General features: G+C 33.0%; 9 protein-coding genes and 1 non-coding gene across 28 annotated transcripts; 5 read left to right on the top strand and 5 right to left on the bottom strand.

Annotated features, from left to right (window-relative positions):
- Positions 1–1,730: 1,730 nt before the first annotated feature.
- Positions 1,731–12,067, bottom strand: LOC100262210 (ubiquitin-conjugating enzyme E2-17 kDa). Of its 2 annotated transcripts, none has more exons than XM_002274238.5 (5): positions 11,806–12,067; positions 11,609–11,705; positions 9,105–9,232; positions 2,855–2,959; positions 1,731–2,121 (listed from the first exon to the last, which is right to left on the bottom strand). In XM_002274238.5, exons 2-5 carry the CDS (start codon positions 11,676–11,678, stop codon positions 1,978–1,980), a joined length of 447 nt encoding a protein of 148 aa, XP_002274274.1. In that variant the 5' UTR covers positions 11,679–11,705; positions 11,806–12,067; the 3' UTR covers positions 1,731–1,977. The 2 variants fall into 2 exon arrangements, with proteins under 2 accessions (XP_002274274.1, XP_010658920.1); XM_010660618.3 differs by having other exon boundaries at positions 11,609–11,690; positions 11,806–11,925.
- Positions 12,068–17,224: 5,157 nt separating this feature from the next.
- LOC100258609 (probable inactive receptor kinase At4g23740) lies at positions 17,225–22,440 on the bottom strand. 4 transcript variants are annotated; one of them, XM_010660609.3, is made up of 5 exons: positions 22,172–22,440; positions 21,933–21,993; positions 21,720–21,818; positions 20,078–21,396; positions 17,225–18,184 (listed from the first exon to the last, which is right to left on the bottom strand). In XM_010660609.3, exons 4-5 carry the CDS (start codon positions 21,303–21,305, stop codon positions 17,526–17,528), a joined length of 1,887 nt encoding a protein of 628 aa, XP_010658911.1. In that variant the 5' UTR covers positions 21,306–21,396; positions 21,720–21,818; positions 21,933–21,993; positions 22,172–22,440; the 3' UTR covers positions 17,225–17,525. The 4 variants fall into 4 exon arrangements, with proteins under 4 accessions (XP_010658911.1, XP_010658906.1, XP_010658908.1 ...); XM_010660604.3 differs by having other exon boundaries at positions 21,720–21,993; XM_010660606.3 differs by lacking the exon at positions 21,933–21,993 and having other exon boundaries at positions 21,720–21,876.
- A 5,836-nt stretch (positions 22,441–28,276) lies between these two features.
- On the top strand, positions 28,277–28,348 carry TRNAM-CAU (transfer RNA methionine (anticodon CAU)). The gene has a single exon. It is a non-coding gene; the product is annotated as a tRNA-Met (tRNA).
- Positions 28,349–28,788: 440 nt separating this feature from the next.
- LOC100248350 (putative glucose-6-phosphate 1-epimerase) lies at positions 28,789–32,282 on the bottom strand. 2 transcript variants are annotated; one of them, XM_010660589.3, is made up of 8 exons: positions 31,742–32,279; positions 31,490–31,564; positions 30,982–31,038; positions 30,740–30,903; positions 30,366–30,500; positions 29,915–30,017; positions 29,420–29,519; positions 28,789–29,292 (listed from the first exon to the last, which is right to left on the bottom strand). In XM_010660589.3, the coding sequence occupies exons 1-8, from the start codon at positions 31,844–31,846 to the stop codon at positions 29,123–29,125; spliced, it is 909 nt and encodes a 302-aa protein (XP_010658891.1). In that variant the 5' UTR covers positions 31,847–32,279; the 3' UTR covers positions 28,789–29,122. The 2 variants fall into 2 exon arrangements, with proteins under 2 accessions (XP_010658891.1, XP_059598313.1); XM_059742330.1 differs by lacking the exon at positions 30,366–30,500 and having other exon boundaries at positions 31,742–32,282.
- A 3,614-nt stretch (positions 32,283–35,896) lies between these two features.
- Positions 35,897–42,979, bottom strand: LOC100257104 (common plant regulatory factor 1). Of its 4 annotated transcripts, none has more exons than XM_002274719.4 (12): positions 42,760–42,979; positions 41,260–41,406; positions 41,103–41,150; positions 40,876–40,974; positions 40,645–40,758; positions 39,675–39,835; positions 39,383–39,434; positions 39,222–39,270; positions 38,257–38,462; positions 37,538–37,615; positions 37,286–37,411; positions 35,897–36,386 (listed from the first exon to the last, which is right to left on the bottom strand). In XM_002274719.4, exons 2-12 carry the CDS (start codon positions 41,317–41,319, stop codon positions 36,150–36,152), a joined length of 1,230 nt encoding a protein of 409 aa, XP_002274755.1. In that variant the 5' UTR covers positions 41,320–41,406; positions 42,760–42,979; the 3' UTR covers positions 35,897–36,149. The 4 variants fall into 4 exon arrangements, with proteins under 4 accessions (XP_002274755.1, XP_010658874.1, XP_059598309.1 ...); XM_010660572.3 differs by having other exon boundaries at positions 41,103–41,144; XM_059742326.1 differs by having other exon boundaries at positions 40,645–40,725; positions 41,103–41,144.
- A 2,162-nt stretch (positions 42,980–45,141) lies between these two features.
- On the bottom strand, positions 45,142–53,767 carry LOC100251974 (hydroxyproline O-galactosyltransferase HPGT1). Of its 3 annotated transcripts, XM_010660562.3 has the most exons (12): positions 53,439–53,763; positions 53,200–53,263; positions 52,749–52,798; positions 52,447–52,637; positions 49,904–49,967; positions 49,689–49,761; positions 49,134–49,257; positions 48,095–48,182; positions 47,932–47,982; positions 46,550–46,621; positions 46,324–46,436; positions 45,142–45,492 (listed from the first exon to the last, which is right to left on the bottom strand). In XM_010660562.3, exons 1-12 carry the CDS (start codon positions 53,549–53,551, stop codon positions 45,470–45,472), a joined length of 1,026 nt encoding a protein of 341 aa, XP_010658864.1. In that variant the 5' UTR covers positions 53,552–53,763; the 3' UTR covers positions 45,142–45,469. The 3 variants fall into 3 exon arrangements, with proteins under 3 accessions (XP_010658864.1, XP_019079843.2, XP_059598303.1); XM_019224298.2 differs by lacking the exon at positions 45,142–45,492 and having other exon boundaries at positions 46,164–46,436; positions 52,579–52,637; positions 53,439–53,767; XM_059742320.1 differs by lacking the exon at positions 45,142–45,492 and having other exon boundaries at positions 46,164–46,436; positions 53,439–53,765.
- A 4,253-nt stretch (positions 53,768–58,020) lies between these two features.
- LOC100246834 (V-type proton ATPase subunit E) lies at positions 58,021–61,912 on the top strand. Its single transcript, XM_002274959.4, has 6 exons — positions 58,021–58,302; positions 58,677–58,777; positions 59,900–60,056; positions 60,624–60,820; positions 61,316–61,415; positions 61,628–61,912. Exons 1-6 carry the CDS (start codon positions 58,201–58,203, stop codon positions 61,661–61,663), a joined length of 693 nt encoding a protein of 230 aa, XP_002274995.1. The 5' UTR covers positions 58,021–58,200; the 3' UTR covers positions 61,664–61,912.
- Positions 61,913–70,512: 8,600 nt separating this feature from the next.
- On the top strand, positions 70,513–79,202 carry LOC100243221 (ABC transporter C family member 10). Of its 8 annotated transcripts, XM_010660429.3 has the most exons (12): positions 70,513–70,643; positions 71,628–73,725; positions 74,059–74,379; positions 74,452–74,538; positions 74,691–75,278; positions 75,345–75,509; positions 75,655–75,949; positions 77,423–77,637; positions 77,735–78,040; positions 78,398–78,461; positions 78,540–78,779; positions 78,866–79,202. In XM_010660429.3, exons 2-12 carry the CDS (start codon positions 71,659–71,661, stop codon positions 78,991–78,993), a joined length of 4,476 nt encoding a protein of 1,491 aa, XP_010658731.1. In that variant the 5' UTR covers positions 70,513–70,643; positions 71,628–71,658; the 3' UTR covers positions 78,994–79,202. The 8 variants fall into 8 exon arrangements, with proteins under 8 accessions (XP_010658731.1, XP_059598292.1, XP_059598294.1 ...); XM_059742309.1 differs by having other exon boundaries at positions 78,398–78,779; XM_059742311.1 differs by having other exon boundaries at positions 74,059–74,538.
- Positions 79,203–90,263: 11,061 nt separating this feature from the next.
- On the top strand, positions 90,264–100,202 carry LOC100265535 (ABC transporter C family member 10). 2 transcript variants are annotated; one of them, XM_059742292.1, is made up of 13 exons: positions 90,265–90,595; positions 90,815–92,909; positions 93,247–93,567; positions 93,640–93,726; positions 93,878–94,465; positions 94,534–94,698; positions 94,845–95,139; positions 96,672–96,886; positions 96,983–97,288; positions 97,655–97,718; positions 97,793–98,032; positions 98,119–98,273; positions 99,143–100,202. In XM_059742292.1, the coding sequence occupies exons 1-12, from the start codon at positions 90,411–90,413 to the stop codon at positions 98,244–98,246; spliced, it is 4,689 nt and encodes a 1,562-aa protein (XP_059598275.1). In that variant the 5' UTR covers positions 90,265–90,410; the 3' UTR covers positions 98,247–98,273; positions 99,143–100,202. The 2 variants fall into 2 exon arrangements, with proteins under 2 accessions (XP_059598271.1, XP_059598275.1); XM_059742288.1 differs by having other exon boundaries at positions 90,264–90,595; positions 93,247–93,726.
- Positions 100,203–106,795: 6,593 nt separating this feature from the next.
- LOC100260321 (uncharacterized) lies at positions 106,796–131,809 on the top strand. Its single transcript, XM_059741675.1, is given in 24 exon segments — positions 106,796–107,064; positions 108,013–110,107; positions 110,443–110,763; positions 110,846–110,932; positions 111,085–111,672; positions 111,741–111,905; positions 112,052–112,346; positions 113,888–114,102; positions 114,200–114,505; positions 114,874–114,937; positions 115,012–115,251; positions 115,344–115,468; positions 116,131–116,328; positions 123,773–124,003; positions 124,275–126,356; positions 126,693–127,028; positions 127,030–127,182; positions 127,334–127,921; positions 127,990–128,154; positions 128,305–128,599; positions 130,122–130,336; positions 130,434–130,739; positions 131,100–131,475; positions 131,562–131,809. Coding segments are annotated over 24 exon segments (9,660 nt in total). The 5' UTR covers positions 106,796–106,978; the 3' UTR covers positions 131,690–131,809.
- The last annotated feature ends 217 nt before the right edge of the window (positions 131,810–132,026 follow it).

Here is a 132,026-nt window from a genome sequence, read left to right as displayed (position 1 = left end):
TTTATTTATTTTAATTCATATTAAATAATTTTAAAATACATCAATTTTTTAAGTAGTTTTAATTATATTTGATTTTTTTTAATATTTTTTATAGCGCAATCAAAACATAAGAAAATTATTTTTTAAAATATTTTCTTTTTTTTCTTAGTATTTTCCGATAATCACAGTTATACATATATATATATATATATATCCTACTGAACAAGAATTTAAGATAAGTCACCCTTGCATCATAAGTAGATCAGATGTGGATTTATTATTATTATTCATTTTCCAAAATGCCTTTTTTAAAGGAAACGGACGTCAAATGGGGCCTTCGGACTCGCACGTTTTCAACAGAGAAATGAAAAAGCTCACATAAGGTGATGAGTTATGATACGAGCAGACTGCGGAAACACCACTTTCCTTTAAAGCCTTTCAAGACAACTTCTCCCCATCTTTCCCCCAATCAACAAAGACTTCAATGAGTGCTCGAGTCTCTGTTTTCCACGATTTTGTTTTTCTTGTTTGTCTTTTTATGAATTCAGTGCTAATCTTATTTTCAAAAGCGCAATACCCACCAAATCAGTCCCAAGAGAAAGATGATGTTGCAGAGGAAAATGACAAGAACGGATACATCCTCCCCGTTTCTTCTCCAACAAATCAGAAACATGATTATTAACATTCATCCATGTGTGTTTCTAGGGTTTTATTTTGGCTTCCAATAGGCACCATTAAAATCAAATGTGTTGTGGAAAATACGTCATAAATTAAGAGTGTATTTGATAGTGATTTTATTTTTAGTATTTTTAATACTTGAATGATAGAATTTTCAATTGTTAAAAGGATTTAAATTTTGAATTCCTTAACCAAGTCTTAATTATTTGTATTTTTATACATTATCCAATTTAATGATTTAAATTTCATCACACATTTGAGGGTTAAGATGAAGAGTTTGATAGGTGGTGATTTCGCAAGAGAAAAAAGCAAATACCAAGAATATGGTAAAGGATTAAATCAACCACTGAAAATAGATATAATAGTTTGATAAAAATAGACAATTTTCCACTCCCAGCCACTTGGAAGTTTCAAACTCTCATCCTGGTTATAAAAATAAAAAATAAAATTTAACAAAAAAAAAAAAAACTAACTCAACCGCAATTCCCCCTGAATTCGTTTCAAAGTGAAAGATGGTGTTGAAATGTGGCATCCTAAATGAGATGTCTCATACAATTAAACGTCAATATTTTAGTAATGATCCATGCTCAGGCTGGAGAAGCTTTGGACGATCCATTTATCATTTTAGATACTTTCCTATATAATGTCTTATTTTATTATGTTAAAATTATATTTTCATTTTGAAATAATACCACAATTTCAATTTAAATTTTGGTATAAACATAAAAAAAGATGAAGTTAAACTCGAATATGACCCAATTTCATTTATCATCCGAAGCGTGTCCCAACCAATCCAACCCAACTCGAATATGACCCATCCACGGCCAAACTTGACTCTAATTGTGCACTAGAGGTTTGATTGGATTGATTTTGAATGAGTTATCGGATTGATGGCAAACCCAACCCAACCTGACCCATGCAGTCCTGTTCAACAGGGCCAGGCAATTCTTCAGGCAAAAATCTCCAAGTTATTTTCTTGGTCACTTTGGTTAACATCCAGTTAATGTCACTTGGCAAGAATCTCAATTTTTTGTAACCACCAAAAAATAAAATAAAATAAACAAATGGGTAAGTGAGGTTGAAGGAGCTTTTGGATATTTGATAGAGTCTGAAAGTTCCAAAGGCAAATTCCCATACAAACAATGAAAGCAGCAACTGTGTCTCAAGGAGGGCAGAGTGTTCAAGCCATTCCCTTTTGGTCCCCATCTAATAGAATACTGAGATAGATCACACTTTCTTCATTTTTCCATACATAATTAACTTAAAAAAGACCAAAGTCGCAAGGGAAAGGAGCCCTCCTCTCACACACACGGTAGCATACTAACCCATTGCATACTTCTGGGTCCAGCTCCTTGCAGTTGTCTCGTACTTGCTCCTGTCTGTCTTGTACATGTGAGCAATCTCAGGCACCAGAGGATCATCAGGATTTGGATCCGTTAGAAGAGAACAGATCGAGAGCAACACCTGCCAATGAACAAATATATGAACACTACCAATGCTAACTCACAAACAGCTTCCATTAAGTAACAAGGAGCTTGTAACTTTTTCCCCTCAAATGTGCTTATGGAGCACCATACTGAAGGATTATGTTTTTCATTGATAGCTCAGATATTTCAGAATGATTCCATATGACAACGCGCAGCCAACCCCTTTCATTTCTTTGAAGATATATCATATAGCACTAGATGGGCTAAGGTTCCATCAAAACACAGCAAAATTTGTTGCCACTTGATGGAGAGTATCTTTTGTTTCCTTTTTTTTTGTCCATGGTGACCCATTCTCATTTCATTAAAAAGGGGGTTGAACTCAATGATCACATCCTTTAATCAGATGTTTCTATTTTTTTCCCTTTTAAAACTCTTAGGCTCCGTTTGGATATTGGAAATCTCCTGGGAAAGAAAATGAGGAAACTAGAAGGAAATAAAAAGGTTTGAACTCAATAAAACCTTCTGCATAAAAAATAAAAATTTGACAATGCAGAAGTATTTATATATTCTTCATCAGATTTTATTTTCTTGCTTACTTTACATGATAAACCAAACAAGAAAATTTGGATTCTTTCATATTTTTTTTCCTTTGCCTAATCCTCTCTTCTTTTCCCTGGTACTTTCTGTAATCCAAATCGAGCCTTAATATATTTTAATGGTTGTAAAGCACAATAGATGGCAAGGTATGCTAGGGTTAAAGAACAATTGACCTTGGAAATTGTAAGGGCTGGGCTCCACTGCTCCTTCAAAATATCAAGGCAAATACTACCATTACTATTGATATTAGGGTGAAACACTTTAGTCCTGAAAGCAACCTGCATAAACCACCCGAAGTAAATAGAAAACAAGATCAGATCAGGAAAACTACTGGATGGTAGTTTCATTAAATTTTCAGACATTATACAAGAATAAAATTAGTACTCAGAAACTTCAGCATGTAAAGCTATAACTATTACAACTAAATCCAGTCCAGTAGGGTCAAGTGGAAAGGAATTCCATGCATATTTGCTTGGAGGCCAAGGCTGAACAAATTGTTGCTGGGAATGCCATATGTTTCATAAACGAGGCAGGTCCAGAAAGTCAGAATCAGTGTATAGTTTTTCCACAATAGGTTTCAATAAAGAATAAAATCACAATCTACCTTGCCCCCCGCAATATATGTGGTGCTAAGGAACTTGCTTAGATCACAAGGCTGAGAGACAAAACGCTTTCAAGTGCGGTGTCTTTTATAAGAGTGGCAACCAGCATACTCAACATTGTTTTGCCCAGATCCCAAGGCTGGGACTAAATGCTGTTTTGATTGTTGCGTCTTTCATAAGAATAGCAAAATAGAATACTCAGCATTGTCTTGTGGATTTTCCACAGGGAAATGGATTCTATTATCTTAAATAGACAACCATTCATCCTCCCCACTTTGCACCTATACATGTGTGTCACTCAGCATTGCATTCGGGTTTTTTCATGGTGACTAGCTGCTGTTTCCTTAGCTAAATGCTCTCCCACACTGCATACATATGCTTTTGATAGGCAAAGTCCAACTATATGCTTTTGTCCTTAATATACCACAAATTCTTCACAGGACAACTATTCACACAATCTGCTACCATTTGCAACAGACACATCTCTTACAAATGTTAAGTTACTCTTTAAATTCATGCCACTTCAATAAGGATTCTATATATGCCCCTCTACTTTCATAGATAATACTTCTGTTATTTACTTCCTTTAAGTCTCCTTAGGATATAAGTAAAGACTCACTTTTCCCGAAAGACTAAAAGTACAAATGGGACTCTGAAGTATCTCATTAGCTTTCTCCTATTCAAAATTATTTATTTTATTTTTCAAAGGTGGTCAAGCATTTTGTGTAACCACAAGTCAAAAACTTTAAGGGTGCAGCCTAAGAGCATAGAAATGCATTTGGGCCTTGCATTCAGGGGCCAACATTTTCATGGAGTCCACCAGTAAATAACTGTTATATATTCTATATCCAACTTCTTACTAGGAGTTTTCAACAAATGAGACATGGCTTAGTCTCAAACTAGTGAAGGAGATACAAGACTTGGGGAAGGACCAGGAAAGAGAGTACACAGAGGCGAGAAACCCATCATGTCACTCATGTACTTTGATGCACCCTTTCATAGGTGCCGTTAATATACTTTCTGTTTTGCCTATCAAAAGAAAAAAAAAGTAACATAAAGAGGAGAGAAACCTATCAAGTGATGGAAAGACCCATGGAACCACCAAATAGGATCAACCATATCTGCAAGTTCATGATGGAAAAGACAAACATGCTTGACCGACATCTGCACTTCAGAATATTAGATGGTTTCATCCATTTATATTCAAGCAAGTTCTTTGTACAGTGGAAGACAAAGAAAACTGTGCTAAAAAATAATTTTTAAATCAAGCTATCTTTTTTCTTTGTAAAATAAATCTATTGTATCTTACCAAATGTAGATAGCATTTGATACAGGAGTGGAGATTTTATGACAAGAATCTAACAAGCTATAACCTAATATCCACCAACTTCTTATGATACAAGAGGCAGTTTAGGATGGGGTTGAAGAGCGGTTTCATAAAAGACTTTTAATGTGAAAGAGGCAATACATCTCAAAAGGGGGAAGGTTTATGCTGATTTGTAGCACATTATCTGGTTTGCCAATTTACTTCATATCTTTGTTCACCATCCAGATAAATGTTAGATTGAGGCTAGAGAAGATACAAAGGTATTTTCTTAGGGGAGGAGGAGCCCTAGAGAACAATCTGCACTTAGTGAAGTGGTTGACTATTTTAAGGCCACGTTGAAAGATGGTCTGGGTGTTGGATCTCTCTTTGCTAAACCAAGCTCTTCTTTGCAGGCGTTATTCTTGTGATGGGGAGGAAGAAGGGGGTAGTGTTCTTGTGAGGTAAGAGATACTTGGGGCCAGCTTCTGGAAAGCTAGAAGAAAGGAATAAGATCTTTCTAACACAAGAGTCTCTTTTTCAGTAGGTAATACGAACATAATGAAATTTTGGAAGGATAGTTGGTGTAGTGAGGAGCCTTTATGTGTGACCTTCCCATCCTTGTTTGCCTTAATTGAGTAGAAAGAGGTGTGGGTGGCAGATTTATGGGAGCAAAGAAGGGAAGGAGGAGACTAGAACTTGCAATTTGCAAAGAATCTAAATGATTGGGAGTTGGATTGTGGAACATTTTTTGAATAAACTCCAAGAATACTCGATAAATAGAGAATAGTAGTATAGAGTAGTTTTGGAAAGGCGATAGCAAAGGGAGTTTTTCTGTAAAAGCCATTCTTGTTCTATTAAGAATGATTTGGCACTCTTGGATTTCGTCTAAGGTGGGCTTTTTCACTTGGGAGGCCTTGTTAGGGTAAGGTGTTGACTCTAGATCAACTTCAAAGAAGATGTTTTTTTTTATAGATAATCACAAATATATTAAAGGGCAAAGGCCACAAAGCATACAGGGAGTATACAAATCAGCCTAAAGCAAGAACACAAAAAACAAGCACCCTCACCCACCCTTAAGTGGCCGCTAGCCACTCCAAAAAGCCTAAGAGCGAAGAGGACTCTTCTCCAATATACACCCTAGCCCAACTCCACAAGGTACATACAAAAGAATTTTTGAGTTTCTATATATCTAAAACACCTCCCCTAAAAGCTAATCTATTCATTTCCTTCCATACCGTCCAAAAAATACACAATGGGATGAAATTCCAAATCTTTTTCCTTTTTTTCCCCACAAAAGAGCCCGTCTAGCTGAAAGAAGATGTTGACCCTTAGTCAACATGTGTACTCTGTGTAAGGAGAAGGTAGAATCCATTGATTATACATGATAAGGCTAGGATTTTATAGTAGCTATTGTTCTCTTTATTCAATATTCCTTGGGTTTATTTTTGCCTCAGTTAAGAAGACTCTCCTAGGGTGGCATGACTCTTTTGTAACTAGAAAGCAAAAGAAACCTTGGAGAGCCACTCCTCTATGTATTTTTTGAACTATTTAGAAGGAAAGAAACCAAAGATCATTTGAAAATAAGATGTCAGATCAAAGACTCAAAAACACTTTCCTAACAATCTCTCTTAGGCTTAAAGAGCACTTAGATGAAGGCTCTATGCCTAAATTGGTTGAGTTACTGTTGAGGGAGGGTGTAGTTTTTCCTTTCCCCTTTTTGTTTTGCCTCACTATGCTCATTGTATATGCCACTAATTCTTTCAGTGCTTTTAATATATTCTATTAAACTTCAAGAATTTGAAAAGGACAAAGATACACCTACAAGTGCCTTTAGGGCCAAATGATGACACATGTTAGGTATAGCCAAGAAGAAAATAATTTATAAGCAAAGAGAAAATTTATTAAACAATGCCTAACAAAAAAGGTGCATGCCCTATGTACCTAAGGTGCAGACAAGAGCACTATAAGAGAAAAGGACACAAGACACCAAGGCAAAAAGACAGCTAAACCATACCGACTACCACAATTATTTCCATCAATGAGATTCTAGACTTACCCATCAAAAAAAAAAAAAAAAAAAAGAGGCTCTAGAAACACTCTATAAAGAATCTAATGAGGTTCTCCTTCACTTTTTGATTTGAAAGTTCCTCAACATTGGAAATACAATTATCACACTTTCTCCACATGCACCAAAACAAGCAAAAGGGAGTCATTTGTCAAACTTTTTTCTGCCTCTTTTTCAAACCCTAAACTTCTATCCTAATAGGAGATCTCATACTATTTTTGGAAATACCCACTATAGTCCAAAAATAGCTAGTAACATGTTGTGACATAATGGGTTAAGATGTGGTTTGTTGATTCTTAACAGACTTTGCAAAGATTACATCTATTCAGCATCAACCAATCTCTCTCATGAGTAAGTCTCTGGTTAAAATCTTCCCATAGACTGCCTCCTAAGAAGGAAAAAAGAGGAGGAAAAACAAAAAAACAAGTTCTCAATGGGGTGCAAGTACCCCAAATTTCTTTTGCTGGGAATGACTCTAGATTCTTAGCATCTGGAGAGTTGTAAAAAGATTTCACTTGAAACCGCCTTTTTTCCTCCATCCATAGTTAACTGTCTTCCCCTGCTCGTAGACTCACAGAATGAATGAGCTCCATAACCTGATCCACATCTTAGATCTCCTAATTCTGAAAAGCAGGGACCATTAGCCTCCACCATCCCCTACCTCCCACAAATCTGTCACTCTATAATTCCTAGAATATGCTAGCCTGAAAAGCAACTGGAAAGTCTCTTTCAAGGAGCACTCTATCATCCATTTGTCCAACCAAAATCTGGTTCTCTGACCATTCCTCACCAAAATAGTAGATCTAAGGATGAATTCTTCTGACCCTCTTCTAATGTCTTTTCATAAACCCACACACCAAACTTGCCATGGAGAATCTTTCTCCACAGACTATCACGCTCATTAACATATCCATTTGTCTTACAAAGCACTATTTAGGACATCCATCTTTCTCATATCTAAGCCCCCAAACTTTTTATCATGCACATTATCTTCCAACCAACTAGGAGCATCTTCCTCCCTTCTAACTGATCGCCGCACAATAAATCTCTTTGTATTTTTCCCAACCAATTCTCACTTTTCTGAGAATTTTAAAAGGATCTGAAGTATATCAGAAGACTTGAGAGAGTGCCCTTGATGAGGTCAATCTTCTTCCCTTAGACAAGTATTGCTTCTTCCAAGAGGCCAATCTCCTATTAAACCTCTCCTCTACCAAATCCCATACGGCACAAGATTTATGAAAAGCTCCCAAAGGCAATCCAAGATAAGTGGCAGGGCAGCTCCCGACCCTACAACAACCAAAGAAAAATGCCACTCTATTCACTCCCTCTACTTCACCAACAGCTATCACCTCACTTTTTGCAAAATAGTTTAATTGCTCCAAATGAACCTCACAGAAGAGTATAAGTGTAATCTGCACACTGAAAATGATAGATTTCCAATGTTCCATTCCTTCTCCTGCTCTGCCTTCAGCCTCGAACCACTACTAAACACATCCTTGCACTACTCTGGAGATAAGGCTAATAAGAGTTTCCAAGTACAAACAGGTAAAAGGATAGAGGGATACCCAGCCAGAATTCCCCGTGTGTGAGAAAAAACCCTTCTAGAGGCTGCAAGAAACAATCGTTGTTGGGGCCAAACCTTCCACATCACACTAATGACATAACCAACTTTTTCATATTTTCTGGCTGAAATTCCAAGTGTAAGGTTGAATTTTCTAGCCTAAATAGATCTGAATTCAAATCCACAACTAATTACCCAATATTAAATCATGGCTTTGAAGGTATTAATTTGCCAATGCTTACAGAGAATGAAATTATAGAGGACAATCAATCCACTCAACACTAAATAATGAGATAAAATTTGAAGGGAAAAAAGTGACAGGATCACAAAATCTCCACATGTAAGTTAATAATTATCACTAGAACTAATTTTTTTTAAACTTATAATTATTATTAAGTTGCTTTAAGAAACAATTACAAATTATAGTACCATGAAATCAGGGGATAAATCATTAACCATTAACCATTAACCATGATGACTCCCCTTAGAATAATCCAAGCTCTGCCTTTACACAAAACACTTGAGGTATAAAATTTTTCTTAAACAGTTTGCTCATGCCTTTATATAAATTAAACAGCCAAACTTGGGCTCCATAGCAAAAAACTCAAGCCAAGGAGACCTGAATGCATTGAATCTACAGCTTGGCACAGCAAACTGCCACCCCTACTTATAGATTAACATTGAGCCCACAAACATTCAAACAAATAAAAAGAAGCACCTCAAAGAGATGTGCAACTAAAAAATTCCATATTGTAGTCTTGTAGACAATTCACAACAAATATACTGCACACTTCAGCAGCATGGCAACCAAGGCACTAAAAGAGAATAAAGGATGGGCTTGCCAGTAAAGATACCAACTTTTGATCAAATCAATTAAAGATAGCAGTACCTTTGGTGGTTTAAATGGATAATCTGGTGGAAAATGAATGGTGACTAGAAACACTCCACCAGCATATGGACTGTCAGGAGGACCCATTATAGTTGCTTGCCAATGAAACATGTCTTCAGCAACTGGGCCTATAAAATGTTGAAAAGAAAAATGTTAAACCCAACAAATTGTACAAACTGTCCGATAGATAAGTTAGAACACTTGTCTCAAACTATCTTTTCTATAAATAAAGTAACATGTTACAAACAAAAGAAATTCAAAGTGTGTCCAAAATTTACATCAAATTAAACGTAAACACGTGTCTAATCAGCTTAACAGCAACAGAACACATTAGAAACATTAAAGTCAAAAAAGAAAAAGATCAGATGAACCAGTAGGACCATTGCTTTTATAAAGACTTCTAATGCAAAGGGTGACAAGATCCACTTTTGAAATAAAGTGGATTAAAGTCAATTACAAAATAAAGACGAAATGAACAGAACTGATAGAAATCAGAATGCAACAACATATCGGGTAATAAGGAATTCAGTCAGAGGAACAGAAAACATAGAAGTACTCAAAAGCAACTATCAATTTCAACTCTTGATCAAAAATTCTTAGCACTTGTAGGAATCCTATCCATGGGAAAAAAAAAACGTAAAATTCATCAATAAATATCTTTTTAACGCAATTATTGTTTCAACTCCCAATAAAAATACTTAGCCTACATAGGAATATTTCCCACCAGAAAAAAAGTAAAAAAGCAATTGTAAAGTTCATTCATAATTTTTTTTTTGATAGACATAAAGTTCATTCATAATATCAATTTACTACACACTCATGCAAATGCATGTGTTGCAACATCTGGCCATAGACACGCCAACATACAGTTTTAGATTAAGTTTTTCTGAAATGTGTCTGTTTTGGCATAACTGTATAGAGTCTGCCAATAAACGGATGGTATGGATAAGATTCCTATGCTCACAAACCCAAATGCAAATTGATAGTATGTTTATAAATCAAATCTTAACATTCTTTGGCATGTCATACACAGACATCCTTTCAAAATGGGCCAACTTGAGCTTGGTCCTTTTTTCTCTGTACATTGCAACCTCTGTAGAATGATTGGAAATAAAAAGATTACTAACACAGACATCCTTTGGGTAAATAAGACTACACAGCAGGCTTCCGTGTTTAACTTGAAACAGCATCACAATAAAGGCACAAAATTTTCCAAAAACCAGTATAAGCTATCAAGGTTCTCCAATTTCAGCATACAATGTTACTGGGGACACTAATTGAAAAGTGAACTACAAGCATTTCAATTACAACAGATGGAATTGGAACCAGTCCATTTCATAGCATGAAATGATAACCTGGAAAATGATGTTCCAGCTTACCTAGACTGTTCACATGGTAGGCACAAACATTCTAACCTTGTAAGGGAAAATCATTCAAGATTCACAATTAAAAAAAGGCTAAAGCTTAAATTCGAATTAATGAAACCTACATATACAGCAAACTTTATGATTCACAGGTAGCATGTTGGACACGTCAAAAAATGTATGGTGGTACCAGTGAATGCTTTCAAAGAGTTTCATAAAGTTCCATTGACAACAAGGAAAATCTGTATTTCAGAATCTATTATCAAACAAGATTAGCATAGCAACATCTGAAGTTGGTCAAATTACACGGAGGAATGGAGGATAGTCACAAGAATAGAAAGGGAAATGATTCCAAAATTACAGTAATGATATTGACAGAATTCTTTGGCTGCACTGATGAAACAGTACTTCCTGAAAAAAGGGAAGAACAACACAAAATAAGAGATTCAATAACATGGTAAAGACAAAGAAAAATTTTAGGCTGAGGTGCACGCAGCCAAACAATATTGATTAAACAGCTAAATTTGCTATGCAGACAAGGACAAATGCTTTGTATATCAATGCATTTCCCAGAACTCATACCTGAATTCGGTATGAGAAGTTGCTTGGGTATTCACATGAAGCCTAAAAACTAAGCATATAAATTCCTAGGAACTAAAAGGCCCCTTCCCCCTTTTATCTCTCTACTCCAAATCCTAAACAATAAAACGGACCACCAAAAGAAAGTGAAACCCCAGAATCAGAGTTTAAAATGTCTACAACTACGGCATCCACTTCTTGTGCTTCATAAATATTCGGAACTCAACCCATACGGCATAAAACCCAAAAAAAAAAAAACCACACACAACTCATTTCTATGAGCCCTCTGTTCGTTTCAACAGAAACTAGCTTCTGAAACTTTCCTAGAAAATTTCTCCTCGAACATTTAGATGTCAAGCTTCAGAAATTTCATCATTCAACTTTCCAACATAGCTGAAATTTTATTTTTGTCGAAAAAACTTATCCAGGAAACATTTCGAGTCAGAAACAAAATACAAAGCGAAGACAAATTTCTCCGCAGATCACGCACACCAAAACAGCAACACCGACGAAAAGGCAAAGAAAAACACGAGGATCTAGGGCGAAGAACGAAGATGAGACCTGCGCTGCAAGACGTGGGAGGATCCTTCTGAAGATCCTTGAGCTCTTTTAAGATCCGCTTCGACGCCATCACGACCAAACCCTAGGTTCCGAAACCCTAGATCAGACGAACAATCAAAAATCGAAAATCGAAAATCAAAACCAAATCGCAGTTTCAGATATGAAGATTCGGAGATCGATTTTTCTTTCTTTTTCACCTGAGATCCTCCTGGTTGGTTGTTTCAGAGAACGGGAGAAATTTTCATCGAATCGGGAAAATGGATATATATTCACGCAACTGCGGTATCGGACTCAGGACCCCGGACTCCTGAACCGGCTCCTGATTGGTTTGTATTTCGAGTGGGGCCCACACCGTGGTTTTAAAATTTTAATTTGCCAAGACAAATGATACTGCCAGGAATATTTTTACTGTTTCCACGGAAAAGGAAGGGATGTCATCGGATGAGGGGGCGTGGGAGCAGTGTAAAACGGTGGTAGTGATACATGGGGATGTTTGAGACGCGGATTTACCGGTTACCGGGTGATTTTTTTGTTTTGGGTTCGGACAAGAGTTCGGCCTGAATGTCCTGTTTGGCGAATTTTGAGTACCACGTGGAGTGTTTATCCTTAAACGAATTACCGGTTGGAAGGAAATTAAGGAACGGTAACCGGTTCCGCCTATTTCTAATAAAATTATCTTGGGGAGAGATTTTAATTCAATAACAGACCATTCTAGACTTTGAACAACAGAAAAAAATTTTAAAAATAAAAACAGATTTAAATTTAATAATTTTAACTCATAGTTTTATAACTTTTTTTAATTTCAAAATATATATATAAAGTAAAATAAAATATTTTTGTATGTTTCTATTTTTTTCAAACTTCTTCTATAATTCAAATGATAAAATTTGGATAATTTGGAGAGCACGCATAAGCTCACATTTACCTCTCCACAAACCAATAAGGCTTAGGTAGTAGTAGGATTCAATATATGCCACATGTGGTTCTCCATTTTCAATACAAGATTTGAATCAACAAGTTTACACATGCATGTTCCCAACAATCCTATGAACCAAACTTAGGATAAGTAAGTTGTAAAGAGCATAAATTTGATGCAAAATAAATTTTCCATGAACCAAGATTTATTTATATGAGATACAAAACCCGATATCCATATTAGTTTTATAACTAAGAGTTATACATAGCAAATTGACACAATTTGGTCATGCGCTCTATTTAGATATTCTTGAGAGTTTTAGAAAATCTAAGTTGTCACAAAAAATGGCCCTACCTCCACTTTCATGCTTGAATCCATCAAGTGCGTCATGAAACTAAACATACCACCCAAAAAGGATGTAGTGTTGATTAAAAGAATGCACTCATCCTCGATAATGGTAAAATATCTTTTATCTATATTTTAGGAATAGACTATCAAATATAAGTAGTTGATAGAGCATCTCACAATCAATAAGTGACTCATTATTATCAATATGAACCTACTTATTGTGATCTCAATTCCTATAGGTTGGTTTACCATCACTCATGACTTTGTATTAAGCATAAGCCACATGCCCCTTGACGTATCCTCCACTAATCTCCTATTAAGTATTTTAGTAAAAAGATTAGTCAGATTCAACTTTGATCTACCAAAATCTAGGGATATGATTCTTATCTCAAGTCATTGCCATAAGGGTATATGTTTGCTCTTTCTATTAAATATCTTACTTTTAGCATGAGTTATTGCGACCTATGTTGCAATCACTTTTGACTTTATATTAAACATAAACCTCACCTTCCTCGATGTTTCTTCCATTAACTTCATGTTTAGTAGTTTATTTAGAGGATCAATTAAATTTAACTTTAACTTAACAAAACCCAAGGAATATGATTCTTATCTCAAACAACTTTCACATAATGTTGTGTCTTAGGCATATATGTTTGTTCTTTCCATTAAATATTTTATTCCTAACCTTGATTATTACAGTTTGAATATCATAATGTATATATATAGACAATGGTAGTCTCATTCATAAAGAGATATCTGCCAAAAGGTTTCCAAGTTATTTGGTGTCAAAACTTGTCTTCCTTAAGGGAAGAAATTTGGCTTTTATAACAAACTAAGTGATGTAAGGTTACTTTTAAGACTTCTAAGAAACCCTGCACCCTAAAAGGGTAAAGACATATTCATATCCACTAGTGGATTTCATTTCACTAGAGTCTAAGGCCTGTTAACATCATTGTACCCTTCAAATACATTTGGAAATCCATTATAGCATAGGTCATGGTCGATGGTGTCTCTCAAGTATTTAAATACTTTGTAAACAATCTTATAACGGTACTAGTTAAGACTTTAGGTATATCGGACTCAATCTGCTCACCACATAAGCAATGTTAATTCTAATACAATTAGTTAAATACATCAAATTATCTATGTAAAACCCCTAATCTCGATCAATTGAATTAGAAACCAATGATTTCTCTTGCACCTTACTTAAGTTTAACTGGGTAAACCTAAAGCCATTCAAAACAATTTTCACATTCTCAGTTTAAGAAATTAAATAAAAAGAAATCATTTAAATCTAGTTTGACAACTTTCATAACCCAATTATTGAGGGTAATACTCAAAGTATTACAAAAGTCATAGTAATTATTTTCTTATATTTTTCTTAGTCAAAGTTGTTTTATATAAAGGCTTAGTATTTTGGTACAATAAAGAATAACAATCATCACTCCATTAAATTATAAGACATGGTGAAAACTATAATAATGTAGTGTTTGTTGAGGCATCGCGTCATCGGGACCACTGCAAATGCCAGATGGACGCGTCTCCTCAACGGAAGATGGTACCCGTTTCATTCGACCTGCAAAAGATGTCCGAACAGGGGGTCCAGACACACCTTCCGATAGTTTTGTTAGCCTTTATCTCTAACATTTCTATATTCTCTCTTGGGTCCTCCTCTTTTGGGAAAGAACGCTTACCTTATTTTACTATGTGAGGGTCTTTTATAATGTTAGGAGCTTTGTCCCCTTTAATGGTGGGAAGGCTTTTTGGCTTGTTATGATAGTGCTAAGATGGTGGCAGAGTCATCATTGTCCTACAGGCGGTTGTCATAAATTATGGGAGGGATGACTTGTCATCATCCTTGTCTTTTCGCTCTACAGGCGGCGGGGTGCAAGTCGTGATAGGTTGCTCGAAGTGACTCAGGAGGAGCATGCTTTTAGTAGTATGAATAATGATGGCCCGCGAAATGCGGCCAAGACTTTTGTCTAAGACGCTAGCACTGGGTTTGGACAAGACATCCGGACAAGGGAGTGTGGGTCATTCGGATGAAGAGTTTGAGAGTGTCACGTGCCCCCTTGAGGGAATCCGGACAGAAGGTTGGATGTGCCACGTGTCCAATGGAGGAGTGCTCTATGAGGCTGCCATGTGTGCGTTTAGGGGTGGTCCCTACAGTGTTCACCTTGATCAATGATAAAATAAGTTATGTATCATAATATATAAAGGATTGTATATAATCCTTAAGGATGGTGTGTAGAGGGCAAATTAAGGTAGATACGATATATATCAAAATCAAAATGATCAAGTGAAGTGGATTCCAAATCAACTAAAAACAATGAAAATTTGTAAATGAATTTGAAAAAAATAAGAATGTGATCAAAACTTGAAGAAGTAACTGTTGATTAAGAAGTTTTAGGAATCGAATTGTCCTAGTAATTAATCATTATGATGAATTGAAACATTTCCCGTTTCTATCTTTGGTTTGGCAATAGGTCTATATCTCATCAATCTCAAGATAGAATCTCAAGTTTGATTAAACTAATTTTGTATAATTCAATTCAATTTCATCTCTAATGACTTCCTAATAAATCATATAGTGAATCTACACAATGTTATTAAAACTACTATTTAAAAAAAACATGCAATGAAGAAAGTGGATCTTAGTATGTTAGGTGTGTGGTTGAAAGTTTTATTGATTCTTTTGTTTAAGCCTTTTTTTGCACAGTTTTGGTTGAGTGTGAAGAAAGTTTTCCAAGATTGAATGAAGTTTAATAATATTTTTAGAATTAGCTCAATATTGAGCTAGAAAAGTCATTGGATTATGGTTTATTAGGCGCATCACTAGGTCAATCATAATTAAACCACGATATCTATGTAACTTTATAAATATATAATTTATATATTAAAATTTAAAATAATTATAAAATTAAGAATATATATATATATGTAAATAATTTAAAACTTTATAATATTTGTTTTTTATTTATAATATTGTAAAATTTAATCCAGACAATGATAAATATAAATCTATTAATATTTTTTATTTTATTAAATAAAACACTCATAATATTTAAGTGTAAAAAACGAGTCAATCCATGAATTGTGAACGTCTCGGTCCAAGGGGCCCAAGGCATAGTTGAGAAACATTTTGAAAGAACTAAGGGTCTGTTTGGTTCCTATTTTCAAGAACTATTTTTTGTTATTGAAAACAAAAAACACAAAACACTTATTTGGGAAACGATGTGTGTTTTTATTTTTTGTATTTTCTGTGTTATTAAAAACCACTTTTTTGAAAACAATAAAAAAATGTTTTCATTATTTTTTCACTGTTCAAATAATATAATGTTTTTTGTGTTTTCTTTTCCTTCTTTTTGTGTTTTCTTAGTTTTTCTTTGTGTTTCCACAAATGTGAACTCCACCCAACCACCACACCCCGATCCGCAAACCCTTTCTTCTTCCTTAAATTATTAAAATTAATATACTTATACATGATAACAAAGTCATCATTTGTTTAAAAAAATCATAACTGATGTAAAAATTTCAAAATATGGAATATTTTTTTTTAATTTAAATGAATTATACATATGAAAATTATTTATATATTTATAATATCAAATTAATGGAAGAAAACACTTTATTAATTAAAAAAAAAAACTTTCAAACATGTTTTTTTTTTGTTTTTGAGAACAAAAATTGTTTTCAAAATTCAGTTCCCAAACACATTTTTTTTAAAAAAAAAAACACAAAAAACTGTTCTCAAAAACTGGTTTTTAGAACAGTTTTCAAAAACTGGTTTTTAGAACAGTTTTCAAAAACATCAACCAATCAAGCCCTAAAATTCTAGCCTGTAGCCCCGGAGTTCTTGTTATCTTACGTGAAAGCTTACTAATTTTGTGAAGTGCATATTCTTAAAAAATAATAGATTAATGTGCTACACAAATGTTTATTGCTAGGAACCCATCGGAAAGCTGAATATCACTCCTCTTGGCCGTTTATGCTCCTATATTTTAGCTTTTGTTCATCAATTTTATTACAAATCCAAAATAAAAATACTCCAACAAATCTATAAAATGTGATCATACTTTATAAAAGGCTTGACCTATCATTAACAAACTTTAATTATGTAAGATGGTCAAAATCCAAGATAGCGACAAGTAGACAGAAACAAAAATTAAAAGGGAAAAAAAAATGTTGATGAGGTGTTCAAACCGATCCAACAGTAAGTACAGAGAAAAAGAAAGGGTAATAATTGATGTTTCGGCTGGGCGGAGCAGCACATGGGGTTGTATCATCATCATATTTTTGTGAACAGTAATCGATAGTAGAATCAAGCACGCTGACTTCGATAGACCAGTTGATGCTCAAACGGAGATGAAGAATAAGAGAGAACCAAATTGGAGATCGGGTTATGTGCATGAAGTTAAACATGAAAAATACAGAAACAAGACCAGGAAGATTACATGATCTTCGGCCTGATGTGCTGATAAGTTGGTAATAACCTCAAGCGAGAGACTAAGGTTACTGGGATCAGTTTTGATAAAACTCACTGGAATTTGTTCATTGACAGGGAGAAAACAACATTTCATGATGAGTTGAGATGAAAAATACACAATAAATCAACTTTAAAAAGATGAAAATAGAGGGGTGTCAATGGCTTGCTCACTGTGAGGGAGAGGAATATGTTCCAACCGTGGTTGGCAATGGTGTTGAGCCTTCAGACCGGGTTTCGAAAGATGACCGATTGTCAGTATCAGTATGCCGGACATTTTCTATTAGTCTCACTACATCTGGCATTTTAGGTCTTTGGTCTGGCATCCGAATCACACACCCCATTGCTATTTGTAACATCTCAACCATCTCTTCCTCTATGTTTGGATACCTCATCAGCTCTACATCAAAGACTTCTGCTGTCCACTCTTCTCGAACTACAGAATGAACCCACCTGACCAAGTGGATAACCTCATCACCGCCGGTGGCATGGATAGGGGACTTGCCAGTGAGGAGTTCCAGCAGCACTACTCCAAAACTGTAGACATCAGAAGATTGTGAAGCTTTCCGGGTATCAGTCACTTCTGGGGCTCGGTAACCAGCAGCACGGGAGATTGGTGGAGCAAGTGGGCTCATTACTGTTGTTAGACCAAGATCTGAGACACACCCATATCCTCGAGCATTGAGGAAGATGTTTGAGGACTTTATGTTGCCATGGACAAACTTCCCACCATTCTCTGCATGGATACGAGCAATTCCTCTTGCTGCACCTAGGGCTATCCTCAATCTTGTATCCCAATCTAAAGGCATCCTATCGCCTCCTCTTTTACCTGCAAAATTACAATTCTTCAGATGATGGTTAAAAGCTGTGCACTCATTTTACTTCTTCACATGTTCAATGCAGTGGAGACTACTGGGATTGAAGGAATAGAGCAAAACTATTCTGCATCTTTTATTATTCATTTGAATTACTGAATAAGCAACATAATAGTAAAACAAAATGAGGCTATTGTAGAGGATTTATTTTGCTTTTCACCTCAGAACGGTCATGCAAATGGAACAGATCTTCTCTAGCATTGAGTCTGTCAACCAATGACCAATGCTCATGTTAAGGAATCTCTGTCCTCAAAAATCAAATTCCTCACAATCTGTATGTGACCAATTGGTTTATAAAAACCAAGTCAGTATAGGAGAACCAATGAAGTATGTCCCCAAAACCTAAATATGGCATCATTAAACAAATTTTTAAATTAGGTTGAATGAGCCTAGAAATGACTGTCAAACCTTGACAAAGAGCATATCCAACTCTTTCATCTGGAATAGTTTTATACTGCATTGATCTATTAGAAAATATGTTTAGAACATGATGAACATAAAAATGTTACTGAATCTCACACAAGGACAATTTTAGGGTACAGGGAATGAAAACTAGTGGTAACATTTCCTTGGATGCCAGCAAAATTATACTTGTATTTCTAAAGCATAGTTGACATATCATTTGCCAAGCTCATTTGTAGGACTCCTAAAGCTTGAAACTCCTCTGAAAAACTTGGTAAACCAGAAGCCTACTGATTAATAAGTCTGAATTTTCCATATATGGAAGATATTGAAGTAGGTGTTTTTTGTGACATTATCCTTTCCAAGTTTACAATCTTGTACCAGAATGTCCCTCACAGCTAACAGATTTTCTTGTGCAACTAAACCAACATAAGCAAGTAGAAACAAATACAAGACATAAATTCTAAGAAACCGGAGTTTTTGAGTCATGCCTCAAATGATCCCTTTTTACACCTGTGGTAAGTTCCCAATAAGACTATTATTCATTAACCAACTTGTGTAACAATTCCTCTTTTAAGTGAATCTTTAATATGGTTTAGAGACATATAAAGATGACAAACAACAATAGCCCTGCGGAATGTCAATTAATAGAAATAGAGAATTCCAGTGAACTGAATATGAATCTGTGATGAATGTAACTTACAACTCTTTAAAGTTTATTCTGACATTAAAGACATGACTTTTTTAACAGTAGGAATGGCTTAGAAAAAATTCAAATGGAAACTCAATACTTAGGATAAGGTGTACCACTTAATAGATGATAACTTGTGTACTTCAGAAAGCTCCTTTCGTCCTGCAGAAGATTCAATTGAGGAGTTGCCAACAAAATCCATGATTCTGTGTTTCCTCAGTAGGTACCACATGGCTATCTAGAGGGAACCTACTAATTAGGAATCTAGAATGGGTTGAAGGTTCCATCCATCTGTAGCCACCCCCGTCAAAACCAATCACAACTACTGGGTTGCTAAAATAACAAGATTGTTCCCAAGTTCAAGAAAATATTATTTATAACTTCTTAAGCAGCATAAAAATGAGTAAAATCCACCTTGAAAAAGGTAAAATTGATCAGAAAGGAGGTTGCCTTGCCTTTCCATGGAAATGATCCAAGTTCTAACAAACTATATATATGCATAAACCCTATAAAGCTAAGGGTCTTTTTTTACCATGGTAATTTCCTCCTAATTCAGAAAAAATCTGGTCCATCTAGATAAAGAAAGATGGGTGATAAAGAAGTTTCAGATAAATTGCAACTAGATTAGCAGACTTCTCAAAAGAAATTGCTACTAGCAATAGCTGGCTTTCAGAACTTCCAAGAGAGAATAAAGCAAAATGGAAGATAATTGCATGAACAACTGTAAATAGCAGAGATGAAGAAAGCAACATACCATGTAATATTGTAGAAACACTCCCCAAACTGTAATAATCATACACCATTAACTTCTCATCCTTGGAATGGTAATATGCCCTTAGTTCAACCACATTCTCATGCCTAATATTCCCAACAACCTCCATCTGTTGCTCAAACTCCCGCTTCCCAACACTAACCTCCTTCAACCTCTTGACCACAACTGTGGTAGCATCCTCAAGAATTGCCTTATAAGTTGTGCCGAATGTACCCTTTCCCAATACCTCAGCAGAAGCCCTCAATAAATCCTCTAAATCAAATACAAAGTTACAGCCGTCAAAGAAAATCAGTCTATTATTCGCATCTTGACTCCCTGGAATTCCTTTCTCTGGTGACATTCCACCCTTTTGCAACTTCCCTGAAAACCCATCACCTCCTTTTCTTTTTGAGCAACAAACTATCAGCAGGAAAGCAAAAGCCACAAGCCCCAGAGCACAAGCAGCAACAATGATTCCCAGTAATGCCATCTCCCCAATCTTTCTAGAATTCCTAGGTTTTGGATAAGGGGGAAAGGAGGGTGAAAGAGCAGGAGGAAGGGGAGAGGTTTCAAAAGTAATGTTGTTACCGCTGAAAACCGATGGCGGAAACCTCAGAAGTGATTTAGGCATGCTGCCACTGAGATTATTGTGGGATAAATTTAGTTGCTGCAAACTGGATAATTGAAGATCAGGAATTTCACCAGAAAGTGAATTGGTAGCAAGATTCAAAGCCTGAAGGCTAGTCAGATTGGATATTGAATTGGGAATACTACCATTGAAGCGGTTGTTGGATAAATTAATAATGGTAAGATTCTTCCAAACTGAGAAATCAGATGGCAATGACCCAACAAAGTCATTATATTGAAGATATAAAAAAGTTAAATTTTTGAGGTTGACAAAATCAGAAGGGAAGAACCCGGATATTCGATTGGATCTAAGACTCAATATCTGCAGTGCTGAGAGGCGACTAAGAGTGTTGGGTGGAATTGCACCCTGAAATCCAACTCCAGGCAACCGAACACTTATAACTTGGGACTTATCATCACTACAAGTCACTCCAGTCCAGTTATTACACACAGGAGAGTCTTTATCCCAATTGATAGGGTGCAGGTGAGGAAGATGGCTCACAAATTCAAGTAAGGCTTGCTTATCATCAACAGGATCTGCATTCCCTAGAGAGAATATCAAACCCAGCAAGAAAATCCCAGAGAAAATGTATAGAGTTTTCATGTCTTCACACTTAGCCTGAAAATCCAACGAGTTAAGCTAAAGAACAAGCTGCTATTTCCAAGTTTCTTCCCGCCCTCATCTAAAATTTCAGCTGAACCAAAACCAAAAATAAAAGTAAATGAATTCAAAAAATAAAAATAAAAATTGTAAGGAATAAAGAAAAAGAAAATCAGATTCCAAGATTGTTGTCGACAAAAGTAGAAGCGACTCTGAAAATTTTCCCTTAAAAAAACGAGCTTGCAGGCTTTGAATTGGGCATTTTGGTCAAAGGAGCAGCATTTTTTAAAGCTAAATTCGCCAGAAATCGAGCTTCTTTTTGTTCTTTATTCTTTAACTTTATAGTTGAATGGCGAAATCGAGACTTGTAGAAGAAAACCGAACCTCGGTGGAAGCTCCATCCACCAAGCTACATACCTCGCTTTCCAGATCTGACCACAGCACACTCTTTTCCACCCAAAAATCGCTAAACTTCGAGCAACTCCGCCTCCACACACCAACAATTCACCGAAACAGCTAATTGAAAACGTTGATTGAAGCTTCAAAGTTCAGAACATCAAAAATGAAGAAAAACCTAGACAATGAAAAAGGTCGCAACAACAGCAATAGCAACATCATCATGATTCATACTTTGACAACAGTAACCGAAATGTAATCCATCATGATAGCTCCTCTACCCCGATTTCCCTCCCTAAAACAGCATCCAATGCGAATGAGCAATAATACTCATTCAAAAAGCGTTGAAAAGGCACAGAAAAATAAATAATAATAATACTAATAAATAAACCATAAATTTCCAGAAAAATTTGCAATTTCGATTGCGAGAGAAAACTTCGCGAGAAAGCGGAGAGAGAGAATGTGGGACTCACAAAATCACCAGCATTTCGCCATTGCAGGGCTGAGTCGAGGTCTGTGAAGATTTCAAAACCAGTGTTTTGGTCCGCCACTGTATATGCCAGAAAGCACACAGAGAGAGTGTGCGACTCAGAAAATCACCAGCGTTTCGCCATTGCAGCGTTGAGGCGATGTCTGTGAAGATATTAAAACGACAGCGTTTTCTGCTCCGTCACTGTAACTGACGGCAGGGGATGAAGAGATGGGGGGGGCATTTAAAACTGCCAGCCTTTCGGGCGGGTTTGTTGCGTTGGGTTTTGCGGGGTGATGATGTGGGATACCAGCCTAGTGGGGCCCACCAAGTTTTATTTGTTTTGTTATAAAACAATATTATTCTATTCTGTCGCTTCTTTTTGGTGACTAAGACAAGAATAGATGTGCCCCACGAAACGGCAGCCGTCGATCGCAGTTGAGGAGTCAGATCCAGCCGTTGGATGGGCAACTAATGGTTTGTCTGCTCTCGGCGTCTCATCTGGACTCGGTCACTCAGGCGAGGATATCTGGTGGGGTGGAATCCTCTACAGTCGAGACTTGTGTATTCGCTACAACCACAAGGAGGAATATATAAACTATTAAAAATCGTCCGGACGAGTACTAATGTTGTTTTGGATCACCTTGGCGCCATCTCTTGATGACGTGGCAAGAACAGGTGCACAGTTGAGTGAAGCCAAGTGGGCAGCTTGGTGGCACGTGACTATGTTTAAAATTACTAAATGGTCCGACTGTTCAACTTTTTTATTTTTCATTCAAAGCACATCATGGTCAGGTCCACATTTGTACGGTACCGAGCGTGACATCCTATTTTTCCTTCTTTATAATTTGAAATTTATTGAAGATCCAATTAAAATTTTGTAAGATCCCGAGCATATAAAGGTATTCTATATTTTCACTTTTTTTTCCTTATTTTTATTCTTGAATCTTGGTATTTATTTTGTAAAGTATTTAAAGTTTATAATATAATAAAAATGATTTATTATCAACTTAAAATTCTTAAAATACATCTAAAAATTTATATATATAAAAAAGAAATAAGAAATAAACTACATTATTTCCACTTTTAATCAACTTCAAGAATTATAAATAAAATAAAATTTACGCCCTTCATTCAAACAATCCACCAAAGACAAGTCGTTACTGCATCTAGACAAATATAACTGTCACATAACTCAAAATCATGCACATAAGAAAATCGATGTACTCATATGAAGTTAAAAAGGAGATATTCATTTATATTTATAAACACTAACTAAAAAGTTAAAATCTTATATAGTATTGATGGTGACCATATTAAAACTATAAAATATTTAGTAGTTAACGGTAGGGAAGAGAATTGAACTTAAAGCAAGTCTCTTTCAAGGTCCCAACAACCTATGAACATCATTTTATAACAACCTATCTTAAATCTATAAAGTGATTAGTACTTAATGGTAGGAAGAAAATTGAACTTAATGCAAGTCTCTTTCAAGTTCCCAACGACCTATGAACATCATTTTACAACATTCTATCCTTAAATCATATCAATGCATTATAAATGTAAGAAGCATGCTTGCAAGTTGAGGAATGGAGGCCCATGGCTAATTGAGCAGATAGAATTTTGACAAGTGTCTGAAAACTATTCTCATATTTGCAACTACTTCCTTTGGGAGCATCCAATTATTAAAGCAAGTTTCAATTGGATTTTACTAATCAACCTTCACCCAATGCACGTGCAGTATCTCAATTTGTACACAAACTTATAATAGGAGAAATTAATAGGTTTTTGGATTGTATTCTTTTAGCAATGTTGGACTTGGGCTTGGGCAATTAAAGGATTGGAAGTGGATAAAGAGTTGTCCAATTAAAGGATTGGAAGTGGATGGATGGTTGAGACATGTGGGGAGGGATTCTATGCAAAATTTTCAAGTTAATTTAAGGGTTTTGGAAGCATTTGTTTGGAAGGAGAATAATGTAAATGGGCACATCCTTTGTGGGGGTTTTGGGATGCCAATGAATATATTTGTTGATAGGGTTTAAGGGTATGAATTATATGATTCCAAGGAATGGTCCGTTTTGGTCACTTTAGTGGGGTTTGGGGCGCCATGGCCATAAAACTTATACAGGGTTTAAGGGTAAGATCCTAAGAAATGGTCCATTTGGGTCACTTTGGTGGGGTTTGGGGTGCCTTTGGCCATATAAAACCAATATAGGGTTTAAGACCATGGTCCTAAGAAATGGTCCATTTCCTTCACTTGGATGGGGTTTGGGATGCCCTATAGCCATAAAACTTATATGGGGTTTAAGGGTAGTGTGATTCTAAAAGATGGTCCATCTGAGTTCAACCAATGGTATTTGGGGTCACCATGATCATAAAAGTTATATGGGTTTAGGGTATGATCCTATGGAATGGTCCATTTGGGTCCATCTATGGGTTTTTAGGTTGTCACAGCCTCATAGGACATACAAATTATTGGGCCTTTAGGGTGTATGTGATCCTAAGGAAAGGTACATTTGGGGCCCTCTAAGGGATTTTGAGGTGCCAATAGCCCTAAAAATCATATGGGTTTTAAGGGTGTGGAACTATGTGTTGCCTTCTTTTGTTTCACTACTTATCTTTCATGTCTTGATTTTGTTATTGTCTTTTTTTGCAACTTTGCTTCACTGCTCACTGTAGGACCTCTGGTACTATCAACTCTCTTAAAAGCAGTTGTTATTGGGAAAGACGCATATCCTAACCTTATAGTGCATTTACCCAAGTGCTCACGTTGAACACAAGTGGCGCTATCAACTCTCATAAAAGCAATTGTTATTAAGAAAAATGCACATCCTAACCTTATAGTGCATTCATCCAAACGCCCACGTCGAACACAAGAAGAGTTGATGGACGTGACTAACCCTCCAACTTGCCAACATTTATGCTAAAAATAAAAAATCCCTTAGTTTAAAAACTTTTAATCCTAGATGATTCATTCTTTAAGGAATGGTTTAAGGGTATGATCCTAAGTTCATTTGGGTCACTTTGGTGGGGTTTGGGGTGCCTATGGCCATAAAACTTATTGTCAATTGGCGTCACTTGGGTGGGGTCTGGAGTGCCTATAGCCATAAAATCTTATATGGGGTTTAAGGGTAATCCAAAGAAATGGTCCATATGGGTTCATCTGGTGGGGTTTTGGTGACTATAGCCATAAAAGTTACATGGGTTTTAACTTCTAAGGGTAGTATGATCCTAAAAGATGGTCCCTTTGGGTCCATCTAATGAGATTTGGTCTGACCACGGTCGTCCAAAGGACATACACATTAGTAAAGGTCCATTTAGGTCCCTCTAAAGGGTTTTTGGTGCCAACAACCCTAAAAATTATAGGAAAAATTACCATTTAAGGTAGGCTGGGGAAAAATATGATTGAAAATGGTGGGTAGATTTGATAATTCTTTTGAATAGTAGGGTGAAATTATAATAATTCTTCCAAAGACCTTTTTTTTTTTTAAATGCCAAGACTACCCTTAATAAGTGAAAAGCAATAGTAAAAGAAAAAAAAAATCTTCTTTAACCTAGTTGCAACTTGTCGGTATTGAAAAAGAAAAAAGGAAAAAAGGAAAAAGCTCTAACACTTCAGGTCATGATCTAAAACCATCTCCACAAAGCTTGTTTTTTTGTGTGAATCTAGCAAGAAATCCATTAAAGGTAAAAAAAAATTTTAAATGTCAAAAAAACAAAAATACGTCAATTTATGCAAAATAAATAAATAATTTAAAAATCAAATTGAAGGAACAAAATGTTAATAATTTTAACAATGTAGATCTAAAATATTAGATCTGAAATATTGAAGGAGGTTTTGAGAAAGAAATTACGTTTTTTTTTTTTTGTGTAAAATGTTGTTTATTTATTTATTTTTATATTATTTTGGTCATATTGAAGATGTGTTTTTATTTTTAATTTATTTTTCGGGTGGGTTGTTTGATATGATTATTATTAATTTCCATTAAAAAGGTTTGCACTTTAGTTTTGTTGTTGAGACTTGTTTGATATGGCAGAAGAAAAAAATTTCTCAGTTGTTTCATACTTGTTTAGGACTACTTTATTCGTGTATTTATGAACATATTTGAATTTTCATTAAAAACTAAAATCTCTTTTGTATAGGACCACTTTGTCTTTTATTATGAATTTTGTATAAGTATTATTTTGGCATGATGTCTTGAATGTCTAGTACTTTGAAGGTTGTGTAAAAGAACCATTACTTCAGTTATAAAGTACAAGTACAATACAAATGCAATATGGTTACAATAAAAAAACATTAACATTACGATATATTACAATATACCAAAATGACAAAATATTGAATTCGTTTTTTACTGAACTAACATTTCTAGGTTATCATGTTGTATTCCTATCATAAAGCATCCTTGCAAGCCAAAATTATAAAAAGATAACAAAAATACACTATTGTAATTCCAATATATGAAGTTGTTGATGGTAATTCAATGATGTATAAAAAAATAATCTATAAAATTAATTTTTTTTATTATATAAAAATATAGAGACACAATAAAAATACATTATAATAACATTACGATACATTACGATAAGGTAAAATTTTGAAAATTTCAAATTTCTTATGAAACTGGGTAGTTGTGGGTTTTTTGGCATATCCTTAACATGTCTAATATACAAAAAATATTGTTCTTTATTATATAAAATATGTCTCAATTTATTATAATTTTAATTTATTTATTTTGTATTTGTTGTAAAATTTTCCTTGGTTGTAATATTGTGAAATATATTGATTTGATTGTCGGTGAAAGAAGAGGTACTTCTCAATTAGTAAATGGACTTGGGAAATTCAGGGTAAATTAGTCTAACAAAAATGTTAGGCCTTCAGAAGAATTATCAAATTTACCTACCCTTCTCAGTAATTTTTTTTCCCAACCTACCCTTAACGGTAATTCTCCCAAAATTATATGGGTTGAACCTTGGTTTGGTTCTTTAGAATTTTCAAAAAAAGAATAAGATTGAAAAAAAAAAATTAGAAGATAGATTAAAATTAATAAATTATTTTTACATGTTTATTTAAACTTATTTCACTTTTTTTTTTTCATCTTTTATATAAATATTAAATAATTTAAAATATAAAATTTTTAATTAATTTTAATTGTATTTTATTTTCATAATACTTTGCAAAACCAAATATCACTATTTAACTCTCATGTCTTATCAAAGTGTTTGGTACCAAACATATTATACCAGTATATAAAAATATTGCATCATAAAAAGATAAATCATTCGGAAAGTTTATAGAGTAAAAATCCTTTAATTTAAAAACATCTAATGGTAAAATAACTAAATCCTCAAAAACCCTATATGAATTTACAAAATAAAAACATAAGAATGAAAACAATAAATTATACCATATCAATGTGAGTAAATTGATGAATTTTTTGTGGAAAATATTAAGGAAAAAAATGTTAAGAAAAATGGTTTTTTTTTTCATATTTGATTTCATAATAAGAAATATAAAAGAAAATAACTTAATTATTAAGCAGAGCATAAATCTAGCATTATATTAAGTGGATGTTTGGTAAGCCAACTTAATAACTTAAATTCATTAATTATATTTGGTAAAATAATTTAATGGTATAAGTTAAAATAAAAAAACAACTTTAAGTAACAAATAAAATAATTAATTTATTCTTAAGTTTATATTTTCATTTTACTTTTTTACCTTAATTTGTTCTAGATATCTTTATAATCTCTTTTACTACTCCATGACCTTCATTATTGTTTTACCTCATTTTTCATAATTATAATTTATAAAGATAAATATGTTAATTTAATAATTTAAAATAAATTTTAAGTTAATTTTATCAAATAACAATTTTATTAAATAACTTAATATTTAAAGTAAAAATTAAGTAATAAGCACTAAGTTTTACCAAACACCTGGAGATTACACTAATACATCCCCATGATAAATATTAAAATAATTAAAATTTTAAATTAAATTCTAATTATGTTGATTTTGTGATTGGGAATTTGGGTCGGGGATGGAATATAACGTGTTTGGTTTTAAAGGTATTAGTTGAAATGAATTGCAAAATATAACATCAAAATCAGAGTGGCGCAGCGGAAGCGTGGTGGGCCCATAACCCACAGGTCCCAGGATCGAAACCTGGCTCTGATAGAGTCCTTTTCTTTTTAGATCTTTTTCCTTTTTTTTTTTTCCTTTTTTTTAAATGATAAAAATAGAACTAGTCTTCATTCTCGTAGGTAATCACAACAACATTTATACATTTTTAAGCAATGAAACTACACTGTAGAATCTCCACTTCCATGGAACAAAAAAACTACCCAGATGATCAAATGGATCAAACTGTACAAGTCATTTTTTTTTTAAGCAATGAAACTGCAACTGCCCAGATGATCAAAATGAAGTCTTTCATCTTCTTTTAAGTATTTCTAACTTCGAATTTTCATTCGAATTTTCTAATTTTAATTAGGTGTACTTTTTCTTCGCTTGAGTAACGCAAACATTGGTGAGAATCCAATGCCAATTCGCGAGGTTTTTTAAATCCACCTGTCTACGGTCCAACCAATTGGGAGAGAATCAATAAATAAATGGAGTTGAAAAAGAAAGGAACGTAGGTAATCACAACAACATTTATACATTTTTAAGCAATGAAACTACACTGTAGAAATCTCCACTTCCATGGAACAAAAAAACTACCCAGATGATCAAATGGATCAAACTATACAGTCATGAAGCAAAATTACTCCATCCACTACTTCCATGCAACTGAACAACTGCCCAGATGATCAAAATGATCAGACTGTATACTCATGAAGCAGAAATAATCTACCGTTTTATTCGATCCCGGATTCCAAATCCAACACTAGTTGTTGTAATTAGCAGCAGCAGGAAGTGGGTTGGTTTTGGTTCATTCTCAGAAAACTCAGGTTAAGTTGAGGGGATGACAGAAATTTCTAGCCTGCCTGTCCATTCCTCTCCTGGCCTCAAGGTGATCGGTTTCTCGATTGCTGCCCCATCAACACACAGCATCTGTTTGTACTCATCATCCCCAAAATCAACCAAGGCCTTGGCTTTCTTGTCCCATGGATTCCACACCACTGCATTAAAAAGCAGCACAAGAAACAAAAAATAAAAAATAAAAATAAAAATACTAGATGTTGAGACAATGGTGTTGTTCATTGTTTGCTGCTTCTCTATATTGAATTCATGAAAAATGGAACTTACCCACATCTGGAAGTCCTTGCTTCTTTATGAAAAATGTTCTCTTGTTTTCATGATCAAAAACTGCAACTATATCTGGAGAATTAACATAAACTTGATCCACCTGCAAATTGGACAGTGCTTAATAAGAAAGAGCCATTGATTACAAAATCAAAGTAATTTTGCAGAATAGCAACATAAACCTAAATCCAGTTCAATATCTACGGATAAAAGGGAGACCATGTGCATTCTATTCTTCAGTTGTTAGCAACAAAATATTATGACCCCTCCAAATATGATGGTTTTGTAGTGGGGTCTGCACTATCTCTTATTTTTCACCAAGTGCAAACAACATCAGAAGTTCAATGGAGACCAGTGAGTATCCCTCTTTGGAATCTGGTTTTAAAAATAGTTTTATTTTTTTATTATTTAAGAATATAAAACAGTTCCAAAACTATTTTTGAAAACGTTCCCAAACAGGTACAATTTGGCTACTTGTGATAATTAGAAAAGGTTTACCTCAGATTCAAATGTTAACGTATTTCCTTGATCCGTGAAACGCTCTTTCTGGAGTAAGTTGTCAAGATAGTGGAGAGTCTCCAACCCCTCTATCCTCACTTCGCTGTTAATTAAATTTATGCCGATTAAAGTCCAAACCTCACTGGAAAAACATCTAACAGTACAAGAGCCTTAAATTGATATTACATGAATAATGCAATGTACTAATTCTACTCCAGATTTAACCACAGATATAGTACATTTCTTCCTTGTTTGAACAGATTGCTCATGATATACCTGCCGGCAAACTTGTAGTTTCTGATATACTTAACATGGGTATCATGGCATGTTACTTCTTGATTTTTATTTTTCGTGTCCTTCAAGTGTTAATAATCAAGGTGATATCGCCCAGCTTTCACAGGAAATAATTACAAGAGAAACTAATCCCATTTGAACTAGGAACTTGCCATACCTGATGTCTGATATGGAGAAATATGTATGAAACGCAATGGAGAAACTAAAAGGCTTGCCATCGACGTTCCTAATGCGTGATATTAGGGTTAGATGCCCATCCACATTCAGAGACACCCTAAGACGAAACTCGAAACTGAAAGAGATTGCCCAAGCCATTGACATAAGTGAGGAAATTTTCAGTTGAAGTGTTCATTAAACTTGGCATGAGATAATCTTGGGTTAAGCCATAATGCATGCAAGTGCTCATAATCAGATGACCTAAAATTCTTCCCCAAGTTAAAAGGTTAGCTAAATGTTCAATAAAGATCCTTGACTTCATCATAATTTCATCTAAGGAAGATCATAAAGTTTCATCACTATAAATGTTTATACCTGTGTGGCCAAAACTTCAGATCATTTTCGGTTGGTTTGAGCAGCAAGTCAACATAGGCTTTGCCATTGGAATCATTGGGAGGCAGCAGAGGAGGATTATCATCGATAATCCAAATCTTGTTACTAGCAAATCCATGTTGCTCCAGCGTTCCATGGCTTCCAAACTTAACACATATTGAAGCAAACCCATCAGTCTTAGCAAAGATTGGCATTTTACCCAATATCCATAACCCTAAGACTACCTGTGGAAAACAAATAGGAATTCCTCCTCTCACTGCTACTGGTGGCTTGAAGATCGCCTGCAAGAGATGGAAACCCTAAAGTAATTCAGTTTCTTGATCATAAATAGCGCAATTAATACCATAAGAAAATTGGAAAATTGGGAATTATAAGACATCTGGATAATTCAGAGACAAAAATCAATTTGGGAGCAAGAAAAGCCAGGCATGTTGTAGTTTGCTCCCATTCCACATTCTTGAAAATTATTCAGCATTTGCAAATAATCCAAGAATAATTCATTCTCTGGGAATCTCAGAGCATTTTCCAGAATTTCATTACCATAGCCAGGACACTAAGCAGAATGCTCTCATTCCACATTCTTGAAGATGATTCAGCAAGTTTGCCGATAATCCAAGAATAATCCATTCTCTGGTAATCTCAGAGCAATTCAAGAATGTCATTGCCATGGCTAGCTAGGACACTAAGCAGAACATGATAAAAGGGGAGGAAATGGTTCATTTTGCCGAATACCTTACTACTTGTGAATAACAGTTCTTCTCCCCAATGGGTTTTCCATGAAAGAACCTGGCCTCCATGCAAGCTAACCTGAATGCATAACATCAAAAAATCATAAAAACCATAAAGCAAGATAGAAGCTATGCTCCAAAGCCAAAGCTAAAGCTTCCACAATCTCAGTTAGCTCCTCTATATGATAAATTGAAAACAAACAAAATCCAGAGGTAGCCGCAAAGAAATGAGAAAAAGGAGGGCAACGGATCATACCCTAGCAGAAGCCCCTCGACCGTTTTGGAGCACAACTTGATCAATTCCATCGCTGGCCTTTACAACTTCAGCTGCTACTCTGTGACCCCCAGCTGATACATCCATTTCACAAAGAGAAAAAGGGCGTAAGTAGTAAGGAACAAGACCCCGATTCTCCTTCTCTCTAAGAGACAAAACTTCAAACACCTCTCAGATATAAGCTAAAAGAATAAAAAATCACTATAACAGTTGAGAGTCTTCAACTTTTTTCCCAGAAAAACTTCCTTGTGACAAACTTATATTCTTGTGAGCACACACCAAGAACCCAACAGCCAACTTAACCGTCTGAACGGATCCAGTTACAGTCTGACACAGTAACTGAATTCCCTCTAAACTAACTCACACCCATTTCCCCATTTCCCCTAAAAGTCACTTCCTGCATTGTCAAATGTCAATGGCACAGAAAATAACCAAAAAGAACTACTAGTTTCCCATGAAATGAATGTTGAAAAAGCCCAGTTTTTGTCAAGCACAACAATCAGAAAAGGTGGAAAAGTACAACACATACATTGGGGTATAATGAGGGGAAGATGGAGCCAAGTTTCGGTGTATGGCACTGTTCTGACGATAAAGAAAGATTGAAGGGTCAGATGTTGAAGAGTGGAATAATAACGTTCCACATTGGATCTCTTAGAAGATGACTGTCTTGTGACAGAAGGAATCTTATAGAAAGTGTGGGAAATTGTGGATGTAGAAGATGCGTGAGATGTGGTGGCTTCCACACTTTGATGTGGACTTCAGGGCCATGAACATGCCTCCATGAATACCTGAATTAACTACCCGTTCAAAACTAAAAGCCAAAAATCTATGACTAGTTTTCACTGTTTAATCACTTTTCTAATAGATTCTTTTATTTAAAGCACTTTTTTTAAATAAAAAATTAATTAAAATAATAAAAAAATAGTTTTGATATTTTTAAAATAGTATATGTTTTAAAAAAATATTAAAAGGAATATGTAAAGAAAAATTTATTATTAAAATTATATAATCCAATTTTTTTTTTTTTTTAGTTGTGAGGTTGGGCAAGGAATAATATTTTCCAACATCATGTCCTCAAAGACTAATGCTTAACCATGAGTAAAATAAAAATATGAACATAGAAAAAATGTGATTAAAAATATAAACTATATATCATGAAGATACAAAAAGCATTACTAATAATAAAAATAATTTAATATCTAAATATTTTAAGTCTTCATTTTTATTTGAAATAAAATAATTTAAAAATATGTTTTTTTTTTGGGAGAAATGTTATAAAAGAGAGTGTGGTTAAGGAAATTATTTTCTAAAAGGGGTTTAAACTTCCTACTATACTATTTTTATTTTTTTTTCATGTTTAGAAGAGTATGAAAGTAAATAATAAAATATAATATTTTGGAAAAAACTATTCAACAAGTCATCATATGAAAATCGAATCAAGTATCAATTAGGATCTTGCAAAATAATCATTGCGAATTAAAATTTTGTAATTTTGTAATTATTTCAAAGTGTCATAAGTTGAATCAAACAAATTCAATCTTAAAAATTGACAAAATGATTTTTTCAACAAAGTGTATAATAGCACTTTAATATCGTAATCATCAACATCTTATTATTATTATTATAATTTATGGATTTTGTATTGTAGGCCGTTCAACTCTCAATCTTATAATCATGTAACTAAATCTACACAAAAAAGTAAAATAAAAATTGTTAATGAAACCAAACCATGTATACACGTAAGTAGAAAAAAAAAATAAATAAGATTTTTAACATGATTTGATAATTAATGTGATTCCTACGTCCATGAAGTGCATCAACCCTTAATAATCCACTAATTAAAAAGAATAAAAAGAGTTAAAATTGTGAAACTCTTGAAAACACCACTTAATTACAACTGCATTCACTAAAAAAATTAAAACTCATATAAAATGGTTAAATATATAATAAGGGTAAGTTCGACAATCATCATATAAAAAAATTTATCTAAGACATTCTATCCCCTCAACCTCCGTGAGCCGATCAGGCAGCTCAATTCACACGAACTCACCAGGGAGTTCAACTCCTACGAGCTGATCAAACAGTTTGATCATGGACATCCTAAGTAAAATGCAACAAAATTGATTTAGATTTCATAATTTAACATAAATGATGTTAAATAAAAATTTAAGGCATCTCTAAAGTAAATTATATTTATTGTTAATTTAAAATTTATTATTTAATTTTTAATTTAAATGCTAAGATGAATTTAAATATTAAGACCGTTTTATAAAACCAACTTAAAATTTAAAATTTATATCAAGCAATGAGATTATATTGGAGACGGCAAGAATATTTAGGATTTAAAAAAAATATTTATTATAAAATCACTAAATCATATTAAATTATATCCCAATATTAAATTGATTTATCCAAATGAGAAGCACCGCTGAAAAAAAAACATAGTACAAAGTATTCATAGTATAATTGTTTGGTTTTCTTGGTTACACTCATGGTCCACAAGAGGAGACATTGACCTATAAATAGCTGAAATCTTTGAATTTACCCATGATTTCAAAGATTCCAAGGGAAAAATGAGTGTAGGTTGGAAATAACTTCACTTGGCAGATAATAGCCGTCCTAGTCTTATTCATGCTTTCCAGTTTCTTTTCCAATCTGAAACCTACACAGCTTCTTTTCAAAGACCTGTCCAAAACATATAAGCAAGCAAGCAAAGCAGCTATTTGCTGTCACTATTAGTTACGTGCAACTTCCGTCTCTCTGCCTTCATGTTCTTTCACTCTTCAAAAGGGAGGTGGGAGGTGGGAGGCTGACATAAATCAACCCATATTTAGAGAAAAAATAACCTAATAAGATTAGAGACTAATGCTAAGGGTATGTTTAAAAAATTTTCAAAATTGGTTTTGACAACGGTTCTTAAAGACAATTTTTACTTCTTTTTAGGAGCTATCTTTCATTGTAGAATTAAAATAAATTAAAAAAAGAATAGGGATTACAAGTTTTAAACTTTGATTTTTAATGATATAGTTTTATTGGAAGATAAAGAAGTGTGATAAAGACAAGTCCCGATGTAAAAGATGTAACCTTCCATTAAATGAACTATTTTAGGGTTTGTTTTTTATTCGATGACACTCCTTGAAAAAAATGCTTTCATTACCTTACTAAAATTGCTGAGACCATTGTTTGAAATTTTAGTACTCTGGACTCGTATATCAAAAGCTTGGTACGGAATTTGAATGAAATCAATTCTTTCAATTTGAATTAGTATTGAGATCACACAATATCGAACCAAGAAAAAAAATACATTAAATTTATTTTCTTTTTTTGTATATATATATATATATATATATATATATATTTGTGCATGTGCTCCCAGGAATCATATGGTACTGTTGGATACATAAATATAATGCCATCAATAATTTTCCTAACGCACATATAATGCTACCAATAATTGTACTATTTGTTAGGTACCATTTCTTTCACTCCGCTTTACTTCAAGCTGTGTCGCACTTCAAAAGGGAGCTTGGAGGTAGACATTTATGGCGTCTTGCCTAGTCTCAAGCATAGATTTAAGATGGGCACAAGGCAATCCACGTCAACAAAGAATACAAAACAAAAACCGATAAGTTTAAAGACTAAGGGGCATGTTTAAAAATGTTTTCAAAAATAATTTTTAAAAATTAGTTTTGAAGATGTTCTTAAAGACAATTTTTTGGTTATTTAAGAACTCAAATATGAAAAACAATTTTCTTCGTTTCTTCTTTCATGGTTCACGAAAAGTATCATGCACTAGGTATATTATTCTTTATATTTTTAATTGTTATTCAAAATGCCATATAATTAACAAGTGAAAACAATCAAAATTTATTCCAGAAAAACATCATGTTTTTCACAAGAAGTTCTCAAAAATTGTTTTTTATTCTTAAATTTACAGAACTATTTTCAAAAACAGTTTCCAAACATGACCTAATTTTGATAATCAGCAAAGCAACCAACAATAATCAATACGGACAAACTGATTGGTAATTAGGAGATCTACCAAGCAAAAGCAACATGCTTTATTTTTAAGCCCATCTTACTGCACGAATCCAGACATTAAACCTCTCTTTCAACCCCTAAAAGGTCCTCTTGAAGTTTTCAGCAGAATCTGGAAATTTAATAAAACCACATTAAACCAAACAATGGGAGAGTTGTGAAACTAGGAATTAATCAATGCCACTAGTATTTATCTCTGTTCTGCTACATGCTGGCCTGGTTTCTAACTGCATTATCTAAATCTACCAGTGTTTTATACAAGTGGACCGGGCTGCAAGTCAGAAGCGGAAACCACATTATTAAAGAAGATTGTGATACACTGTGAGGATACAGATTAAGACCAGGTTTCTGATCAGCCTGCCACAATTGCATCTGTCCTAGAGTTTGATTTCAATAACTGATGGAGCTTGGTTTCAGAATTTGGGTTCTCTTGGATCCCACATTCCATCTGCACATTTTGGTTAAGAGAGTTGGAGTCATTCAGCTTATATACCTCCTCAGGACTGTCAGGAAGGATCAAATCAGCCTCAATCTTATATGGAGCCATCTCTCCTTGCAGTTCAAGCTGCTGTTTATTTTTCAGCTTCTCCTGCAAGATCAAATTCATGTAAGCTGCAGTTGCAAATGAAGAAGAACAAGAAAATGTTTGGTATGAGAACAGGCGAACATGACCAGACATGCCATCTCAAACATATTATTGCCACTGGGGTTAGCCATTTGAGTTTCCCCATTTTTTTTCCATACCCAACCTGCAGGCCATCTGTTCTAGTTCATTGCCAAATACACATCTGCAACCTCACTTGGTAATTTGTATAAACCATAGTTCCAAAATAAAAATTAACTATTTAGTTATCCCAAAAAACCTAAATGCTACTTTAATTGCTTGCTCTTGGTTAGACTCTGTCTGCATGCAACCCTAATTCCAAAATCTTCATTCAGAGGGCTAAAGTCCAGATAGAATTAAAAAGAGCAGGGGGAATCTAAATATCAAGGACACAGATTGACTACGGGATAGGATGTGCTTGAACAGAGGGAATCCAACCATTTCAGTTGGCTCATTTTTTTTGGAGAATCCACAAAAATCCGATTCCAATTTCATGAAAATAAGTCCCATATTTTGTACTAAATCTTCAACTAACAAAAGTCCCTTTTAGCTCATTGAATTACAAGATCACCTTAGACCATATTCATTATTCCATGCACCCAGCTTTAGTGTGAAGCAATGCTACCTATCCACAGGTCAGTGTTTCATGGGAAGTCAAATTGACAACCTCCTTTAGGAGAGCATCACATCTGTCAAGCTAGAAATTTGATGGTCAGGCCACAGTTCTTTATGACCTTTGTGAATCCAATCATCAAACAGCCAATTGTACATGATGTCTTATGCATATTGTTTGAGATGCGAGAACTTCTTTCTCCAAGACAAAACATTGCTAGAAATGAAACATATAAATAAATAAAATTTTCTGTGAGGGGAAGGTAGAGTACCCGTAATGCAGTATTTTCTAGCCTCACTTTGTCCAAATGCTCTGTTAGCTTGCTTATTTCAAACTTCAGTGCCTTATTCTCCTCATTCAGGGTTTCGTATCTCATTCTCAGTTCCTCATTTTCAGCCTAAAAAAGATTTAGAGTAAAAAAGAACCAAATGAGCTAAGAGACAAACTGGCATCCATGGATAAAGATACATTGAGTCGAATGATACTGAGAAGTCTAATGAACAACAGTTTATATTTCAGATACCTGCTTCCTCAACCTGGACTTCTTAGCAGATTCTCTATTAGCCTGTTTCCTCCTCTCTCGCTTCAGCTGCCGTTCATCCTGAGAAAATCAACAGCCAAAGCAAATAGACCATGAGGGGACCAGTGCACTGGAAAGCATAAACTCTAGGTTAATCTATATACCAACTTGGTCCCAACCCAACAACTTGTTAAAATTCAGCAAGCCAACAAAGTCTTAAAAAATGCACTAGTATTCAAAGAAATAAAATTTGTGATTTATAAGCTCTCTCTGTCTAATTGAAAAACAGCAAAAACAACAAAGAGGTGTATGTGCACCTATATATTATTTCCCATCCACTTGGAAAATAGTTGTGCCTGACTAAGAATATAAAATGTGAGGATCATCTAAATCCATATTTTTCCATCATTCTGCCCTTGAGGCCTAGTTCAAGTGGCAAAGTCATGAGGTGGGGATGCTGGATGTTCCAAGTTCAAATCCTAGAATGAAGAAAAAGAAAAGAAGTCTCTATGAAAAAGGAAAAAGAAAAAAAAGAAGAGATTATTGCATCATTCTCACAATTTATAAATTGCAGCAGTGTCTAAGACCATTGGAAACAAAAAGGCAAGCAAGTATTGGGCCCACAAGCCTCTGATTATTAAGGACCAAACAAAGTACATAGGCAAAGACTTCCTAGCACAAATAAGCAGGACGAACAAGATTGCCACGATCGGTTGTCATACCTGTTGACAGACTTCAAAAGGTGACCCTGCACTAGTGCTAGAAGCAACACAAGCTGCATGAATTTCTTCATTTCTATTAAGGGGTCTGACAGATTTTCCTGCAACATTTGTAGGGGCCACAGAGTTCACAGAAACCTTGTGGGAAGCTGCATATGCTTCTCCTTCAGATAAGGAACCAGCAAACCTATGGAAGTTCCCATCATTGTCTGTCACACAAATCAATAACCAAACAAAACAGTAAGTAGGGAGTGATTACTATTGACAGCATTTTCTAACTATTAGTGACCAGAAACAAGATTTTCTTTTCCATTATTCCCATTCTTTAACCAAAATTGGCAAGAAGAAAGGAGAATATTATGTGCAGGGTATGGACATGATACAATTTGCATAAGCTGTCAAAACAAAACCTAAAACACTAAGCCATGAACACAGAGAGGGAATTGGCAAGAAGTACAGAGAAAGTTATTTGCAGGGTGCAGACACGATACAACACAATTATGCTGTCAACACAAGTCCTCAGACACTTGGCCATGGACAGAGCAAACATAAGATACATGTGTGTATTTGTGCATGCACATCCTAAATTTTGCATAACTTGTAAGATAAAGCTCAACAAACATATCAAACATCATAATATTTAATATTGACAATTTGTTATCGCAAATGACATGGTTAAAATTATTATTCCTCTCTTCCCTTATTATATTGATTTTCTACACAAGCATATTTTTTTATCTAATGAAATGGCTACTTGGGTTTCACCTTTCCTGTGTATCTTACAATGATAATTAATAAAACTGTTAGACCATACAAGATTTGTCTGACAGGCATCCAAACAAGTCAGAAGAAGTCATACCAACACAAAGGCACTGTTCCCTTTTAAATCAAATGATTGTGCAGTCCAAGCAGTGGAAGATACTATAGAATAAAGCTTAAAATATAATAAAATTAAAAGCATATCATACCAGTAGAAAGGATGCCCTCAGAACCGCTATTCCTCTGGGGTAGGAATGCCTAATAGAACAAAAATTGCAATTACTAGCAGGTTCATGCTTTACAATGCTTACTTATCAAATATAAAGGACAAAAGAAAAGATATAAAACATATAGTGAAAGGAATCCTCACTCCAGTGTTTCCATCACTTCCATCAGTAGAACCATCAATACCATGTTTCACACTGTATTTGATCACAAAATTTAGAAGTTTGTTCAGTTATGTTCTGAAAAAATATCATCAAAGCAGTCAATTTTTTACCTAAAGAAATCTATCAAGTGGAAGCATTTGAATGGATAACTTCAACTCATAACCAAGAACATGATGCACTTAGAGAGTTTCCATCATCTCAAAGTTTACCCAGTTTGGGCAGTTTGCTTCCAATAAGATGAGTAAAAGCAAGCATGGCTTTAGGCCCACAAACCTCTGTGACACCTCATAGACTGAGCCTCCGGCATCGTCCTCAGTGCTAACATTGCCTACAGGTACTGCCAGCCCATCCAATCTTTTAAACTTCTTTCTAACGCCTTGATCCATGTCCACTGATGATCTAGAAGGAGCTTTTTTGCTTAATGGAGTTGCAACCTGCATCACAGTTAGTATGGTAAGATCCACATTCTATTTGTCACTGCCACCATGCAGTCGAAAGACCTGCTGCTTCATATCTTGCTGCTAGATGAATATTGGGTAAGATAGGCTTTTGACACTAACACATTATATTGACATCTTTTAAAGAAAAACTCAGATATCCATTCTTGGCCTTCACAGGCAATAACAAGGTCTTGTGCCCATTTGGGTGTAACCTCTAAGCATATGCAAGCAGTTTATGGATGTATTGACGTATAAAAAAATTTTCAGGACTTAGAAATATTCACAACTAGGAATATCAGTAATTCAGGACACAGTCACTAAAAATATCATGAATAGGAGGGGAAATGTTTAACAAAGAATTTAGGTGGAGAGGATGAAATGCCCAACACAGAAAGAAAGTGGTGAGAAGCAGGATGGCATGGAAAAAGCACGATATGTTAGCATTCTGGATCAATCAGAATAATTCAGAGATTTCATGAATAATGCATAATTATTTTGCAACACTCAAGTTAGGATCAATACTTAATTATATGCCATAAGATTTGCTCATATAAACTCATAAGATTTTTCTTATATAAACTTAATGAGTATAATCTGATTTCAGCACTAACATTTCAAAAGTACCCTCTCTTGGACCATGTCAATACATGTTCATGGGTGTTGCTCGACCTTTTTTGTTCTGTAACTCGAGTAATATTCTTTAGCCCCTTCAATTCTTTTTTGCAAGTCACTTGTATCAAGAACAGCTGAAAAACAAAGAGTTGCAAGTAGAAAACTACAATGCGAATAAAAGGCAGACTTACAAGAGGAACTGCAGGATGTGCATGAACACCTTCATGTGAGTAGATTGCCGTGTAGGGCACCCCATAAGGTGGAATCAGTGGCTGAGATATCAATGTGTCAGATGGAGAATAACTCTGTCAAATATTACAATTGGTAGCAAGGATCCTTAAATGAGTCTGACAGAATTGCAAGCTAGAAAAGGCAATCAAGAAAGGAGAAAACACCATGGATTATTACAGGAACATGAATACCTGAGATGGAGCCCATACATATGGATAAGGAAAATGACTGCCCGGGACTGCAGAGTTGAAATGTGGTGCCAGAAGAGGGACTCCAGATCCATAGTATGCCTGATGGCAGAACAGATTGGTTGAATTGCCAATAGATTATAAACTCATGAAATTGAAATGAAGATCTATGTCCAAACTGTTATATTGCCGACCCAAGAAAGCAAGATTGGACTTATAGAGGGAATAACCTGTATAGATGCCCAGTCAGGGTTGAGAAGATGGATGTTGGTCTGTTCCTGGCCATGAAAAATAGACAGACCATTACAAGAAGAAACAAAACAAGTCTCTTTCTCTCTCTCTCTAAATTATAAGTTTCTAACAAAGGGACATCCAGGAACAGCTCACCTCTGCAGAGGAGGATATTTTATCAGATTTAGAAGACATCTCAGCTTCACTTTTTCCCATGGTCAAGTACCAAATTAAAGAGGATCAAATTGCTTTTCAGCAGATGTAGGATCATATAATGAGGTAGTCCAGTATCCTGTGTTTCACCTTTTATTTTTCAAAATTTTCATGAGAAAAATTCAATCAGCACCAATGGGAACAACCATACCGATATGCAATAGACACAACACGTAGTAAAAGAGATTAAGGAAATGCATAAAATTTGGAAAATGGTGAGACAGAGGATAAAAAAGAGCTTGGGTGGAATAGATTTTATTATTTATCTAGCAAGGACAGACACAATGACGCATGCACATCACCAGATCTTCAGTCCCAGGTTCAATATCACCAGTCAAATGAAGAAAATTGAGCTCAGATGGGCAATGAAATTAGAATCTAGCTCATCAGAGATCCAAAAAGAATCTGTCAAAAACCATGAAGTTGCCTCACTATAATCACTATGCCTGCTAAACGAACTACCATCACTATGAAATTTGTCTCCAATTTAAAATTCAAGACTCAACAAACCACGTAGTGTTATCAAAATTAAGTAATTCATTTCACAAAAGTGCTAGGAAATATTGTAAGATTTGGCCACGCCTGAAAGATATAATGGGTTCAAGTTATTTCTCCAACAGTGAGCAAAATGGTTTACCGTTTTCAGCAAACAGAAAAATTGAATAGAACGAAAAAAGCTATTCAATCCCAACATGAGTGTCAACAAACTCACGCACATCAATATCTTTTCACCCACGACAGCCTTCTAATAAGGAATGTTGAATACCCAAAAGAAAAACAAAATAAAATTTTTCTAACTTTAAGTTTGGGCTAAAAATTTTCAGAATGAAATTCACCAAAGTACTTTCAAGTTAACAAAAGCAAAAACTAAAGTTATTTATAAATTTCCGAGTTTCACTCTGAATGAGCAAAGGCAAATTCCAAAGAACTGTACAATAACGTGAATTTAGTATCTTGGCTGCGACCTTTCAGATTAAACCCATTACCACAGCATCTAATGAAACCAAAACCTACAATTCCAATGACAACTTTAAGGTTTTGCTGGATAGATTCTAAGTTGATCTCCCGGAAAAAGATAACGCGTTCTACCAACATGAACTCCAATCCAAAGCACGGGTATTTAGGAGCTTTACTCAAAAACAATCTTCACAAATACTTCAATCCCCATGCCTGAAAATTTTCCGTCTTGCATCCCAAACTCAATTTCCAGTGTCCAATGGTTTAAACATTAAATTCTAATTAAGAAAACACAAACATGGAAGATTGAGGACATCATCGTTGAAAAACATTTAAACTTCACAAAAAAAGGAACACTCAAAATTCCAGCTTCTCTGTAAATGTAACAAATCAAAAACCTGGATGAATTCCATGATAATTCTGAACCTTGATCAAAGTATTCAATAATCTTCTTTTAAAAAAAAGCAAAAATTACATTCAATGTACCTGAAACTGTGAAAAATACGAATGCATAGTAAAAAGGAGCGACGCTGCTACGACTTCATTTTTCTGAAGCGAGAAAACACCGACCCTAGGGACTCGGTTTCCGGCATTTTCTTTCTCGGTGTCGTGTGAGAAAGGAGAAGATTTTCTCGAGAAAATGATGCGGAGGAGAGAGAGGCGCCAAGACAATGGCCACGTCAGGAAACGCGTGTCAGTTGATTGGATGGTGTGAAATTTGAAGCGAACACGCCAGCTAGGAAGCGGAAACTGTGGGGCATCATCTTATTAATCACGGGGCCTGCATGACTGGCGATCTGGTAACGCCTAGCTGGCTAGCTGCCAAGCCAGCTATGACACGAGGCTTACGTGGTTCGGATATCTGGCCCATGCCACTCACGTGGTAGGAGACATGCCGGCCCATGTGGGCCCAAATTGTGTGGTGAATGGTTGAACACGTGTTTTATTATTTTAGTGCGTGTCATTTCAAATATATATCATTTCATTATTCAATTTATATATACTAGGATAGTCATAATTTTTGGCTACCATATCACATGGTTGCCACTGGCGGAGCCAGTAAGGGACCAGGAGGGGGCACATGGGCCCTAATTTTTTCCCCCAAAAAATTCTCAAATATAAAAAATTTTAAAAATAAAATTTAATTTTAAATTCTCAAATAATAAAAAATTAAAATAGAGACTTTGTACTCCAAAAAAAAGATAAATTCAATTTAAATTTTTTGAAATTTAATTTAATTTTTATCATGCATACAACATCTTATTTATTTTTCATTCTTTTTTTCATATGTAAAATTTAAAATTTATTATAATTTTTGTAATAATATTAATTTTTTTTGGTAATTTTGCATTTGAAATTTTATTAAATAATTGTTTTAAATTGTAAGTTTTTTTTTCCCCAATTTTGAGTTTGAATTTTTTTTAGTTTTGAGACTTAGTTAAACAATATCTAATTTAAAAATAAGTTAAATAAATATATTAGATTGCAATGCTATTTAATTATTTACATTATGAGAATTTATATTTGGCTTTAAATTTTTATTTTACTAATAGTGTCATTGTAATATTATTATATCATAAAAAAGTTTAAGGAAAAATATCATTATTCTCAGTTGATTTTATCCTTGATTCATTTTGGTAACAATTTTCATCTATTTTTTTAGGATAGTTTTAAAAAAATAATTATATAAATATGCATAATGATTAAAAATTAACTATTATATATAAACTCTATTTTTAAATATATTTTAAAACATAGAAAAGAAATTAATAACATTTTAGAATTCAAAAAAAAAAAAACTTGAATTTGTTCTATAAAATTTAAGAGAACAAATTTTAAAAATCATTTGTAAAAACATTTTCCCTTAAAATCCTTATTCATAAAAGAATTAAATTTATTCAAAAAATTATTAAATTTCTTTGATTTTTTCTATAAGAATTAATAAAAATTATATAAAAATCACAGTTGTATTTCTCACTATTTTCTAGTCTTTTTTAAAAATTCATTTGAATTATTATTATTATTATTGTAAGTGTTTATCTATATATATATATTAAAAAATAAAAATTTATTCTAACTCTTGTTTTATTAGTCAATTATTATTTAAAAATATTTTATTGATATAACTTATTAACTTAGAAAATAAGATAAAAAGATAAAATTAATTAAATATATTCTATCTAACACTCACTAAATTTTAATATATTTTATATTATTTTATTTTATACAAATATGTGAATAAAAATATTTATATATTATTATATTATTTTTATTTATTTTATATTCTATGTCCATTCTTCTTCTCATACACAATGAAAATCATTTTCCCTAATATATTTTTTTTCTTTCTTCTTTTTGAAACCAAACATTAATCACAATTTTTTTACCACATTACATTAGTCATATTTTTCGTATTCTTGTTATTTTTACTCACATGTTTGTATCGTGATCACATCCCTAATACATTTTATCAGTTTATTTTATAAAATAATTAAAATATTTTTTTTAACAAATTCTAAATTAGTTTACAAATTTATCCTTTATAATCTATTTATAAATATATGTAAACATCTAACGTAGGATAAAATTTGACTAAATAAAATATTCTATTAATTGGTAAAATGCTTGCAATAATAGACTATAATATATTAATCAATAGCAACTTTTTTCCTTTAAAAAATTAATAATAATAAAATAAAATATAAAAATTTAATTTTAAGAACAATAAAATAACTTAGTTTAAGAATTCATTTTAAAAATTCAAGGATAATTTTATGAAGTCTGTTAATTTATAATTTTAATTCCATTTTATATACAATTTTTTTATTACTTTTTTTTAGAATTTATTTATTATTTAAAAAAAACAAATTTAAATTATATTTTTTCTATAAAACAATGAAATCATTAGTACAGGTACAGTCAAACAATGAAAATTAATGGAGAAAGATAATTCTCATGATGCATCATACAAAGGGGAGGCTCCTTGTGATTGTTTCAAAACCTCTGTGAATGATGAGCAGAGCTCTGGACAGCCGACAGGGGCCTTTTTGAATCAACAAACTAACAAATTGAGGCAGCCAGAGCTGAAGCAAAACTCAAATCCTCCCTTGCTCACATCCAGAGGCAGGCAAGGGGTAAGCAGTAAATGAATGAATTTTACTGATTAAATGTACATGACGTGTTGAGACAGCTCTAATCATACACCAGCACATATCGCTCCTGAAATATTCGAAAGATGTCAGCATGGCATTGGATTTCACATTCCACTGTCAGAACAGACTATGGGGTAACTCAGAATTAAAGTCCGTTTTGAAAGTACTTTTAGAAAATATTACTACCATAAAAAACCGTTTTTAAAAAACAATTAAATGTTTAATAAAATTTAAATAGCATTTTTAAAAGATTGAAAAATTAGGCATTTGCACAGTGCCATTGTAGCAAACTGCCCCGGTTATCACAAGCACGAAGTTTAACTCCAAATTTTTCACATCTAAGCCAGCCTTTTCCAACACATACGACACTGTTTTTAAGTGGTAGAAATGTTAGACATGCTTTACAGAATCATTGTCAAACAAGCTGTTAGAGGGAACAAAACCCCAACTTGTATTAATTTTCAAGAAAATACAAGAAATGATCAAGGCCTAGACTCCCACAATACTTCTTGGAGGTAAATTTTGTGCTAGTGAGTTGTGACCACCAGTTCTCCACTCGGGTGGGGATGTAGCACAACAAAATCTGGGTAGCTCTAACCCTCTGATCATTCTTTTTTCTATCACGTGCTTAAAAATTTATCATTTTCCCATTTCCACCTGTCAGAAACACAAACAAGTGGAATGGGGAAAATGGGGGGACGCATAATAAGGGTTTGCTCCTAAAGTCATTGAAGATGATTTGTGAAAGAAATCGGGAAGCCAGAAACAATGAGAAGCTTGACCAGAATATTGGAAATAATCAGATCAGTTGTCACAGAGAGAATATCAGAGGTTCAAGTAGGTTTTCCTGTTCTTTTTTCTTCTTTTTTAAAATTAAAATGAGTGGTAAGAAAGATACCTGATGCCCAGGATGAGCAGCAAAATTTTGTATCATCAATATACTTTACATCAAGTCCAATAAACCATGATCCCGTGGTAACATCATCATGGGCATACGAGAGGAGGATAGATCTGCAAGAACAAAGGATGTGATTGTCAATTAAGGCGCTGCCAAGTCTCTGTATAGCGGTTTTTTTTTAGGCGAGGAGAAAAGGCATAAAGTATTCAGACAAATATATACTGACCTATTTATTGAGATAAACTGAGCCAAAGCTTGCGAAATTACATAAATCTCACCTGATGCATGCCGGAAGTACCTGCAGGATATAAGGAATAATGTAACGCCGTAATTTCCTATCAAGCACTAAGTAATCACAGAATAAAATAAGACCCCATGGTTAATAGCATGTTTGCCACCCGGTTAAAAATGCCAGATTAGGACAAGGGGTTATGATTTATGCATACATAAAATATTCTATACTAAAACTGCATATGGTCTTATAAAATAAACTTGGACAAAAGGTTCAAATTAAGTTTAACTGAACTACCAGTTCATGTTTCTCTTTAAATGCTCGATAAGAATGATTATTTCATCAAGAAATGACAACTGAACGAAATTTTATAGAACAGTAAGTGGAAAACTCTCAAGAAGTTATTTCCACCTATAGATAGAATAATTATTCTCCATGTTCAAGATTTACTCTCCATACCTTATTGAAGCAAGCACAAGAGATCCCTCTTATTGAGAGGGCCCCTTTGGACTCACAATGGACAATTTCTACAAGGTTGGGTGTGGGTCATTACAAATAGTACCAGAGTCGATCCCCAACCCCGATGTGGGAGTTTGTTTGACCCCATGAGGGGTGTTTTCTGTTTGGCCTTGTAATCCCATGGGGTACGACAAAGACGTCATGTTTGAATGGGGGAATGTTTATGATGTCCCACATCGGATGGGAGAGAAATTTTCTGATGTTATATAAGCATGGGTTCCTTTTAATTCTGTAGATGTATTTTAAAATCATGAGGGCTCCTTTGGGCCTAGAGCGGACAATATCTACATGGTTGGATGCAAGTTTTAACTACTGTAAAATCAGAAACTTCGCATTGTATTGACATTTCTCACATACAGATCCTAGGGCATAGCAGCAAGCTAAACATTCCTGCAGAGCAGTTTGGAATAAAGTTCAAGCGTTTGAGGATTTGAGTCACAAACAATGATTTAGATGGAAATCAACATCATATTGCAAATCATCACAGTACGGTCCTTCAAATTAGGGTTCTCCCAGCCTTTTCTGAATTTAGGTTCTAACTCAGTTAATCTAGTGATAGATTCTCCTTGTGGAAGGAGACAAAACACAATGAGAATTTAAGAAGCAATAGAACGAAAATTAGTAAGGAATGATAAGCCGGAGACTTTCGATATCATGAAAGCAAAAGAAACCCAGATTATGAAAATGCAACATATGGACAATCAGGAATATCATGAAAAAATTTCATGAACTGAAATGTGTGCTCCCAACTACTCAGGTGCAACTAAGAGACTTCCTAACTAGTTAACAGAACTACAAAGTAATAATTACTTATCTTAATATAAGAGACGAGATAAAATCAATACATAATTACTTACGACTTTCCATCACCAAATTTCCACCAGTCTGGTTCATACCACTTGTGGGTCCTACATAATTCAAACGATATGAAGAAAATATATGAAAGTAGAATATAATACACAAGTCATTTTCTCATTATTAAACAAAAAAAAAAAAAAAAAACACTTTGATTATACTCACGACTCAGAGAAAACTTCGCCTGATTTCATACACCCAATATAAACTCGAGGCTTATCCAAATGAGTTGCAAGAGTTGCTCCTAGAGTATCTGTATGAAAATGAAGGGTAAGCCATCACACCTTTGTAACTGCATTTTATTTGTCAACATTTGAACCGGTAAACATTATAAGAGAATTGCTTAGGCTATTAGCCTACCTGTTAGTTGCCTTAATATACCATTTTCAGTCTATTCTTTAATTACTTAAAAGTTTTGGGTAAAGTGGTGGTTTAACATTGAGGTCTTAATCAAATTCACCTGAGGAAGGCTAAAGTTATTGGGAAATTTTGGGTTCAAACTTCACCCCATGTGTTTGCTAAGGCTATTAACTTAAGTATCAATCACTCGGTATACATTGTTGGTCAATTACGTAATAGCCTAAGCTATTGAAAAAGGTGAAAGAAAGAAAGATTAGTTATGGCAAAAGTGATGCTAACATATAAGGTTTAAAGTAATGCTCTCAAATAAAGAATAACAGACTTTTGTGCTAAGCATTTAAGTGCAGTTTAGCACATAAGTTATGTTAATATTACTTTTCACAGAAGGTGAATCATACTATTACTTCTTATGCAAATTATTGTCGCCCTTATTACATTAAAGACAAACTAAAAGTTTCTGTAAACAGGGGTATAGAGGCTGCAGGGCAGTGGCAGGGGTTCCTGATGGTTTTCTGCTTTCCATTGATTTAAGCAGATTTAGAAAAATCCTAGAGAAACAAAGTTTTAGCTTCCCATAACTTGCACCAGTTAACTCCAGGGCTTTTCAAATTGGTATGGAGTTTGCAAACTATTAAAAGATGACTATCGCAAACTGAGAAAATAAACAAAACAATGAAAAAAGAATAGAAGAGAAATGGAAGTTCACTAAAAGTTTCATGTTAATAAGAGTTAGCCTACAAGCCTCCTGCTTTTTCAGATGGAACAACATGCAGGTGAGAGATAAAGCAACCCTGAGAGGCACAATATTGTTCATTACCTAATCAAATCATCAAGGACTACATACCAATATTAACATAAACATCGTCATTGACCTTTGCATAGAACTCAGCATTCCAGTTCTCTGCAGCATGAATAAAGAACAATTTTGTCTTTTTTGGATGCTCCTCAGGTGCCTCCACATGGTTATTCTGTTGCAGAAAGAGATGAAAAGGAAGAAAAAGTTACATACTAAACTTTGCTCCTTTCCTTATGCACTTATGTTGATTGGCAAACATGCAAATGATTTTTTTTCTTTCTCATTTTCCTTTTGACAGCGAACCATTAAGTTGATCAAAAAAGGTCTACTAAGAAGAGTACAAAGACCTCATTTTCATTTCAACCATAACTGGAGGTTGCATTGGCTAACATTTAAACGGAAATGGGAAATCAATAATCAGTTTTGATGGGCCTAATTTTGTCGGTCTCCATTATTGAACTTTCAAACATTCACCCTCAAAAGCATTGAAACTTTTTTCAAAATAGCCATATATTCAGGAAAGTAGTAATGTAAATCAAATCCTTCTTAACATGTGAGACATTATAGAAAATTTAAATAACTCCATTTAACAGTTGAACATACAAGAATAATGAAGTCATTAGTCTGCATATTTTCACTGTCAATATCCTTGTCTGAACTGTCTCCACGATTTGCACTGCAAGATAAACATAAAGTTAACTAAACAGAGAACTGTAAGCATCTTTTAAAAAGATAAGATTTTAAAGTTCAATTGGTTCAAAACAAGAATAACTGGTATTTTAAGCATGTTTTATATATTATAATCATCAAATCAGGACCTTCTTCCTATCACAAATCGTATAACAATGCCTTTTTGGGCCTCCAGTCTTTTTAAATCTGTACCTGCAGAAATGGCACTTACTAGGTAAGTACTATCTAAAGAAAAATGTTAAAGAGAGGTAGCAAGTTACTTCTAACAGACATAAATGTAAAATAAAAACTAAAACAAAGGTCAAAATTAGACAGTATTTCATATTCTCATTTACATTACACAAACTCAGATTAGTTAAAAATAGAAAAATTCAATCTCGATAAAAACGATATCCAACAATTTCTAGCATCCTGGAAGGGTACAATCAACAGACCTCGGCTTCAGCCTTTTTGCATAAAGTGGTCACCGAAAAGGCTAAAAAACTTGTTTTCATGGTTGACCCCTGGAGAAATTGCCACTACACCAAGCAATAGCCACTTTGATATTGATTGAGGAATAAACTTAAGTTTTGAAAAATCAAGTGTATATAGAAAGCTCAAACAGGTAGAACCCAAAATCAGAATAAGGTTAACCCAATTTCAACCAACTCTATCAATTTTAATTCACATTCATGTGGCTCATTGACAAGCAGAAATATATGAAGGATACCGGCAGTCAGGTCACATTTCAACCTGGACCATTTTCCAGTCATATTCCAGTTCAGTGCAATCAAGAAAACAAATTATATTAAAAACTGGAAGATAATGAAGACAGATTCAACCAAATAAACCATCCACTTCCATAAGAACCAGTTAGCCCGATTTAAGGAAAATTAATATGTATGTGTGTGTATTAAAGGTGGCATATCTTTGTGCACACCTACAGAGTCAATCAAATTAAAAGATGGATAAACCATCCTAAGAATTTAAATTTAAGTAAATATATCCAAAACCTCAAATAACAACCTTTTTTTATGGAATTAGTATAACTAAAACTTGATGTTGAATGAAACTTCAAACTCAAGTTAAAATTTTATATTCAGAACCAAAGACTCAACCAACAGAAAGACCAAAAAAGATTGGATCAGTCACTATTTCAGTTTGGTGATCAATTTAATTTTACAATGTTCATTCACTCAATGACACTGTCTAATTTGTCCTGGAATTTACATTTGATTTGGGGAAAATGAATATTAATCAAAGCCATCACAAGAATACTCTGTTTGCAATTATTTAGAGCTGATTATTGTACACCATTCTATCAGTACAGTGTATCTAGGCTATATAGAATTTTTCAACACATGAACACCAACAACTAACTTCTCATTATGATGATCTAAACTCATTCTGTTTTCCATTTTATTGCTATAACATTTTATACCAATGAACTCCTGTCCAAAATCAATTCCTTTATTAATATTAATTGGAGCTATTCCATGTATTTTCAAATGTAGATATTCTTCATTGTTATTCCTAATTTCCTACTCATAGAATTTCTTCATCTTAAAACCTTCATGTTGGCTCCACCAAGCATTTGTTTTTCTCCATTTCCCAAGTTCTAAATCCATTATCATAATTATTGCCTTGATAGGAAACAGGAAATATTTTATTAACAGAAACAAAGAAATGGGCATTATTTAGTACAGGGAAGGATAAACTATCTTTCAAACTGACATAGAAAAAAAAAAGAGACTAAATACCAACTTTTTAATCTTATTCATGTCTTCCAAAACTTTTATTTTTTTTAGTTGTCATCCAAACTTTCCACTTAGCATACATTGTTTACAAAAATTTCATAGCACCAACACGCACATCTCAAATATAATTACCTAGTATTCCAATGAGCTACATTCTCTGATTGGCACGAAATGGGTAATACAATTATCGCACAACATATATCACTTAATAGAATATCCTGTTCATGCTTAACAAGTGCTTCCTTAACTAGCAACCATGATCCATGATAATAGATTCATTCCATAAACTTAACATTTCCATCTGCACACTTTTCCCCTTTGTTTTTCCTTTTTCTTCTTGGGTGGTTAAAAACGATAAGATAATTCTCAAATGAGAAAAATAACCACTTTTTGAACATGATCCCATTTGGACAAAATGCCCTTCACCAACTTTTCCCTCCAATACTCAATTTTTACCATCTGTTACTCCCTCTATTTTTCCTCTCATCTGTCATTCTCTTTCTACACATTCAACTATGCCATCTATCAATGTAGATGTGTCACCATTCTTTCTCTCTAACAAGATGTTCCTTTTTTTTTTCTTTATCTTATGTCAGCATGAGTCTGAAGTGAGGGTACAAGAAAATAAATGAAAGATATCATCATCCAAATGTCACATTGAAATTTTCCAAAAGGAGGAAGTTATTTGTCCAATTTGGGAATTGTCTTGCCCCTTTTAATCAAATATCCCTTTAAGATATCAAGGTATTATTTCAAAGTTCGGTTCCTGTTTTTATCCCATATAGGCTTATGAATTTTCAGCTAAATTAAAATGGTACACCTGGGAACAAGATTATAACAGAAATTTCAGTGTGTTAAGTGCCAACTGGGTCATTCTCTGTGTAAATCATACAAAGAATAAAGACCGAAACTCACAAACAAGAAGGGTATTCTACCAGTTGGCATCCATGCCCTACGGATTGCATCTCTATTGTTCTTGCGGCCAAACTTTGTAATAATTCCTACAACAGCTAAAAGCTTTTTCTTAGGAGTCCCCTTATTTTCTGACAAGTGATTTGAGACAAAACCTTCCTGCTGTGCTGCTGCTAGCTCCATCTCAAGGGCCGTTAACTTCTTCTGTTGTTCCCTAAAAAATAAAAGAACCACCACTATGACCTCTAGATTATATTTTGTCTATTATAACAAAATCCCCAAAAAGGAACCCAACATAAAGGAAGGATAGATTTCATCTATTTACCTGCATGCTATAATTTTCAGTGTGTCATCAACTGATATGGCTGATTTCGCCTGAAAATTATAAAAATAGAAAAACCCATTATCTAGTCAATTACTCTGAATGATTAATTTCAAAAAATGAAAATAGGCTGGTATCAACTCCAATTATTTCAATAAAAAAAAAATTTTAAAAAGGACAAAAACAGAAACAAAGAAAGAATAAAAGGATGAGCTCATATCACCAGTTTATTTGACATTGTAATGTAATGCTACAGAAAATATAATTAATTTAAACCATGATGGACTGATTCTGTTTCCGAGCAATGTCCAAGACCCCCTCCGTGTCATTATAACTTAATCTCAATAACAAAATAATCCCCAAAAAAATGCATTAACAAACTGCGAGGAAGCAAATTTGAAGCTACAATTGAATACCAAATGGTAATACATAAAATTAAGGATAAAAAAAATACCTGACCAGTTCTCCTATCAAGCTCTTTAATCAAATAAACCCTATTCTCAGAGTCCAGCCATAGCCTACCAATAAAAAAATTCCATAAAAACAATTTTTGAAAGAAAATATACCAATTATAATCAAAATCAAAGCACCACAAAACACAAAATCTAAATCAACGGAATTAACCACACCATCAGCGCTATTACAGCTGAGAAACGAAATTAATTCACAACACGAAACAGTGCGAAAACTCACCGGCCGGCAACGTAAATCGATGCCATAGAGGCAAACATGGTGAGCATGAGAACCGAAACTTGAGATCGGAAAGCCGAACCAGCTAGCCGGTGATTCGATCCCCGGCTATACATTTCTTCCCTGTGAAGCAATGAAGACGACGATCTTCAGAGACTTCTCATCAATGGCTGCCCGACCGGGTTGAATTTCGGGTTGTTGGATCTCTCCGACCAGATTTCGGCTCCGAATTTGAAAAAACACGAGTATTTCGGAGAAGATAAAAGAGAATAGGAGTTGACAGATGAGACGTTTCAACGGTTGGCCCTCGACGGCAACGAAATGGGGGCTAATGTTGAGGTGGTATGTCCTTTTTCGGAAATTAAATTAATTATTTAATATTATTAATAATTGGAAATTATTTAAAAATATATATTTAAGCGAATGCCGGTTTTAATTAATTATTTCTTTTATATGTAAAATTACGATGAAACCCATTTGATCAGATAATTGATTAAATCTGTCTAAATTGATACGTTTTGGTATGAATAAAAAAACAATTATTTCAAACACTCTAACGTAAAAGCTAAAATTTACTTTATTTTATTTTATTTGAGGACTTTTCTTATTTGAGGTCCTATCCTCCATGTGAGAATCCACCATAGGTAATAAATACCAACTTTTGAAACACTATAACATGTCTTCTTTCCTTCGCTTTTCTTTAAAATTTTGGAATGGGAATTATGAATGGAATCTATTTGATTTAATTTTAAAATTTTAAAACCATAATTATCAAATTATATATAAATTTTCATCGGATATAGTTGTCAAGTTGGGGTTTATTCCGACGCACCCTACTCAAGCCTTTTTGAATTTGTGTTCTTGACATATTTTTGTTTCTTTTATTTCAAATCGAAGTTAAGGATGAAGTTGAAATTAAAATCACTTTATTAAAGTCATAATCCTGATTTTGTTAAAAAAAAAAAACAATATTTATATGTAAATACAAAAGTATCGGATCGATGCCTCAAGCTATAAATTTAGACTGATAAAATTATATAATGAAATCTCAATCATTAAAAAAATGTAAAAATATATAAAACAAAAGTATAACAATTTTTTAAAAAAGTCTTAAAAATGGGCCAAGGTTGCATGGTCTCCCATAATTTCCATGTTAGTCATACAATAAAAAATTAAATTTATATTAAATATATCTTAAAAAAAAAAAAAAAACAGTTTTTCTTACTAAATGTCATTACTTTTCATTGAAAGTTATCAAACATTTTTCTATAAAAAATAGTAAATAAATTAAATTTATCATTTTATTTAAAAAAAAAAACAATTTATACTGAAATTGATTTTTGAAAGAACAACTTTTATAAAAATAAAAAAATAAAAATTTGATTTCTATAAAAAAAAAAAAAATTATTGAAGTTATCTTTTAAAAATCTGTACATTAAAATATACATGGAACATGTCATTTTAAAAAATTACTTCAAAATTGAATGAATTATTTTTCTTATAAGAGTTTATGATTTCAAAATGAATTTATTATAGAAGTCAAAAAAAAAATTATTATTGAATAATTCTACCTTTAACCTATACAATAAATTACATCTTATCTAACATATATTTTTTTAAGGGAGAATTATCTTTTGGGGGTAGATGGACCCCCAAATTAACAAAATGTCCATATAACTCTTCAAATTGAGTTGAAGGATATGAAATAGTAACGGACAAATATATCCTTTAAGAACACATATAAAATATTTTATAAAATTAAGTTAAATAATTTTTTTTCAATATTTTTTTTTTCAAAAATACTAAATTAAATAAAAGTAGTTTTCAAAAATATTAAATTAAATAATTTTTTTCAAAAATATTAAATTAAATTTTTTTTCAAAAATATTAAATTAAATTAAAGTATTTAAAAAAATATATTAAATTAATTTTTTTTAAATATTAAATTAAATAAAAGTATTTTAAAAAATATTAAATTACATAAAAGTATTTTTAAAAAATATTAAATTAAATCAAAAATATTAAATTAAATAAAAGTATTTTTCAAAAATATTAATTTTTTTTCTCAAAATCAACAAAGGGCATTTTTAAAAATACTGAAGGATGATATCCTTCAACTCAATTTTCATTCTTTCATTGGGTCTTGGGCTCAATTTGAAAAGTTATATGGACATTTTGTTAATTTGGGGGCCCATCTACCCCCAAAACATAATTCTCCCTTTTTTTAATGACACCCTAAATGGTATCTTCCAATCCACCTTTAATTCAAACTCATTTCCGTTTTTCAAATTTAGTATGAATTAATAATTCTTGAAATAGATCTATGGTCATTGCAATGGTTTGAATATGTCCACTATTTTTATTTATTTTTTATACATTATAAATTTATTTTGAAAATATATATTTCTTTTTGCTAAAAAATAAAGAATTTAAGGAAGTTTTTTTATCCCATCATTAAATTATACATTTCCCAAATAAATTTAATGGACTAAACTCTCCCTCTATACTACCAACTATTAATAGAAAGAGTTACACCAAATAATTAAAAAATAAATTTTGAGTTAAAGTAATTAATTTCATGGCTGACAATAAATAACCTACACAAAATAGTTTTTAAAAGCAAGTTTGAGAAAACATGATTATACATACTTATGTTTTATTTTGCTTTTAAAAATGAGTGAAAACAAGTTTCTAATTTCATTTTATTTTAAAAAATTATTTTCAAATAATAACAATATTGTTATGAATTTTTAAAAATAGTTTTTTTTTAAAATAAAAATTTGTTTTTAAATCATATGGTCAAATATGATTTAAGTTGATTAAAAAAATATTAAGAATATGAAGATATATTTCACATTATTTAGATCATATTTTTATTTATATAATATATTGTTTTGTAAGTCAAATTTCTTTTAATCTAGTTTTGATGAGTACTAATGGTTTAAATCAAGTTAAGTATTTTTGGTTTTATTTGTGAGAATTTTAAAAAAGCTCAAACAACTATATAAAAAATCAATACCATGAAAACTCTCGAAAAGACTTGACCTATAATAAATTGTAAGATGGTATTTGTTGGTATATACTTAAGTCTAAATTATTTTTTTATGCGCTATAAAATTTATTTTCATATTTCCTTAAGTTTAAAAAAACTATTTTTTATCAAATAAAATAATCTAATTAGCCTATTTTCACATGTTCTATTTTTATTTATTTATTGATTTTATTTTGGTTTTTTTTTATTGGTATTTAAGAAATTTATTTTTGTATTATTATTAAAGGATTCAAAGTTTACCGTGTACATCGAGAGTTTAAATTCATCATAATTGGGCATTTGTAGTCATGTAAACTACTTCCAAAAAGAACTTTTTGTTTTATAGAATATAAAATTATTTTTTAATTTTTAAAATATATTTGAGAAATTTGTAATTAAAAAATAGTTGTCTAATTTTAAAATTATATTTGAAAATTTATTTATTTTAATTTTTTGAAAAAAAAATTGTTAAAAAATAAGTTGTTTTAAAAACAAATTGATGTATTTGCAGGTGTTTTCTAAATAAATATTCTGAAAAATGATTAAAAATATACAAAATATTTAGAAAATTTTACATTATATCATGAAACTCTTATAATACGGCAAGAAAACTATTTTTTGTTGGCCTATTTTATTTTTTATTTTTTTAATCATTTAAAAGATATATTAATTTCACTTTATACCCCTTAGTTCAGGAAAAATGGTATTTTAACCCCTATTTACCTCCATTATTCTAAAGTCAAACCCAAAATTTTTAGGCGGGAATGCCTCTACAAATGAGTGGTGATATAAATTAAATAAATGTATAGGGGAAAGCAAGGGAGGAATATTTGATTATTTATGATATCGAAGGAACCTTCACCCGCATGGAGTGACAATGTGTCATTTATTGGGAGGATATTTTTCAATATTCGTCCTAACTAATTGGATGGCCCTGATGGGTCGAAGGATAAAACTTATTTTAAAAAATAATTTTTGTAACATTTTATAATATGTTTAGATAAGACCATATGCCATGCATTCTTAGTCCATTATTGCCATTTTTTTAGATATTAAATAGTATTTAAAAAAAGAAAAAAAAGAAGAAGTTAAAATGTCAATTTTTATTAGACAATAGCAATATTAAGGTAAAAACGGATAAAATAATATTTTAAGCATTGATTTGGATTTCGAAAATTTTGAGGAAAAAAATAGAAACATAATAAAAAATAATTATAAACTTAATTTTGTAATTCTTAAAAAAAATCAAATATAATTAAAATTAGTTAAAAATTTATATATTTTTAAATTATTTAATTTTTAGAGAGAAAATGAAAATTAGGTTAAATGAATTAGAAGAAACTTGTAAAATTAATTTAATAATTTTAAATTTATTTTATTTTTATATTTTTTCTCAGAATTTTAGAAAACTTAATAAAACTTTCTCACATCTTTTTATTTTTTCTTTGCTCACCAACCCTCGAAAATTGGTGGCGGAATTGCATATGTAAAAACTCTATGGTGGGGAATTGAAAACGATAAAACCTGAGAGGGGCAAAATGCAAATTACCCATAAAAGATAATAATGTACAAAAAGACAAGGCAGGGAAGGGCCATCATCTCTTAAGCTGCTCTTTCTCGGATCTTTCTCCATTCTCTGCCTTTCGTCTCTTTCATCGGCGATCGACGAAGGCTCTCAAACTCTAGAAGATCTACTGATTCCACAGTTCGCGATCTCCACCGTCAGATCCGAAAATGAACGACGCAGATGTCTCCAAGCAGATCCAGCAGATGGTGAGATTCATCCGCCAAGAAGCGGAGGAAAAGGCGAATGAAATCTCTGTATCCGCCGAAGAAGTAAGCCTACTCACTCAAATGTGTACTCTCTTTTTTCTCTTCGGATCGTTTGGTGCTAGGAAATTGCAAGAAAATCAGAGGAAGGAAAAAAAATTAAAAAATCAAAGGAATCTAACTACAGGCTGTTGTGAAGTTCCTAATTTTCTTTATTGGCAGGTTTGGTTGGTCGGAAGTTGCTAGAAAGGAAACTCGCTACCGTCTCTTGTGAATTTACTATTTTTTTTTCTCGTTTTTTTCGATTCTTTAGACTTTAAATCAAATTAAATACATAAATTTGTAGTCGATTAAGCTGTAGAGTTTGGATCAGATTGATACATAACGTATATGGATGTGGATTTGTTATGGTATTGATGGTTTAGTGGCGGTTTTTGTAGGAATTCAACATTGAGAAGTTGCAGCTTGTTGAAGCGGAGAAGAAGAAGATCAGACAGGAATATGAGCGAAAAGAGAAGCAAGTTGATATTCGGAAGAAAATGTAAATTACTGAACTATGTACTTGATTTCTTTGGCATTTTTGGTGATCACATTGTGAGAATTGGTTTGTTGTTAAGCTCTAAGCTATGGATTTCTGATCATTGACTAGATTTTAGTATCGATTAAACTATGGACTAGGTTATGGTAGGACATTGATTCATCTAAAGTTTATGATATGCCCGGGTCATGTTGTTAAGATGCTGTGAGGATTTGCCCTGATCAATATTCAGGTACCGCAATGAAAGATAGATTGTTTTGGCTGCTCGAAAATTGTGCATTGAATTAAGAAAGTCAGCTTTAAGAGTTTCAATGTTTTAACATGTCAATTTATTTTGGTTTAAGTATGCATGAATTTGGTAACTTCATAGAGTAAGGAATTTGGGCTGAGTCATATTGGAGCTGGAAAGGATTTGTTAAATGAGAAATCAGATTAGGGCCTAGACATTTGGCTGGCTAAAGTCAGACCTAAAGGATTTGGTTGATTAGATGATTGGGGCTGAAAATTATTCATTGTGATTTCAGGAAATGGATCCTATGTATAAGGCTTTAAAATTGATGTGAAATTGTACTAAGCCTTTTGGTGAATATTTCTAATAGAAAATAGGTGTATGCAAAATTTTCTGGTTGGAATTATTGCAGTCTAGGTTGACATTAACCGAAGTTTGCTTTATAAAATATCATTTTCTGTCATTTGGGAGATTTTTTTGGTATCATCTCATAGAACTTGGACGATTTAGTGGATTTTGTTAATTTGTTACTGTTCTATACTTTGAAAAAAAAAAAAAGGACTTCAGCATTGTCTTTCTGGCACTCAAAAAGGAGCTTTGCTTTGAAAGGGTTGTCTATCTGCTATATGGAAAAATGATACATGGAAAATATAGAAAAAAAATGCAGGAAGAGTATTGAAAAGTTCGGGAGACTTGATCACTTGGATGACCTCCACCAACATGATCAAATGTGTGGGTATCCACTACTGCGATAGTTGTTAATTAAGAAATAAATAATAAATTTTACAAGAGGGGCACTGTCAGAAGAAAAATGAATCAATGCCACACCTTTTTGTCATTACTAGTAATATAGGATCTACTGAAAAATGAAATGAATTTATATTGTTTTGTTGCAGTGAATACTCCATGCAGCTCAATGCCTCTCGGATTAAAGTTCTTCAAGCTCAAGATGACTTAGTTAGCTCCATGAAAGAGGCTGCATCGAAGGAGCTCCTGCATGTGAGCCATGATCACCATGTCTATAAAAGGCTTCTGAGAGATCTTGTGGTTCAGGTCAGTATAGACTCAGCTGATTTGCCAAATTTTATTTTGTATAATTTTGACATCAGGATCATATTGTTGTAGGTATGACTAACGTGCTTCAACATTCTGAAATTGATGGAATTTCTTTCCTTTGCTGCATAGATCATGTACACCTGGGTGTAGTTCTCTCAGTTGTTTACGACTCTAGATACATTTTTGAAATTTCTTTCAAGGGGAGCTGCAATGAGACCTTGCATCTTTAAAAAAGAAAAAAGAAAAAAAACAATTGAAGTGGTTTATGAGAAACTTCATTTATTCTTTTCCCAGGATCTTGAAGTCCTACCTGAAAACATGAACTCACGTTACATAATTAGTGGGAATGGCTCAATTTCTCTAATTGTTCCATTCTTGAGGATAGGTTGTTGCTCCCAAATGCTGTGGACCACAAGTGGCTTGATACAATCCCTATAGGATTTCCAAACATGTGAATTAACTTTTCTAATTCATGACAAGTTTTGGCATGATATATAAAAATATTTAGTCATTGTCATGTGTCCTTTGATATAGTACTTATGAGTGTAACAATATGTGTTGCAGAGTTTACTCAGATTGAAGGAACCTGCTGTCTTATTGCGTTGTCGGAAAGATGACTTGCATTTGGTGGAATCTATCTTGGATTCCGCAAAGGATGAGTATGCAGGAAAAGCAAATGTTTATCCACCTGAAATAATAGTTGACCATCAAGTCTATCTTCCACCTGCGCCTAGCCATCATCATGCCCATGGCCCCTTCTGGTAATTTTATTTAAAGAGAATTTCCAAAACTGCTGGCTTTATTTGCATTCATTATGTATCCATGAGTTATTGCATTCAATAATCCAACATAATTTAACCATGAGCATTATTCTTAGTATGTGTGCAAACTGTTCTGTGAATCTAGATCTAAGGCTGTCAAAACTCTCTGGGCAGACTAAAGTATTCTCTTTTTATTGGCAATAAAGCAATTACCATAAAGTTGCATGAGCATAAACTTTGATCCTCCCATTTTTTGTGGGCATATGGTCTGTTTTGCTTACAAACAGTTGGTATGTAGCAGAAAGGTTTGTAAGGTGCAAATGAGCTCTTTCTGTGAGACCGTTGATCAAGTAGCTTTAAAAAAGTAATATATTACTCATGCATCTTTTACTCTATGTGGGGCTGTTTGTGGGAAATAAATAACATTTGTAAAACAGCTTTTGTTGAAAGAATAGTGATGGAAAAGCCCTCTGATATTAGCTTTTCACTGTCCAGCTCTGGAGGTGTGGTGTTGGCTTCTCGAGATGGGAAAATTGTATGTGAGAACACCCTTGATGCAAGATTGGATGTTGTATTCCGTAAAAAACTTCCAGAGGTATTTGCTCTTCAAAGTTCATATTTTTTTTCCCAGTTACTTGGTTTATATACCCCAATTATCAGTCAATTGGACATTTCATCTTTATGTTATTTGCTGCTTTCATCTTATATAGGCATGTGTGTCTCAAATTTAATTGTGAATGACAGCCTTAGTTTATCTATGTATGGCCATTCTTCTTTAACCATGTCCATGTTTTCTTCCTATTGCAGATTCGCAAGTGGCTCTTTGGTCAGGTTGCTGCATGATGAGCTGGATCATTATGGTTTTTAGCTTCTGTTTTGTTGGTAGTCTCTTGTTTAAAGAGTGGTCACAGACCATAGCATCTATTGTCCAGTTGCTTGTTTGTGCACTTCCTATTCTCTTGCCATCCGTAAGATCTGAACTGCTTTATTTGTTTCAGTTACCAAAGCTGTTATTTGCTTTTGGGCTCTGTCATTTGCTGCATAGAAAAATGCTCTATTTATTAAATAAAAATATTAAATGATTCATCTAAAGCCAAGTATCTCAACACTCCTCCACCAGTCATGGTTATGATATATAGCATGTTGGACTTGTTTTGCAACATCAATCCGAAGCTTGCACACAACTTGCCCTTTTTTTTTTTTTTTTTACCGTGTCTTTTCTTTTTCTTTCTTCACTACCTTGGATCCTAATGTTATTTTGTTCTCAGATGTGATATTGCTTGTTTACGGTTTCTTGATTGCATGGCTGACTGACCTGGATTATTACAGGGAGGACCTTCTGATCTTTTATGCACTGTATTCATGGTTCATTAACTTTGTTCACATCAATTTTGTGTTGATAATTGTAGTTATAGTATGGCTCATGATTCATTACTCATTTCTCTTAACTTTACAGAGTAGTTGATCCTAGGTTTTGTAGTTACCGAGTCTGAAACATAATACCCTTAGGTGTGTTCTACCTTTGTTGGGATCATTCCTACGGTCATTTCTCATCTTAGTATAGTGCTCCACAAAAATATTATCAATTTTTATTTGATCTCCAGATCCATTTCCATGCTCCCTCAGTGACTTCCCTCCAGAAGCACTGGTGATCTGAAGGACTAACTAGGTTATTCTCTTCACTGAATTTGTTTCTTACTTTAGCCCACCATCCTCAGAAGATGCTGCCACTGAGTCCATCGCCAGTCACAAGATAGGTGGCTCCAAACTCCAAATTTGGCCTGCTGGAAGCCCATGCCCCAGACCTGGACTCAGCCATCTTAGTTGTTTGGCCAGAGCCTCAAAATCCTTTCAGTAGAGGGATTTTTTTTTCATTGGCTGATTCATCCCAAATCAAAACATGATGCTCCTGTGATTCAAACTATGACCCTGGCTTTGAAACTAATTCTTATATCGAGCTTTGCTCATTTTATTTCAAAATCAATTAATATCTATTGAGGGTAGCTCAAACCATTTAGGGCATTCAATATCACCATCATTTGGGTGATTCATACTAAAGCTTAAAGGGGGCATTGATGCACTCAAGGATTTCCATGGATTAGACAGCAATTGGCCCTCAAGTCAAAAGATGGAAGAAAGCTTGATCACTATTCGTAGGCATTCTACCTCCATGCACCATTATTCCCCCCGACTCTTGGCTAGGGCGAAGTTTGGGTTCTATAAACTCCTGATATGGTTTATCCTCTTACATTGACCTTTCAGATTAGCCACAAATAATAACACTATGGAACCGAGATTTCTTTTGGTAACTTGTCAGCAATCACTTGTAGGAGTTAACGAGTTCAATTATTTTCCAACATCGGTTCGCCTTGGCTTGGGTGGGCCGAATCCAGCCCTTGCTAGTGTGTGCTGCGGAACTCGTTTTCAGCTTATGACAACATGCACATCAAAAGGAAAAAAAATGAAAGAAAAACTAGGTGTTGTTAGTATAATAATAATAATAAATTTAGATGTTAATTTTTTTTAATCGTCAATTTTAAAAAAATTTAGGTATTACTTTTTTATTTTTTTATTTTTATTATCTTCAATTTTTAAAAAAATTTAGGAGAGATTTTTAATGGTGTATTGTAAATACATTTTTTTTATATAAGAGTTACAATTGCTATATAAAAGACCATTAATATCTGTATAATAATTAAATAGGGTTCAACAAATGTTAAGACACTTCCACATTTCAAAACATAAAAAATAATATTTTTGACATTTTTTCCTTCTACCAATTCACCTTCATAACATGTTTTGTAAACCAAATGGACAAAACCACGAGATCTTGGTCAGCAAAGGAGGCATCTCATTTCGTAAAGAATTAATTATGTGGGCCATTTGGGAATAATTTTATTGAAGATGTACACTACTTGGATTTAATTCACGGGATAACAGGAGAACATCTTGTATCCATCTTCATATACTATATTCATTGTTTTTTTTTTTCCATATTTAGATCTTATTATTTATTCCTCTTCGTTTTTTATTTACTTATTTCAAACTTTAATCGTGTCTAAGTAAGATTTGATGAGTGCATTAGGCATGTTATCAAAAAGTGTTTTTAGTGCGAGATTAGGAAGAATCTGGGAAAATGGAATGTCGACACATTTTGTTAATTTTTTATTCAAGTTGCTTTTAATAAAACGAAAGACAAAAGAAGATTAAAACATTAAGTTTTATGTACAAAGAGATTAGGGACAAAGATTTTGAAATGAGAACAAAAATGCACAGAGTTAGGATAAGAGAGTGTAAGGTTGGAGAATGGAACATTTTTAGCCTGGTATCACGACTTGAGTCACTCTCAATTGATTTATGAATACGAGATAACAGGAAAACATCTTGTATCCATGTTCTTCATATTATTTGTACTATATTCACTTTTTTTTTTTCTCATATTTAAATCTTATTATTTGTTCCTCTTTGTATTTTATTTACTTCTTTCAAAGGTTTATGTACATATAGACTAGGGACAAAGGTTTTGAAATGAGAACAAAAATGCACAGGGTTAGGATAAAAGAGTGTAAGGTTGGAGAATGGAGTATTTCCAACTTGGTATCACGACCTGAGTCACTCTCAATTGATCTATGAATATGGGATAACATGAGAACATCTTGTATCCATGTTCTTCATATTATTTGTACTATATTCACTTTTTTTTTTTTTTTTTTTTCATATTTAGATCTTATTATTTGTTTCTCTTCGTATTTTATTTACTTCTTTCAAAGGTTTATGTACATATAGACTAGGGACAAAGGTTTTGAAATGAGAACAAAAATGCATAGGGTTAGGATAAGAGAGTGTAAGGTTGGAGAATGAAGCATTTCCAGCCTGGTATCACGCCTTTGAGTCACTCTCAATTGATTTATGAATATGGAAAGTTGAGGTCTCCAATTTAATATAACATATGAAAGAAAAAGATAGATGGGACTTTTGTCTCAAGATAGAAGTCACATTTTAATCATCTAGGAGAAAAAAATAAAGGAAAAGGAAAAGCTTTTTCACTCAACAATTATTTGTTACAATTTCCCAACGTGAATGAATAAAAGTAAATAGGGCATTTTTTGTTGTCAATCAGTTAGAGAAAAAAATAAAAAATAATTTACTATATAATATCAAGGTATATAGATTTACCTGACAACTTTATCCATTCTCCAATGGATTCATTTCAACCTTTGAGGAGATGCGGGGTTTTCTAACAAACCAAAATTCTTGAGAAAGTTTGGAAATGATAGGATAAACTAAGGATGATTTTCTGCATCCAACTTAAAAATAGGTTTAGAAATGGTTTATAGAGGTCCTGATACTTAGAGGACCGGTACCCGAATTATTTTCCAAAAGAAATAAATCTTTAATTTCCAAAAATACAATTTACCCTATTTTGCTAAAACAATTTACAAAGTTAAGAATTTAAAAAAGATTTGGAAAGATTTTATATTTTAAATTCAAAATGATTTGGAAAAAAAAATCTTTTTAAAATTATTAATTTAAATTCTTTTTCAAATCCATTTTCCATTTTTTTAAGATTTAGAAAAATTCTCTTTTTAAAATTCATTTTCAAATTATTTTTATTGTTTGGAACAATTTTTTTTTTTTAATTCTCGATTTATTTTTTTTTCAAATTAATTAGAACATTTTACTTCTAATTCCGTTAATTAAAAAGTAACCTCAAATCTCTAATAGAAAGTAACTCTATCAACACTAAAATTGTGAACAATAAAATTAAAATATACTGTCCTAACAAATATTATTTCTTAAAATTTTAAAAAGTATTTAAATGTGAAACTTTCTATTCTTATAAATAGATCTAAAGTTCTTAACATGATTCAAAAGATACAATTAAAAGGTATGAGTTGAAGAGAAAACTCTTCAAGGAGATCAAATTTTTTACACATCTCTAATAGAATCTTCATTATTACAAAGTTTTTTCAAATTGTCAAAATATTTAAAACAGAAAAAGATTATTTTGATTTGAGATCAAGTTGTTTAAAACTCAAACTACACCAAGACTTAAGTCATGTTAAGACATAAGTCACATTAGAGTTCAAGCAACCCTAAAGCTGAAATCATACCAAAACCCAAGTTATGCAAAACCTTATTAAAGTCAAAACTCAAGTCATACCATGTGGTGAAATTTAACAAATTAAAAACCAATTCTAATCTTTCAATTTTGCTTAAAAGGAACATCGTGGAATTTGTAATTTATTTTAAAAAAAATTATTTACTTCTTTAATTAATTTGCAATATTGTGTATTATCAAACACCTTAATAAAAATTGATATTTACTATTCAACCTTATAAAGATTAAATAATTTTAAAATATATAAGTTTTTAAATTAATTTTAATCATATTTTTTTTCAAACATTGATTTTTTTCCTTTTCTCGACCCTTTATTGGAATAAAAAATTCAATCAATACATTCCTGAAAATAAGATTTAAAATCTTACTCAAATAAGTGAAACAAATATATTCATGGAATTATAATAGGGAGAATTGTGTTTTGGGCCCAGTTGGACCCAAAAATTAACATTTGGTCCATATAACTTCCATAATTGATGGAAAGGATATGAGATGTTAAAAGACCAATATATCCTTCAAATTTCTATACATTACCTTTTAAGGACATTAAATAGTCATGGACTAAAATACCCAATGATCTTTCACATAAACTTTTTTTTTTTTGTCTTTATTGCACCATTATTCATGCAACCATAATAATTCTATTTTAACAATTTGGATTTTTCATTATTTTAATTTTTTTTTTATAAATAATTGAAAATCAACATTATTTTCTATTTTAAATTATAAAAAAAGAAAAATTATGTTCGAAAGCTATTTTAAAAAATACTTTCTAAAAAATAGTAATATGATTTATATTTTTTATATTTTCTTTTTGAAAAAACATTTAATTAAAAAATGAAAACTATTTTAAAAAATAAAAATTGAAAACCTTATTTAGTATTATTTTTTATATGAAAATAATAAAAAGAACTAAATTTCATTCATTGATTATCCATTTTTATTTTTTTTCATTATTTATTTTAATAATAAAAAAAAATAGTATGTTTATGATTAAACAAATAAATTGATCAATTATATGTTTTTTGTGGGACTATCTTTTATATGAAAAATAATTAAATAACTAAATTATATATATTTATTACTCTTTTTAATTTTATTTTCTTTATTTATTTTTTATCGAAAATTTTAATATATCCATAATTAACAAAGTAATAAATAAATTGTGCATATTTTAATCTATTAAAATAAATTAATTTCTAATTTAATAAATAAAATGAAATAAGTAAATAAATTTGGGGTTATTTCTATTTTTTAATATATCTTATATCAATATTTTTTATGATTAAATAAATTTTTAATTTTTTATTTCTTTAATTCTAAAAATAAAATGGAATAAATAAATAAATTTAAAATTTTCCAACTGATCTTATATTCATATTTCTTATGGTTAAATAAATTTTTTATTCTTTTTTCTTTATTTCCAAAAATAAAAGGAAATAAATAAATAAATTTGGCTTAAATAATAGTTTTTAAGTAATTTCTGTCTTATTTTTAATTACATTTTGCATTGAAAATAAAATAAAATAACGTTTTTTTTTAGTCACTGTACAAGGTATTTACACTAAGTGTACATGACAAATATACTAACTGTACAAGGGTGTACAAGACTATTATTTGTGAAGGATTTTAAGTAATTTTAAAAAACTTGTTTGTTTATTTCCCTTAACCAAGGATAAATGACATTTCTTACACACATTGGTTAAGCATACATTCAACTCATGTATTTTATCTAACTTGTATATGGTCATTTTAATAGGTACCTCACTTATGATGATTGTAAAACAAAATTATATAACAATTTTTTTTCCTTTTTAAAACCAAACCGATGCAAACATGGTTAACCGACCTATTGTTAGATATTCATAAAATGATGTATGAAATTTGAGTTATTGTACAAGGGTATTACACTAACTGTACAAGACAAATTTACTAATTGTACAAGGGTGTATAAGACTACTTTTTGTTAAGGATTTAAAGTGATTTCGAAAAACTTTCCCATTTTTTTCCACTCAAATATTTTTTCCCCACTCAAATTCTCTCACTCAAGAATTGTTTCGAATTTTATTTTTAAATTTCATCATCAAATTTTTGTAATTGCATATTTTGTTTTTGTAGTTTTAGCAATGTTCTTTCTTTCCACTATTTTTTTTTTTTTTGTGAAATTTTATCCACATGAATCTATATTTAAAATTATAATCATATTTATCAAATTTTTTACTAAGATTATCTTTAATTTTTTTAATATATTTATACTCATTTATTTAAAAAATGAAAAACTAATTTTTTTTGTAAACATGTTCTATTACCTTTCAAGTAAAAAATTAGATAAGTTTCAAAGTCAATAAATAAAAAAATTAAATACCACTTTCAATAATTTTTAGATAAAATTTTATATAATATATTTTATTTGAAACTTAATTTTTAAAGTTTAACTAAAAAATTGTATTGACAATTTTCTTGTTGTGGGTCAAAATACTTTGCATTAGTCTATCTAGATTAGAAAAATTATTAATATAATATTAGAACTTCATATCTTAGTTATTTTTTTTCAACAAATTTATCTTTTTAAAAATTTTAAAATAAAAACATTAAAAATTAAAAAGCTAAAAAGATATATATATAATAAAGTGAAGTGATAGTTAACTTTAAAATTTTTTAAAATATGGTTAATGTAGAAAATATAAAAAATAAGAGAAAAATATAGATGAAAGGGTAATATAAATTTAAAATAAAAAATGAAAATTAAACTAAAAGATAAATACAAAAAGATAAAAAAATATTTGAATGAAAAATCTCAAAATTTTTATCATTGCTTTTAATAAGAGCAAAAAGATTCAATATCTTTAAAAATGAAAAATAAAAAAATATTATTGTTTTTTATTTGACATAAAATAGAAATATATATTGGAATAAAAAGGAAAAAAAAAAGTTAGAAATGAGTAATATTTAATAGGGAATAGAAAAGGAAAAAAAACATAAAAAAAATTAAAATTCACACTCACTTGTAGGCATATAAGGGATAAGGGTATTTTAGGAATTAATGAAAGACAATATACTTTATCTTAATTTTCATACTTTGTTTGGGTCTTGAGCTTAAATACGGGTGGTTGGAGGACCAAATGTTAATTTTTGGGCCCAGCTGGGCCCAAAACACAATTCTCCCATTATAATATCCCATCCAAAGATCAATTTTTTAATCTCATTCTTAATCTCAAAACAATTGAATATAAATGGTAGATGATGTAATTTCTTTATCCATACCTTCTCCATACAATATGAAAAAAGATGCTACCAATTTCACCCTCATTACTTTATCTCTTGATCCTACTATTTTATACTATAATCATTTTTATATACTTCTACCTTGTTCTCATATTTTATACTTTTATGTACATTTTAATGTCATGTTAGAAACTTAGAAAATATTAGAAAAAAAATTTGTTAAGAAAAATTATTTTTCTTATATTTGATTTTATCATAATTTTTTTTAAAGAAAATCAAATGTAATCAAAATTAATTAAAAACTTGATTATTTTTCAATTATCTATTTTTATATAAAAAATTAAAATAAGTGACATAAATTTAAAATAGTCTAAAAAAATAATTTCTTAACTTCAAATTTAATTTAATTTAATTTTTTTAAAAATTTTCCCTCAAACCTTTCAATAACCAAACATAGTTTAAAATATTTGGATTGAAAGTTTCATACCATCATGACTTTTTGAGTGAGTGTAGATAAGGGAGCCATGAGTCACTCTCATTTTATCAATAAAGGTGGAAAGTTGAGGTCCCAAATTTAATGGAACACATGGATGAAAAAAGATAGTCAAATAATGTATACCATCGTTTACCATGCTTAATTATTACAAAAGTGAAAAAAAGAAATAAAAATAAATTTAAATTATTTTTATATATTTTTAAAATTTTATTACATTATATAAAAATTAAATAATTTAAAAATAAATAATTTTCTTTTATTTTTTAAATAAATTTAAATATAAAAAATTATTATCCTTAATATTTTTTTATTTCTTTAGTACTTTGCTGGACTAAAAATAACCTTAACTTTTTCTCTATTTTATTCCAAACTTAAAATTTATTTAGAAGTTATTTTTTAAATAATTTTTTATTCTAAAAAATAAAATATTATTAAATTTTACTTGTTTTGACAACTTTTGATAATATATTTTAATTATTTTTATTTATTTTTTTGAATTATTTTAAGAAATATTTATATAAGTATAAAGAAGGGTTAAAAATTAATTATTGTAAATAAAAATTATTTTTTAAAAATAATTAAAAATATGAAAAACAGATTAAAAAAAATTTAAATTCTTAATTTTATTTTAGAAACTATCATAAAAATATTTTTGAAAATGACTTTTTCGACAGTCATTTTAGGAACCTAAATTATTAGGCAGTAGGCCAAGGCTTGCTTTAAAGGACTCCTGATAGTAATTATTATGTCTGTGGAAGTTTCAATGTCATATTTTAATATAAAATATAAAAATAAAAACATTTGGCGCACATGGTGAAAGTTACTTGACATTTATGATATGATTCCAATCTACAAATATAGGGGACCTCTCTGAAGTGGCTCCATCTTTCTGTTTGTTTCTTCATTAATTGCTTTGAATTCTTGGGTCCTTGATCTGATGCTTCTTTTTCTTCTGGGTTGACTCAGTGCATCACTGCATTGTGAGTATTAATTTTCTCCTATTTTCCTCTTCTGGGGTTCTGTTTTTCTACCTTGAATGCTCAAGTTTTTGTTCAGTATTTGGAATTTGAATTGAAATTGTAGCCGTGTGTCTGTCAGCATCAAGGTTTCATTATTTGGATATTGTGTGCATGATTGAAAAACCACACTGCGAGTTTTCTTTCTTTCTTTTTTCTTCATTTTCTTGAATCGATTCTATCATGGGGTACTCTAGCTTTTAATGTCGGAACCTGGAAAAGTGTAAGCTAGGACTGAAAGAGAAGGGCCAAGATCTTTCCATTCAACCTTATTCATTCCTGCAAGATTTTCTACTATATAATTATTACTGTCCCCTTTCCAGAAAGCTTAAATAAAAAAATCTGGTTTGGTTTGACATCATTGTCCAGTGTATCCTAAGGTTAGTGTTTGATCTTGTTGTTCTTGTTTTTTTGTGTTCATCCTTTCAGCTTGAGAGAACAGACCTAGTGTGTTTTAAAAAGAAGATTTGCAATCTTAAAACTACCACTCCATCCCCTACTTCTAATTAGATTTAAGGTTTTCATATATTTTCCAGCATTTTTTCTCAACAATCAAACAGAGAAATGGGAGGTTTTTCATAAATTTCCTGAATCTTGTTCACATCTTCTTCTGCTTTCATGTTTGATTCATCCCCTTTGGATCCCATTCTCCCTACTTGTTTTCTGCAATTTCTCATGTTCTATGTCTATGGTCAGTTCTCTTCAATCTCAGTTCAGTTGTTCTTGGATTCTTTCTTCTGATCTTAGGCACCTGGGGTTATGAAATAAGTTCAGATCAGTCCTGTATGATAAATTTTAATTTTAAGTTCCACCGAAAATTGAAACAATTAGGCATGCATCGATGATTCTCATGTTTAGTACTACTTCCAAGTTTAAAACACCAAAAATCTAATAAATAACCCTTTTTTTTCCTTTTATTATTATTTTTTTTTGTCAACTTTATTACAGCCACAGTTTTGTGAAGGCAAGAAGATACAACATGGGTGAGACTCTCCGGACTGTTTTCTGTGGAAGCTCCGGATGTTGGAGTAAAATTGGAAAGATATGCAGTTCTGGGTTCCTAGCCATCATCTGTCCATGTTCATGTCTCAATCATATTTTGGTCATTTCTGTTGACATCATCCTCTTGTTCTTCTTATTATTGATCCTCATATATAAACCATCAGCTACGAAGATCTTATCCCCTCAACAGTCTCTAAGCTTTTCCACAATGCTAAATTATGCGGCCTTTCTTAATGGTAGTTTGGGGTTGGTTTATCTGGGTTTGGGGTTCTGGATTGTGGGAGAGAAGCTGATTGAAGAGAACACCATTCTACATTTGCATGGTTGGTTAATGGTTTTATTACAAGGCTTCACCTGGTTTTTTCTGGGTTTAGCTGTGAGGTTTAAAAGGCATCAACTTCCACATATTGCAGGGCTGAGGCTCTGTTCAGTACTTGCATTCTTTATTGCAGGTTTTCACTGCGTTACATCTTTCTGGGAAGCTATTGTGGGTGATGCAGTATCATTCAAGATGATTTTAGATGTCATGTCTTTTCCCGGAGCGATTCTATTGATGTTCTGCACTTTTTCGGGACCAAAATATGCCGGAGCTGATTCAGAAATTGATGGTGCTGCCTTCTACGCACCTTTGCCTGGTGAAGGAGGCAGTGGTGGTGATAAAATCAATTCAGATGCCAGCTTACCTCCTTTCGAGAAGGCGGGGCTTATTAGTAGACTGTCATTTTGGTGGTTGAATTCGTTGATGAAGAAGGGTAAGGAGAAAACTCTTGAGGACAAAGACATTCCACAACTAAGAAGGGAAGATCGAGCGGAAATGTGTTACTTGATGTTCATAGAACAGCAGAACAAGCAGAAAAAGAAGCAGTCACTCGACTCTCCTTCCATTTTGTCGACTATATTGTTGTGGCAGTGGAAACAGATTTTGATTTCTGGCTTCTTTGCATTGATGAAGGTGCTAACACTTTCTATTGGGCCTCTGTTTCTTAGAGCCTTCATCCTGGTTGCTGAAGGCAAAGAAGCTTTTAAGTATGAAGGTTTCGCACTGACAGGAGGGCTCTTCCTTACTAAATGCTTAGAATCGTTATCAGAGAGGCAATGGTTCTTTCGAACTAGATTGATTGGGCTCCAAGTGAGATCGTTTCTATCTGCAGCCATCTATCAGAAGCAGCTTAAACTCTCGAACCCTGCAAAGGGGTTGTATTCCCCTGCTCAGATCGTGAGCTTTGTTACTATTGATGCTTACAAAATAGGTGAATACCCGTATTGGTTTCACCAGATATGGTCAACGAGCCTCCAGTTGTGTCTGGCATTGCTTATTATTTACTATTCGGTGGGGCTTGCAACTATAGCAGCTCTGTTTGTAGTAATATTGACAGTAGTTGTAAACTCTCCTGTGGGAAGGTTACAACATAAGTACCAGAAAATGCTCATGGGAACACAGGACAAGAGGCTGAAGGCTTTCACCGAGGCACTTACAAACATGAAAATTCTGAAGCTGTATGCTTGGGAGACTCATTTCAAGAATGTCATAGAACGGTTAAGGAAAGAGGAATTCAAGTGGTTATTGTCAGTTTTGTCACAGAAAGGGTACATTGTGATTCTGTTTTGGTCATCTCCCATTGTAGTATCAGCTGTTACTTATTGGGCATGCTACTTTCTTGGAACTACTCTCTCTGCTAGCAATGTTTTCACATTTATGGCAAGTTTAAGCATTGCCCAGGAGTCAATTAGGTTAATCCCTGATGTCATTTCAGCATTCATTGAGGCCAAGATTTCGTTAGATCGGATTGCAAAGTTTCTTGATGCACCAGAGCTGCAGAACAAACATGTAAGGAAGATGGGTGATGGGAAGCAGCTCGAGGAATCCATTTTTATCAAGAGCAACAGAATTTCATGGGAGGATAACTCTACAAGGGCTACGCTAAGGAACATAAATTTGGTGGTTAAGCCTGGGGAAAAGGTAGCTATTTGTGGAGAGGTTGGCTCAGGTAAATCAACACTATTAGCTGCACTTCTTGGAGAAGTTCCACACGTTGATGGCATAGTAAGTACCCCTTTCAATTCCATTTCTTCCTCATCCATGGGTTAGAATAAATACTCAACAGCTACTTTGTGCACAGTTGTTCTGAGATGAATAACAACAAACCGGCGGGGAATTTTTATGTTCTTTCATGGTTTCCTAAGTAGGAATACAAAAGAAAACAAACTTAAGAATTGAAGAAGTAATGCATCATTTCTGATTTACACACTTCATTTGGTAGAGATTCGCATCACGGAGGAAAATGGGGAAGGTAGAAAGCTTCAAGAGTCCTAAAAGGTTCTAGGAGACTCACGTAGACAAATGTCTTAATATAGATTCTGGATCCATCTTTTCCAGGTTCGAGTCTATGGAAAGATTGCTTACGTCTCCCAGACAGCATGGATTCCAACAGGGACCATACAAGAAAATATTTTGTTTGGGTCTGCTATGGATCCTTACAGATACAGAGAGGCTATTGAGAAGTGTGCCCTAGTGAAGGACCTTGAGATGCTTCCATTCGGCGATCTCACTGAAATAGGAGAAAGAGGTGTTAATCTGAGTGGTGGACAGAAGCAGCGGGTTCAACTGGCACGTGCATTATATCAGGATGCAGATGTGTATCTCCTGGATGATCCATTTAGTGCGGTTGATGCCCATACTGCAACCAATCTATTTAATGTAAGTACAGTTCTCCTTTGTCAGAAATTATGCTATGCTTTCAGAGTGAACGCTAATGCCTGTTGTGGCCAGGAATATGTCATGGGAGCTCTATCAATGAAGACGGTCATACTTGTGACCCACCAAGTGGACTTCCTCCCTGCATTCGATTTGGTTTTGGTGAGTACACTTACTTTCTTGGATATACTTCTTTAACTCTGATTTGACTTCATTTTCCTTTCTTAACAAATAATTTCAATCATCTGGAAGCCAATCTTTGAGTAACACATGCTTTTAAATCAAACAGTTCAAATGACTAATTCTGTTGGCAGTTAATGTCCGAAGGGGAGATCCTGCAAGCTGCTACCTATGACCAGCTGATGCACTCTAGTCAAGAGTTCCAGGACCTTGTCAATGCACACAATGCCATGGTTGGTTCTGAGAGGCAACCTGAGCACGATTCTACCCAGAAATCTAAAATTCGGAAGGGAGAGATACAGAAGATTTACACTGAAAAACAGTTAAGAGAAACATCCGGAGAACAGTTAATTAAGAAAGAAGAAAGAGAAATGGGAGACACTGGTCTGAAGCCTTACCTACAGTACTTGGAATACAGCAAGGGATTCTTGTACTTCTTTTTGTCAACTCTATCTCATGTCATATTCGTTGTTGGGCAGTTGGTGCAAAACTATTGGTTGGCTGCAAATGTCCAGAATTTTAGTGTTAGCCAATTGAAACTGATTGCAGTATACACAGGGATCGGATTAAGTTTGTCATTCTTTTCGTCGCTCCGGTCTTTTTTCGTTGTTCTTTTAGGCCTTGGGGCATCGCAGTCTATTTTTTCTACACTGCTGAGCTCTTTTTTTCGAGCACCAATGTCCTTTTATGACTCAACACCTCTGGGAAGGATACTCAGTCGGGTAAGATGCTTGAAATAAATGCATATTACAAACAACAGAAACTTATTTTTTTATTGTCTTTTATAGGTATCCTCTGATTTGAGTGTGGTTGACCTTGATGTGGCCTTCAAATTTAGTTTTGCTGTTGGGGCAGCTATTAATACTTATGCCAGTTTTGGAGTGTTGGCTATTCTTGCCTGGGAATTTGTGTTTGTCATTTTACCAACAATTTATCTTAGTATACTCATCCAGGTAAAATACACTGCTGTCTCATGTTTATTTACATAGATGCAGCAGAGGCGGCTGCTTCCCTTCTCATTTAGGCATGTCTTACTTGTACGATATTTTGTACTTCCCTTGGCTTCTTGATCAAGTCTGTTTTCATTCTAACAACCAGAGGTACTACCTTGCTACTGGAAAAGAGTTGATGCGAATCAATGGCACAACTAAGTCTTTCGTTGCAAGCCATCTTGCTGAGTCCATTGCTGGTGCTATGACAATTAGAGCTTTCGGGGAGGAAGATAGACACTTTTCAAAGAATTTGGACTTCATTGACATAAATGCAAGTCCATTCTTCTATAATTTCACAGCAAATGAGTGGTTGATCCAACGCCTTGAAATACTATGTGCAATCGTTCTCTCATCTTCAGCCCTTGCCCTAACTTCTCTTCATACGAGTGCTTCTAAATCTGGTAGGTGTTTTTCATCTCAAATATACTATTGTTTCTCACTAGTTTATACAGCTCAATTACATTTGAATTTGTTAGTTTGCTTGTACATTCCTAACTATCAATTCTCTAAGATGAAATCGCAAATTCGTTCCGCTACAAGTACCATTTGAATCACAATCTTGGCTTAATTACAAGGATCCTATCCAACCATTTCACCTGATAGTAAGGCAAGTCACCATTCAATATGAGAGATTTTGATCTAGTTTATCAATTCCACCCCCATGTTACGGTGAGCCTTCCACTCACCGTATTGCATTTTTAACTCGACCGCAACTTGAAGCTATATCTCATAGGAGCCACCTGGATCACTGGCCTTACCTGAAATAGAATGCCTAATATCATCTAGAGATCTGCCAGTTTACCCTATTTGTGGATGCCAATAACAAAACCTTCCATCTCCAATAGAAAAACACCAAAAATACTCTTTATCCTTTTCTTTCCCTGAGCGTACCAAACCGCAAACTCAAGACACCATCAAAATTACAGGTCCTTCCTGTCCCTTACCCGAGATAGCTCTAATTTACTCGAGAGGCTCAATGAGAATGGACACTAAATTACAAGGTCCATGCCAGAACCTTCAATGTCATTGCAGTTGCTTCAATTTCAACAGTTTAACTCCCTAGAAGTTTATAACATGTTTAACCTAAGGGGGCCTGTGCAACTTTGAGACTAGTAATTGGCCATGTGAATTTTGATCCTTACAAGAGGATACCATTAGGATTTTTCAGTAGGTAAGATAGACAACTGGAAACTGATAAAGATGAAGTGTCTGATTAAGGGCGCAAATAGTAAATTCTTCGAAAGCATCAGAACATTCAAGATAAAAAAAAAAAAAGGCTTTTCTGTTGCCTGCTATGACTGCTTGCTAGCTAGCATTTGTTTTTAACTGAAAAAGAAATAGATGAACAACCCAGGGTCTCCGATAATTTTTCATATTTCTCAATGAAAAGAAGGAACTTCAATAGGATGAAACATTTAGAGGCAATTCAGTGATGACCTAAAATCCAATAACAATATCCAACATTAAATAGGAAAGTTACCTATCTTAGTTTCCTACTTGACCTTGAGTAGAGTGAAATGAATACAAGATAGGGCTTTGTAGATCATGAAACAATAGCTGCTCAGTTGGTAGTAATAAAAAATCACTATAATCAACGGAATTTAGCTCCAACTTTCTCAACATCATAACTAGAAACTTGGGTTATAACAAGAACAAAGTGAGCTAACAAGTCCATGATTCTTACACAATAATCATACAAACAGATCAGTGCATAATCCAAAAGAAAAACCCTTCTACTAAATTCCTACATACACAGTATTTGATATTCAAAACTAACTTGGTCAATGTGATATTTAAAGTAATCTTAGTAATTGACAACCATTTATGGAATTATTGTCTAACGAGCATTTTCGTTGTCAATGTTCTGATGGCAGGATTTATTGGAATGGCATTATCGTATGGTCTTTCAATGAATGTATTCCTTGTGTTTTCCGTCCAAAACCAGTGCCATTTAGCAAATATGATTGTTTCTGTTGAAAGATTAGAACAGTACACGAATATTCCTAGCGAAGCCCCAGAAGTCATAGAGAGTAATCGACCACCAGTCAGTTGGCCTGCTATTGGTGAAGTGGAAATTTATGATTTGAAGGTAAAGGTGAAATCAGTAAGAATTTGAGTATCTTTGTCTGTTCTACAACTTCAAGATTTATAGAGATTAATATAGTAGATGAAATGACATTGAGCAGGTCAGGTATAGGCTCAATGCTCCTCTAGTTCTTCAAGGAATTAGTTGCAAATTTGGAGGAGGACAGAAAATTGGGATCGTTGGCCGGACTGGTAGTGGAAAGACAACTCTTATCAGCGCTTTGTTTCGTTTGGTAGAGCCTACAGAGGGACAGATAATTATAGATGGCATAAATATTTCCACAATTGGGCTACATGATCTCAGATCACGTCTTGGGATCATTCCACAAGAACCAACTCTTTTTAGCGGGTCTATAAGATGCAATCTTGACCCTTTATCACTGCATACTGATGAAGAAATATGGGAGGTGAGTTTCCTATTAATTTGTTGTGGTTGCTAATTGTAGGATTCGATCATGATATGATACAAATTTCTAAAAGATTCTGCTAGTGTTATGAAGCAGGCTTCACTCTTAAGTGCATAGACATGGCAGTTTCTACTCTATCAAACTAATTAAATGCTGTCAGATTTTGATGTCATTAATCGAACTCCTGATATTCTGTGTTTTGGAACACAAAGATGTTTGAGTGCTGTTAAATACCTCCTAATTTTCTTTCCATACCAAATATTTGTTGTCGTAGTCCCTTGAAAAAGAACAGCTTCCTAATAAGTTTAATTTACTTTATATCCTAGACTAAGATTGTTTCTCATGAATGTGTGACAGGTTCTGGAAAAATGTCAACTTCGAGGGGCTGTTCAAGAGAAAAAAGAGGGCCTGGACTCCTTAGGTATGAAGCATCATACACACAGGTACCATTCTTCGGACTCAAAAACTCTTGCTAACAATCGATCTGTCTGCCCTTCAGTTGTACTAGACGGATCAAATTGGAGCATGGGCCAGAGACAATTATTCTGTTTGGGACGTGCTCTACTGAAGAGAAGTCGGATACTAGTGCTTGATGAAGCCACTGCATCTATAGACAATGCAACAGACTCCATTCTCCAGAAGACCATAAGAACAGAATTTGCAGACTGCACTGTAATAACAGTAGCCCACAGAATCCCAACTGTGATGGACTGCACAATGGTGCTTGCTATCAGTGATGGTGAGTTTCTATGAAGGAATATTTCATCCTAGTTGGGATCAATCTAGTGAAACAAATTCAAATAACTAGTGCTTTTGCTTCTGTAGGAAAATTGGTAGAGTACGATGAGCCGATGAAGCTGATAAAGAAGGAGGGATCGCTGTTTGGGCAGCTTGTCAAGGAGTACTGGTCTCACTCTTCAAATGGCAGTAACACCTCGGGAGATTGGCTCTGAAACTTGAAACAGGTTTTAAAAGCTAATGGTTTGCTTTTGCAGTTTTGAGTCGTTCTACCTACTGGATAGTTTCAGTGTGCAATAATGAATTTGATTTCAAAACATCGTCTCTGGACATGATCACCATGTCTATAAAAGGCTTCTCAAAGATCTTGTGCTTCAGGTCGATATAAACTCAGCTGATTTGCCCAAATTTTATTTTGCTCAAACATGTTGAGCAGACCAAGGTATTCTCTTTTTATTACCTTAAAAAAGGGAAAAGAAATAATAAAATAAAAAAGAAAGAAACCTAGATCATGGACTGAAAGCACTAACTTGAGGTATTGGAAATGGATCACTCGCGCCAGCATAAAATTTCATCCTCCCAAATTTTTGTAGAGGTACAAATGTACTGTGTCTGCGAGACTTTGATCATGCATTTTCAAAAAAAAAAAAAAAATAGTATGTAACTCATGCATCTTTTACTCTTTGTATGGGGCTGTTTGTCAAAGGGCTTGAAAAGTTAGGAAGGAGGATCATCTCCTAGACATGGGATTGAAGCAGATGACTTTTGCCTCTTATCCAGTTTCCAAAATAACAGACAGCTTTTTAATTAACCTTCCCTTCCACGTGCTTGTAATTTTGGCTTGCATGGCCACCTTTAGTGCTTCTCCTTCCGGGTGCGCATTTCCCATTTCCGTGTGATTTTATATGCTTTTAATTGGGTTTTCAAATCTGTTTTTAGTTGATATAATTCATTCCTAGACAATAAAAAACCAGTTTTTTTTTAATAATAAATAATCAGTTCCTGCTCTCATGCATTTTTACTTTATTTTCCTTGATAATAAGTTCTCGAATTTCTTGATCTTTTTTTTTTCTTTAGTAAATATGAATAGATTTCATATTTCCAAAAATAATGGAATTTCTTCCAAATTTCTATGATCCTTCTCCATGATTATTAGGAAGATGGAGTTTTATAGAATTAATTTATGCAAATCTAAATTAGGCATTGGTGGAGCCTACATATATGATACCCTCTTTTGATAATAATTCAAGTATTGTACCTATTGAATATAAATTGTCTTTGCCTTGTTATTGCGATATATGAGATTTTTTTACTTGTCATTATATACTAACCTTGTTTCTCATGAAACACTTTGCTTGTTGTTTATGTACGCTCCTTTCTCTTTTTCGTTTGATTACTTTTTGTTATAGTACTGTGTTATGATTGATCATTGTTTAGTATTCATTGATTACCTTATTAGTTATTGTGCTTATCTCAATTTGATTAGTAGAGACCTATTATTATGATTTAGATGGGTTCTATGATTCATCTTTGTACTTTTCTAATAAATAATTTGATTCCTGACCTAAACTTGATTTTTCATAAATTTGTATTTTCAATGAGTTACATTTAGAATTTTCTTTCTTATTTTATTTTAAATAAAAATCCATTTTTTATTTAATAAAAAAAAGTCTTCCCATTCCCTTCAAGTGGGAACATGATCCCAGGTCCACAATATATATATTGAAACATGATTAGTTAAAATATAGATAGTTAGAAAATGTGTAAGGGGTCTCCTCATTTAAGATGAACAATATTCCTTTGAAAATAATATTAGATTTATCTATTCATTTGTTATACATATGGACGTGGGACCAAGGTTTTGATGTAAGAACAAAAATGCATATGGTTAGGATAAGAGAGTGTAAGGTTAGCAGAATGGAGTATCATGACCTCTGAGACTGTGAATATGGAAAGTTGAGGTCCCCAATTTGATATAACACATGGAGGAAAAAGATGGAGCCAAATGAAAAGATGACACTTTTGCCTCAAGATAAAAGTCACTTTGACCAGGAGATGAAGAGGAAAAAAGAAAAGAGTTTAAGACCAAAATAATATATTTGTAAAAAAAAATGATAAGAATAGTATCCATTTGAAAATATTTGTCAAAGTAGTCTTCTCTATCCACGTAAGCATCCACATGGATTTTAAGTGTAAAGAACCACCGTTGGTGACTGTGGTTTTAGTACTTACAAAAATTTCCTTAAAACCACAGTTACAAACTGTGGTTTTACAATTTCTCTTAGAACCACAGTTACTAACTGCGGTTTTAAAAGAAGTTTCCTTAAAACCACAGTTACAAACTGTGGTTTTACAATTATTTTTAATCCGTTCCCATTTTAATGGTGTTATAATTTTAATATTATTTTTAAAATATTTTTTTTATCAAAACAACCATAAAACCACAGTTAGTAACTGTGGTTTTACTAATGGTGTTGTAATTTTAATATTATTTTTAAAATAATTTTTATCAAAATAACTATAAAACCACAGTTAGTAACTGTGGTTTTACAATTATTTTCAATCCACATCTATTTTAATGGTGTTGTAATTTTAATATTATTTTTAAAATATTTTTTTTTATCAAAATACCCATAAAACCACAGTTAGTAACTATGATTTTACAGTTATTTTCAATCCTCATATATTTTAATGGTGTTGTAATTTTAATATTATTTTTAAAATATTTTTTTATCAAAATTACAATTATGTTGTAATTTTCACAAATATTTTTAAGGGGACTCATGTATAAAAAAGTATGGGATTTTAGAACTTTGCTTTTCACAAATTTTTTTGTTACGACTGTTTTAAATATATATATATATATATATTATCTTTATTTTTTCATATTTTCCTTGAAAATTTGAGAAAATAATTTGGTCTACATGCATTCTCATAAAAATTTATATATTTATAGTAAATAAAATATTTATTTGTTTTACAAATATTTTCACATATGAACTAAAGAAAATTATTTATTCATATTATTTTTAAATTTTAAAATAACTAAAGAAATTGTTTATATTATTTTAAAATTTTATCTTTTCATATGAAAATTAATGTCAGTGATTATGATTTTAGGTTATTTATTATTAAGTATGATTTGAACTTATGTCTTGGTTAAAATGTATAATTTTTTAATTATATGAAAGAAAAATAGGTAATGGTTGTAATAATTTATTTAGTTAGAATTTCTTTCATTTAGACTTTAGGATGCATTTGAGTTTTATTTGTTTAAATTATCAAGGAAACACGTGAATAACATAACATCACTAATTTGAATTACAACACCATTAGTAAAACCACAGTTACTAACTGTGGTTTTATGGTTGTTTTGATAAAAAAAAATATTTTAAAAATAATATTAAAATTATAACACCATTAAAATGGGAACGAATTAAAAATAATTATAAAGTTAGGAAATTGTAAAACCACAGTTTGTAACTGTGGTTTTAAGGAAACTTCTTTTAAAACCGCAGTTAGTAACTGTGGTTCTAAGAGAAATTGTAAAACCACAGTTTGTAACTGTGGTTTTAAGGAAATTTTTGTAAGTTCTAAAACCACAGTCACCAACGGTGGTTCTTTACACTTAAAATCCATGTGGATGCTTACGTGGATAAAGAAGACTACTTTGACAAATATTTTCAAATGGATACTATTCTTATGATTTTTTTTTACAAATATATTATTTTGGTCTTAAACTCAAAAGAAAAGCTGTTTCAGTCAACAATCATTACCTAGCAGAAGATAAAACCTTTTTCTTGGTTAACAATATTTTAGGTCCCCCCTTTTCTGAGTTTAAGACCAAAATAATATATTTATAAAAAAAAATGATAAGAATAGTATCCATTTGAAAATATTTGTCAAAGTAGTCTTCTTTATCCACGTAAGCATCCACATAGATTTTAAGTGTAAAGAACCACCGTTGGTAACTGTGGTTTTAGAACTTACAAAAATTTCCTTAAAACCACAGTTACAAACTGTGGTTTTACAATTTCTCTTAGAACCACAGTTACTAACTGCGGTTTTAAAATAAGTTTCCTTAAAACCACAGTTACAAACTGTGGTTTTACAATTTCCTAACTTTACAATTATTTTTAATTTGTTCCCATTTTAATGGTGTTATAATTTTAATATTATTTTTAAAATATTTTTTTTATCAAAACAACCATAAAACCACAGTTATTCAAATTAGTGATGTTATGTTATTCACATGTTTCCTTGATAATTTAAACAAATAAAACTCAAATGCATCCTAAAGTCTAAATGAAATAAATTCTAATTAAATAAATTATTACAACCACTACCTATTTTTCTTTCATATAATTAAAAAATTATACATTTTAACCCAGACATAAGTTCAAATCATACTTAATAATAAATAACCTAAAATCATAATCACTGACATTAATTTTCATATGAAAAGATAAAATTTTAAAATAATATAAACAATTTCTTTAGTTATTTAAAAATTTAAAAATAATATGAATAAATAATTTTCTTTAGTTCATATGTGAAAATATTTGTAAAACAAATAAATATTTTATTTACTATAAATATATAAATTTTTATGGGAATGCATGTAGACCAAATTATTTTCTCAAATTTTCAAGGAAAATATGAAAAAATAAAGATAATATATATATATATATATTTTAAAACAGTCGTAACAAAAAAATTTGTGAAAAGCAAAATTCGAAAATCCCATACTTTTTTATACATAAGTCCCCTTAAAAATATTTGTGAAAATTACAACATAATTGTAATTTTGATAAAAAAATATTTTAAAAATAATATTAAAATTACAACACTATTAAAATATATGCAGAATGAAAATAATTGTAAAACCACAGTTACTAACTGTGGTTTTATGGGTATTTTGATAAAAAAATATTTTAAAAATAATATTAAAATTACAGCACCATTAAAATAGATGTGAATTGAAAATAATTGTAAAACCACAGTTACTAACTGTGGTTTTAAGGGAAATTGTAAAACCACAGTTTGTAACTGTGGTTTTAAGGAAACTTCTTTTAAAACCGCAGTTAATAACTGTGGTTCTAAGAGAAATTGTAAAACCACAGTTTGTAACTGTGGTTTTAAGGAAATTTTTGTAAGTACTAAAACCACAGTCACCAACGGTGGTTCTTTACACTTAAAATCCATGTGGATGCTTACGTGGATAAAGAAGACTACTTTGACAAATATTTTCAAATGGATACTATTCTTATCATTTTTTTTTACAAATATATTATTTTGGTCTTAAACTCCCCTTTTCTTCTCTCTTTTTTTTTAATTGTGATTTAATGACTCAAAAATTAACCCAAAAGTATTGAAAATAATATTAAAAATAATGATTTTTCATTTTCTTATGTTTAATTCATCGTAGAATTATTTTTTTAAAAATCAAATATAATTAAAATAATTAGAATTTTATATATATTTTAAATTATTTAATTTATATATATTTAAGTTAGAAGAAACAAGTAAAAAGTCATTTATTATTTTAAAATTTATTATTTTATTTTTTTATTATCTTTTTCCTATATTTTTCTACTCAAGAATTTTCAACTAAGTCTTTAACTAAATAAGAGGAGAGCTGTAGATATTGAAGTGTCGTTCAATTTCTATGATTGTGAGGGCTACACAAAAATAAGTGGTTTGGTGGCATTGATGCTAACAGCCACCATTTTATTAACTAAATCAACTTATGATTTGTTTAGAATTCATGTTATAAAATTAAAATGAGTTAATCGAATTCTCCAAATCTTCAATTCTTACAAAGTCTTTTGAATTATCAAGATATTCAAAATAAAAAGGGCTTTTTTTTTATGTTTTTTTTTTTAAATTTGAAATCAAATTGTTTAAAACTCAAGCTATGCTACAACTCGAGTCACATTAAGACAAGTCATATAAACTGATGTTGAGGGTAAGTCATACCAAAACCCAAGTTACATCAAAACTAATAAAGGTTAAACTCAAATCACGTATGATAAAACTATAATATATGATAGAACTATATGGTTATATTATTATGTACTAAAGTGCAAATTTTTGTAAATAAAATAATGAAATAATAATATTTCCAATGGTGTTATAGGCTTTGATCATGATTGCATTCAAGTTTCATTTGGGAGTCATTTGAAATTTAAAATCAACCTTTAAATGCCAAAGATAATTCTTTTTAGATTTCTTATTCGGATTTATTAATATTTTGAAAATGTACGTAAATGCTTTGATGTTAAAATCAAAGTTTTATTTCATTAATTTTAAAAAAATGTAAATTGTTTTTATATTTGCTAAAATATTTTTTAAATATGGTTTTAAATATGAAATCAATTATATATATAACAAAAGTAATTATTTCTTCTTCCATTGCTTTATGATAAAAAAACATATCACACTAGATCTTATTAGATAAAACTCCTACAACACTTAACTTGCAATTGAAAAGTTGGACTTATGTTTAATTAATTTTTTTTTAAAAAAATACTAAAATTATAAAAAAAAAATTTATGAAAACATTTTAAAGGTAATTTCTAGGACAAAATGAATGCATAACAATAAAAACATTTTTTTTTAGTTAAGCACAAACTAGAAAGATATTCTAATAGTGACCAAGTTACCAAGCATTTAATTAGAAATATAGAGATGGAAGAAATTGATAGAGATTTTGGGATCATAATTTGTTATGGCTTCCTTCTTTGAGACTTTAAGAAAAAAATTATTCACCTTCTTTAATACCATGTTAATAAAAACTTACAAATGACCTCCAAAAACTTAACCATATGATATATATATATATATATATATATATATATATATATATATATATATATATATATATATATATATATATATATATATATATACTTGTTCCACTCTTGGAAGGCCATGCGTTATATTATCAAATCTTGATTTTTCATATATAAATGTAATTAATGTATCTCCTTCATAAAAGATTTCCCCATAATGTTCATGAATATTTGCTTCTAGAGTAGCCAAATAAGATTTACTTGATCTTATTACTAAAGAGTTAATTTGAACAATTAGAATAACTTGACCTAATTTTAGGTATGGTTCATTTTTTGCTATAAATACATTGTCACAAATAAATTGTCAAAGACTAATTATCATGGATGTTTGTTCATAATAATTATGATGAAGAAAATATCAATTCACAATAATTTTGATAAAGAAAATATCAATTCAAAATTCACTATAATTATGATGAAGAAAGTAAGAAGTGAAAGGATTAAACAAATGTTAATAAGAAAATAACAAGGATACAAAAAGTGAAGAAAAATTTAAAATTTATTAGATACATTCCTTCTAATAATTTGATAAGTTCGAAAGAAATGCATAAGAAGACGTCATAATAACTTGGATATTGATCAATTCAATATGTCTCAAGGAACACACATAAAAGATATTTTATGACAAGGACAAATTAGAAACCATTTTTAATCTTTCATTTTTGTGCAAAAGGAAACATCATGAAATTTGTAATTTACATTTTCTTTTAAAAAAATTATTTGATTTTTAATTAACTTGCATTATTGTGTATTATTGGAGCATCCGTTTAAGAATTGTTCTTTGCCGATGGTCTTGTAAAGATTAAACAAATTTAAAATATATAAAATTTTAATTAATATAAATTATATTTAATTTACTTTCGTATTAAAAAAAATATTTTTCCCAATATCAATTTTCTCTCTTCCCAACACTTTATTATAATCAAATCAGTAAATTCCATTGCTACATTTAGAGATTAGGTATAAATTATTCAATCTAAATAAGTTATTTTAATAGTGTTCCTAATCCTTGAAAATTAAATATAAAAATCTCACTTCCATGAATACACTAAATATACTCATAGGATTATAATATCCATGCATCTAAAAGTATATTTTCTAATCTCATTCTTAATCTTACAAAACCAAATATTAATTATAAATGATGTCATTTTCTCGAACCAAACCTTATATATGTGGTAGTAAATATTGCAAAAAATAAAAATAAAAATCAAGTTAGGAAAATATAGCTTTTTTTTTTTTCTAAACTTCTATTTTAACTTGTACAAAAAATTCTTTTATGTTTGATATGGCTTATATAATACCAATATTACCTTTTAGAAATTGTGAGTTTTGCTTTATCTTAAGTTTTCCATTGGAGCCAAAAACGAGAAGCAAGAGCAAAAGGGGCTGTACATAAACAGTTTACACAAATACCCAAACTATGCCTAACAAAAACACCCTACAACTACCCAAAAATTTATTGGGTCAACCGAATATTTCTTAATCAAAACAACTAGACGACCACCAACTTCCAAATAATAATACTATCTGCCAAGGAATTTTGGATGCTTTGCATCATGACCTTGAGTGGCAGACATAGGAGGCATGGCTCTTTCTGAACGTATCTATCAATATGGAAAGTTGAGGTCCATTAATGAAAAGATGCAATCAATGGCATGATTCCAAATTTATAATTTAAAAAATAACATATTTTTCACATCAATACCTTTCAAAAGACAAAGATATCTTTATTAAAAATGAATGTTTTTTTTTAAATTAAAAATTATATCATTGGAAGTCACCTTTGCTATTAAAAAAGAGTGAATTTTCTAACTTGAATGTGTAAAAAAGACAAAGGAAAAGCTCTATCACTAAAAAAGTTATTTCAAAAAAATTTCTAAGGTGAATATGTAATAGTAAATCAGGTGGCAAGAGGGAAATCAGTGTGTGTGTGTTTTTATTATTATTAATATTATTATTATTGTTATTATTTAACATATTTAGGTCCCCTCTTTCTTTCTTTTTCCTTTTTCTTTTTCATCATGATTTAGGTTGCATAAAAATATAGAAAAAAAAAAATTAGAGAAAATAATTTACTTGTATTTAATTTATCATAGAAATTTTAAAAATTTAAATATAACTAAAATAAATAGACCATGATATTTTTTAAATTATATAATTCTTCATATATAAAAAATAAATTAAATGAATTCGAAGAAATAAATAAAAATAATTTATTAATTTATAATTTTTTTTTCATTTTTCCTCAAAACTTTCTCACTTTTTTTAAGAATTAAACATAAGATAAGAGTTAATTATATATATATATCTATATATATATATATATAAGGTTTAAAATTGAAAGTTTCAATAAGATACTCAATAAGTATCTTAAAATTTTCTACTAATAAAGGGCAGAGCATGTGTGCATGTGTTTGAAGTGTTGATCTATTTATATCATCACATGTAGAGACTTCATCTTAGAAAATGTTTCCCTCTATATATTCAGCTACCATTAAATTACTTCAATAAGAAATGTTTGAAACTTCCAAGAAAATCATTTTTTTTTTCAATAAAACTAACAAGTTTACAAATACTCAATATTCTTAATCTAAACCCTACTAAATAATGCTAGGACTCTATTTAAACCAAAAGTTTAAGTTATTCATTAATTGTTTAATAATGTATGCTAACCTTTAGGGTATGTTTGGTTCTGAAAAATTTGAGAGGAAAAGTTGAAAGAAAGAAATAGTGAAGAAAAATAAAAAATAAAAATAAATTTAGTAAACTATTTTAATATACTTTTTTAAAATTTAATTCATTTATTTTTATTCATTATATAAATATTAAATTTAAAAAAAATTAATTTTTAACTAATTTTAATTATATTTTATTTTCTTTCTTATTTTTTTGTAATAAAATCAAATATGAAAAAAAAAAAATCATTTTTCTTAACATTTTTTTTCTTAGTATTTTTTAAGAACCAAGCATGATTGATACCAAATTGAAAACTTAAAGCTTGTTTAAAAATTATTTTTTAATTCTTAAAAATAAAACATTAGTGATTTTTTTAACAAAAAAATATTCTTTTAAAAACTTGTTTTTACATTTTGTGATAATATATTTTAATTATTTTTAATTATTTTTAGAAATTGTTTTAAGAAATATTTATATAAACACAGAGAATGATTAAAAATAAATTATTAGAAATAAAAATTATTTAAAAAAAATATTTGAAGATATAAAAGAAAGGTTAAAAAATAATTCAGATTCTTAATTTTATTTTAGAAACTATCATAAAAATATTTTTGAAAATGATTTTTTGGAAAATCGTTTTAAAAACTTAAATTATTAGGTGGTAGGCCTAGGGTTGAGTTAAGAGACTTCGTCAGTGGAAGTCACAATGCCATATTTTAATATAAAATAAAAAAACAAAATCATTGGCACACAAACTGAGGATTACTTGAGCTTTATGAAATGATGCCATCAGTCGAATCTACACATATAGCTAGAGAATCTATACCATAGAAATATTATATTGGACAGAAAAACTATATATACAGACACTTGATAATCTTCTCCCTCAACAGCGACATCGTGAAGCATGAGAACAACTCGATTAGTCGTTTGAGTCGAACAACACATTAATATAATGCAAGGAAAGAGAGCAGTGAGGTGTAGAAGAGGGTGAGAAGAACACCCATGATTTGATGAGGCAGAGTGAGATTCTGAATGACCTATGCTCACTAAAAAAGAAGGAAAAAAAAGAGACTGATTTGATGAGGGAGGGTGAGATTCTGGATGACCCATGCAGGTTTTTACCTATATGGATTTTGTAGCACTTCTTCAGCATAATATTTTCTCCACCCCCATGTTCTGTGCTTTCTATAATTGGTTCAAGATGGTTTTCACTTTTCAGTCTCTGAAGTAGCTCCATCTCTCTCCATCTTTTCCATCTTTCTGTTTGTTTCTCAAACAGAAAGATGGAGCTACTTCAGAGAGTGAAAAGCGAAAACCATCTTGAACCAATTATAGAAAGCACAGAACATGGGGGTGGAGAAAATATTATGCTGAAGAAGTGCTACAAAATCAATATGAAGCTTTTTTTTTTTTTTTTTTTTTTGTGGGCTGACTCGGTGCATTGTGATTATTAATTTTCTACTATTTTCTTCTTCTGGGTTCTGTTTTTCTACCTTAAACGCTCAAGTCTTTTTTGTAGCACTTCTTCAGCATAATATTTTCTCTACCCCCATGTTCTGTGCTTTCTATAATTGGTTCAAGGCGGTTTTCACTTTTCACTCTCTGAAGTAGCTCCATCTTTCTGTTTGTTTCTTCATTAATTGCTTTAAATTCTTGGGTCCTTCATATGACGCTTTTTTTTTCTTTTTTTTTTTCCTTTTTTTGTGGGCTGACTCGGTTCATTGTGAATATTAATTTTCTACTATTTTCTTCTTCTGGGTTCTGTTTTTCTACCTTAAATGCTCAAGTCTTTTTTCAGTATTTGGAATTTGGATTGAAATTTTAGCTTAAAAAAATCTGGTTTGGTTTGACATCATTGTCTAACGTATCATAAGGTAAGTGTTGGATCTTGTTGTGGTTTGACATCATTATCTAACGTACGTATCATAAGGTAAGTGTTTGATCTTGTTGTTCTTGTTTTTTTTTTTTTGTGCTCATCCTTTCAGCTTGAGAGAACAGACCTAGTGGGGTTGTTAGCGTGTTTGGTTACTGAGACTCATGGTAAAAGAAAAGAAGATTTTCAATCTTAAAACTGCACACTCCATCCCCAACTTCTTATGAGATTTAAGGTTTTCATTTACTTTCCAGCATTTTTCTCAACAATCAAACAGAGAAATGGGGGGTTTTGCATAAGTTTCCTGAATCTTGTTCACATCGTCTTCTGCTTTCATGTTTCAGTCATCTCCATTGGATCCCATTCTCCCTACTCGTTTTCTGCAATTTCTCATGTTCTATGTCTATGGTCAGTTCAGTTGTTCTTGGATTGTTTCTCCCGATCTTAGGTACCTGGGGCCGTGAAATTAAGTTTAGATCAGTCCTGTATGATAATTTAACTTTTAAGTTCCACAGAAAATTGAAACTATTAGGCATGCATTGATGGTTCTCATGTTCAGTACTACTTCCAAGTTTAAAACACCAAAAATCTAATAAATAACCCTTTGTTTTCTTTACTTTATTACAGCTACAGTTTTGTGAAGGCAAGAAGATACAACATGGGTGAGACTCTCTGGACTGTTTTCTGTGGAAGTTCCTGGTGTTGGAGTAAAATTGGAAAGATATGCAGTTCTGGGTTCCTAGCCATCATCTGTCCATGTTCATGTCTCAACCATATTTTGGTCATTTCTGTTGACATCATCCTCTTGTTCTACTTATTATTTATCTTCATATATAAAGCACCAGCTGTGAAGATCTTATCCCCTCAACAGTCTATATGCTTTTCCACAATGCTAAATTCTGCTGTCTTTCTTAATGGAAGTTTAGGGTTGGTTTATCTGGGTTTGGGGTTCTGGATTGTGGGAGAGAAGCTGACTAAAGAGAACACCATTCTACCTCTGCATGGGTGGCTAGTGGTTTTATTACAAGGCTTCACCTGGTTTTTTCTGGGTTTAGCTGTGAGGTTTAAGAGGCATCAACTTCTACATAATGCAGGGCTGAGGCTCTGTTCAGTACTTGCATTCTCTATTGCAGGTTTTACCTGTGTTACATCTTTCTGGGAAGCTATTGTGGGCGATGCAGTATCAGTTAAGGTGATTTTAGATGTTATATCTTTTCCTGGAGCGATTCTATTGATGTTCTGCACTTTCTCGGAACCAAAATATGCAGGAACTGATTCAGGATTTGATGGTGCTGCCTTCTATACACCTTTGCCAGGCGAAGGAGGCAGTGGTGGTGATAAAATCAATACAGATGCCAGCTTACCTCCTTTTGAGAAAGCTGGGCTTATTAGTAGACTGTCATTTTGGTGGTTGAATTCGTTGATGAAGAAAGGTAAGCAGAAAACTCTCGAGGACAAAGACATTCCACAGCTAAGAAGGGAAGATCGAGCGGAAATGTGTTACTTAATGTTCATGGAACAGCAGAACAAGCAGAAAAAGCAGTCATCTGACTCCCCTTCCATTTTGTCGACTATATTGTTGTGGCAACGGAAACAGATTTTGATTTCTGGCTTCTTTGCATTGATGAAGGTGCTAACACTTTCTACTGGCCCTCTGTTTCTTAGAGCCTTCATCCTGGTTGCTGAAGGCAGAGAAGCTTTTAAGTACGAAGGTTATGCACTGACAGGAGGGCTCTTTCTTATTAAATGCTTAGAATCGTTATCAGAGAGGCAATGGTTCTTTCGAACTAGATTGATTGGGCTCCAAGTGAGATCGTTTCTATCTGCAGCCATCTATCAGAAGCAGCTTAAGCTCTCAAATGCTGCAAAGGGGTCATATTCCCCTGGTCAGATCATAAACTTTGTTACTATTGATGCTTACAACATAGGTGAATACCCGTACTGGTTTCACCAGATCTGGTCAACAAGCGTCCAGTTGTGTCTGGCATTGATTATTATTTACTATTCGGTGGGGCTTGCAACTATAGCAGCTCTGTTTGTAGTAATATTGACTGTTGTTGCAAACTCTCCTATGGGAAGGTTACAACATAAGTACCAGAAAATGCTCATGGGAACACAGGACAAGAGGCTGAAGGCTTTTGCAGAGGCACTTACAAACATGAAAAGTCTGAAGCTGTATGCTTGGGAGACTCATTTCAAGAATGTCATAGAACGGTTAAGGAAAGAGGAATTCAAGTGGTTATTGTCAGTTCTGTCACAGAAAGGGTACAATCTGATTCTGTTTTGGTCATCTCCCATTGTAGTATCAGCTGTTACTTTCTGGGCATGCTACTTTCTTGGAACTACTCTCTCTGCTAGCAATGTTTTCACATTTATGGCAAGTTTGTGCATTGCCCAGGAGCCAATTAGGTTAATCCCTGATGTCATTTCAGCATTCATTGAGGCCATGGTTTCGTTAGATCGGATTGCAAAGTTTCTTGATGCACCAGAGCTGCAGAACAAACATGTAAGGAAGATGTGTGATGGGATGGAGCTCGCAGAATCCGTTTTTATCAAGAGCAAAAGAATTTCATGGGAGGATAACTCTACAAGGGCTACTCTACGAAACATAAATTTGGTGGTTAAGCCTGGGGAAAAGGTAGCTATTTGTGGAGAGGTTGGCTCAGGTAAATCGACACTATTAGCTGCTATTCTTGGAGAAGTTCCACACGTTAATGGCATAGTAAGTACCCCTTTCAATTCCATTTTCTTCCTCATCCATGGGACTAGAATAAATACTCAACAGCTACTTTGTGCACAGTTGTTCTGAGATGAATTACAACAAAGCGGCAGAGAATTTTTATATTCTTTCATGGTTTCCTAAGTAGGAATACAAAAGAAAACAAACTTAAAAACTGAAGAAGTAATGCATCATTCCTGATTTATACACACTTCATTTGGTAGATATTAACATCATGGAAGAAAACAGGGAAGGTAGAAAACTTCATGAGTCCTAAAAGGTTCTAGGAGACTTACTTAGACAAATGTCTTAATACAGATTCTGGATCCATCTTTTCCAGGTTCGAGTTTATGGGAAGATTGCTTACGTCTCTCAGACAGCATGGATTCCAACAGGGACAATACAAGAAAATATTCTGTTTGGGTCTGCTATGGATCCTTACAGATACAGAGAGGCTATTGAGAAGTGTGCCCTAGTGAAGGACCTTGAGATGCTTCCATTCGGTGATCTCACTGAAATAGGAGAAAGAGGTGTTAATCTGAGTGGTGGACAGAAACAGCGGGTTCAACTTGCACGTGCTTTATATCGGGATGCAGATGTATATCTCCTGGATGATCCATTTAGTGCGGTTGATGCACATACTGCAACCAATCTATTTAATGTAAGTACAGTTCTCCTTTGTCAGAAATTATGCTATGCTTTCAGAGTGAACGCTAATGCCTGTTGTGGCCAGGAATATGTCATGGGAGCTCTATCAATGAAGACAGTCATACTTGTGACCCACCAAGTGGACTTCCTCCCTGCATTCGATTCGGTTTTGGTCAGTACAGTTACTTTCTTGGATATCCTTCTTTAACTCTGATTTGACTTCATTTTCCTTTCTTAACAAATAATCTCTAAATCTGGAAGGCAATCTTTGAGTAACAGATGCTTTTAAATCAAACAGTTCAAATGACTAATTTTATTGGCAGTTAATGTCCGAAGGGGAGATCCTGCAAGCTGCTACCTTTGACCAGCTGATGCACTCTAGTCAAGAGTTCCAGGACCTTATCATTGCACACAATGCCACAGTTGGTTCTGAGAGGCAACCTGAGCATGATTCTACCCAGAAGTCTAAAATTCCGAAGGGAGAGATACAAAAGATTGACAGCGAAAAACAGTTAAGAGATTCATTAGGAGAACAGTTAATTAAGAAAGAAGAAAGAGAAACGGGAGACACTGGTCTGAAGCCTTACCTACAATACTTGAAATATAGCAAGGGATTGTTCTACTTCTTTTTGGCAAATCTATCTCATATCATATTCATTGTTGCGCAGTTGGTGCAAAACTATTGGTTGGCTGCAAATGTCCAGAATCCTAGTGTTAGCCAATTGAAACTGATTGCAGTATACACAGGGATTGGATTAAGCTTATCAATATTTTTGTTGCTCCGATCATTTTTTGTTGTTGTTGTAGGCCTTGGGGCATCGCAATCTATTTTTTCTACACTGCTGAGCTCCCTTTTTCGAGCACCAATGTCCTTTTATGACTCGACACCTCTGGGAAGGATACTCAGTCGGGTAAGATGCTTAAAATATATGCATATTACAAACAACAGAAGACTTATTTTTTTATTGTCGTTTTGTAGGTATCTTCTGATTTAAGTGTGGTTGACCTTGATATGGCCTTCAAATTTACTTTTGCTATTGGGGCAGCTGTGACTACTTATGCCAGTTTTGGAGTATTGGCTATTCTTGCCTGGGAACTTGTGTTTGTCATTTTACCAACAATTTATCTTAGTATACTCATCCAGGTAATACACTGCTGTCTCATGTTTTCATAGATGTAGTAGAGGCAGCTGCTTCCCTCCTCATTTAGGCGTGTGTTCCCTGTAAGATATTTTGTACTTCTCTTGGCTTCTCAGCAATTGATCATGTTTGTTTTCATTTTAACAACCAGAGGTACTACTTTGCTGCTGGAAAAGAATTGATGCGAATCAATGGCACGACGAAGTCCTTTGTTGCAAGCCATCTTGCTGAGTCCATTGCCGGTGCTATGACAATTAGAGCTTTCGGGGAGGAAGATAGACACTTTTCAAAGAATTTGGACTTCATTGACATAAATGCAAGTCCATTCTTCTACAGTTTCACAGCAAATGAGTGGTTGATCCAACGCCTTGAAATACTATGTGCTATCGTTCTCTCATCTTCAGCCCTTGCCCTAACATTGCTTCATACGAGTTCTTCTAAATCTGGTAGGTGTTTTTGGCACTAGTTTATACAGCTCGATTACATTTGAATTTGTTAGTTTGCTTGAACACTCCTAACTATCAATTCTCTAAGATGAAATCGTAAATTCGTTCCTCTACAAGTACCATTTGATCACAACCTTGGTTTAATTACAATGATCCTTTCCAGCCATTTGGCTTGATAGTAAGACAAGTCACCATTCAATATTGAGATTTTTATCTTTTTTATGAATTCCACCCATGTTACATTCAGCCTTTCCATCACCCTATTGCATTTTTAACTTGCAGCAACTTGAAGATTTATCTCATAGGAGCCACCCGGATCACTGGCCTAATGACCTGAACTAGCATGCCCAATATCAGCTAGAGATCTGCCATTTTACCCCATTTGTGGATGCTAATAACAAAACCTTCCGTCTCCAAAAGAAAAAAAAACCAAAAATACTCTTATCTCTTTCTTTCCTAGAGGATTCCATAAGGGTACTAAACTACAAACTAAAGACACTACCGAAATTACAGGTCCTTCCTGTACCTAACCCTGCATGCTCAACTATCCATTAGTTGATACAACAAACTAGGCAAAATCCAAGATAGTTTGAATTTACTCACGAGGCTAACTATATGACCAATGAGAATGGACACAAAATTAGAAGGTCCATGCCAGATCCTTCAATTGTCCTTGCAGTTGCTTAAAACTCTCTTTGGTCTAATTTCAACAGTTTTAACTCCCTAGAAGTTTATAACATGTTTAACCTAAGGGGGCCTGTGCAACTTTGAGAATAGTAATTGATCATGTGAATTTTGATCCTTACAAGAGGATACCATTAGGATTTTTCAGTAGGTAAGATCTACAACCAGAAAATGATAAATATGAAGTGTCTGATTATGGCCACAAATGGTAAATTCTCCAAAAGGATCAAAACCTCAAGACAAAAACTGCTTTTCTGTTGCCTGCTATGACTGCTTGCTAGATAGCATATGTTTTTAACTGTAAAAGAAAGAGATCTACAACCCAGGGTCTCCACTAAATTTTCATATTTCTCACTGAAAAGAAGGAACTTCAGGAGAATGAAATATTTAGAGGCACTTCAGTAATGACCTAAAATCCAATAAAATATCCAACATTAAATAGGAAAGTTACCTATCTTAGTTTCCTACTTGACCTTGATGAGTGGAGTGAAATGAATACAAGATAGGGCTTTGTAGATCATGAAACAACAGCTGCCCAGTTGGTAGTAATAAAAAATCACTATAATAAACCCATTTTAGCTCCAACTTTCTCAACATCATAACTAGAAACTTGGGTTATATCAAGAACAAAGTGAGCTAACAAGTCCATGATTCTTACACAATAATCATACAAACAGATCAGTGCATAATCCAAAAGAAAAACCCTTCTACTAACTTCCTACGTGCACAGTATTTGATATTCAAAAACAGCTTGGTCAATGTGATATTTAAAGAAATCTTAGTAATTGACAACCATTTATGGTATTATTGTCTAATGAGCATTTTCGTCGTCAATGTTCTGATGGCAGGATTTATTGGAATGGCATTATCGTATGGCCTTTCAGTGAATGTATTCTTCGTATTTTCTGCCCAAAGCCAGTGCCTTTTAGCAAATATGATTGTTTCTGTTGAAAGATTAGAACAGTACATGAATATTCCTAGCGAAGCCCCTGAAGTCATAGGGAGTAATCGACCGCCACCCAGTTGGCCTACTATTGGTGAAGTGGAAATTTATGATTTGAAGGTATGGTGAAATCAGTAAGAATTTGGGTATCTGTTTCTGTTCTACAACTTCAAGATTTATAGAGATTAATATAGTAGATGAAATGACATTGAGCAGGTCAAGTATCGGCCCAATGCTCCTCTAGTTCTTCAAGGAATCAGTTGCAAATTTGGAGGAGGACAGAAAATTGGGATCGTTGGCCGGACTGGTAGTGGAAAGACAACTCTTATCAGCGCTTTGTTTCGCTTGGTAGAGCCTACAGAGGGACAGATAATTATAGATGGCATAAATATTTCCACAATTGGGCTTCATGATCTCAGATCACGTCTTGGGATCATTCCACAAGAACCAACTCTGTTTAGCGGGTCTATAAGATACAATCTTGACCCTTTATCGCTGCATACTGATGAGGAAATATGGGAGGTTAGTTTCCTATTAATTTGTTGTGGTTGCTAATTTTAGGATTCAATCATGATATGTTACAGATCTCCAAAAGATTCTGCCAGTGATATGAAGCAGGCTTCACTCTTAAGTGCATAGACATTGCAGTTTCTACACTAACAAACTAATTAAACGCTGTCAGATTTTGAATTCCATTGTCATTGATCGAGCTCCTGATATTCTGTGTTTTGGAACACAATGATGTTTTAGAGTGCTATTAAATACCTCCTAATTTTCTTTCCATACCAAATATTTGTCGTGGTAGTCCCTTCAAAAAGTACAGATTCCTAATAAGGTAAATTTACTTTATATCCTACACTAAGATTGTTTCTCATGAATGTGTGAAAGGTTCTGGGAAAATGTCAACTTCGAGGGGCTGTTCAAGAGAAAGAAGAGGGCCTGGACTCCTTAGGTATGAAACATAAAACACACTGGTACCATTCTTTGGATTCAAAAACTCTTGCTAACAATCTGTCTGCCCTACAGTTGTACATGACGGATCAAATTGGAGCATGGGCCAGCGACAATTATTCTGCTTGGGACGTGCCCTACTGAAGAGAAGTCGGATACTAGTGCTTGATGAAGCCACTGCATCTATAGACAATGCAACAGACTCCATTCTCCAGAAGACCATAAGAACAGAATTTGCAGACTGCACTGTAATTACAGTAGCCCACAGAATCCCAACCGTGATGGACTGCACAATGGTGCTTGCTATCAGTGACGGTGAGTTTCTACGAAGGAACATTTCATTCTAGTTGGGATCAATATGGTAAAACAAATTCAAATAACTAGTGCTTTTGCTTCCGTAGGAAAATTAGTAGAGTACGATGTGCCAATGAAACTGATAAAGAAGGAGGGATCGCTGTTTGGGCAGCTTGTCACGGAGTACTGGTCTCGATCTTCAAATGGCAGTAACGCCTCAGGAGATTGGCTCTGAAACTTAAACAGGCTTTGAAGGCTAATGGTATGCTTTTGCAGTTATGAGTTGTTCTACGGTTCTACTTCTACCTACTGGATAGTATCAATATGCAATAATGAATTGCATTTTAAAACATCGTCTCTGGACATGATCACCATGTCTATAAAAGGCTTCTCAAAGATCTTGTGGTTCAGGTCAATATAAACTCAGCTAATTTGCCCAAATTTTACTTTGCCCAAACAGGTTGAGCAGACCAGGGTGTTCTCTTTTTATTACCTTAAAAAAAAAGGAAAATAAATAAAAAAAGAAAAAAGAAAGAAACCTAGATCATGGACTTAAACACTAACTTGAGGTATTGGAAATGGATCACTGGCAGAAGCGTAAACTTTGATCCTCCCATTTTTTGTGGGCATATGGTCTGTTTTGCTTACTAACAGTTGTTATGTAGTGGAAAGGTTTGTAAAGGTACAAATGTACTCTTTCTGTGAGACTGCTGGCTGATCTTTCATTTTCAAAAAAATAATATATAACTCATGCATCTTTTACTCTTTATATCGGACTGGTTGTGGGAAATATATAAACATGGATGAAACAGCTTTTGTTGAAAGAAAAGTGATGGAAAATCCCTCTGGTAGAAAAATTTTATGGGAGAACACCCTTGATGCAAGATTGGATGTTGTATTTCATAAAAAAACTTCCAGGGGTATTCATCCTTCTTAAGTTCATTTTTTTTTCCCAGTTAATTGGTTTATATACCCAATTATCAGTCAATTGGATATTTCATCTTTAGATTATCTGCTGCATTCATCTTATATGGGCATGTGTCTCTCAAATTTGATGGTGAATGATAGCCTTAGTTTATCCATGTGTGGCCATTCTTCTTTAACCATTTTCTTGTTTTCTTCCCACTGCAGCTTCGCAAGCGGCTCTTTGGTCAGGTTGCTGCATGATGAGCTGGATTGTTATGGTTTTTTAGGTCCTGTTTTATCGGAAGTCTCTTGTTAAAGAGTAGTCATGGACCATAGCATCTATTGTCCAGTTGCTACAGGGTAGTCATGGAAGCCCAAATGATACTATGGTTAAGGTGGTGTTTGTTTTTTTACTTAATTCTAAATAGGTACTTAATGTTTAATAGTATTAAATATTAGGTTGTTTGTTTTTATAATATTTTATTTCTATTAAGTATTAAAAAAAAAAATCAATATTGTGAGTGTTTAGCTAGGTTGGCAATTCCGGACAAAATTCCTAAGTGTCCCCTAACTCGGCTTTCCTATTCCTATTTGTACTACTTGACTTTGAAAACTAAGACTTTGCTAAGAGGCCGAGATATGTAGTCAAGTGTGGAGTGATTGAGTGTGAATCAACCCGGTTTTTAATCTTTAAATGTGTTAGAAAGTTGAGAAAAATGGTTTTTGGTGCAAAGCTTTCATTCTTCTGTTTCTGGATCGATCCAAGTGTAGGGGTGGATCTATCCAACTAATGTTTTTTTGATCAAATCTCAGCCATTAGATTAAGGGTTTCTTTTTACACTTTAAAAACCAATCTTCTCTCATTTTCTGGTAAGAGAGACTGCAGAAAACGTGGGGAGAGCAGCCACACTCCAAGTGTTCTTCATTTTCTCATTTTTGCTTTCCTAATTTAGGGTTTTTGATTGCAAAGAAAATCCACTTCTCTTAATATTTTCCAAACTAGTTTTCAATGGATTTTCTTGAGCAATAAATGGGTTGATTCATTCCTTCATTCACATCTCAATCTCTCATTCTATTTGGGTTTATGTAAAAACCCATTTTCTTCTTGTGTGGATTCAAGAAGAGGCCGAGATTGAGCTTGGTGCGGACTCCAAGTGTGCTCCAACAGGAGAAGCTGAAAATGAAGGTACTAGTCAAGTATTCCGGGAAGGATTGATTGGCTTGAGTTAGGTAAAACCTTGTACTCAGTTTTTATTCTTCATAGTGGAGTTTTCAATCGGTGATAGGCCCGTGGTTTTTGATCTCTTCGGAAGTTTTCCACGTTAAAAATCCGGTGTTCATTGTCTCTTTCTCTCACTCTATATTTTGATTTATTTTTTAGGAGTGTTGAAGCATTTGCATGTGTTTTACATTGATAAATTGTTGGGAGAGTGTTGATGTATACATTATTGCTTGTGGATGTTTTGCTTTGTTGAAAAGTTATTGGAAGAAAAAAATTCTTGACATTAAGATAGTCTAAGGTTAGGTAATCTTTGTTGAGAGAATTTTTAAATTGTTCTACAACACCTATTCACCCCCCTCTAGGTGTAGTTCATTATTGAGATTCACATTTTCAAATATGTTATTTTTTCTATTTAAAAAAAGTAATATATTTTGACTTTTTTTATTTAGTAAAAAATTTATAATAAATTATGAAAAAATAGAAAAATAAACAGCATAAATTCTGAAAACAAATTACTTTAACTAAAAAACCAAAAAAAACAATTTCCACCTAAGTCATACCAAAACCCAAGTTATGACTCAAGTCACATATATATAATAAAACTACTATATAGTTCTATTATTTTGTAGTAGAGTGCAAATTTTTATAAATAAAATAATGAAATAATAATATTTCCAATGGTGTTATAGGCTTTGATTGCATTCAAGTTTCACTTGGGAGTCATTTGAACTTTAAAATCATCCTTTAAATACCAAAGATAATTCTTCTTAGATTTCTTGATCATCAATTTTTCATCAATTTTTTGAAAATGTAAATGCTTTGATGTTAGAATCAAAGCTTTATTTAATTAATTTTTAAAAAATATAAATTATTTTTATATTTGCTAAACATATTTTTAAAATATAGTTTTAAATATAAAATCAATTATATAACAAAAGTAATCATTTCTACTTCCACTTCTTTACGGTAAAAAACATATCAGACATGATCTTATTAGATAAAACTCCTATAACACAATCGAAAAACTAGACTTATGTTCAATGAAAATTTTTTAAAATACTAAAATTATCATAAATTTTTATAAAAACACTTTAAAGGTAATTCCTAGTATAAAATGAACCGCATAACAAAAAAATATTTTTTCCTTTTTAGTTAGTTAAACACAAACTAGAAAGATATTCTAATTATAACCAAGTTACTACGCTTTTAATTGGAAATATAAAGATGGAAGAAATTGATAGAGATTTTGGGATCATGATCTATTGTTGCTTCATTCTTTGAGACTTTAAGAAAAAAATTTATTCACCTTCTTTAATATCATGGTAATAAATCTCTTTAGTAAAAAAATTTGCCATAATATTCATCAATAGTTACTCCTAGAACAGCCAAATAAGACTTGTATACTTAATCTTATTACTAATTAAAAAGTCAATTTGAATAATTAAAACAATTTGACCTGATTTTAGGCATGATTTGTTTTTTTTGCTATAAATACATTTTCACAAATAAATTGTCAAAGACTAATTAATGTGGATGTCCATTCATAATAATTATAACAAAGAAAACATTAATTTAGAATTCATAAGGAATGAAAGATAAAACAAATGTTAATAAGAAAAAAAGTGAGGAATTTCTTTTTAAATTTATTAGATACATTCCCTTTAATGATTTGATGAGTTTAAAAGAAATGTATGAGAAGACATCATCATAACTTAGGTACCAATCAGTCCACCATGTCTCAAGGAATCCACCTAATGTCACATTTTTTGTAAGGACAAATTAGAAACCATTTTTAATCTTTCATTTTTGTGTAAAATGAAACATCATGAAATTTGTAATTTACGTTTTCTTTAAAAAATAAGTTATTTGATTTTTAATTAATTTGCATTTTTGTGTATTATTGGAGCATAAATTAAATAAAGTCTTGTGAATATTAAATAATTTAAAAGTATATTAAATTTTAATTAATTTAATTTAATTTTGTATTTTTTTAAAAGATCATTTTTTTCCGAGTTTTCTTTCTTCCTATCACTTTATTAGAATCAAATATGAGTATATTCCATCGCTACATTTAGAGATTAGGTATAAAATATTCAATCTAAATAAATTATTTTAATCTAAATATATTAATACGATTATAATATTCCATCCAAAAGTATATTTTCTAATCTCATTCTTAATCTTACAAAACCAAAAATTAATTACAAATGATGTCATTTTCTCATTCTTAAACTTCAAAATAATAATTCTATCTGCTAAGGAGTTTTGGATGCCTTGCTTCATGACCTTGATTGGCAGACATCTTTCTCAAGGTATCTACCAATATGGAAAGTTGAGGTCCATTGAAAAGATTGAACCAAATTAAAGAGAATTTTTTAAAATAAATTGATTAAAAGGATGAAATAATTTTAAATTTTAAAATTTTAAAAATAATACATTTTTGAGATCAATATTTAGATAATCTGCCAATAAGTTTTAAAAGATAAAATTATTTTTATTAAAAAAAAAATTTTTAATTGAGAATTATTTCATCCTTCTAACCAAATAACCCAACATGAAAATAAATTGGTTTTTTTTTTAAAGTTTAAATCACACCCAAAGAAATTTTTCTTTATCATGCATAAAATATGACCAATATTTCTTTTTTCTTTTTCTTTTTCTTTTTCATCATGATTTAAGTTGCATAAAAATATAGAAAAAATATTAAAGAAAATAAGTCACTTATATTTAATTTATCATAGATTTTTTTTAAATAAAATATAATTAAAAATGAATATACCATTATAGTTTTTAAAATTATATAATCTTTATATATATAAATAAATTAAATAAATTTGAAAAAACAAATAAAAATAATTTATTAATGTAAAATCTATTTTTTTTTCTTTTTTTTCCTCAATATTTTTTTTAAGCATTAAAAAAATTAAAAATAAGATAATAGTTAATTTAATTATATATATCAAAGTTTAAAATTGAAAATTTCAATAACATAATCAGTCTCTTTAAATTTTCGACTAATTAAGGGTAGAGCATGTATGAATGTGTTTGAAGTGTTAGTTTATATCACTGCATGTAGAGACTTCAACTTCGAAAATGTTTTCCTTTATAATATATTTAACTCCCATTAAATTACTTCAATAGGAAATATTTGAAACTGCAAAGAATTTTAAAAAATAAAAAATAAAAAATAAAACTAACAAGTTTACAAATAGTTAATATTCTTAAACTAAACCCACTCTATTTAAACCAAAAGTTTAAGTTATTCATTAATTGTTTAATAATGTATACTAACCTTTAAACTATATTTGATTACCGAAAAATTTGAGAAAAAAATGCAACTAAAAAAGTAAGAGGAAAGAAAAAAAAGGAAGAAAAAAAAAACAGATTTAAATAAATTTATTAAATTATTTTTATATACTTCTTCAAATTTATTTCATTTATTTCCCTTCATTATATAGATTAAAATAATTTAAAAACAAATAATTTTTTAATTAATTTTAATTATACTTGATTTTCTTTCATTTTTTTTGTAATGAAATCAAATATTAAAAAAATCATTTTCTTTAATATTTTTTTTATTTCTCTATTGCTTTTCAAAAATTAAACATAACCTTATGTTTCTAGAATGATACCAACTTCAAAGCTAAAGCTTGTTTAGAAATCATTTTTTAAATAGTTTTCTATTCTTAAAAATTAAACTGTAGACCCCCTACCGGGGAGGAGGAGTTTTTGGCCATTTTTATATGATTACTTCTCTGACCACCGGGAAACGAGCTGCTTTGGGCGGCCATGGGATGGGATGAGGCGAGCTGCTGGTGGCAGCGAGAGACAGCTTGGAGAAGAAGCTGCCAGCAGAGAAAAAATATATGTATTTCTTTGGGGCTGGGGCAGGAAAGCTGAGGGGAAGGGGAGCAAATCCGACTCCAGGAAGCACTCCAGGTACGTTCATTGTGAACCATATTTTTTTATTCTGGGTATCATTCTACTGGATGTCTTTGTTGCTTTATGTGTTCGTTTATACCCTTGTGCTGTTGGTTCTTTCTCTGTTCCATGGATCCAGCTTGAGAAACTGATGAAGGCCTTCGTCTTATCCATCATGAGACACCAGAGACATGGGTTGCAGTTTGGTTTTGACTCTGTATATGTTTTTTTCCACTAATATGAACCCATTTCTCTTTCCATCGTCGCCACTCTCTCAGCTCCATTTTCATTCATCGGAATCTTGTTTCTGTCCCTGAAGTATCATCTTCCCCTCTCATTTCGCCGACACGATAGGACTGTGTTTCGGATCCCAGTCCGATAAAAATGGCTGAACACGCCAAAGGTTCGAGAGCCGCATCTGAATCCTCGCTGGAAAAGATCACCAACGAGTTGCAAGGCCATGATTCGTCATCGTCCGACTCCGTTTCCAATCCTGATAAAACAGCGTCGCCGTCGTCCGTCAAAGCCAAGGATTTCCGCCTCTTTGGACGGGAGAAGCTGGTCCATACAGTTCTCGGCGAAGGAAAACACGCTGATGTATTTTTGTGAAGGGACAAGAAGATCTCGGCTGGAGTACTTGGCGGAGCTGTGCAGAGACGAGAGGATGCCAGCAAGTCTGCGCAGCAGGAACATGAAACTTATCTCTCTCATAAAACGCCATCAATGCTAACTTTAGTTTGCCTTTGATTTTGGGAGTAGCATATTATGAGAGTGCCATTAAAAGTCTCAATTTCCAGTTCTCATCATTAGTCAAATGTTTTTTTTTTTTTTTTTTTTATCCATAAAAGCCAACCATCATTCCATGTTGTAATTTCCATCATCACCACCGACAAGACCAACCCACTACCAATCTCAAATTTTTTCTTTTTTTTTTTAATTCTTTCATATGTTGATGTCTTAATTTAATTTTTAAATTTAATTTTTAAAATTCTGAATTCTTTTAAAATTAATTTTTCAAACTTCATTTTCTCAATTTAATATTCAAAACTCTAATATCCGAAATTTCATTTTTTTAATTTTTTAAATTTAATTTCCAATTTCTAAAATTTCAATTTTTATATTTATTTATTTAATAATTACTATCTTCGTTATTGTTATTATTATTATTATTTTATTTTTAAAATTCCATTTTTAAATAATTCTTCAAAATTTCGATTTCCAATTTTCAAATTTAATTTCTAATTTCTAAATTTTCAATTTTCACATTTGTTTATTTATTTATTTATTTATTGTCATCATTTTATTTATTTATTTTCAAAAATTTCACCTTCAAATGAATTCCAAGTTTCCAATTTTTATAATTTAATAGTTCCAAACTCTCAAATAATTTTCAACATTCCAATTTCTTTAAAATTTAATTCCTAAATTCCAATTCCTAAAGTTAATTTCTAAATTCCAATTTTCTAGTGATCTTCAAGATTCCAATTTTCTAATAAATTTCAAAAATCTAATTTTCTCCCAAATAGTTTTAATTCCGCTCTGGCTTTCAAACAATCTTCTGCTCCTCTTGACTTTAATAAGCAGAAACGAATTTTTCGTAATTCCGAATAATGGAATTTATGGGATTAATTCATGTAATATAAATCGGGTTTTGGTGGGGGCCCAACACATGTGATTTCCTCATGATTGATTGATTGTTTGTTTGATTTAATTGCCATGCATGATCGATTTTATTATGCTCTATGACATGCTCGAAATTATTCTTTAATTGTGCGCTAACTTCACTTCTTGATAGCGCTTTATGGATCACTGCCCAGGTACGCATCCACACCCGCTTGGGTCATTTTCTATACGCATGTTTAGATTCTCACATATGCATGATCACTCTAAGTATTCATTGATTCCCTCATCAATTGTCATGATTGCTTCATTTTATTAGTAGAGACCCGACTTTAGGGACTTAGAAGGGTGCTACGGTCCTTACCGTACCTTCCCGATAAGTAACCTGACCCCTGAACTCGACCCGATTTTTCGTAGACCGTCTTTTCCAAAATAAAGAGTCACACTTAGGGTTTTTCTTTCTTATTTTGTTTACCCTTTTAAAAATAAAACAAAAATAAGTGGCGACTCCAAGTCATTTTCTTAATCAATAAAAATCATTTTTCAAATAAAAATCGAGCTCGCCATCGAGTGGGAAACGCATGAGCCGAAAATGCGGGGTCCACAAAAACATTAGTGATTTTTTTGACAAAAAATATATTTTTAAGAACTTGTTTTGATATTTTGTGATAACATATTTTAACTATTTTTACTTATTTTTTTGAATTGTTTTAAGAAATATTTATATAAATACAGAGAATTAATAAAAATAAAATATTATAAATAAAAATTATTTTTAAAAAATATTTGAAAATATATAAGATAGATTAAAAAATAATTCAAATTCTTAATTTTATTTTAAAAACTATCATAAAATTATTTTTGAAAATGATTTTTTCGAAAATCGTTTTAAAAACTTAAATTATAAGGTAGTAGGCCCAGGGTTGGGTTAAGAGAATTCTGATGGTGTTGTTGATCACGTCAGTCTGAATGTCATTTTTTAATATAAAATATAAAAATAAAATCATTGGAGCAGAGAATGAGGGTGACTTTGAGATTAATGAAATGATTCCATCAGTCGAACCTAACCATATAGCTAGAGAATCAATTCCATAGAAGTGGACAGAAACAATATATACACAGAGACTTGATAATATTCTCCCTCAACAACGACATCGTGAAGCATGAGAACAACTCGATTTGTCGTTTGAGTGGAACAACACATTAATATAATGCAAGGAAAGAGAGCAGTGAGGTGTAGAAGAGGGCGAGATGAACACCCATGATTTGATGAGGCAGAGTGATATTCTGAATGACCTATGCTCACTAAAAAAGAAGGGAAAAAAAAGGAGAAAAAACAGACAGATTTGATGAGGGATGGTGAGATTCTGGATGGCCTATGCAGGTTTTTTACCTATATGGATTTTGTAGCACTTCTTCAGCATAATATTTTGTCCACCACCATGTTCTGTGCTTTCTATAATTGGTTCAAGATGGTTTTCACTTTTCACTCTCTGAAGTAGCTCCATCTTTCTGTCTGTTTCTTCATTAATTGCTTTGAATTCCTGGGTCCTTCATATGACGCTTCATTTTCTTGTGGGCTGACTCGGTGCATTGTGAATATTAATTTTCTATTATTTTCCTCTTCTGGGTTCTGTTTTTCTACCTTAAATGCTCAAGTCTTTGTTCAGTATTTGGAATTTGGACTGAAATTTTAGCTTAAATAAAAAAATCTGGTTTGGTTTGACATCATTGTCCAACGTATCCTAAGGTAAGTGTTTGATCTTGTTGTTCTCGTATTTTTTGGGTTCATCCTTTCAGCTTGAGAGAACAGATCTAGTGGGGTTGTTTGTGTGTTTGGTTACTGAGACTCATGGTAAAAGAAAAGAAGTTTTGCAATCTTAAAACTACCACTCCATCCCCTACTTGTTATGAGATTTAAGGTTTTCATTTACTTTCCAGCATTTTTCTCAACAATCAAACGGAAAAATGGGGAGTTTTGCATAAGTTTCCTGAACTTGTTCACATCTTCTTCTGATTTCATGTTTGATTCATCTCCATTGGATCCCATTCTCCCTACTTTTTTTCTGCAATTTCTTGTGTTCTATGTCTTTAGTCAGTTCTCTTCAATCTCAGTTCAGTTGTTCTTGGATTCTTTCTCCTGATCTTAGGCACCTGGGGTTGTGAAATTAAGTTTAGATCAGTCCTGTATGATAAATTTTACTTTTAATTTCAACTGAAAATTGAAACTATTAGGCATGCATTGATGGTTCTCATGTTTAGTACTACTTCCCAAGTCTAAAACACCAAAAATCTAATAAATAACCCCTTTGTTTTCTTTACTTTATTACAGCTACAGTTTTGTGAAGGCAAGAAGATACAACATGGGTGAGAGTCTCTGGACTGTTTTCTGTGGAAGTTCCTGGTGTTGGAGTAAAATTGGAAAGATATGCAGTTCTGGGTTCCTAGCCATCGTCTGTCCATGTTCATGTCTCAATCATATTTTGGTCATTTCTGTTGACATCATCGTCTTGCTCTACTTATTATTTATCTTCATATATAAAGCATCAGCTATGAAGATCTTATCCCCTCAACAGTCTAGATGCTTTTCCACAATGCTAAATTCTGCTGCCTTTCTTAATGGTAGTTTAGGGTTGGTTTATCTCGGTTTGGGGTTCTGGATTGTGGGAGAGAAGCTGAGTGAAGAGAACACCATTCTACCTCTGCATGGCTGGCTAGTGGTCTTATTACAAGGCTTCACCTGGTTTTTTCTGGGTTTAGCTGTGAGGTTTAAGAGGCATCAACTTCTACATAATGCAGGGCTGAGGCTCTGTTCAGTACTTGCATTCTTTATCGCAGGTTTTCCCTGTGTTACATCTTTCTGGGAAGCTATTGTGGGCGATGCAGTATCAGTTAAGGTGATTTTAGATGTTATATCTTTTCCTGGAGCGATTCTATTGATGTTCTGCACTTTTACGGGACCAAAATATGCAGGAACTGATTCAGGATTTGATGGTGCTGCCTTCTATAGACCTTTGCCAGGTGAAGGAAGCAGTGCTGGTGATAAAATCAATACAGATGCCAGCTTACCCCCTTTTGAGAAAGCTGGGCTTATTAGTAGAATGTCATTTTGGTGGTTGAATTCGTTGATGAAGAAAGGTAAGCAGAAAACTCTCGAGGACAAAGACATTCCACAGCTAAGAAGGGAAGATCGAGCGGAAATGTGTTACTTAATGTTCATGGAACAGCAGAACAAGCAGAAACAGCAGTCATCTGACTCTCCTTCCATTTTGTCGACTATATTATTGTGGCAGTGGAAACAGATTTTGATTTCTGGCTTCTTTGCATTGATGAAGGTGCTAACACTTTCTACTGGCCCTCTGTTTCTTAGAGCCTTCATCCTGGTTGCTGAAGGCAAAGAAGCTTTTAAGTATGAAGGTTATGCACTGACGGGAGGGCTCTTCCTTACTAAATGCTTAGAATCGTTATCAGAGAGGCAGTGGTTCTTTCGAACTAGATTGATTGGGCTCCAAGTGAGATCGTTTCTATCTGCAGCCATCTATCAGAAGCAGCTTAAGCTCTCAAACACTGCAAAGGGGTTGTATTCCCCTGCTCAGATCGTGAGCTTTGTTATTATTGATGCTTACAATATAGGTGAATTCCCGTACTGGTTTCACCAGATCTGGTCAACAAGCCTCCAGTTGTGTCTGGCATTGATTATTATTTACTATTCGTTGGGGCTTGCAACTATAGCAGCTCTGTTTGTAGTAATATTGACTGTAGTTGCAAACTCTCCCATGGGAAGGTTACAACACAAGTACCAGAAAATGCTCATGGGAACTCAGGACAAGAGGCTGAAGGCTTTCACAGAGGCACTTACAAACATGAAAAGCCTGAAGCTGTACGCTTGGGAGACTCATTTCAAGAATGTCATAGAAAGGTTAAGGAAAGAGGAGTTCAAGTGGTTAGTGTCAGTTCTGTCACAGAAAGGGTACAGTCTGATTCTGTTTTGGTCATCTCCCATTGTAGTATCAGCCATTACTTTCACGGCATGCTACTTTATTGGAACTACTCTCTCTGCTAGCAATGTTTTCACATTTATGGCAAGTTTACGCATTGCCCAGGAGCCAATTAGGTTAATCCCTGATGTCATTACAGCATTCATTGAGGCCAAGGTTTCGTTAGATCGGATTGCAAAGTTTCTTGACGCACCAGAGCTGCAGAACAAACATGTAAGGAAGATGTGTGATGGAAAGGAGCTGGAGGAATCCATTTTTATCAAGAGCAACAGAATTTCATGGGAGGATAACTCTACAAGGGCTACACTAAGGAACATAAATTTGGTGGTTAAGCCTGGGGAAAGGGTAGCTATTTGTGGAGAGGTTGGCTCAGGTAAATCAACACTATTAGCTGCTATTCTTGGAGAAGTTCCACACATTAATGGCATAGTAAGTACCCCTTTCAATTCCATTTCTTCCTCATCCATGGACTAGAATAAATACTAAACAGCTACTTTGTGCACAGTTGTTCTGGAATGAATAACAACAAACTGGCATGAATTTTTACATTCTTTCATGGTTTCCTAAGTAGGAATACGAAAGAAAACAAACTTAAAATCTGAAAGAAGTAATGCATCATTCCTGATTTATACACACTTCATTTGGTAGATATTAACATCATGGAGGAAAATGGGGAAGGTAGACAACTTCATGAGCCCTAAAAGGTTCTAGGAGACTTACCTCAACTAAAGTCTTAATACAAATTCTGGATCCATCTTTTCCAGGTTCGAGTTTATGGAAAGATTGCTTACGTCTCTCAGACAGCTTGGATTCCAACAGGGACCATACAAGAAAATATTCTGTTTGGGTCAGCTATGGATCCTTACAGATACAGAGAGGCTATTGAGAAGTGTGCCCTAGTGAAGGACCTTGAGATGCTTCCATTTGGTGATCTCACTGAAATAGGAGAAAGAGGTGTTAATCTGAGTGGTGGACAAAAGCAACGGGTTCAACTCGCACGCGCATTATATCAGGATGCAGATGTATATCTCCTGGATGATCCATTTAGTGCGGTCGATGCACATACTGCAACCAGTCTATTTAATGTATGTATGGTTCTCCTTTCTCAGAAATTATGCTACTAATGTTATTGCTTTCAGAGTGAATGCTAATGCCAGTTGTGGCCAGGAATATGTCATGGGAGCTCTATCAACGAAGACGGTCATACTTGTGACCCACCAGGTGGACTTCCTTCCTGCATTTGATTCGGTTCTGGTTAGTACAGTTACTTTCTTGGATATCGTTCTTTAACTCTCATTTGACTTCATTTTCCTTTCTTAACAAATAATTTCCATCATCTGGAAGGCAATCCTTGAGTAACACATGCTTTTAAATCAAGCAGTCCAAATGACTAATTCTGTTGGCAGTTAATGTCCGAAGGGGAGATCCTGCAAGCTGCTACCTTTGAGCAACTGATGCACTCTAGTCAAGAGTTCCAGGACCTTGTCAATGCACACAATGCCACAGTTCGTTCTGAGAGGCAACCTGAGCATGATTCTACCCAGAAATCTAAAATTCAGAAGGGAGAGATACAGAAGATTTACACCGAAAAACAATTAAGAGAAACATCAGGAGAGCAATTAATTAAGAAAGAAGAAAGAGAAACAGGAGACACCGGTCTCAAGCCTTACCTACAATACTTGAAATACAGCAAGGGATTCTTGTACTTCTTTTTGGCAACTCTATCTCATATCACATTCATTGTTGAGCAGTTGGTGCAAAACTATTGGTTGGCTGCAAATATCCACAATTCTAGTGTTAGCCAATTGAAACTGATTACAGTATACACAGGGATCGGATTAAGCTTATCACTCTTTTTATTGCTCCGTTCTTTTTTTGTTGTTCTTTTAGGCCTTGGGGCATCACAATCTATATTTTCTACACTGCTGAGCTCTCTTTTTCGAGCACCAATGTCCTTTTATGACTCAACACCTCTGGGAAGGATACTCAGTCGGGTAAGATGCTTAAAATAAATGCTTACTACAAAGAACAAAACACTTATTTTTTTTATTGCTTTTTGTAGGTATCTTCTGATTTGAGTGTGGTTGACCTTGATGTGGCCTTCAAATTTACTGTTGCTGTCGGGACAACTATGAATGCTTATGCCAATTTTGGAGTATTGACTATTCTTGCCTGGGAACTTGTGTTTGTCATTTTACCAACAATTTATCTAAGTATACTCATCCAGGTAATACACTGCTGTCTGATGTTTTCTTAGATGTAGTAGAGGCAGCTGCTTCCCTCCTCATTTAGGCGTGTCTTCCTTGTAAGATATTTTGTACTTCTCTTGGCCTCTCAGCAATTGATCATGTCTGTTTTCATTTTAACAACCAGAGGTACTACTTTGCTGCTGGAAAAGAGTTGATGCGAATCAATGGCACGACTAAGTCCTTTGTTGCAAGCCATCTTTCTGAGTCCATTGCTGGAGCTATGACAATTAGAGCTTTCGGGGAGGAAGATAGACACTTTTCAAAGAATTTGGGCTTCATTGACATGAATGCAAGTCCATTCTTCTATAGTTTCACAGCAAATGAGTGGTTGATCCTACGCCTTGAAATACTATCTGCAATCGTTCTCTCATCTTCAGGCCTTGCCCTAACTTTGCTTCATACGAGTACTTCTAAATCTGGTAGGTGTTTTTCATCTCAAATATACAATTGTTTCTCACTAGTTTACACAGCCCTATTACATTTGAATTTGTTAGTTTGCTTGAACATTTCTAACTGTCAATTCTCTAAGATCAAATCGTAAATTTGTTCCCCTAGAAGTACCATTTGAATCACAACCTTGGTTTAATTACAAGGATCCTATCCAGCCATTTTGCCTAATAGTAAGACAAGTCACCATTTAATATGTGATATTTTGATCTATCTTATGAATTCCACCTATTTTATATTCAACCTTCCCCTCCCCCTATTGCATTTTTAACTTGCAGCAACTTGAAGTTTTATCTCATAGTAGCCACCTGCATCACTGGCCTTACCAAAACTAGCATGCCCAATATCATCTAGAGATCTGCAATTTTACCCCATTTGTGAATGCCAATAACAAAACTTTCCATCTCCAAAAGAAAAACACCAAAAGTACTCTGTATCTTTTTCTTTCCCAAAGGATTCCATGAGGGTACCAAACTGTAAAGTCAAGACACCATCGAAATTATAGGTCCTTCCTGTCCCTAACTTTGCATACTCAACTATCCATTAGTTGATGCAACAAACTGGGCGAAATCCAAGATAGCTTGAATTACTCAAGAGGCTTGACCAATGAGAATGGACGCGAAATTAGAAGGTCCATGCCAGAATCTTCATTGTCATTGCAGTTGCTTAAAACTCTCTCTTTGCTCCAATTTCAACAGTTTAACTCCCTAGAAGTTTATAACATGTTTAACCTAAGGGGGCTATGCAACTTTTAGAATAGTAATTGACCATGTGAATTTTGATCCTTACAAGAGGATACCATTAGGATTTTTCAATAGGTAAGATCTACAGCCGGAAAATGATAAATATGAAGTGTATGATTAAGGGCACAAATAGTAAATTCTCTAAAAGGACCAGAACTTTAAGATAAAAAAAAAAACTTTTCTGTTGCCTGCCATGACTGCTTGCTAGCTAGCATATGCTTTTAACTGAAAAAGGAGATGAGCAACCGAGGGCCTCCACTAAATTTTCATATTTCTCACTGAAAAGAAGGAACCTCAAAAGGATGAAATAATTAGAGGCAATTCAGTGATGACCTAAAATCCAATAAAAATATCCAACATTAAATAGGAAAGTTAACTATAATAGTTTCCTACTTGACCTTGGGTAGAGTGAAATGAATACAAGATAGGGCTTTGTAGATCGCGTAACAACAGCTGCCCAGTTGGTAGTAATAAAAATTCACTATAATCAACCCATTTTAGCTCCAACTTTCTCAACATCATAACTAGAAACTCAGGTTATATCAAGAACAAAGTGAGCTAACAAGTCCATGATTCTTACACAATAATCATACAAACAGATCAGTGTATAATCCAAAAGAAAAACCCTTCTACTAACTTCCTACATGCACGGTATTTGATATTAAAAAATAACCTGGTCAATGTGATATTTAAAGAAATCTTAGTAATTGACAACCATTTATGGAATTATTGTCTAATGAGCATTTACGTTGCCAATGTTCTGATGGCAGGATTTATTGGAATGGCATTGTCTTATGGTCTTTCAGCGAATGTATTCCTTGTGTTTTCTGTCCAAAACCAGTGCCATTTAGCAAATATGATTGTTTCTGTTGAAAGATTAGAACAGTACACGAATATTCCTAGCGAAGCCCCTGAAGTCATAGAGAGTAATCGACCACCAGTCAGTTGGCCTACTATTGGTGAAGTGGAAATTTATGATTTGAAGGTAAATGTGAAATCAGTAAGAATTTGAGTATCTGTGTGTGTTCTACAACTTCAAGACTTATAGAGATTAATATAGTAGATGACATGACATTGAGCAGGTCAAGTATCGGCCCAATGCTCCTCTAGTTCTTCATGGAATTAGTTGCAAATTTGGAGGAGGACAGAAAATTGGGATCGTTGGCCGGACTGGTAGTGGAAAGACAACACTTATCAGCATTTTGTTTCGCTTGGTAGAGCCTACAGAGGGACAGATAATTATAGATGGCATAGATATTGCCACAATTGGGCTTCATGATCTCAGATCACGTCTTGGGATCATTCCGCAAGAACCAACTCTCTTTAGTGGGTCTGTAAGATACAATCTTGACCCCTTATCACTGCATACTGATGAGGAAATATGGGTGGTGAGTTTCCTATTAATTTGTTGTGGTTGCTAATTTTAAGATTCAATCAATGATATGATACAGATTTCTAAAAGATTCTGCCAGTGATATGAAGCAGGCTTCACTCTTAAGTGCATAGAGATGGCAGTTTCTACTGTATCAAACTAATTAAAAAAGTGTCAGATTTTGAATTCCATTGTCATTAATCGAGCTCCTGATATTCTGTGTTTTGGAACACGAAGATGTTTTAGAATGCGTTTAAATGCCTCCTAATTTTCTTTCCATACCAAATATTTGTCATGGTAGTGCCTTAAAAAAGAACAGATTCCTAATAAGGTAAATTTACTTTATATCCTAGACTAAGATTGTTTCTCATGAATTTGTGAAAGGTTCTGGAAAAATGTCAACTTCGAGGGGCTGTTCAAGAGAAAGAAGAGGGTCTGGACTCCTTGGGTATGAAGCATAATACACACAGGTACTATTCTTTGGACTCGAAAACTCTTGCTAACAATCTGTCTCCCCCACAGTTGTACAAGACGGATCAAATTGGAGCATGGGCCAGCGACAATTATTCTGCTTGGGACGTGCTCTACTGAGGAGAAGTCGGATACTAGTGCTTGATGAAGCCACTGCATCCATAGACAATGCAACCGACTCCATTCTCCAGAAGACCATAAGAACAGAATTTGCAGACTGCACTGTAATTACAGTAGCCCACAGAATCCCAACCGTGATGGACTGCACAATGGTGCTTGCTATCAGTGATGGTGAGTTCTATGAAGGAACATTTCATTCTAGTTGGGAATTGGGATCAATATAGCAAAACCTATTTGAATAACTACCGCTTTTGCTTCTATAGGAAAATTGGTAGAGTACGATGAGCCGATGAAGCTGATAAAGGAGGAGGGATCACTGTTTGGGCAGCTTGTCAAGGAGTACTGGTCTCGCTCTTCAAATGGAAGTAATGCCTCAGGAGATTGGCTCTGAAACTTAAACAGGTTTTGAAAGCTAGTAGTATGTTTTTGCACTATGAGGAATTGGGGTTTCGGTTTGTTGTTCTGCCTAGTGGATAGTATCAGTATGCAACAATGAATTGCATTTCAAAACATCGTCTCTGGACATGATCACAATGTCTATAAAAGGCTTCTGAAAGATCTTATGGTTCAGGTCAGTATAAACTCAGCTGATTTGGCAAAATTTTATTTGGTATAACTTCGTCATCAGAATCATATTGTTGTGGGTATGGCTAACGTGCTTCAACATTCATAAATGGATGGAATTTCTTTCCTTCGCTGCATAGATCATGTACACCTGGGACTCGTACATTTTTTAAAAATTCTTTAAAGGGGAGCTCCAATGAGACTTGCATTTTTAAATGTTTTCCCCCAAGATCTTGAAGTTCTACCCGAAAGCCTGAACTCACATTAAATAATTTGTGGGAATAGCTCAATTTCTCTAATTGGTTTGTTGCTCCCCAATGCTGTGGACCACAAGTGGCTTGATACAATCCCCATAGGATGTCGAAACATGAGCTTTAACTTTTCTAATTCATAGCAAGTTTTGGCATGACATAAGGATAAAAATATTTAGTCATTGTCTTGTGTCCTTTGATATAGTACGTATAAGTCTAACAATATGTGTCGCAGAATTTACTCAGATTGAAGGAACCTGCTGTCTTATTGCGTTGTCGGAAAGATGACTTGCATTTGGTGGAATTTATCTTGGATTCAGCAAAGAATGAGTATGCAGAAAAAGCAAATGTTTATCCACCTGAAATAATAGTTGATCATCAAGTCTATCTTCTACCTGCTCCTAGCCATCATTCATGCCCATGGTCCCTTCTGGTAATTTTATTTAAGGAGAAATTTCCATAACTGCTGGCTCCATCTGCATTCCTTATATATCCATCAGTTATTGCATTCAACAATCTTTGGAGAGGTTGCTGCATGATGGGCTGGATTGTTATGGTTTTTAGCTCCTGTTTTATTGGTAATCTCTTGTTTAAAGAGTGGTCATGGACCGTAGCATCTATCGTCCAGTTGCTTGTTTGTGTACTTCCTATTCTCTTGCCTTCTCCTTTATTTGCTTCAGTTACCGAAGCTGTTATTAGCTTTTGAGTTCTGTCAGTTGCTGCATAGAAAAACGCTCTATTTATTTAAATAAAAATATTAAATGATTCATCTAAAGCCAAGTATCTCAACACTCCTCCACCGGTCATGGTTATGATAGATAGCATGTTGGTCTTGTTTTGCAACATCAGTCTGAACTTTGCACACAACTTGCCGGGTTTTTTTTCCCTTTCTTTTCTTTCTTTCTTTCATTACCTTGGATGACTGGATCCTAAAGTTATTTTGCGCACAGAATTGATACCGCTTCTTGTAGTTTCTTAGTATCTTGGCTGTCTCTCCTGGATTATTACAGGGAGGACCTTCTAATCTTTTATGTTCTGAATTCATGGTTTGTTAACTTCGTTCACATCTAAGGTGTGTTCTACCTTTGTTGGGATCATTCCTAGGGTCATTTCTCATCTTAATGTAGAGCTCTACAAAACTATTATCAAGTTTTATTTAATCTCCAGATCCATTTCCATGCTCCCTCAGTGACTTCCTTCCGGAAGTAGAGGAGATGGAAAATAGTTTTCTGAAGGACTACCTAGGTTATTCTCTCCATTGAATTTGTTTCTTACTTTAGCCCACCATCCTCAGAACATGCTGCCACACAGTCTATCGCCAGCCACAAGATAGATGGCTCCACAGTCCAAATTTGGCCTGCTAGAAGCCCATGCCTCAGACCTGGACAGGCTGAGCTGGGTTCAGCGGCCTTGGTTTTTTGGCCAGTGCCTCAAAATCCTTTCAATAGAGGGATTATTTTCGTTTGGGTGATTCATCCCAAATCAAAACATGATGCCCCTATGATTCGAGCTATAACCTTGGTTTTGATACTAATTCTTAGATTAAGCTTTGATCATTTTATTTAAAAACCAATTAGTACATGTTAAGACAATGAGTTTTCATCGTATGTTGGCAATTTTGTTCCAATCTATTTTCTAGCTTAGGAATCTTTTTAAATGGTGACTTACTCTTCATTAAAGATTCAAGGTTGCTCTTCGTTCTATTAAAAGGTCACAAGTAAGTCTAAAAAAGTTTGACATGTGACAAGTTAAGTGTTATTTGGGTTAAAAGTTGTTTGGTATATTTTTTAGAAATTAAAAAGTTTAAATTAATTCATTTTGAAAAAAGTTGGACCACTCGAGTAGTGGAAAGAGCGCTAAAGCGTTGGGACCGCTCAAGCACCTAAATAGAATATGCCAAAATATGACATAATATTTTCGAATATTTCACATAAATTGAGTTTGAAAACTTTGGGATACCAATCCCCTAGGGCTTGGATGCATATATAAACCCCATTATAACCCTTTAAGGGTTAGAGATTCACCAAGGGATTAAGTCTACCTTGTCACACTATTCCCAATCTCTCATCAAATATTCAAAGTATTGAATCTTGGATTGTTTAAAGACCAACATCCCTTTAGCAAGGTTGAAGCGTATTCACTAGGAGCAATTGGAGATTACTACATCGCGAATGTGGATCAAGTTGTAGGTTATGGACTGTCTTAGGGTAAATAGTTAGGTAAATTTATGTAACTTAATCCCGAATAATGGATTTAGATTAGAGGTCCCAAACCCATAATTTTTTTTATCTTCACAATTTATGTGAGGGTTTTTCACGTAAAAATCTTATGCTCATTGCATATTATTTTAATTAATTATTTTGATTAGTTATTTATAGTATCTATCCCTGATATCTCTTAGGTTTAATCGAGTTAAAAACTCAACTCCTAGCCAAGAGTTAGGAGTTAGGTGTTGTTTGTATAGACTTGTATTTTTTGTTTTTAAAAACAATAATAATAATAATAATAATAATAATAATAATTTTTATATAAAATATAAGAACAAAAATGCATATGGTTAGGATAAGAGAATGGAGCTTTTCCAGCCTGGTATCTATGAATATAGAAAGTGGAGGTCCCCAATTCAATATCACACGTGGAGGAAAAAGATGGAGCCAAATGAAAAGATGAGACTTTTGCCTCAAGATAAAGGTCACTTTGACCATTCAGGAGACGAAAAGGAAAAAGAAAAGCTGTTTCAGTCAACAATCATTCATTACAACCTTCTAAAGTGAATGTACAAAAGTAAATAGGGCTTTTTCTTTAGTCATTTAATAAAAAAATATAATAAAAAATAATTAAAAAGGAGAAAGAAAAGCTGTTTCAGTCGACAATCATTTCTTACAGCCTTCTAAAGTGAATGCATAAAAGTAAATAGGGCTTTTTCTTTTGTCCTTTAAGAAGGAACATAACAAATGTCACGTGTTATACATTTTTATAAATTATTTAATTTGTATATAAAAATAAATAAATTAAATGAGTGTGAAGAAACAAGTAAAAATAACTTATTATTTTAAGATCTACTTTTAAAATTTTCATTATTTTTTCCTTCTTTATTTCATTTTCTTTTTCAAAATTTTCAGAATTTAATTTAATTTGTATTACGGGATGGAAAGACGTCATCTTAAAAAATGTTTTCTATGATTGCGATGATTACACAAAGATATGAAGTTTGGTGGTATTGACGCTAACAATCATCCTTTTAATAATTAAACCAATTAATGATTTATTTAGAATTTATGTTATAAAATTAGAATGAGTTAACCTACATCTTTTTTTATCATGTTTTTCTTTTTTGGAAGTACAAGAGTCTAACAATATATTCAGCTGTCACTAAATTATTCCAGTAGGAAATATTTGAAATTGCAAAGATTTTTTTTTTTTTTAATAAGACTTATGATAGAATCTTCAATTTTTATGAAGCTTTTTGAATTGTCAAGACATTAAAAAAAAAAAAAAAAAAAGGTCTTTTTTAATTAACATCAAGCCATTTAAATTTGAGTTATGCTAAAACTCGAGTCACATTAAAACCTAAGTCGCATTAAAGTCCAAACAACATTAAGACTTGATAATAAATTCATTTTAATTAAATTGGTTAATATCAATAAAATACTTTTAACTGAATAGAAAAAATTAAATATTTCGATTTTTTATATTTAATCAAAAAATAAACACCATCTTAATTTAAAATCAACAATATTCCTTCGAAAATAATATTAGATTTATCTATTCATTTGTTATACACATGACGTGGGACCAAGGTTTTGATATAAGAACAAAATGCATATGATTAGGATAAGAGAGTGTAAGGTTAGCAGAATGGAGCTTTTCCAAACTGGTATCATGACCTCTGAGACTGAATATGGAAAGTTGAGGTCCCCAATTTGATATAACACATGGAGGAAAAAGATGAGACTTTTGCCTCAAGATAAAAGTCACTTTGACCATTTAGGAGATGAAAAGGAAAAAGGAAAAGCTGTTTCAGTCAACAATCATTCATTACAACCTTCTAACAGTTTGAGTCCAAAATAATCCATTTGTTGAAAACAATGATAAGAATAACACTCATCTCATAATAATTGTCAAATTAATCTTTTGTATCCACAAAATATTTACCAAATTAATTTTTTATATCCATATAATTTTTCTTTTTTAAATGTAAAAAACCACTATTGATAAATGTAGTTTTAAAAGTTTCAAAAATATATTTGAACCACAATTATAGACCGTGTGTCTTACAATTTTCTTTAAAGCCACGGTTAGTAATTGTGGTTTCAAAATTACTTTTAATTAACACCCGTTTTAATAGGATTGTGATTTTAATATTATTTATCATAATAACCATAAAAAAATATTTTTTGTCATAATAACCATTAAACCACAGTTAGTAACTATGGATTTAAAAATATCATAAAAACCACAATCATAGACGATGGTTTTATAGTTTTCTTTGTGATTATGGTTTTACAATTTTCTTTAAAACCACAGTTAGAAGGTGACTCATGTAATCATAACTAAAAAAGAAATATAAAATTTTAGAACTTTGTTTTTTTTTTTTTAAATTTTAGTATAAATTATGAAGGTTTTTCTTAACGATATACCAAATTTTCTTAAAGTTTATTTTTTACAAATTTCCTTAAATAAATATTTTATTTAACATAAATATATAATTTTTTATGGGAATGCATGTAGGCCAAATTATTTTCTCAAAATTTCAAGAAAAATATGAAAAATAAAGATAAATATATATATATATATATAATTTTAAAACATTCGTAATGAAAAAATTTATTAAGGATAATTTGTACAAAAAAATAATTTTAAATTGACAATGGATAATTGTAAGAAATTTTCCCCACTCCGAAACGAACTTTAAGGAAATTTGGTTCATCGTTAAGAAATTTTGGTACATCCATAATTTATACTAAAATTAAAAATAAAAAAACAAAGTTCTAAAATCTTTTTTTTTTTTTTTTAGTTATAGTTACATGAGTACCCTTCTAACTATGGTTTTAAAGAAAATTATAAAACCACAATCACAAATAAAATTGTAAAACCACTGTCTATGACTATGGTTTTTATGATATTTTTAAAACCACAGTTATTAACCGTGGTTTTATGGTTATTATGACAAAAAATATTTTTTATGGTTATTATGATAAAGAATATTTTAAAAATAATATTAAAATCACAATACTATTAAAACGAGCGTAGATTAAAAATAATTTTGAAACCACAATTACTAACTGTAATTTTAAGAAAAATTGTAAAACCACAATTACAAATTGTGATTTTAAAGATATTTTTAAAACTTTTAAAACCACAATTACCAACGGTGGTTTTTTACACTTAAAAAAAAAAATTATGTGGATGCTCACATGCATACAAAAGATTAGTTTGACAAATATTTTAAGGTGATTACTATTCTTACCATTTTTTTTCAACAAATGAATTATTTTATACTTAAACTCACCTTCTAAAGTGAATGTACAAAAGTAAATAGGGCTTTTTCTTTAGTCATTTAATAAAAAAAATATAAAAAAATAATAATAAAAAAGGAGAAAGAAAAGCTGTTTCGGTCTACAATTATTTCTTACAACCTTCTAAAGTGAATGTACAAAAGTAAATAGGGCTTTTTCTTTTGTCCTTTAAAGAAGAAAAAAAAAGCCACACCCAAAGGAATTTTTTTATACCAGTAATTAAGAGAGTAAATGTGTATGTGTTTGAAGTGTTGCTCAATTTGTATTACTGAACGTAAAGACGTCATCTTAGAAAATGTTTTCTATGATTGCTATGATTACACAAAGATATGAAGTTTGGTGGTATTGACGCTAACAATCATCCTTTTATTAATTAAACCAATTAATGATTTATTTAGAATTTATGTTATAAAATTAGAATGAGTTAACCTACAACTCTTTTTATCATGTTTTTCTTTTTTGGAAGTACAAGAGTCTAAGAATATATTCAGTTGTCACTAAATTATTCCAATAGGAAATATTTGAAATTGCAAAGATTCTTTTTTTTTTTAATAAGACATGATAGAATCTTCGATTCTTATAAAGCTTTTTGAATTGTCAAGACATTCAAAACAAAAAAAAAAGATATTTTTTAATTAAGATCAAGTCATTTAAACTTGAGTTATGTTAAAACCCGAGTCACATTAAGATCTAAGTCATATTAAAACCCAAACAACATTAAGATTTGATAACAAATTCATTTTAGTTAAGTTGATTAATATCAACAATGTACTTTTAGCTAAATAGAAAAAGTCAAATATGTTGATTTTTTCTATTTAATCAAAAAATAAACATTACCTTAATTTATATCAAACCCAATAAAGATAAAACTCAAATAACATATAGTGGGCATTTGCTTACCATAAATTATGAGTTATGCCAAATGAAATTCGTGTATCATGAGAATACATCAAGAACTTAGGTATCATGAGAATACATCAAGGAACTTAAAAAACTGTCATTTTATGATCCCATGTGATAAATGTTAACAAATTAAAAACCATTTTTAATCTTTCGATTTTGCTTAAAAGGAAACATATTGGAATTTGTAATTTAAGTTTTTTTTCAAAAAAAAATTATTTAGTTTTTAATTAATTTACATTATTGTATTTAACTTTGTTAAAAAAAAATTGAATATCAAACTAGAATTGTTGGCACCTCCGAATTTTTCTTTTCCTTCAACCATTGCCGCTCAATCCATCGGCCCCGTTACCATTGAAGCTAAACCCATCTCTGGACATGGAGGCTTGGATGCTCCCGTGGAAGAAAAATCCGAAGGTGCCAAGGTCGTCACAGCTCCACATCACTCCATCGCTGTCGCCTATAACCTAATTTTTTTTTTATACGTAATTTTGACATAAAAAATGGAGTGGGCTTAGAGTGAAAGGGTAATATTACTTTCCATATTAAAATGTGGTTATCAAATCATATATTTACCGTCATGAAAACACAAGTTTCCTCAAAACTCTAACACGTGAGAACAACTCAATTAGTCATTTCAGTGAAACAACACATTTATAATGCAAGAAAAGACAGTAGTGAGGTGTAGAAGGTGAAAACTACACCATGATTTGATGAGACGGAGAAGACTATGAATGACCTATGCTCGTATAAAAATAAAAAAATAATAATAAAAAAAAGGAAAAAAAAAGGGCAGACTGATTTGATGACGCATGGTGAGATACTGGATGGCCTATGCTGGTTTTTACCCATATGAATTTTGTATCTCTTCTTCAGCATAACATTTTGACCACCCCCATGTTCTGTGCATTCTATAATTGGTTCAAGATGGTTTTCACTCTCTGAAGTTGCTCCATCATTCTGTTTGTTTCCTCATTAATTGCTTTGAATTCTTGGGTCCTTCATATAAAACTTCTTTTTCTGTTGGGCTGACTCAGTGCATTGTGAGCATTAATTTTCTACTATTTTCCTCTTCTGGGCTCTGTTTTTCTTCTTTTCTTTTTTTCCCATCTTTTTCTTGAATTGATCCTATCAAGGGGTCCTTTAGCTATTATTATGGGAACCTGGAAAAGTGTAAGCTAGGACCGAAAGAAAAGGAACAATTTCTTTCCATTCGATTCTATTTATTTCTGCAAGCTTTTCTACTATATAATTATTCCTGTCCCCTTTCCAGAAAGCTTAAATAAAAAGATGTGGTTTGGTTTTACATCATTGTCCAACGTATCCTAAGGTAACTGCCTCATCTTCTTGTTCCTGTTTTTTTGTGCTCATCCTTTCAGCTTGAGAAAATAGGCCTAGACTGTGCTTGGTCAAGGAATCTCAGTGGGTTGTGTTTGGTTACTGAGACTCATGGTATAAGAAAAGAAGTTTTGCAATCTTAAGGCTACCACTCCATCCCTTACTTGTTATGAGATTCAAGGTTTACATTTATTTTCCAGTATCTTTCTCAACAACGAAACAGAGAAATGGGGGGTTTTGCATACGTTTCCTGAATCTTGTTCACATCTTCTGCTTTCATGTTTGATTCATTTCCATTGGATCCCATTCTCCCTATCTGTTTTCTGCAATTTCTCATGTTCTCTGTCTATGGTCAGTTCTCTTCAATCTCAGTTCAGTTGTTCTTGGATTCTTTCTCCTGATCTTAGGCACCTGGGGTTGTGAATTAAGTTCAGATCAGTCCTGTATGATAAATTTAACTTTTAAGTTCCACTGAGAACTGAAACTATTAGGCACGCATTGATGGTTCTCATGTTTAGTACTACTTCCAACTCTAAAACGCCAAAAATCTAATAAATAACCCTTTGCTTTTTGTTTCTTTTTTTTATTTTTTTTATTTTATTACAGCCACAGTTTTGTGCAGGCAAGAAGATACAACATGGGTGAGAGTCTCTGGACTGTTTTCTGTGGAAGTACCGGGTGTTCAAGTAAAATTGGAAAGATAAGCAGTTCTGGGTTCCTAGCCATCATCTGTCCATGTTCATGTCTCAATCATATTTTGGTCATTTCTGTAGACATCATCCTCTTGTTCTTATTATTATTTATCTTCATATATAAAGCATCAGCTTTGAAGATATTATCCCCTCAACGGTCTCTATGCTTTTCCACAACGCTAAATTCTGCAGCCTTTCTTAATGGTAGTTTGGGGTTTGTTTATCTGGGTTTGGGGATCTGGATTTTGGGAGAGAAGCTGATTGAAGAGAACACCATTCTACCTCTGCATGGCTGGCTAGTGAATTTATTACAAGGCTTCGCCTGGTTTTTTCTGGGTTTAGCTGTGAGGTTTAGGAGGCATCAAGTTCTACATATTGCAGGGCTGAAGCTCTGTTCAGTACTTGCATTCTTTATTGCAGGTTTTCTCTGTGTTACATCTTTCTGGGAAGCTATTGTGAGCGATGCAGTATCAGTCAAGATGATTTTAGATGTTATATCTTTTCCTGGAGCAATTCTATCGATGTTCTCCACTTTTTCAGGACCGAAATATGCAGGAACTGATTCAGAAATTGATGGTGCTGGCTTCTATACACCGTTGCCTGGTGAAGGAGGCAGTGGTGGTGATAAAATCAATTCAGATGCCAGCTTACCTCCTTTTCAGAAAGCCGGGCTTATTAGTAGACTGTCATTTTGGTGGTTGAATTCGTTGATCAAGAAGGGTAAGGAGAAAACACTTGAGGACAAAGACATTCCACAGCTAAGAAGGGAAGATCGAGCGGAAATGTGTTACTCAATGTTCATGGAACAGCAGAACAAGCAGAAAAACAAGCGGTCATCTCACTCTCCTTCCATTTTGTCAACTATATTGTTGTGGCAGTGGAAACAAATTTTGTTTTCTGGCTTTTATGCATTGATCAAGGTACTGACACTTTCTACTGGCCCTCTGTTTCTTAGAGCCTTCATCCTGGTTGCTGAAGGCAAAGAAGCTTTTGAGTATGAAGGTTATGCACTGACAGGAGGGCTCTTCCTTACTAAATGCTTAGAATCGTTATCAGAGAGGCAATGGTTCTTTCGAACTAGATTGATTGGGCTCCAAGTGAGATCATTTCTATCTGCAGCCATCTATCAGAAGCAGCTTAAGCTCTCAAATGCTGCAAAGGGGTCGTATTCCCCTGGTCAGATCATTAACTTTGTTACCATTGATGCTTACAAAATAGGTGAATACCCGTACTGGTTTCACCAGATATGGTCAACAAGCCTCCAGTTGTGTCTGGCATTGCTTATTATTTACTACTCGGTGGGGCTTGCAACTATAGCAGCTCTGTCTGTAGTAATATTGACTGTAGTTACAAACTCTCCTATGGGAAAGTTACAACACAAGTACCAGAAAATGCTCATGGGAACTCAGGACAAGAGGCTGAAGACTTTCACAGAGGCACTTACAAACATGAAAATTCTGAAGCTGTATGCTTGGGAGACTCATTTCAAGAATGTCATAGAAGGGTTGAGGAAAGAGGAATTCAAGTGGTTATCATCAGTTCTGTCACAGAGAGGGTACAATCTGATTCTGTTTTGGTCCTCTCCCATTGTAGTATCGGCGGTTACTTTCTGGGCATGCTACTTTCTTGGAACTACTCTCTCTGCTACCAATGTTTTCACATTTATGGCAAGTTTACGCCTTGCCCAGGAGCCAATAAGGTTAATCCCTGATGTCATTTCAGCATTCATTGAGGCCAAGGTTTCGTTAGATCGGATTGCAAAGTTTCTTGATGCACCAGAGCTGCAGAACAAACATGTAAGGAAGATGTGTGATGGGAAGGAGCTGGAGGAATCCATTTTTATCAAGAGCAACAGAATTTCATGGGAGGATAACACTACAAGGGCTACGCTAAGGAACATAACTTTGGTGGTTAAGCCTGGGGAAAAGGTAGCAATTTGTGGAGAGGTTGGCTCAGGTAAATCGACACTATTAGCTGCTGTTCTTGGAGAAGTTCCACACGTTAATGGCATAGTAAGTACCCCTTTCAATTCCATTTCTTCCTCATCCATGGACTAGAATAAATACTCAACAACTACTTTATGCACAGTTGTACTGAGAGGAATAACAACAAACCCACAGGGAATTTTTATGTTCTTTCAGGGTTTCCTAACTAGGAATACAAAAGAAAACAAACTTAAAAAGTGAAAGAAGTAATGCATCATTCCTGATTTATACACACTTCATTTGGTAGATATTAACATCATGGGGGGAAAAGGGGAAGGTAGAAAACTTCATGAGCCCCGAAAGGTTCTAGGAGTCTTACGTAGACAAATGTCTTAATACGGATTCTGGATCCATCTTTTCCAGGTTCGAGTTTATGGAAAGATTGCTTACGTCTCTCAGACAGCATGGATTCCAACAGGTACCATACAAGAAAATATTCTGTTTGGGTCTGCTATGGATCCTTACAGATACAGAGAGGTTATTGAGAAGTGTGCCCTAGTGAAGGACCTTGAGATGCTTCCATTTGGTGATCTCACTGAAATAGGAGAAAGAGGTGTTAATCTGAGTGGTGGACAGAAGCAGAGGGTTCAACTCGCACGCGCATTATATCAGGATGCAGATGTATATCTCCTGGATGATCCATTTAGTGCGGTCGATGCACATACTGCAACCAGTCTATTTAATGTATGTACGGTTCTCCTTTTTTAGAAATTATGCTACTAATGTTATTGCTTTCAGAGTGAATGCTAATGCCAGTTGTGGCCAGGAATATGTCATGGGAGCTCTATCAACGAAGACGGTCATACTTGTGACCCACCAAGTGGACTTCCTTCCAGCATTTGATTCGGTTCTGGTTAGTACAGTTACTTTCTTGGATGTCCTTCTTTAACTCTCATTTGACTTCTTTTCCTTTCTTAACAAGTAATTTCCACCATCTGGAAGGCAATCCTTGAGTAACACATGCTTTTAAATCAAGCAGTCCAAATGACTAATTCTGTTGGCAGTTAATGTCCGAAGGGGAGATCCTGCAAGCTGCTACCTTTGAGCAACTGATGCGCTTTAGTCAAGAGTTCCAGGACCTTGTTAATGCACACAATGCCACAGTTGGTTCTGAGAGGCAACCTGAGCAAGATTCTACCCAGAAATCTAAAATTCCAAAGGGAGAGATACAGAAGATTTACACCGAGAAACAATTGAGAGACACATCAGGAGAGCAGTTAATTAAGAAAGAAGAAAGAGAAATTGGAGACACTGGTCTCAAGCCTTACCTACAATACTTGAAATACAGCAAGGGATTCTTGTACTTCTTTTTGGCAACTCTATCTCATGTCATATTCATTGTTGGACAGTTGGTGCAAAACTATTGGTTGGCTGCAAATGTCCAGAATTCTAGTGTTAGCCAATTGAAACTGATTGCAGTTTACACAGGGATCGGATTAAGCTTATCACTCTTTTTGTTGCTCCGGTCTTTTTTTGTTGTTCTTTTAGGCCTTGAGGCATCACAATCTATTTTCTCTACACTGCTGAGCTCTCTTTTTCGAGCACCAATGTCCTTTTATGACTCAACACCTCTGGGAAGGATACTCAGTCGGGTAAGATGCTTAAAATAAATGCCTATTGCAAAGAACAGAAGACTTATTTTTTTATTGCCTTTTTGCAGGTATCTTCTGATTTGAGTGTGGTTGACCTTGATGTGGCCTTCAAATTTACTTTTGCTGTTGGGGCAGCTATGAATGCTTATGCCAGTTTTGGAGTGTTGGCTATTCTTGCCTGGGAACTTGTGTTTGTCATTTTACCAACAATTTATCTAAGTATACTCATCCAGGTAATACACTACTGTATGATGTTTACATGGATGTAGCAGAGGCAGCTGCTTCCCTCCTCATTTAGCATTTAGGGTCTTGCTTGTAAGATATTTTGTGCTTCTCTTCGCTTCTTAGCAATTGATCATGTCTGTTTTCATTTTAACAACCAGAGGTACTACTTTGCTGCTGGAAAAGAGTTGATGCGAATCAATGGCACAACCAAGTCTTTTGTTGCAAGCCATCTTTCTGAGTCCATTGCTGGAGCTATGACAATTAGAGCTTTCGGGGACGAAGATAGACACTTTTCAAAGAATTTGGGCTTCATTGACATAAATGCAAGTCCATTCTTCTACAGTTTCACAGCAAATGAGTGGTTGATCCAACGCCTTGAAATACTATGTGCAATCGTTCTCTCATCTTCAGCCCTTGCCCTAACTTTGATTCACACAAGAGCTTCTAAAGCTGGTAGGTGTTTTTCATCTCAAATATACAATTGTTTCTCACTAGTTTATACAGCTCAATTACATTTGAATTTGTTAGTTTGCTTGGGCATTCCTAACTATCAATTCTCTAAGATCAAATCATAAATTCATTGCCCTACAAGTACCATTTGAATCACAATCTTGGTTTAATTACAAGTATCCTATCCAGCCATTTCACCTGATAGTAAGACAAGTCACCATTCAACATGTGAGATTTTGATCTATTTTATGAATTCTACCCATGTAACATTCAGCCTTCCCCTCACCCTATTGCATTCTTAACTTGCAGCAACTTGAAGCTTTTTCCCATAGAAGCCACCCAGATCACTGGCCTTACCTGAACTAAAATGCCCAATATCATCTAGAGATCTGCAATTTTTCTTTCCATTTCCAAAAGAAAAACACCAAAAATACTCTTTATCATTTTTCTTTCCCAGAGGGTTCCATGAGGGTACCAAACTGCAAAGTCAAGACACTATCGAAATTACAGGTCCTTCCTATCCCTAACTTTGCATGCTCCACTATCCATTAGTTTGATGGAACAAACTAGGCAAAATCCAAGATAGCTTGAATGTACTCAAAGAGGCTAACTATATTACCAATGAGAATGGACACTAAATTAGAAGGTCCATGCCATAACCTTAATTGTCATTGCAGTTGCTTAAAACTCTCTCTTTGCTCCAATTTCAACAGTTTAACATCCTAGAAGTTTATAACATGTTTAGCCTAAGGGGGCTTGTGCAACTTTGAGAATAGTAATTGACCATGTGAATTTTGATCCTCACAAAAGGATAATGTTAGGATTTTTCAGTAGGTAAGATCTACAACCAGAAAATGATAAATATGAAGTGTCTGATTAAGGGCACAAATAATAAATTCTCCAAAAGGATCAAAACCTCAAGACAAAAAATATTTTCTGTTGCCTGCTATGACTGCTTGCTAGCTAGCATATGTTTTTAACGGAAAAAGGAGATGAACAACCAAGGGCCTCCACTAAATTTTCATATTTCTCACTGGAAAAAAGGAACTTCAAAAGGATGAAATATTTAGAGGCAATTCAGTGATGACCTATAATCCAATAAAAATATCCAACATTAAATCAGAAAGTTACCTATCTTAGTTTCCTACTTGACCTTGAGTAGAGTGAAACGAATACAAGATAGGGCTTTGTAGATCATGAAACAATAGCTGCCCTGTTGGTAGTAATAAAAAATCACTATAATCAACCCATTTTAGCTCCAACTTTCTCAACATCATAACTAGAAACTTGGGTTATATCAAGAACAAAGTGAGCTAAATAGCCCACCATTCTTACAAAATAATCATAGGAACAGATCAGTGCATAATCTAATAGAAAAACCCTTCTACTAACTTCCTACATGCACAGTATTTGATATTCAAAAATAACTTGGTCAATTTGATATTTAAAGAAATCTTAGTAATAGACAACCATTTATGGAATTATTGTCTAACGAGCATTTTCGTTGTCAATGTTCTGATGGCAGGATTTATTGGAATGGCATTGTCATATGGTCTTTCAGTGAATATATTCCTCGTATTTTCTGTCCAAAGCCAGTGCCTTTTAGCAAATATGATTGTTTCTGTTGAAAGATTAGAACAGTTCATGAATATTCCTAGCGAAGCCCCTGCCGTCATAGAGAGCTATCAACCACCACTCAGTTGGCCTGCTATTGGTGAAGTGGAAATTTATGATTTGAAGGTAAACGTGAAATCAGTAAGAATTTGGGAATCTGTGTCTATTCTACAACTTCAAGATTTATAGATATTAATATGGTAGATGAAATGACATTGAGCAGGTTAAGTATCGGCCCAATGCTCCTCTAGTTCTTCAAGGAATTAGTTGCAAAATTGGAGGAGGACAGAAAATTGGGATTGTTGGCCGGACTGGTAGTGGAAAGACAACACTTATCAGCACTTTGTTTCGCTTGGTAGAGCCTACAGAGGGACAGATAATTATAGATGGCATAAATATTTCCACAATTGGGCTTCATGATCTCAGATCACGTCTTGGGATCATTCCACAAGAACCAACTCTTTTTAGCGGAGCTGTAAGATACAATCTTGACCCTTTATCACTGCATACTGATGAGGAAATATGGGAGGTGAGTTGCCTATTAATTTGTTGTGGTTGCTAATTTTAGGATTCAATCATGATATGATACAGATTCCTAAAAGATTCTGCCAGTGATATGAAGCAGGCTTCACTCTTAAGTGCATAGACATGGTGGTTTCTATACTATCAAACTAATTAAACGCTGTTAAATTTTGAACTCCCTTGATCTAGCTCCTGATATTCTGTGTTTTGGAAGCCAAAGATCTTTTAGAATGCTGTTAAATACCTCCTAATTTTCTTTCCATACCAAATGTTTGTCGTGGTAGTGCCTTGAAAAAGAACAGATTCCTAATAAGGTAAATTTACTTTATATCCTACACTAAGATTGTTTCTCATGAATGTGTGAAAGGTTCTGGAAAAATGTCAACTTCGAGGGGCTGTTCAAGAGAAAGAAGAGGGTCTGGACTCCTTAGGTATGAAGCATAATACACACAGGTACCATTCTTTGGACTCATAAACTCTTGCTAACAATCTCTCCCCTACAGTTGTACAAGACGGATCAAATTGGAGCATGGGCCAGCGACAATTATTCTGTTTGGGACGTGCTCTACTGAGGAGAAGTCGGATACTAGTGCTTGATGAAGCCACTGCATCCATAGACAATGCAACCGACTCCATTCTCCAGAAGACGATAAGGACAGAATTTGCAGACTGCACTGTAATAACAGTAGCCCACAGAATCCCAACCGTGATGGACTGCACAATGGTGCTTGCTATCAGCGATGGTAAGTTTCTATGAAGGAACATTTCATTCTAGTTGGGATCAATTGAGTAAAACCGATTCAAATAACTTGCGCTTCTGCTTCTGTAGGAAAATTGGTAGAGTATGATGAGCCAATGAAGCTGATAAAGAAGGAGGGATCGCTGTTTGGCCAGCTTGTCAAGGAGTACTGGTCTCGCTCTTCAAATGGCGGAAACACCTCCGAAGATTGGCTCTGAAACTTAAACAGGTTTTGAAATCTAATAGTATGCTTTTTCAGTATGAGGAATTGGGGTTTCGATTTGTTGTTCTACCTACTAGATAGTATCAGTAAGGAATAATAAATTTGCATTTCAAAACATCGTCTTCTTCAGATTGTTAGGAAAGATGATTTTCCAACAAAAGCTTTCGCTTCAATCTCACAATTCCGATGTTCGTAAGAATTCCCAATGACCTAAGTTGGAAGGTTACTAAAAAAAGAAGCAACTACTCATAAGAAACTTCTCCATCTCTCAAACAGAATTCAAATCATACAATTTCACATATTAGATTAAATTGAGAAATCATACATCTAAA

The sequence above is a fragment of the Vitis vinifera genome, chromosome 2 (assembly GCF_030704535.1).
Source record: "Vitis vinifera cultivar Pinot Noir 40024 chromosome 2, ASM3070453v1".
Taxonomy (NCBI): domain Eukaryota; kingdom Viridiplantae; phylum Streptophyta; class Magnoliopsida; order Vitales; family Vitaceae; genus Vitis; species Vitis vinifera.
Note: the sequence above shows the minus strand (reverse complement) of the source record. Positions and strands in the feature narration are given on the sequence as shown.

Excerpts from the sequence above, each read along its gene's own strand:
- LOC100257104 (XM_002274719.4), bottom strand. The coding sequence starts at position 41,319 with ATGGGAAAAAGTGAAGCTGAGATGTCTTCTAAATCTGATAAAATATCC. Across the intron at positions 41,151-41,259 it reads AAATATCCTCCTCTGCAGAG|GAACAGACCAACATCCATCT; the intron begins GTGAGCTGTTCC and ends TTTCATGGCCAG. Across the intron at positions 37,412-37,537 it reads AGTCCAGGTTGAGGAAGCAG|GCTGAAAATGAGGAACTGAG; the intron begins GTATCTGAAATA and ends AATCTTTTTTAG.
- LOC100248350 (XM_010660589.3), bottom strand. The coding sequence starts at position 31,846 with ATGGATGTATCAGCTGGGGGTCACAGAGTAGCAGCTGAAGTTGTAAAG. Across the intron at positions 30,501-30,739 it reads CTGAAGTTTTGGCCACACAG|TTTCGAGTTTCGTCTTAGGG; the intron begins GTATAAACATTT and ends AATCTCTTTCAG. Across the intron at positions 29,520-29,914 it reads CGTTAACATTTGAATCTGAG|GTGGATCAAGTTTATGTTAA; the intron begins GTAAACCTTTTC and ends TCCAATTTGCAG.
- LOC100258609 (XM_010660604.3), bottom strand. The coding sequence starts at position 21,305 with ATGAAAACTCTATACATTTTCTCTGGGATTTTCTTGCTGGGTTTGATA. Across the intron at positions 18,185-20,077 it reads TGTTTCTACAATATTACATG|GTAAAAGAGGAGGCGATAGG; the intron begins GTATGTTGCTTT and ends GTAATTTTGCAG.
- LOC100265535 (XM_059742288.1), top strand. The coding sequence starts at position 90,411 with ATGAGATTTAAGGTTTTCATTTACTTTCCAGCATTTTTCTCAACAATC. Across the intron at positions 93,727-93,877 it reads CTGCATTCGATTCGGTTTTG|TTAATGTCCGAAGGGGAGAT; the intron begins GTCAGTACAGTT and ends TTTTATTGGCAG. Across the intron at positions 96,887-96,982 it reads TGGAAATTTATGATTTGAAG|GTCAAGTATCGGCCCAATGC; the intron begins GTATGGTGAAAT and ends GACATTGAGCAG.
- LOC100262210 (XM_002274238.5), bottom strand. The coding sequence starts at position 11,678 with ATGGCGTCGAAGCGGATCTTAAAAGAGCTCAAGGATCTTCAGAAGGAT. Across the intron at positions 9,233-11,608 it reads TCCCACGTCTTGCAGCGCAG|GCCCAGTTGCTGAAGACATG; the intron begins GTCTCATCTTCG and ends AACATTTTATAG. Across the intron at positions 2,960-9,104 it reads ATCCATTTAAACCACCAAAG|GTTGCTTTCAGGACTAAAGT; the intron begins GTACTGCTATCT and ends TGGTTTATGCAG.
- LOC100243221 (XM_059742294.1), top strand. The coding sequence starts at position 71,659 with ATGGGTGAGACTCTCCGGACTGTTTTCTGTGGAAGCTCCGGATGTTGG. Across the intron at positions 75,510-75,654 it reads ATCTTAGTATACTCATCCAG|AGGTACTACCTTGCTACTGG; the intron begins GTAAAATACACT and ends TCTAACAACCAG. Across the intron at positions 77,638-77,734 it reads TGGAAATTTATGATTTGAAG|GTCAGGTATAGGCTCAATGC; the intron begins GTAAAGGTGAAA and ends GACATTGAGCAG.
- LOC100246834 (XM_002274959.4), top strand. The coding sequence starts at position 58,201 with ATGAACGACGCAGATGTCTCCAAGCAGATCCAGCAGATGGTGAGATTC. Across the intron at positions 58,303-58,676 it reads TCTCTGTATCCGCCGAAGAA|GAATTCAACATTGAGAAGTT; the intron begins GTAAGCCTACTC and ends CGGTTTTTGTAG. Across the intron at positions 60,821-61,315 it reads CATGCCCATGGCCCCTTCTG|CTCTGGAGGTGTGGTGTTGG; the intron begins GTAATTTTATTT and ends TTCACTGTCCAG.
- LOC100251974 (XM_059742320.1), bottom strand. The coding sequence starts at position 53,551 with ATGTATAGCCGGGGATCGAATCACCGGCTAGCTGGTTCGGCTTTCCGA. Across the intron at positions 52,799-53,199 it reads TTGATAGGAGAACTGGTCAG|GCGAAATCAGCCATATCAGT; the intron begins GTATTTTTTTTA and ends TATAATTTTCAG. Across the intron at positions 49,258-49,688 it reads CTAATGACTTCATTATTCTT|AATAACCATGTGGAGGCACC; the intron begins GTATGTTCAACT and ends TTTCTGCAACAG.